This window comes from Styela clava, chromosome 14, assembly GCF_964204865.1.
Source record: "Styela clava chromosome 14, kaStyClav1.hap1.2, whole genome shotgun sequence".
NCBI classification, from domain to species: Eukaryota; Metazoa; Chordata; class Ascidiacea; order Stolidobranchia; family Styelidae; genus Styela; species Styela clava.
In genome coordinates, this window is record NC_135263.1 from 2,207,352 (window position 1) to 2,331,440 (window position 124,089).

The 124,089-nt window shown below is 37.2% G+C and overlaps 3 protein-coding genes across 6 annotated transcripts; 1 reads left to right on the plus strand and 2 right to left on the minus strand.

Moving 5' to 3' along the window:
• Window positions 1–20,860: 20,860 nt before the first annotated feature.
• Window positions 20,861–27,858, minus strand: LOC120340406 (uncharacterized). The gene is made up of 9 exons (XM_078120010.1): window positions 27,832–27,858; window positions 26,885–27,076; window positions 26,266–26,328; window positions 25,793–25,893; window positions 24,823–25,009; window positions 23,849–23,980; window positions 22,378–22,539; window positions 21,422–21,566; window positions 20,861–20,972 (listed from the first exon to the last, which is right to left on the minus strand). The coding sequence occupies exons 1-9, from the start codon at window positions 27,848–27,850 to the stop codon at window positions 20,861–20,863; spliced, it is 1,113 nt and encodes a 370-aa protein (XP_077976136.1). The 5' UTR covers window positions 27,851–27,858.
• Window positions 27,859–31,517: 3,659 nt separating this feature from the next.
• LOC120341614 (lipopolysaccharide-responsive and beige-like anchor protein) lies at window positions 31,518–113,688 on the minus strand. 4 transcript variants are annotated; one of them, XM_078120325.1, is made up of 57 exons: window positions 113,309–113,688; window positions 111,279–111,502; window positions 108,898–109,002; window positions 107,492–107,618; window positions 105,899–105,999; window positions 104,889–105,106; window positions 102,787–102,913; window positions 102,160–102,279; window positions 101,337–101,486; window positions 99,890–100,108; window positions 98,984–99,114; window positions 97,656–97,786; window positions 95,935–96,065; window positions 94,228–94,396; window positions 93,222–93,364; window positions 92,232–92,422; window positions 90,904–91,109; window positions 90,021–90,147; window positions 88,695–88,746; window positions 88,256–88,396; window positions 87,673–87,844; window positions 86,118–87,187; window positions 85,427–85,572; window positions 84,950–85,100; window positions 84,107–84,287; window positions 82,942–83,081; window positions 81,656–81,799; window positions 80,393–80,561; window positions 79,631–79,711; window positions 78,767–78,822; window positions 77,455–77,535; window positions 75,061–75,178; window positions 74,015–74,131; window positions 73,417–73,560; window positions 72,887–73,013; window positions 71,818–71,926; window positions 71,160–71,326; window positions 70,207–70,334; window positions 69,204–69,362; window positions 68,092–68,228; window positions 47,099–47,216; window positions 46,237–46,339; window positions 45,792–45,907; window positions 45,268–45,380; window positions 44,553–44,693; window positions 43,799–43,918; window positions 43,051–43,203; window positions 42,309–42,458; window positions 41,702–41,809; window positions 40,080–40,250; window positions 39,541–39,619; window positions 38,712–38,867; window positions 37,777–37,950; window positions 36,831–37,011; window positions 35,434–35,572; window positions 34,615–34,766; window positions 31,518–33,227 (listed from the first exon to the last, which is right to left on the minus strand). In XM_078120325.1, exons 1-57 carry the CDS (start codon window positions 113,610–113,612, stop codon window positions 33,137–33,139), a joined length of 8,979 nt encoding a protein of 2,992 aa, XP_077976451.1. In that variant the 5' UTR covers window positions 113,613–113,688; the 3' UTR covers window positions 31,518–33,136. The 4 variants fall into 4 exon arrangements, with proteins under 4 accessions (XP_077976451.1, XP_077976452.1, XP_077976450.1 ...); XM_078120326.1 differs by lacking the exon at window positions 88,695–88,746 and having other exon boundaries at window positions 36,831–37,008; window positions 88,256–88,448; XM_078120324.1 differs by lacking the exon at window positions 88,695–88,746 and having other exon boundaries at window positions 88,256–88,448.
• LOC120341615 (putative nucleotidyltransferase MAB21L1) lies at window positions 55,742–64,512 on the plus strand. The gene is made up of 6 exons (XM_039410157.2): window positions 55,742–55,906; window positions 57,344–57,544; window positions 57,846–57,984; window positions 59,022–59,188; window positions 60,120–60,230; window positions 63,471–64,512. Exons 1-6 carry the CDS (start codon window positions 55,746–55,748, stop codon window positions 63,769–63,771), a joined length of 1,080 nt encoding a protein of 359 aa, XP_039266091.1. The 5' UTR covers window positions 55,742–55,745; the 3' UTR covers window positions 63,772–64,512.
• Window positions 113,689–124,089: the final 10,401 nt, after the last annotated feature.

Consider the following 124,089-nt stretch of genomic DNA (forward strand, 5'->3'; position numbering starts at 1 on the left):
CAGGGGACGCAACGGTTTGCGTAGCGGACGACTTGTTCGTCTTCAACAGGCTATTTAACGCCTGTGACGTAACAGTATGATTGATTGAACTAATTTCAAACCTTTGAAAGATTTCAAATGAATCAATTTGAATACGGTGTTTGTGGGCGATAAGGTACCCCATATCGTCAGTGACGTCATATTTTGTAGTATGACGCTATCATGACATCACTTGAATATTTAGCACTCTACTAAACACCCTGACTTATGCATGATTATAACTTATAATTGGTAAACTTAATATTTCATACCGAAAATTAACGCATGGAACATGGAAATACAGTAATGCTATACACAGGGCTTAACCAATATAAGCACGGGCTTAGGGCACCACGGAAAAGGGGCACCACCGAATATTCCATAGACGTTCGTACTGAAACTCACTTATTCAATTTCAGATAACATGGAACACTGGTTTTATTAACGTAATTATTATATTCCATATATATATAGTGTACCAATGTTTCAAGTACTTAAGGCCCCTAAAAGGCATAATCCGGCCCTGGCTATACATATGTGGCTCAAGGACGATTCGGGTGGCAATTACGAATAAATGCATATCAATTTTCTGCATTTTAGTCTAGAGCAGGGGTTCCCAAACCGCGGGCCGCGGGCCAATTACGGCCCGCGTAACAATTTAATATGACCTTTATGTGATATCATAATTATGTTCAGATACCGCCAATTGTTACGTTTTTATCACAGTTTAAGCACGTGTATATTCGTCACAATTCAATTATATCGGCTCCTTGCGCGTGCTCCCCTTTCCCGGCCCGCGAATATCTTTTCGCTTCTAATTTTAGGCCCCGGTTAATCAACTTTGGAGACCACTGTTGCAGAGTTTATGCGTAACTTCAGTGATTTATGGCTCAAACAACTTTTCCCCTGGGTGCGCGTTTCACGTGGGAAAGGATACCGCCGTTTAAATGTTACGTTCCTATTGGATACTGCGTGCGTGCGACTTTACTGAATAAAGCATCTCACGGCAGCGGAATGCATCACATTGAAATTCGATATTCTGATTGAAGAAAGGACTAATTGTTGTTTTAGTTGGTTCTGTGGTTTAGTTGTTTATGTGATAGTGTTTTAATTGCGGTATGGACAGTTGTATGACCCGTGTTCGAGTCCTGATTTGTTTGATTATCGAAAAATCATTATTTTCGCGATGTTAGAATTTTGATACCGGTATATTCGTAATTTTCCTTACAGACGGTTATTCCAGAACGACTGTCCGGTTGTCAACAAAACCGACAGCAAAGCAAGAAACTACTAGTTTTGCAAAGGCCGTATTACATCTATACGGTTGTCCGGTTATCATTTAACCGTCACTCCTCCCCAAATTATCAAGAAATTGAATAATCATCTCGAAATCGAGTAAATGAGGTTTTTCAAAGTTTGGTCGATTATTTCGATTGTTCCGTTATCAAGAAACCCCTTCTTTTCAAATAATCGTTTAATGGAATTGTCAATAAGGAGGCGAAAAAAGTCTGCATCGCTGCTAGTTATTCTATACGTCCTAAACTATAGTTATGAAATGGTATATTTCTTTATTATATAACTCAGTCCGGTTATCCAGTCACCACTTCGGTTAACCAGTTGGTCAAATATCGTTTTTGTCAACTTGCATCCGGCATTGCGGTCAATAATTCCCATTCATATCCAATATATGTGAATCGTTAACAAATTTGATGCGCTCACCTGTTGGTTTGATTAGATACCGGCTGATACGATACTATATAACCACAGGGAAAAGTTGCGCAAACACGCATGGTGACATTTTGGGATACATTCATGTTAACATTGGAAAGGTTGAAATATTGCTAAATATATGTTTTATTCTTGTAAAAACAACGCCGGGTAACAAAGCGTTTATGTTTTTATAATTCGATTAAATCTCTTAGGAAAACGTCGCTCCGCTTTGATATTCTTATCGTCTTAGAATCGAGGCCGCTAACATAATTCAACAAATGACAAAATTACTTGTAACAAAAGTTTGTTTTATGATCGAAAATATTTTAAGCGCGAGGACATAGTGGGCAAATTATGGCCCGCGGGCCGGTTCCGATCGATCCATCGAAGTGTTTCATCCGACCCACTTGTATTTGCTGAAAATTACGATCATAGTTTTTATAGATATAAATTTCCGTTGAAAATATCGATGAAAATAACGTCATAATGACCCCCGATTGTTACATTGTGCTTCTTATTATTATATAAACGTTATCCTATCTGTTGGACTAGCTTTTGTAAATGAACTGTTTTTTATTCATAGTTTCTCTCACATAAAGTTTTGAGCCCGGTTGTCCAGGATTGTCAACCATTTCTTGCTCCTGCAAAATAGTCGGAAGACGATGATTGGAAATTTTGTTCAGAGCAAAAAAATGTCTTGCTCACACTACTAGCTTTATCCAAGAACATAAAACTGAAAAACTATCAATTTTCACTCAAAGTTAGTTTTTCTCGGGTAATTATTCATTCAAAATATAAAATATCTGCACATGAGATGGGATGGAATGTATAAAGCCTGTTTCCCGGAGAACGCTACACAACAACAAAAAAACAAAAATTAAAAACGCGCCATATTCATAAAACTTCAAACACTTTTCTTTTTCTGAATAGAACTTTTTATTCAAAATATAATCAACCTTTTAATGTGATATTGTACATACAAACATGCTGTTTTTAAAGCCTGTTTCACAGATAACACCACAAAAACCAAAAACGCGCGATATTCATAAAATTCAAACACGTTCTTTTTTACTAGAACTGTTCAATCAAAACAGCAAATTTTTAATGCGATAATGTACAGTCAATACAATCTAGTCTAAAGCCTGTTTCACATAGAACACTACACAACAAAAAACCAAAAGCGCCATATTCATAAAATTTCAAACGCATTTTTGAATGGAACTTTTAATTCAAAGTATAACGAAACTTTGAAGCCATTTTTTATTAATATGAAGCCTAAGAATGTAAAGAAATACTTCGTTAAATTCAAACGTAATTTAGTGTAATGTTTAATCAACTGACGCGTACGGAATCAACTGGTAGCTTTTTCAGAAAAACTTTGCGTTCAAATTAGACCCAGCCATCATTACACATGCACAATGTATATGCCCACACAAGCTGAAAAAGCAGGTACGTGAGTTCATTTCACGCTGGCCTACTGCCTGTCTCTGAGAGAGCAAAACTGAACCTAACCGAAACGCGCCATATTCATGAAACTTCAAAAACTTTTCGGTACTCCTGAAGTATGCGCACCAAGATGTCGCATAACCTGAGCCCTAACCTGGTACACAACCTGAGTTCAGGTTGTGCGCCATCTTGGTGCGCATACTTCAGGAGGTCCAACTTTTCTTTATTTCCGAAATAAAGAAATAAAAGAAATTTCAATTCAAAATACAACAAGCCTTTAACTTGAAATTGTACAGTTAATAAATACTTCTCTGGAGCCTGTTTCACATACACAACAAAAACTCAAACGCGCCATATTCATAAAACTTCAAACACTTTCTATTTATGAATAGAACTTTTCAATCAAAATATATCCAACCTTTAATAGAACATTGTTTGTTTTTCGTCACCCTAATTTAACTCCAAAATCCATCTCCCTCTGACTCATAATATTCATTGGCTTTCGAGTACAATATTCTATTAAAACACCTTTATGCCATGGTTATAGGACCCCTGGGCCGTATTTGGCGTTACGTAATATATGGGTGAGGTGCGTTAGTTTAATAAACGTCTGGAGCTCGGTTTCCTACCCTTTTGCAAAGCCGTGACAAAATGAAAAGACTTTGCTAAGAAAACAAATACGCATCGCCGTATAATTTTGTGATTTCACTCGTGTAACGAAGTTATTAGTCGGCCAGGTAAAACACGCATACAAGGTGAGCAAGGCCGAAGCGGGACAAAAAAAATTGAGTAGGGTCTAAATAAGTATAATAACTGAAAAATATAAAATTTTGTAAAACAAAATGACTTATTCTTTATAAGTAAAAAAAAAAAAACGATTGAATAAAAGTTACTTTAATTAACGAGTTCAGCATATACATAATAAACACGATTGGGGCTTATGGGAGTGCGGTCGCATGGGTTACAATGGCCCAAGACTGGCCTTTAAAGTGAGTATATTCATGTTAATATCAATGTTTTACACAAAAATATTTCAAAGTCAAGACGAAACCTAATTCTAGGAAAGTTTCAACCGAAGCGTAGCAAAACCCGCAGCGGGATTACAGAAAAGTCAGAGCGTATCTGTGACATATTTCATATTGAAGAATTTATCAAGTAAACAAATACGTATCGGCACATGATCCTATGATTTCACTGCGTTTAACGTGGTATTAGTCTGCTCAGTACAGGAGTATAGGCAAATTACAGCTCGCGTGCCGGATCCAGCCCCCTTGTGCCTGGTCGGCACAGTACAGGTATTGGCAAACTACGATCTGCGGGACGGATTCGGAACATCAAAATGTTTCGTCGGACCCACTTGTATCTGGTTCGACCCAGTAAGCAAGTCTATTATCAGTAACAGACCCACTCAGGAAATAATTTTGCACCTCAGTAGGTGGCACGTCACAAATTCCAAATTTTGAGTTGAACATATATGCCCCGCCTCACCAAGGGTGCGACTAATTGAGTATACCATGTCAAACCGATAAGATTGTGGTCTTTAAGCCAGGGGTTTTCAAACTTTTGCTGTTATGAAGTATGTGTGGAGGTTGATTATAATTTACGGAACCGCACAATGAATTTATAACAGAAAAACGCATTGTTACCTACCGATTAATATTCCTGAGTAAATCAAAATTATTTTATTTAAGGACTCAGATGTATTTGCCCCTGTCAAATTTCATTAATGCCGTTATTGCTACTTTGGGCAGTTACATATGACATTATGATAAAATTGATGTCTCGTCGAAATAGTTTTGAAAAATTCAAACCAAATTTCACTTTGAGGAAGTTCCAACACTCACAAGCGTTTAGCGAAACCCACAGCCGGATTACATAAATGTCAGAACGTGCTCTGTGATATATTTTCTCTCTGAGACTGTCTGAGCCCGTCGATCAGTCTGTTTTCGGCTTCACTGATCCGAAGCTTTCGACGCCTGATGGACTGCAATGATTGAAACATCATTATAAGAGAGATAAGACCGGTAAAATATGATTCATTCCAGTAACAACACATTTCTTGTTGAAAGATTCGAACGCTGAGGAGTGTCGAATTATGTTTGTTTTAGCTTGGGAGAAGGCCGTAAAAGTGCGCTTCGAGAGAAAAGTTATGCACGAACCACCGTCCTTGCTATGGATCAGACTTGAATTTTACTCTAATAGTTTACATATATTTTTTTTTATTTAATTTTTTGATTATTATTCATTTAAAACTTTGAAAGGCTACGCTAATCTTTCTACGGTTTTATATACTGTGCCTTATATCGGGATAAGACCCGTAAAGCATGATTCATTACAGTAAAAACACACTTTCATGTTGAAGAATATAAAGCGTTGATGGTGTCGAATTATGTTTGTTATAGCACGGACCAAGTATATAGATAGTATAGCGTAATCGGGTCCGTGTTTTTGAGAGTGTTCGTTATACGCGCGAATTTCTCTTTTCTTTTCAATTAAATAATCCAATCTAATATGCGATGGATCCGGTTTTGCTAAATAAATAAAGCTAATTTAAACTAAATTTTGCTATTCATACCTGTTATATCTATTATAACACATCTGTTTATTAAAATTTTTAATTAAAGAGTTATGTTCCGTAAAGCGTGGAACGGGCATAAAGTTGAACTTTATATAAAAGTGGAACAACAATTTTGAATGTTAGATTCCTCCGATTCCCACTCGTGTTCACGTCTCTTGGTAAAATGGATTGATTAGGCAATACCAAACTAGAAAAATACCCGGTCCTTCCAAAAAGTCAGACTTTATATCACAAAACGCAACGACTGTTCGGTAACTTAAACAACAATAAAATACGTGGGAAAGATGGGGAATCTACCTAATGTACACGCCCACCTTGAAGCAAAAATTGACTGGATGCTATTAATTTTCAATTCGAATAATACCTCGCACTCTGAGTACACTACCTATAAGGTTAAGAACATAACAATATAATCAACGAAATTGTTAATATCAGGGTTCAAAAGTGAAAGGTCATACAAACCAAACAAATTATTATTTTACCGGGTTGAAACTCGACATTTATGGATTCATTCTAAGGACGAATAGATTATGTTAGTTATTAGCTCAGGAATGATGATTCGATAATGAACTGTTTGCAAGTCTTGTGAATATGATTTGTTCTTTGAGGCGTCGCGTGAAATGTATTCATGTGAAACTTATGCAAGTCAAAGTTAGTTTTCGTTTGGAACTGTTTTTGCACGTTTTGACAAGGTTTCTAGTGGATAAAGAACCGAAGTTATTTATAAATTCCTTGTCTGTTTAAAGTAATTTTACGCAACCCGTGAAAACATTTCCCTCGACATAACTCAAATCGAACATTTATCGACGTGAACTCTCGCTCCCTCCAAAATGTTCTTAAAACTTTCGCGCTCGTGACTGCTTGTCTGGAGCCTTGTTCAGACAGAAGATAAAAACAAACATTGACCCTTCCGATTTGTTCTGTCATAATCTATGGTTTCCATAAAGCCTTAGAAGAATTCAAAATTGCAAAGGGAATTCATCGATACCATATATTGTTTTGGCACTCACAGATTATATATTATATGAAATAAAAATATACTTGAACAATTACTGATTAAAAACAACAAACCTGGTTGAGATATATTGAGAACTTATTCCATAACAAAATTGAAATTGTAAAGGAACGTTATGGACACCCCGTGTATTGTAAGTAATGATACGACATAAAAAAAACTATAATTCTAAAATTCAAAAAGAAACGAAAATATGGAAAACTATGGAACACCAAAATATATCGATAATATTGTAATGCATATAAAACAAATTACCGGTATTTAATAATTACGCCCATACACTATATTGACTGGTAACCGGGCTAAAGACCATTAATTATTCCCTTATGCAATCTTATCGACTTTCCTCTCTCCCCGGGGTGAATATCAAATTTCTGTTCTACCCTAATTTATTAATATTCTAAAGACGAGGCGCACAAACAATAACCCATAACTTGACACCAAAACACGGCATGAAACACGATGTATGACAAAAATCAAATCAAACATCTGAATCAATTATTTCAGTCAGATTAGTAATAGTAATTTAATTTATTTAACATAAAGCAGGATTTCCCTGTGTTTGACTCTCAATCTTTACTCAAATAATTTTTTTACTTAGTAGTCTTCGACCCACCGATACTCACCTTTTTTATACTTACTTGTTGCATTTTTTTTAACTTGAACTGACGCTCGTTTTAAAAGTTGCTAACATCTCATGACAGCTTTTATAAAGTAAGAGGGTGAATTCCTCGCGCAATTACTGCCGAAAATTACCGAAAAAATGTTGATCAAGTAATTTGTCTGAAGTCAACGTTTAACGCTAATTCAACAACATTACGATCCTCACTGGCTTTCACGGGACCCTAGCTTGCGTGGGGCAAAAGGACCTCATTTTCAAGCAAAGTTTCAGACGACCATTGAAACAACAAGTCATACTACACTATATTTTACTGCAACCCTCATTGAGCTTTTTCGCGACCAAACGGGGGGGTCGGGACCTCAGTTTGGAGAGCCCTGCTTTGGTCGATGCTAGTACATGTCTTTGGCTTGTGTCAAAAAACGGACACGGGGAAATGTCTTCATGCCTATTTCAAATGTCAATGTTGTTTCCTACTTTCTACTTCTGCTTGTCTTCATAGCCTTTTTCTAAGCTGTTTTAAATAAAACAAGAAAAGCGACAGCAGCTTCTTACTGTCATTTATTACGAAGAGTGAGATTTCACAGAGTATTTCGCGGCTCGCTCGAAGTTGTTTTATGCGGTTTTCTGGATTCCTGTATTATCTCACATCAAACTATATGTTGTGTCTACGAGATCTAGAGTTATTTACTGTTTCATACTTTTCTCATTAAAAGATAAATTCACGCCATTTATGGATGCTCTTAGAAATGGAGTACCGAGACAAATATTTTATATGAAGTGAAAAACCCTTCCAAATATTCCAGTGCAGTTGTTTGCAATCTTTTCTAATTTGCGCGCCGGTAAAATTTACAAAATAACGGATGTAATTACGACAAAAGTATACAATTCAAAGTTGACAATACAATTTAATGAATAACTTCCCATATCATACGTGTTAAACGCGGTTCTAAAGAAGTTTGCGCAAGGCGAAATAGAGAATTGTCTTTCACACGATTTCTCTGTTTGGTCTTGATTGGAGATAACGATGGAAAGCTTTTCTCACATATGTAAGTTGTACAAATATCGGCGCTTCCGTAGTATTCGCACCAAGATGGCGCACAACCTGCTAACCTTAACCTGGTACGCATACTATTTTCAGGTTGTGCGCCATCCTGATACGAAAACTATGGGAGCACATAAAAAAAAAGGAGTAATTTAATGGCTTTGTCACTGAGCTCAGGATATTCGTTTTCAATCGATATTCAAAACTATGGCAACTTGGTATCGCCCTCGAACTCTTCCGCTGTGATATTCACCGTTATGACGTCATGAACTTAACGAAACATTACAGCCGTCCAAGGTAGAAATGGGCGTAGCACCTTTCATCAAGTTTGGTTTACGCATCAATAGGAGTTGAAACTCACAAAATAAATGGGTTGCCCATCAATGCCTTGCAAGTTACAATTGAGGTATAATATTGGAATATATTTGGTGGACCGGCAGCAAGGTTATCGCGGACCGGCGGTTGAGAACCACTGTTGGTACACACACTTTTGGAGCACAAAAATCTCCATCATTTATTTGCTAACTATCAATCAAAATTATTCGCAAAAGTAAAAGCATTCCTGCACGCCATCCATCAGACCGCACTCTGCTTTAGTTTTCTTTTCCTTTCCCGCATTTCAATCGTCTTATTGGGGTTATGTCAACAAGTTAAGTCGATAAAGGGGGCCTGAGTATATTTAACCCATGGGGTCACTATAGCTTTGCATATATTGATGAATTAGGGTGGGTTAGAGTTATCTACTGTACTGAATTTGATAGATGGTGTAAAAGTTTGGTTATCAGCGGCGAGATGATTTTTAAAAATAGCATAATTTAGTAGTATTTTTTCACCTTACATGAAATACACCCAATGGCGCTTCAGAAGTGTGTGTACCAATATGTGGGTAACTAATTTTGTTAGCCTACCATACATCAAGTTGTGTAAAGCAGGGGTTCTCAAACATTTGGTGCCACGGAACCCCTTGGAGACGTTTGATTATTATTCACGGAGACCCGCAATAAATTTTAAAAATTAAACAAATAAAAAAACACATCGTTACCCAACGATTATTGTTTCCGAGTAAGTTAGGTGGTTTTCAAAAATAGCATATGCAATGACGACAAAAAATAGCTGTAGCGAATTGGTACTATAACGTGGTTTAGTGAGTGCAATTTTACTAAATTAGAAAAGTTTGAAGTTTTTTGTTTGCATCACGAAATGCTACGAAAGGCTACTTTGCAAATGCTTCGTATTTCTTATATTAATAATAATAAATAGAAAAAAAAAAACAGTGATCAGTAGTTTACTTTTCACCATACGTTGTTGAATACACTTAATGAGTACAGAACGTAAAAAAGCTTAACTAATATTTCGGAGTGAAAGAAGCGCGAGAAACAAATATTGGTTATTGAGCAACGACACCCGTGATTAGAATTAATCAGGGGTTTAACCAGAAAATTTAAAAAAAGATGGGAGTCTTAAATTTTTAATTTTAAAGTTAGGCCATAATAATTAGCGGGTACGATCCTCAACCCGACCCCCTGGATTAGATACACGGCCCCAATCGCCCCCCTGCGTAACGGGCTATTGGGCTGCCATGGTGACCGTACATTTGAACCCACGTACATTTGAACCCATGTGTATATCCGCGGGTTCAATCTATATGCGGGTGCTAAAACCCATGGGTTAGGGTTGGTATGGGTTCAAATATCCGTAAAACAAAAAAAAATCCATAGGTTCAATAGTATGCAGGTGCAATTGTCGTGGGTTCAAATGTACGGAATCCGGCTGTCAGATATACAGCAAGCATTCTTACGAATCGTATTTACGCTCCAACTCAAACTGTACAACCTGTCACTCATAAGAGGGGAATATTTTTGGAAAAAAAAGAAATCTTTTTTATTCGGCATGTTTGCTTTTAGGACCAAGTTACAATGTCTTGGACGATTAACCGATTAGCTCAAAAATTTTTAAGCTGCGACCATTTTTTAAAATTCGACAAATCTCGCGCCCACATCAAAGACAATCTGCTAACAAAAAGCTACAAATAACAGATAGTAAGGCGAAAGTATATTTTATTCCAAAAATACATTGAAAATATGTGGATGGAATCGCAATATCTAAACAATAAAGAAATGTAAATATTCAAAATAAGGCGGGCAAGATCAAATCTAATAAATATCCGGGGCTCCCGAAGTATGCTAACCAAGATGGCGGACATCGGAATGTAATATGTGTACTAGGTTAGGGTTAGGCCATAATTTTAGGTATGAATACTACGGGAGGCTCTTGGCTAGTCTTCGAACTGATAATAGGACTAAAATAAGGAAAATTTGAAAAAAATTATCGCCTAACCCTCACCTGTTACCCATGTTACGTTCCGGTGTCCGCCATCTTGGTTCGCATACTTCGGGAGTACCAAATATTCCTATTTTTATTTAGCTTTACGCCCCCCTTGTGAGGCGCGATTCGTCGTTTGAGAACCACTGTTTTAGGGCAACCACACAACATGTGTACTGTCAATCTAGCGCAGTGTCGCTATATTTGTCAGAAAATAAATCGTCTATAAATAAAGTTTACCTCAAGCATTCTAGACTTTGATACGCTTCGTTAACTTCAGGAAATGACGCACGCGAGCAAATTATTTTTGATTTTCCGCTTCAAAGACTTGGCAGCTGGCACGGAAAAAACATAGAACAAATCTAAAACCAAACACAAAAGTTTCCAAAAATACTCAAAAGCAACGTTTTAACGTACAACTTCTATTTGGTGTGGGGAATTGTATTACGATTATATATTTCTCAGAGTAATACAGAGTGTCCATAAAATCCCCTTTACAATTTTAATTATGTTATGAAGTCAGTTCTCAATATATCTCAACCAGATTTGTTGTTTTTTAATCAGTAATTGTTCTAAGTATTTTTACTTCATTTAATACATCTGTGAGGGCCAAACAATACATATATCGATGAATTCCCTTTGCAATTTTAAAAAAACTTAAGATTTTACGGACACCCTAAACTTTTTGCAAAATTACATAAGAGAGACAGATAATAAACATTGGTTACGGCATACTCCGCCATCCAGTTCATGTTAGGACGTTTCGAAACAAGGTTTAATATACCTGATCGATTTTTTGTTTCCATGTCGGGTTCCAAGTTTATATAATATTTAAAAAGCACGATGTAACAATGGGGTCGTTATGACGCTATTTTCATCGATATTTTCAACGGAAATTTTATATCCGTAAAAATTATAGTCGTAACTTTAGCAGGCATGAGTGGGCCGGATGAAACACTTAGATGGGCCGTAATTTGCCCACACATGTTTTAAATTGCTACGTATTGTATTTTGTGGTAATACACATATAATCGCGTTTCATATCCGGTCAAATCGACATACCGTGAAGGAAAAACGAATGAATAGCAATATAAATTATAGTAATACAATCCGCGTTTAATATTAAATACTCGCAATGTGACATTTCAACTTTTCCTGGATCTTTTGTAAAGAGTATAATAATAATACACTAATACCATTCCTAAGTGATTCAAGAGTCTTGCCGCACACTAACACAAATATATTTCTGTAACGTTTCGTCTGACCAAGGTCAGACTTCTTCAGACATACATACAGTTGAACTAGGATTGTTATCTCTACTCTTGCTACAGCATCCTTGCAATATATGCATACAGATCCACCGGCACAAAAGCATAGGAGACGGATAAGTAGTTAGTCTCGCAGAAAACCAAATAATCAGCACTAATACCATTGATACAAAAAAGAGATTTGCGAGATTCGAGAAAAACACCAACCCCTGCCACGTTTAAAATATTAAAAAAAAACAGCAATTATCCAGTTAGGGTTAGTAATTAATTTGAATTCACAGTGCAATCTGTATTCCTTACCCTAACTGATGGATAGATAATTACTATTTTTTTTTGAGCGATGGCGGGAATGTTTTTTGAGGGGGGGGGGGGGGGGGGGGGGGTAGAAAGCTTGGAATTATTTGAAACATTGAATTTACATCGCAATCTGTATTCTTTACCCTAACCCTAAGTAGATAATTACTAATTTTTTATTTTTTTTAAACTATGTTGGGAGTGTTTTTTTGACGGGCGCTTTTTTACAAAAGATCGCTTTTTCTATACATCATCGAAATACCAATTAAAATTAAATAAAAATGTTGATAATTTAATAAACCCTGTGCTGGTGTACTAAGTTTGGCTCCAGAAGTGTGTGTCGTAACTAATTTTGTTCGCCTACTCTACATCAAGTTGTGTAAAGGTACTGAAACGTATGGACAGGGCAGGGTGGTCCAAGGTTGTCCGATTCGTGGGTCACAAAATTATTTTTGCATTGTTCGCGGGCCACAATAGTGCCAAGAATAGGTAAACAGTGCAATACAAAACAAACACTTTTATTGTGCAAACACATACTCAGACATAGCCATCCCAGGCTAATAGAATCCGCATTCGATTTTTAGTTTTCTATAATGATTTAGACTGCTAAGCACATCATTCAACTTCGCTAGTTGTCAATTCAGTGACAATATTGATGTAACAATATGTCAAAAGATTTTTCTGATTAATTTTATTACGAAACAACATGGAATGCGATTTTTTGATTACTCTCCGAATGTGACGCGGGCCACAGATAAAAAAGCGGCGGGCCACATGTGGCCCGCGGGCCTGGGTTTGGACCACCCTGGGGTAAGGTGTATTCAGTTGGCTGACACAGAATGTCTCTGAACTCGTAATAGAACTAAAATAAGGAAATCTGGGTAAAATCATGAACTAACCGTAACCTAGTACACACACTACGGGAGTAAGTTTTACAAGAGTTCAGACACTTAGGAATTCAAAAATTGAAGCGAAACAACAACACTACGCAACTAACACTTGTACTACATTACAACGGCTTCCAACGCAAGTGAAACGTTTTGCATGGGGTATTTTTTGAACATATACCCTGATAACAATAAAAATGGTACTGACGTAGGGTAGTATGTGTACTAGGTTCGGGTTAGGCCATAATTTTATTCTGATTTCCCATATTTTAGTTCCATTACGAGTTAGGGGACTGTTTGTGTTAGCCAAGCGAATATACCACTGCCCATGAGTTTCAGTCCCTTTATACAACTTGATGTAAAGAAGGCGAACAAAATTAGTTACCTCCACATAGGTACACACTGGAGCGCTATAAAAAGTATTCAAAAATATTAAAAATTAAATTAATCCTTTTCCGATAGCAGTGACAGTCAAAGTACTATATAGGGTTAATCTTTCCAAATTGCTATGTATTGTTCAATTGTTCATCGTAATAATACGCATACAATCACGTTTTCAAATCCGCGAAATCATCAGACCGTGAATGTCATTGTGCGCAAATAATACTGCTTCAGATTTAAAGTGGTTTTTATTGTTTTGCAAATAATAACAGCTTTGAGAAGCGTGACATTTAGGCTTATGTAAAGTATGTGGAATGGAGAAAAGTCGCTTTAATGCACAAACTATTATTCTATATCGTTTGAGTGTTTTGGCATTCCAGTTATTGTCCGTAATTTTGCTCACAGATGACTCACATTACTATTGAATAAGTGTACGTAATACACCAACATAATTCTATATAATTTCAATAGCTAGTGACCGGACCCGCCAGATGTTACGGTCTAACTTGACGATTAGAAGTTTCAGAAATCTCCTTCGAAAATTATCGGCTACGCCTCTGTCGATGATAGCCGAGACTAGAGCGAGCCACGGGTCATCCCCGGGACGGCTATCAAATTCAGTCAATCACTGATTCGAGCTTAACTTGAAGGGGAGGGGGGGGGATGGGTCGATGGTGTTACCAAAAGTGTTGGGGGTCTAAAAAAGCGTTTTAGGCTACGAAAAATTGCTATGTATGGTACAAAAAAAAAAAAATTTTTTCACATTTAAAAAAAAATGTTTTAATTTCAGACGGCGTGAGTCGTTTCGAGTCTTTGATAAATTGTGACCCGAATATAACTCAGGTCCAGCCAATGACACGAGACACTCTAGTCAAGACTAGATCGAGTAACGGTCAAAACATAGTAACTTCGATGTGTATTTCACAATATATCACTTATTTTAACCCTGCCGATACGGTTCATTGCGTTAATGCACTTTTAAATGTCACAGGTCATTGAATAAGATCAAAGATGAAAAGACACCGAGCTCAAAATGATTAAACTCAAGTTCAAATGTAAAAACATTGAGGTTAATCTGCGTCGCAAAGAGACAGGTAAACACAATATTGTCTAATAAACACTAAACGGAACGTTTCTGCCTGCTTTCAAGGATTCTTTGGAAATTATTCGATGATATATTTGGGACCCATTCTCGAACAAATGAAAAAATAGAAGATAAACGCAGGAAAGTTGCCAGAACTCCAAACAAGGATAAAATGGATCTTTGTAAGGAGGCCCCGGCACCAATGCAAAAATGGGAGATTAAAAGAAAAACGGTTTAAAATATAAAATTTCGACACGAACCCCCTGGATACGTCCCTGCCAGTGTTTTAAATTTTTTTCGGTACTCCCGAAGTATGTGAACCAAGATGGCGGACACCGAAACGTAGTAGTGCACCAGGTTCGGGTTAGGCCATAATTTCGGGTACAAATACTACGGGAGTCACTTGGCTAGGCCCCGAACTCGTAACAGAACTAAAATAATGAAAATTTGAATAAAATTATAGCCTAACCCTAACCTGGTACACATACTACATTCCGGTGTCCGCCATCTTGGTCCACATACTTCGGGAGTACCCTTTTTTCATCTCGACCCACTGGGCACGGCCAAACGGTCATTACGATTGAAATCCTTTCAGCCACATGAAAACAATTTATGCTGGGTTAATTATACCGGACTTTTGTACACCCCCCCCCCCCAAAGATTGCCAGTAATGCAAAAATGTGATATTTGATAAAAAAAAAAACCGACGCCGCGTTTTTAAATGAGGTATGATTTGAAAATTTGAATTACCAGTGCAATCAACCGAAGACTTATCGATCGAAAGTTAGGGGATCCCCCAAAACAGAAACTGCCGTTTCGATTCATCCGCTCTTAGTCCACAGCGACACCGTGAGTCTCATCACTAATTAATCAATAACTCGCTTATTATACGACTCATCCAATTCTGGTCCGAGATATGATGAATGCACATGCAAAATTTGGAGAAGATTCAACTTCGCTTTCGTGAGATATCGCGTAACATTCGAAAGTGTCTAACAGACAAACAAACACCTATCAACATACTTACCGATTTTTAGATCGACAAGTAATTACTAATTTCCTTATTTGAAGCGGTGGCGGGAGTATATCTTTTGACGGGGATTTCTACACAAGATTCATTATTCTATTACATTTATTATTTTTACTGATATAGCGAATAACATTAAGCCACAAGTTGCCATAGGTACAACCTTACACATTCATATCAAATCGAATCGTCTTTCACTCCGAGCAAGAACAACCCAATTTATGACTTCAAGTAGACTACTTTTATTGCTTTACATAGCCAGTAACCCCCCCCCCCCCCTCCACACGCAGGAGGGCTGTAACAGTGAAAATAAATACAAATGATAATTAAGCCCACACATTTATTAATTAATAAATGAATTGAGCATGTAATGAAAGGTACACACGTCAATATAAAAGAAAATAATGCGGCTTGTCTGTCTGGCTAGGACTCTAGGCCAACCGCTAAAGAACTAGAATTGCGAAGTAAATGTCTCGTGCTCTGGCGGATATACAATTAAAATGTATATAATATGAATCAACGCTAGTCGCGGCCAATCCGCCGAGCGAAAGTAACACAGAAAAAAATTTTGCGAATGGCTGGCCAACACGGCCATGGATAAGCTGATAATTTGCATCCGATCTTTGCCACACACAAATACAGATAAAATATATAATTTTTAAGATAAAATAATTTTAGGGTCAAAAACGTTAATTCACACAAATTGATTTAACGATGACGTAAGAGTATCAAAAGCTCCTAAACACACAATTGTGACATATGATCCATTGTTGTTGTCACAAAGGAATCCAGAATTAATATAGTCATCCGCACTCGAGGGTACTTCACACTCGACGGGCCGAAGGCACAAGTGGAAATAGGCTTCATTAGACGCCGATTTCGCGCCTGTTCAAGTCTATATCAACGTATATATTAAATACTTGTGATTGAAGTAGTTCCTCATTAAAACAGGAAGAGGGTCAAGGGTCATTGGTGGATTTTTGCGATGGAATCGTACGTTGAAGCTGCTATGGTGTGATTTCTATGAGAGATTTGATAGATAGCGGACTAATCTAAAACAAATATGGATTGAAGATCTGACGAAAGGCCATGGTTCGCCACATAATTTAGTTGGTTGTTGAAATTTCCAATTGCCAAGTTAGATCATATCAGCTGGCGGGTCCGGCCAGAGGGCGGGGAACATGTGTTTTCAAGAGTGTTGGGGATCTAAAAAGCGTTACAAGCCACGGAGAATTGATATGTATGATACAGAAAAAGATTTTTGTTTCTATATTTCTAACCCTTGACTCCGCTCTGGCTACGCCTCTGACTCCACGTAATAATTAGACAAATATGAAAATCCTAATTCGAACGCTTTCCGTCGCGCAGGTCCTTTCCTTTGAATGTATTCTCATTTTGGTTATCATCCACTGTTGATTGTAACAAGTCTACTCTACTTTTATTAACCGGTAAAAGTCAACAGTACACATATTGTCGGAATAAATTAGGAGCAAAGGTCGCAATTTAGCCTACATCGGATTAATTTCATTTTGACTTGTTCGCGGTCATTCCCAACAATTACGAAATTATTTCAGTAATCGATACAGGGAGTCCTCGACTTACGACGTTGTTCCGTTCTCGAGACGCGGTGTAACCCGAATTTCAGTGTAAGTCGGAACATTCTACTGTACAGTACATAAATTACTCTATACATATCGTACTGTATTGTAAAGTAAGGTACTGTGATAAAATGTACAAATAATGCAGAAAAGTACTTCAGAAAACAATTTCATATCAAATGAATGAAAGCAAATACTGTACGGTACAGTATTATCTTTTATATTTTTATGGAGTGCGTTCGTAACCTCGAAACAGCGTAAGTCCGTCGTAACTAGGGCTGGGCATTTCGAATCGAATAGTAAATTATTCGAATCGGTTCAGAGCTAAATTTCGAATCGCCGCCATCTTGTTTTCATCTTTCCGCTAATGGTCGAGATGAATTCCCCAATTTTTTTTTCATTAGAATCATATTTATTCCACGAAATTCTAACATATGACTATTTTCTGTAGTGAGTTATTGATAAAACGTGTTTGTTATTCTGTGTGAACGCTTAGTAATCTATCTGGGTGATTTATTCTCTGTCTTCAGTAATTCATTTGTTGAGAGGATCAATTACTATAATGAAGTCGCTTAAAATTATATATTTTCAAGTATTCGAGATTCGATTCGATTCGAAAAAATTATTCGATTCGATTCTGAAATCACAAGGTATTTGAAAATGCCCAGGCCTAGTCGTAACCCGAGGACTCCCTGTAGTTTATTTTTCAACCATACGTGAAATGCACTTAATGAATACAGAATATAAAAAAAAGCAAAACTGACATTTCTGGGTGAAGGGAGGCACGAGAAACCAATACCGGTTATCGAGCAGCAACACCAGTGATCAAGCCTAACAGTAATTGATAATAGAATAAAAAAGTCGAACAATGATTATTAAAAGTATAAGTCGAAGTACGTCGAGGCGACCTGGTTTCTGAGAGTCGCCCGATACACAGAGAAACAAAAAACAAAAATCTTGGACCGCTTACAATATTTAATTTCGACTTGTTTCCTCTAAGTTCAACTGAATTTACAAACTTCGTAAAAGTTCAGAAAATGTTTTCTAATTTTAACCTTTGACCCCTGTAAGAGATGCGAACCTTAATCTGACAATACGCGCTCAATTTGCATAAATTATCTCTTACGAGTTATCGTTTTGTTAACGTAAACAACCGCGACCCCCTGTAACCCTGGTTATTCAGAAATATGTTCTCTTAATAGGCGTAGCCGAGGGGTGTGTGTTTGAGGGGCCATGCCCCCCCCCTTTCCCGCCCAAAAATAAAATTTGAATCCATTTTTATCTACTCTTGAACGATTTACTAAAAACTTTCTTGGCTTGCTATCAATAATCCTGTTACCAAATGAACAAATCGAGAATAAGTCTGTGGAGAGATTCTTCAAGATATTGTTGGACATCAATAGCTGCTTATTATCTAGCCTTGTTCGGAGCAAAATGCACGAGTAAGCGACGTATTACGTCATTATAAAAAAAAAATTGAGCTGGCTATGATCATGGATTCCTACTTGTTTCATGTGAACTCGACTCAATTTACAAATTTCATAAAATTTCAACCTTTGACCTCTGTAAGAGATGCGGACCTTTTTCCGACAACACGCGGCTCAATTTGCATAAATTATCTTTAAAGACCGATCGTACGCATCCGTGACCTCCCATTGACCTTAATTATTCAGGAATGTGTTGTCGTGTTAAAAGTTTTTGTTATCTAATACAATTTAAACGACAAAAAAACGTTGAAAAATTCAACTTGCGTTTTACAGTCAATTCAAAGGCTGAGTTATATATGATGTCGTCATTTTGCCGAAGCAATGAATTTCCAGTTGTATGACAGCCATGATTGTGTGAATCACACTTCATATGCTGTAAACTTCTGCCAAAGTATTTAATATACCCAAAAAATGGCGCCCATCGTGAAGTTTTAAAATGTGCCCCTTGATCGTTGACTGACAATTTTTAACGACAGTTGTTAAATTGAGATTAACTTTTACGTTATTATTTAAGTAAAATAAGAGCTTCAATTAATCTTAATTTAAATTATTTTATTGAGATATTCAACTTGCGTTTTTCAGTTAACTTAAAGGTAAAGTTATATTTGGTGTAGACCATTGGTGGACAATTACTTACCTGAGTGGGTCAGTTACAGATAATAGACTCGGTTACTGGGACGGGGGCTTGAATATTTTAATTCTATTCTTCTTTATTCATTATTTTATTGTCTTTGTTACCTCTAACAGATCCTAAGTGCCGTTTGTAGATTATTCCAAAAATCAGAAAAGATGATTTGAAAATACTAGAACGCCTCTTGTCATGACGTCCAAACCAGATATGGTTAAGACATTGAAGAAATGCTATATATGTTGTGCTTGTTAAAAGCATTACAAAATACTGAAATACAATTTCAATTTCTGAACAAATCAGGCCATTGAAGAAAAACAGGAATGCATAGATTAGATTATTTGATGAAAAGTTGCATAAACATAGAATCGGTTGCAAAAATAATAAATATCATATGAAACTTCTGTACTCCCGAAGTATATAAACGAAGATGGGGGCAACGGAATGCAGTATGTGTACCAGGTTAGGGTTAGGGCATAATTTCGGTTACAAATACTACGGCAGTCACATGGATAGTCCCCAAACTCGTAATGAAACTAAAATGAGGAAAATTCGAATAAAATTTCGGCCTAACCCTAACCTGGTACACATACTACGTTCCGGTGTCGGCCATTTTGGTTCACATACTTCGAGAGTACCAACCCCGGAACAGATCGGTTTGGTCAAACCTTGACTCGATTCCAAAATTTAATGATATTCAACTCATATGAAAAGTAATATTATTAAAATCATAGAAAATCGTTCATGTTTCGACGTTTTGAATAATTTAGCAGCGGTACAGCTATCGTTAGATGTAATATTGACGTATTTAACGAATATACAACGTTATATTATGTATGACATAATATGTATTTCTCTCTATCAATGAACTAGTGAAAAAAGTGACCAATTAGTGAAAAACGGGCTACCTCCACTAACAAATGAAAATAGTTTGATTGATATTAAATATTGAAAAATGTATGACCGCCATACTGTATGACTGGGACATTTAAGACCGGGCGGGAGAACTTGTAAAATCGGGACTGTCCCAGCTAAACTGGGCGTATCCTGATCATGTCGAAACTGCAGTTATTGGAAAACATACTTTTGCGACATATTTATTTCTCTCTATTACTGAAATAGTGAATTGAGTCGCCAATCAGTGATAAACGGGCTAAAAACAAATAAAATAAACAAATAAAAATAGTTAGATTGAAATAAATATGAAAATATTTATGACTGCCATACTGTATGACTGGGACATTTAAGTCTACTGGGCGTGGCAGCTTCTCAATATCGTGACTGTCCCAGCTAAACCTGGGCATATGACAATCCTGATCATGACGAAACTGTAGTTATGGGAGAACATATTTTTGCGAGGATACGTTGGACAATTTTTTTTCAACACAAGACTGTTCTGGAACAAAGATCTCTCTCAAGTTGACTGCCCCTTTATCCTCCACCGACTAGGCCTTCATAATCTCACCGCGATACAAGTCTCGTTCAACATTGTTCTATCTTTTATTGTCTCAACTTGTTCGAGCTCCGTCCGTGAATTATTCAACTTGTACATTGCGTGGGAATTCCTGAAAGAAATTCACGGTTTAAAAGATTGACTTGAGAAATGGAACATACGCTTGCTCGCCAAATTTGGCGCTCCTGGAGTATGTGCACCAAGATGACGCACAACCTGAACCCTAACCTGGAATACATACTATGTTCAGGTTGTGCGCCATCTTGGTGCACATACTTTTGGAGCTCCCCAAATTATAATAACTGCTTTACCAACATTAAATGGATGTCTAGGTAGCATGAAAGAAATCTGAAAATATTGAAACACATTGACGTGAATACCCGAAAGAAGCGCAAATTTTTTTGTAGTTTGATAAATGTTTTTTATCATCAATTCAATATTTTAATATCATATATTCATGATAAATATAAACACATTGAGCGCAAAACTATTTTAATACTTTGGGGACTTTTATCAATCTTTCTAGAAAGCGTCCTTGACTCTGACAAACATTATACGTACTCCTCTGTTTTCCCAATAGCGAATATTTCGTTGTCGATTGATAATATACTGACGGCATATCCAACAATAAATGGCCACGCCCTCTCCATGTCAATCATCTTCCATAAGTTTGCAAAAATATCAAAGCATTGTATTACTCCGTTGTCTGTACAGAGAAATAGAATTAAAACTTGTTTGAGTGATTTAACTGGTTCTTGGTTTATTCATACGTGAGGGTCTTATGACTTTTTGAAAAATTGTAGAGGATTGGCAATGTTTATGTTAATAATCGTGAACCTGCCTACATTCTAGCAAGCAGTACAGATCACGTATAACACTAATTGATCAGCGGTTATCAATTTATTAATAATAACGGTCCGTAAACCACAATGGAAAAACCAAAAAATCAGATACGAATCGGACGTTCAACCTAGCTTGGGTAAACGCTGAATGTCTTGCGACGCCATGGCATGGGTCGCAGAAACTAAAGGCGCTAAGACCGCTGCAAAATTACAATCAATTGTAATCCTTACCAGATATCATCAGGAACAAGAGAGCTATGTTCTAATATACGGACATGTTGCGTCACTTAGTGGCAAATGACCGAAAAACGAATCCCATGCAGCTCACCGGAATATTTGAATTAAATAAAAGTAATAACCTTCTAGCGAAAAATTTAATCTTCAAGCACTGAAAATTTTAAACAGATTGGTCCAGTAATCAAAGAGAAAAGCGACTTTTTGAAAACTTGTGGAAGAACAACAACAACATAATTTTGAAACCATCGTTATGCCCACTGACGTGTCCAATAAGAAAATGACTCGTCGATTATGATTATATTGCGTCATAGTATTAAGCGAGTGACTAAGAATTAACGTAAATTTGAGAATATATCAACGCCATCCTTGACTGTATAAGATGTCCCTTAATATTGCCTCGAAAGTAAATCCACATAATATACAAAAGTTATCAAATACCTGCAACATACATAGTGCCCTTCTGAACAGCTAAGCTTGCATTCGTAACTCCTCTCAGCAGTTGACTACAGATCTCCCACTTATCTAGTCTTGGATTGAATCTTTCAACAGAAAGTATATTCGTGAGTTGACTGTCACTTCCTCCGATACAATATAAATGGTCTAAATGGAATGGGTTTTGTTACTTATCGGTATGATCAGTAAGTATGTTGATAGGTATTTGTCTGGTTGTTTGTTTGTTTGTCTGTTAGATACACGCAATATCTCACGAAAGCAAGGTTGAATCTGCTCCAAATTTTGCACGTGCATTCATCATATTTCGGACCAGAAACCTATTGATTTTGGATAAAATATGTCGTATAATTAGCGACTTATTGATTAATTAGTGAGCGGACACGCGGTGTCACTATTGAGTCGAAGCGAAGGATACACGCCGCTAGATCGATAAGTCGGCGGTCTCTAATCGCTATTTCGTTTAAAAGTCAAAGCTGTCTGAATCAGTTCCGAGAAAATCATATTTGTCAACATAAATCTGAACGTATTCAAAATCCCGACCACCTGGACTGTTTTGTTACTGATTTTTGCGCGACAAACATTAGTCTTAAGGTCTCAACCATTGATCCGACACCATTAAATAAAGACCCCAAATATTCAAATTAAATGACACTGACTCAACTAAACGCAACTATTGACTCCATTCGAATGACCTGTGGCTCCGCGTGACTCGGGGTTTCAGGTGACTTCATCCCAACACTAATAGAAATGATTATCTAAATCTGCATCAAATCATGTTATAGTACAAGAGTCGGCAACCTACGGTCTGAGAGTAGTATAATCCGGCCCGCGAAGCTTCACTGAATTGTAGTAACAAAACAGCTGTTTTGACGATTATATTCTTTACGTAACAGAATTTATTGTCAGACGCGTATAGACTAAATTATATTGTAACCCAACAGGTATATAATTCACAAGTATCCGTTTAATGAGCCTATAGTTACTTATCGATCTTCAGATCGATAAGTATGTTAATAGGTATTTGTCTGTTTGTCTGTCTGTTAGATGCACGCGATATCTCACGGAGGCGGGGTTGAATCTGCTCCAAATTTTGCATGTGAATTCATCATATCTCGGACCAGAAGCCTGTTTATTTCGGATGAATTGTGTCGTATAATTAGCGAGGTAATAATTAATTAGTGATGAAACACGCGGTGTCACTATAGAGTCATGAATCGAAACCGCAGTTTCGATCGATAAGTCTTCGGTCTCCGACCGATATTCTCGTTTAATTATTAATTACAACCGAAGGACCGAGGGCCACAATCCGATCCACTGAGCCATTGAGTGTGGCCCTTTTAAACTCAGATTTTTCATATATTTACATATCTTCCAAGTATTCAAGTCTCGATTCGAAAAAAATATTCGATTCGATTTTGAAATCCTAATGTATTAAAAAGCCAGCCCAAGTCCATACCATTGACTGCAATCAATGAAGGCGATATTCTCCCAACATTGAGTTGTTTTATCTTTACCCATTGATTGACAGCTGGATCATATCGCTCTACAGTCTTCAAATCCCGCAATCCACCACAAACGTATAATAAACCTGGAAGAATGAGATGAACGTAAAAGGTTAAATTGGAGTATCTGTAGGGTATTGGACTCAAAATGGTTGCTCAACCAGTGAATATACAAACAAGCCTGAAATACTAATCGCTGTATGACGGGTATAATAAACAAGTACATACGTAATATTAAATCATTTTTTTTGATATTGCATACAAGTTGAGTTGTGCATTTTGAATCGGTTTAGACGAGAATTTCGAATTGTCGACATCTTGTTTTTTAACAGTCAAAAGTCGACGTGAATTCCTCAATTTTTAAGGTAAGCCATATTTTTTAAACGCGGTTCTGCTGACATACGATCTTTTTTTTCAAGTGGGTTATGGATGAAACATGTTTCTTATTGTGTGTGAACGCTCAACCGACTGTCTGAGTGATGGATTTTATGTTTTCAGTAATTACTCATCGATCTTTAGTATGTTGATAGGTATTTGTTTGTTTGTCTGTCTGTCTGTCTGTTAGATGCACGCGATATCTCACGAAGGCGTGGTTGAATCTGCTCCAAATTTTGCATGTGCATTCATCATATCTCGGACCAGAAGCCTTTTGGATGAATTATGTTGTATAATTAGTGAGGTATTAATTAATTAGTGATGGGACACGCGGTGTCACTATAGAGTAATCAATCAAAACCGCAGTTTCGATCGATAAGTCTTCGATCTCCGACCGATATTTTCGTTTATGTGTTTGAGAGGCTCATACAATAAAGCGTCACATACAGTCACATATCTTCCGAGTATTCGAGATTCGATTAAAAAAAATATTCGATTCGAATTTAAAATCATCAGGTATTTAAAAAAATCCAGCCCTAATCCTCTTTCCTACCATTCAACTCAGCAGCCGAAGGATTCCAATAATAATTATCGCTCAAATCTGCAACTCTCGTCCACTTCGAAGCCAAATCTGAGTATTTAAGTCGCACAACCTGTCTTGTATGGAACAAAGCGTAGATGTGATCTTTGACCAAAACTGTCGTGAATGTGTTTTCTTCTTTCATAGATTTATGCATCTCCTGAAATATTCAGGGTTGGATTTTACAGTTTAAACTATGAGTGATGCTGTTTAACTATATGACACGTATAAAAACTCCATTGCCGTTAATTTTTTTTATCTTGAAAGCTTGGCTAAAGTTCGCAAATCGCACATTTGCTTTTGTAGTAATTGAATACTTTATGAGTTCTTTATGTTTATTTGTATACTGTTAAATAACTGAAAAATATTATTGAAATAACACCAAATGCACTAATAATATTTTCCGCTCAAAAATAAACAAAACTATTTTCTGAGGAGGAATTTCTTTATGGCTCTTATGGTGTCTTGTCCGATTACCGATCATGGTTGGGTACGGTCAACCAGTAAATTTTGAGAAAAGGTGGGTGAAGCTATAAACGACCTGCAGTTGGACCAACCCCTGTGCAAAACGAAAAACCCAGCAACTCTCTTGCACTTAATTAACCCAGGGAACTTGAAACGACGGAAAGCGCGTAACTAACGCAATAAGTAATTCACCACATTCGATGGCAATTTTTTCTATTATGACGTAATACGACGTTCACTCGTGTCTGTAAAATTGCATTAATATGTTGAAATATCATCCCAAATCATCTTTCTCCACCTGGCTACGGCTCTGGAATCACCAATCGTCGATCGTTTGACAAAAATCAAAAGAGCTTTTGCTGCTAAACAGTGGTTCCCCTGAATTGGGGAATCCGAATCAAAATTAAAATTTTCATCCGAAGTCGAATTCGAAATATTTGTCAGTCAAGGTATACGAACAGGATTTCCCGCCTCTTACCTGCATCTGCATCCACTCCTTCGTCTCTGGTTTGTAAGAATAGAGAGACATCGTTGAAAAATCGAATACGATGATCGCGTTTGGCTGCGAGGATGTAATATCTTAAAAGAATGTAAAAACATTAAAAATGTCGTTTCACGCTTATAAAGTATTTTATTTACGTAGGTTCAGAATGAAGACTTGTACAAAATTTGAAATAATAATATTATACATAGAGCATAAGTTCAGCGTAAAATAATAAAAAATTGGAAAAAAAACACCAAATCGATAAAATGGATATTTTCGGAAAGCGATGCTTTTAAATTACATTTGAAATAAAATCTACTTACTTTCTCACCCTCAGACCGAATTCAAGGTAATTTTAAATGAGGGGTATCTCAAAATAATATTGAAATAATACTGTACTGTTCTAATACTACAATTTTTAACTAATGACAATATGTAATAAGTTATACAAAATCATAATAATATACTTTTGTTCTTATCTTGAAATCTTGTGACGATTGATCGAATCTTTGACACTGTAGCTTTTCTACCTGCATGAAAATAAATTCAAGAAATTTTGCAAGTTTTCGAGTAATGTCAAAACGAATCGTCGTGCTTCTGTTAACAATATTTAAAAAAAATAAATTGACGTATATGTAGCCCTCGACGTGTTAGTGGTATTCTGTCGCATCTATTTCCATGTGGTCAATTTATAGCGATTCATGGCATGGATTTGACCACAACGCTGTAGAACTTATACGACAACTATAGATAGGATAGGGTTTACGTATTTATTCCGAGGAGAGGAAAGGCAATAAGCCGTACGGCAGCATAAACTTTACTTGGTGCTCCCGAAGTATGCGAACCAAGATGGCGGACATCGGAACGTAACATGGGTAACAGGTTACGGTTAGGCGATAAATTTTTTCCAATTTTCCCTATTTTAGTCTTATTATCAGTTCGAAGACTAGCCAAAAGTCTCCCGTAGTATTTATACCTAAAATTATGGCCTAACCCTAACCTAGTGCACATATTACATTCCGATGTACGCCATCTTGGTTCGCATACCTCGGGAGCCTCCTTTACTTTGATGAAGAGCGAACCGACCTCTCTTTTCCTTCCATCTCATTAGAATGCGATGATTTCGTTCTTCAACTGAAATTGTTTGTTTTGCTATAATCCCCTCGATGTCAGATTCTTTTAACCGAAGTCCGTACTTTGAACGGGCGAATTCGATAAATTTTGATTTGTCCCGGAAAACGGAGACAATCTCGTTTTGGAAGACTTCCTCCAGTTTTTCTGAAAAGAGGGCCGTAGAAAGTTTTTTGAGGGGGCGTGAACCCTATTAAAATATAATATTTGTTGGTTTTGATCTTTCCGCTTTATTCCGGATATTTACATTTCTTATTTTGTCAGCCAAAAACAATGGAATGACAATTTATTTTGCTTATTTATTTCATTATTGACGTTTCATTCACATATTTTCAACGTGTTTTTGAATAGAACATACTTTCGCCGGAGCTCATGAAGTATGTGCACCAAGCTGTCGCACAACCTGAACATAGTATGTGTGTGTACCGGTCAGGATTCATGTTGTGCGACATCTTGTTACAATACTTCTGGAGCACCCTTCAGGTATAATTACTACGGGAGTCACTTGGTTAGTCCCCGAACTCGTAATAGAACTAAGAAGAAAAATTGGAATAAAATAACGGCCAAACCCTAACCTAGTACAAATACTACGTTCCGGTGTCCACTATCTTGGTTCACATACTTCAAGAGCGCAAATTAGAATCCCAATCGTCAGCATTCAAGTAACTGCTTGGAATTCCCTCCCACGTACCAGTTTCCCTAACAAGATTTTCCTGACGTTTTCAGGTCTGGTTTATTGTCTAACAGCAGGGTTGGGCAGATCGAATCATTAATTTAACTCATCACTTATCAAAGTGATTCATACTCAGCTAACCGTCAGTGAGACTTACACAGGAATTGACTCAATCAAAGTTGAGAGACTTCTATCTGACACTGTTTGAAACTACATTTTAATATCTTACCTTGTGAATGTTCCGCCATTCGCGATATTTTCCGTCATCACCGCTTCAACAGATTTTAACATTAAAGCCATTGCCTTACCACGAGATACACTCATTTACACTACGCCGAGCATGATACGGGGATAAATCCAGCTAATTTTCAGTGGCCAGAGTTGGTGTAGATCTTGCGTATGCGACTCGATGCATATTAACTTATGCTTGCAATAAATCAAATATGAGCTGCCTGTCGGTGTCAGTTTGCTGTTCAAACAGTTATCACAGGTAATTTATAGTGTGGCGTGTCTAAGGTGTGTCGCATTGGTCCTCTTCCGTGAAAAACAATACTATGACGGCATATTTAGTATTGTGGCGTCACATTTCTATACTACGGACACAGTCTTCTAGCATAGAATATATATATGAAGTACTAATGACGAATATGGCCATCGTATTGTGCGCAAAATTTGGGTAGAAATATTGATCTGAAAAATACAAGTCTTTTACTTTATCCATCGTATACAATGAACAGTTATAAATAGACTGGGGATATTAGTTGCGTAGAGCAGAGCAATTTTTCCCAACAAAGCGACAATAGGTTAGCAAAATTTTGTCACCAAAAACATGCGATGCGACATTCGTTAAATTCTCCATCTCCTATTTCGAGAAATTGTTTTTTTTCTTTTAAGGTACTTTCATTCGTAACCGTGTTTTCAGTGGGTTGAAACGAGAAATCGTAAAGGTCTGCATGATATATTATCAAACACGATCTGTCTTCATCCTATGTGTGTCATCTTTAAAAAGGTATTTTTTAGACAACGGAAAAATGGGTAATGTCACTGAAATGACAGTGTTATGGCTAGCTGAGGCAACTAGCGAAGTTGAATAATGTGCTAAATTGTTAACTGCTGCCTTTCCATCTTTTTTGTCGAAAAAATAGGCTAATAAAATAGGCTTCATAGGAAACTAAAAATTGAATGAGGAATTTATTAGCCTAGGTTGACTATGCCTGATAACTAAATATTATTAATCGCATGTATCTCAAATTTACTGAAATTCGGTAATCAATCAATCAGCAGTTATTTGTAAGTTATTTTGTAAACATGAGTTTGAAGAAAACTGACCAATTCAAACAGATTTTTGACTGAATATGGGAAGAAAAGTACCACAATGCTTGCTTGATATGTCTGCAAGTTGTGTCGGTGACAATCTAAACGACATTTTCTCCTTGTGACAGAGTTTGAAATCTTAAACTAAATGAAGATATAGTACGATTTGTGCAGGTATTAGTGAGTTTTTGGTGGTTTTTGCGTGTTTTAGCTTGATAAATAACAAATAATGATCAATGTGTTTGGACAATAAAGGAGTTTGTTTTGTATTGCACTGTTTATCTATTCGTGGCACTATTGTGTCCCGCGAACAATTCAAAAATAATAGTGTGGCCCGCGAGGTCGACAACCTTGGATCCACCTGATATAGGTTGAGTTGAGGTTCATTTTTACCGATATTATTTTCAATAAAGTGAAAGTCACGTTCAACTGACTTTCCGACCCAAACTTGGCACTTAATATAAAACGTTGAATAAAAAACGCAGTTGCTTGTGATGATTTCTCAGACCGCCTATAGGTTTGAATTCGTTGAAGGAGATCTGCTTTTGCTCTTGTTAATCTTCATACTTCGGAATACTAATTTGAAAAAGTGATTATGAGGGGTAATTCAATCTGGCCCGCCTGATGCTACCACAACCAACTGAAACCAAATTTAGATGTTTTAGCTAAAAAATAGCCCAAGGAATTTGTCGAGATTGCGTAAAATTGAGTTTTCGCACTTATCATTTCGAGGTTTATTGTTTTCCACTGTTGCCTTTGTAACACTGTAAAAATTGTTCATAAAATGCAACCTTTCACGTCATACTTAGATAGCCCGCAAGTCTAGGTGGGCAAATTTTTTTGGCCCCTTGTACAAAATCGCGCCCATCCCTCATGGATGCGAAACATAAAACAGAGACAGTGCGAATTAGACAACCCTTGGTTCGATTCCGAGTAACATTCACTCGGTTCCATTACATTTGAACCCACGACAATTGCACCTGCATACTATTGAACCTAGGAATTTTTTTACGGATATTTGAACCCATACTAACCCTAACCAATGGGTATAACCCGCATATAGATTGAACCCGCGGGTATACACATGGGTTCAAATGTACTGTCATTCATTCGTGGCCTTAGACACTCTCCCTGTCAAGATCTGATAATTTTTCGTTCGTACTGGCGTTCGACTCGCGTTATATGAAATCTTGCCCCACAATACCTAACAGCAACGATTACCAGACAACAATCTAGCTTAACTCGTTAACAGTGGCGCATCTAGTGTGTAGAAATAATGGCTCGTGCCATGTGCGCCGTTTGGATTAGGGCAGGCTCTATAATTGCAAGAAATTAAAATTGTAAAATTAGTTAATAAATAAATTTCAAATTGAAATTCGTGTTAAATAATAACGTGCAGGTATCTCAATTCAACAACAGTCGTTAAAAATTGCCAGCCGGAAATCAAAGGGAGAGCATTTTTAAATTTTGCCACTGCTCGTCAACTAAATGGAAGCGAGACTCAGCGTAGCGATTGTCATATTTCGGACTTGACTTGAGACTATTCAACACTGCCTAATTAGCCGATTTTCAACCAGTGGGCCATGTCTACTACTGGAACACGGAAACATTTTCAGGTGCGTCACAAAACTATTTTTAAAGTTATAAGTGAATTTCGATTGTAGCAATGAATGATGATGCTATTTTTTGAGTGGTAATTTACATCGTTAATATTAAAGTAGTTTTTTACCCTTGCATGATAAAGTTGATGGGTCAAAAAAATTTTTGTGCAGCGGAGGTGAGCCACGAAGGAAGAAAGGTGGAGAACCACAAGCCGAACAGCAGCGCTTAACTGCCAAATACAATAGAAAAATCTTTGGATTTCTTGCTTCTAATCTTTAAGACTTGAGTACCTAAACTGAAAAGACTTGCACTCGTACTCAGCTAACTAACCAAGCTTAGTGATCGATTGAAACACGGATGACCCGTACACTGCTTCACGACATCGAAAGCGATATTACGCGTGTTAACTGCAATCCGAAAGTCCCTGTATTCCTGCTCCAGAAATGTGTGTACCAATATGGAAGTCACTAATTTTGTTTGCAGATTTTACATCAAGTTGTGTAAAGGGACTGAAACCCATGGGCAGGGGGATATTCTCTTGGCTGACAATTACAGTCGACGAACTCGTATTAGAACTAAAAGAAGAAAAATCGGAATAAAATTATGGCCTAACCCTAACTTGGTACACATACTACGGGAGTACCAATTCCTTCTCCTACCCCTCAAATACCTGCCAAATGACAAACGAGAATATCGGTCAGAGACCGAAGACCACTCGATCGAAAGTTAGGGGATCCCCCAAAGCAACGCTCTTACTCCATAGTGACACCTTGTGTCCCATCACTAATTAAATAATACCTCGCTACTTATACGACATAATTCATCCAAAATCAATAGGCTTCTGGTACGACATATGATGAATGCACATGCAAAATCTGGAGCAGATTCAATCTTGCTTTCGTGAGATATCGCATGCATCTAACAGACAGACAAATACCTATCAACATACTAACCGATTAAAATCGATAAGTAACAACGAGAAATAAATTTCACTTAGAATTCCGCTCTCTCAAATAATCATTGCGTCAGCTTACATGGTTGTTAAAACACACACGATATACTCACAATTATATAGAAAGTAGCATAATTACATATTTCAATGTTCCAGCACAATTTTACTTCTAATACAGCTCTAGACAAGAGCAAAGAATTGGTTTCTATGGTATTGGGTAGACATTGATATTTTATGCCACACTTTAAACGAGATTACTACAAGCAGTAACTGACTACAGCTTTGGCGAGGAAAAGAATCATTTGGCTCTTATAAAAGCAGTAATTGATTATTTTCTATGGTATTGGGTGGACATTGAAATATTTATATATTGTTAGATGTTTTCATACCTTACGTTTGAACTAGGCTGCTAAAATCAACAACTGACAGCCACCCTGAATGAATGGTGGACCACCCCCTCGCCTGGTCACGAGTCCATGTCAAGTATGGAAACAGTCAACCAGTCATTAATATGCATGGTATACAGTTCTTTATCTATACATGATTGATGGTTTGTTTATCCCAGAGGTTCCAACCTTTTTTTTCAAGCAAATTTTGTAAAATATTGCGACCCTAGTACATACTCAAATTCTAAACAACATTTAGTACTTTTATGGCCGCAAAATTAACGACTAATATGAAACTCATAAGTACTTGCTTGTCCAAAGCCTTATTTAAAGAGATACCGGTACCCATTTACAATGAACTCCAAAAAAACCAGAAAAAACACAATAAATTTCCATAAGCACCATGATAACATAAAATTACAATACAGCATAAAAATTATCAAAAAATCATCTGTTTATATAGATAGATATATAAGACTTTTTCATATTTATCTCTGAGAAAGGAAAGCTGATAATACAGCTAAATCATATGGGCGATCAAGTCCTTTTATATAGTATCAACTAACAAGTCTAAGTATGGTATGGGAATAGATAACCAGATAATTCTGTTGTATATACTTTAGAAAACTGGTATATTTTACACTTGCACGCTATATTCAATACATCAGCATAATATCAACCATTAATACCAGTCCAGCACGGCATTTCGTACCAATCTAGCATGGTATTTCATATTCTATACCAATCTAGCATGGTTCTTTAGCATTTAATACCAATTTAGCGCGGTATTTCAGCATTTCACACCATTCTGGTATGGTATTTCAGCATTCAATACCAATTTAGCATGGTATTCAACATTTCATACCTATCTAGCATGGTGTTTCATACCTGAAGGGAATTTTTTAACAATCATTCCCAGATCCAAGAGAGTGAAAAGCCGATAAAATGGTTTAATTACAGTACAGTTACAATGATATTGTGCAATTTTTGAAAACAGAAAATGGCCCTCTCATTTAATTTTGGTCCGGTAAAACATACATAACATATATATACTTAAAATTACATGTACCTTTCTCAAAAATTATACCAAACAAAAGTTTTTACAATGAGTATGATGTAATAAAGTAAAATTAGTATGAGAACATGGTTATATTATTATATCACAATATCATAGATTGCCACAATTATGACCTAATAATGATTTTCTCAATATATTGTTAATGACATCATATTGTAGTCATTTGATTGTCTTCATCGCTATTTTCCTCAATATCTAGACATCAGTATTTGTTCTGGAACTCGTGATGCCATTTGTTGAAATCGATGCGAAATGCGACAATGCTTCCCGATGTCATACCAGTGATAACGGTCCTGAATTAGGATAATATAATCTTAATCGAATATTTAATGTTTGTTTTATGCCCATTTGGAGATCTAAGTGACAGACTTTTCAATTTTTTCAAGATAAGATAGAATTTTCATAGGATTTATAAATTCGGATGGAACACTAATAATATAAAAAAATAATTACATTGTTATAAAAATTTTCACTTTTGCATTACTTTGAGATTTGGTTTTATGTTATGCCTATATGAACTTTCCGCAAGAGGAATGCCCCTTTTTGACATTATCTCGAAACACTTTATAGGTTGAGATAAGACTTTCCATTATCATTCTGTTGGAAAGAAAAGCCATTAATTCACAAGTTGGTGATTCTAGGGCAGGGTGGTCTAAAGTTGTCCGCTTCGGGGGCCACAGAATCATTTTTGCATTGTTCGCGGGCCACAATAGTGCCAAGAATAGGTAAACAGTGCAATACAAAACAAACACTTTTATTGTGACAACCCATGGATCATTATTTGTCATTTATCAAGCTAAAACATGCAAATATCACCAAAAAACTCTCTAAAACCTGCAAAAAGTCTTTCTTTATCTACATTTAGTTTAAGATTTCAAACTCTTTATAATGAAGAAAGTGCTCCTGAAAACGTAAGTGCTTTCGAACATCGATAAGATTCTCAATCTCTCTATTTTAGAAACTGTTCATTGCTGCAAGATTAGATTATATTTTATCCTTTTGTCACTGACACAACTTGCCGACATATCAAGCAATCATTGTGGTATTTTCCTTCATATATCCATCCCGTTAATAATCTGTTTGAATTGGTCTGCCATTTTTCAAACTCATGTTTACAAATAACTAGATTTTCTGTCACATAACCATCATTTTTTGTAATACTGTTTAGGCGAGTTGAAAATGAAAACACCCGGCAAAATTTGTCGATTTCGACTGGCCAAGCACATCATTCAACTTCGCTAGTTAGGTTATTTTTATGGCTAGACAACACCGAATGCGATTTTTGATCACCCTCCAGCGAATGCGACGCGGGCCACAGATAATGAGGCTGCGGGCCGGGTTTGGACCACCCTGATCTAGGGGATTGGTTTTCAACCTTCTTAGCGGAGCGCAACCCCAATCAACATTCCGGAGGATCGATGAACTCCAGTGTAATATTTTAATTTTATTTACTTATGTTAAAAAACGTCATTTGATTAAAAAAATTACTCACACTATTCATAAATATACATATAAGCAAACCTAGTACGGGCAAACCAAAATGACGTTTAAAGTGTCGCAAGTTTAATAATAGCGGCACATCGGTACTCCGGAAGTATGTGAACCAAGATGGCGGACACCGGAACGTAGTATGTTGTGTACCAAATTAAATCTCATACAAAGCCAAATAAAATCTCTTACTTTTGATCATGAGATATGTCAATATCCCTTATCCCGGCATCACATTGTGGGTAGGTGTACAGATGCTTCAATTTCCAAGAGTCCCAGACCTGTAGAATGCCCTTGTCTCCTCCAGTGAGTAAATAGTCTCCATCAGTGCTCAGTGTGATTGCCTGAAACATAGGTAATAATATTCATTTTTGAGAGATATATTAATTTATCCAGGAGAAGAGGAAAGGCGATAAGACAGCTTAATCATATGTAAAACCACAGCCTCTTGTTCAGTTACCAGCCCATGTCTGGTATGGAATTAGTTGGCCAGTTAGGATGCAGCATTTGATGGAGGAAATCATAACCAACCATCGGTTAACCACTCCATGACATTGGCAATACTATCGCAGATTAGTGGCCGCAACCGACCAGCAATTACATGTATTCCTAATGCATAGCACGATGCGTCACACTGCCAAGCCAATCACATAGAAACTTCTCCAGAATACTCAACCATTATCCTATGTACTAAGACATGCATAATAGAGGAATCCGTAGAGCTACTGAAACTGTAAATGCTTTGGTCTGATTACTTTACCAGACATTTGTAATCATTGTGCCATTACCTGTTGTTACGTACTACTTATTATTTGCTTACATGTTTGTGTGAGGGTGCTACTTTGGTGATGGTGCATTACAGTTTATAACAGGCCTGAACGAATGATCTGTACATGTGTATCATCTTCCTTGAGGGCAAATAAACTTTACAGAAACTTTATAGGACTACATTAGTTCAAGTCGATGCTTTTAATACGTTGTCAAATTATCCAAAAGTTTATTTCCACCAACCTTGATTCCATCTTCCAGTTTTCTATGCGTCAAGCTCCTCCCATTCATTGTGAAATTACAGACAAGTCCATTCTTGTAAGCAACATACACGATGCCTTCGCTACTGAATTTCAAAAGATATGGACTAAGGCTCAATTCCCTGTGAAACAAATGAATTAGTTTATTTAGATATTTTTTTTCTTTTCTCAGAGTCTGAAGGCTCTGCCAAGAATCTACTAAAACATAATGATGGAATGAGCTCTTCTTTGACTAGTATGGCATTACCAAAATAATTTGTGAGGTCATTTTTTTATAAGGCCTTCCTCTTCATAATCGGCCACTGATATTTAACGATAGGTGAGTATCTCAACTCTGGTATTCTTCTTAAACCAGAGTCAGAGTTAAATATTTTTAACCAAGAGTCGATAGAATATTTTCCTTGACTTTACTGCCCTGCTGATAGTAACCACAATAAAAATTTGATAATAACGGTGGCGCAGCTTGTCCTAGTAAGAATTATGTGTTCAAAATTTTCATGTAATTTTGTATTAATATTGTTCTTATTGACTATGATCATGCAAGTTACTACAACAAATTGCTGCTTATTTTCTCCATTGCCTTGCTGATAGTAAGCACAATATAAATTTCATATCTACGTTGCCTCGGCTTGATAAGCGGTACTCCCGAAGTATTCGTACCAAGATGGCGCACAACCTTAACATAGTATGTGTACCGGGTTAGAGTTGTTCAGGATGTGCGTCATCTTGGTACGAATAGTGCCAGAGCGCCTGATAATCAACTCGTGCTCATAGCAGCTTCCTTTCCCCAGTATAAGTATTCAACATTTTGTATTTATATCTTTTTTTATTTTGCTGGCTTGAAAACTATACTTCACCTATCTATGCCTATGCAAGATACTACAACAAGGATCGGCAACCTACGGCCATCCGGCCCGCGACGCTTCACAGAATTATAGTAACAAAACAGCTGTTTTGACAATTACATTCTTTGCGTAATGGAATTTATTGCGAGACACGTGTAGACGAAATTATATTATAACATAACAAGTATATAATTCACAATTACTCGTTTAATAAGCCCATAATTTAATTACAATTAGACAAATAGCAAAAAAACGCAGAAGAAAAGTTGATGCTAAGTGCAAAAGGTTCAATGACGCCAAAAATATTCAAATGGAATTTTTTAAGATGCAATGCAATGAGGAAATACATCTATATTCTATGCGAGAGATGTATCACTGCTTGATTTTTATTATAAAAAGTATCATCCGTTTGGTTCACAACTTTTTTAAAATATGTGCGGCCCGCCGACTTGCAAACCTTAATTTTGCCCGCGAGCGAAGGTTGCCGACTCCTGTACTACAACACAAAACACACAAAAAAAGCTCTTTCACTTACTTTTCCCCTAAGGCCTCCTCACTCGGTTGTAGCGTCCTCAGTAAGTCTCCTGTGATTGTGTGCAGTAATACAGGTCCGTTCAATGAAGCGCTTGCTATAAGGCCTAGTTCAGCACAAACACTAGCAGCAATTAGTTCAGTATCGTGACCAGTGAGTACAGCTCGTGGAGATGGGTTCTCTGCTAAATTTCAAAAAGGAATTTTTAATATAAGACGTTTATTCCCGCATTTCGCTCTGAACAAGGCTACGTGCAAGCAGCCATTGGGTCCTATCGGTCAAGACGATGAGGTATCACGATTCCGACTGTTTGTCAAAACGGTTAGATTCAGATAATTTATTTTTATCATGCAAGGATCAGTGTAAACACAACACAAAAGTGTATTATGAAATTGAAAAAAAAAATTGAAATATACTCGTAAGAAATAACATCAGAGATTCATTGCAATCGATAAGGGGTCGCGAAGGACTGTAACAGTCTTCGAGTCAGCGACACCTGTTGGCTGATTAATTCAGAAGGAAAAGACTAAAATATACTAATTATTAAAATTGATTCGATTATTCACTCAAATCTAATAACCAAAATTTTTAGACAACTCTCCTCTCGTCCGGGACATGTTTCCACTGAAGTCTGAGTCATAATTAATTAACATTCTGAATTACACCTTAATTTTGATTTCCACATAGTAGGGGAGTATAAAGTCAGACTTCAAGGGTGATAAAGGACGTCAATATTATCACTCAATTAGTTAGTCAAAAAAAGTTTATGGCTAACAGACAATGAAGAAAGACCAGTTGTTGTTATCAAAATTTGATCTTCACAGAGTTGAAGTTGAAATTTTGTTTTAACTCGAAATAAAACTCAAAATTTTTTTGACCAGGATTTGAAATGGAATGTTAAATTTTTCCCCATAAGAAACAGCAAAACCCTATTTTAGCACTTTATTACCTGGACTAGATGAATCTCCAATTATTCTATTTCTTCTGCCATTCCAGTACCAGAGAAGTAGAGTGGCATCTCGTGAGCCCGAGACAATGTAGCAGTCACCGCCAATGTAAGTATCGGAGCGTACAAGACATGTTACTACATCCCAGTGTCCGAATATTACTTGGTTCAGCTTGCCTAAAAAAGGAGATGTAACTTTATGTCAGAAACGAAAAGGCGCCAAATAAAAGTATAGGAGCGCATTAGACATATTACAACGCCCCAATGTCTGAAGATTACTTGATATGTATGACTTTAAAACTATGTCAGAAAGAATAAGCGTCATGACCTATTAGCGCCAACAAAAGTATCTGAGTGTGCAAGGCAACAACTCAATGTTCGAATAATCGTTGTTGCAGCCAAAAAGGTGAAAAAGACTTTGAATTGGAACATGCTTAAAGTGTTATCCCAATGTACTTGTGAAGCAGAGGGTTACATTGAAATTCTTTTACTATCCCATAAAAAAAAATTAAAATTTCCTGCACATTTCAAGTCGAGTCTCTCAAGCGATTAGTCAAGTACGAGTTTTCGAAAAACCCTGACTCAAGTCCTAATTTGGTCTTTGAAAAATGGCACCCGAGTCACTTCAGGACACCATGGGAACCACGACGACATCTTGAGACGTGGAGAAAAACATGACTCAAGTCTTTGGACTTAAAATGGCCAGAGTCGAGTCAGTAAGAGTGATCAGAAAATGTGGTTTTAGTCAACTCAATGGCTCAAGTCTCTCTGGCACCATTGTATAAAGTGAACAAGTAATCACCTTGTACTTATTAAACATTTGTGTCTCAGTGGAGTCATGATCTTCAGAAAATGTGAGAAGAATTGTCATGAGTTAGTTCAAAATCCTTAAAAAAAACGATAATTGGTGCATAAATACAAAGAATAAGAAAACCCACCAGTATCCGTTGCAATGATTCGTATACTTCGATCCCAGTATCCACACGAGACAAGGTATCGGTTGTCAGCGGTAACCACGAAACAAGAACTCAGAACGCTCACACTTTGGTCGAGCATGTCACTGATCTGACGACGACATAGAGCTCCTTGCGTGTCTAGGATTTAATAAAAAAATTAACAATAATGGCTGACACAGAAATCGAAGTTTCAAAAACGTTGTCTCGAAGGAAGTTTCATCACATTATCAAAGACAACTGACATCATCACTGACCTCAGCCATTGTAAGAACCTATGCAATCCGGTTGAGCAGAACCCACCAGTCTGTGTACAGATGGGGAGGTACTCCCGTAGTATGTGTACCTGGTTGGGGTTAGGCCGTAATTTTATTCCGATTTCCCTTATTTTAGTTCTATTACGAGTTTGAGGACTGTCTATGTTAGCCAAGTGAATATACCCCCTGCCCATAGGTTTCAGTCCCTTCACACAACTTCATGTAAAGTAAGCGAACAACATTAGTTACCTCCCTATTGGTACTGGTACAACATACTTCTGGAGCGCCGATAGGGAGGGATGATGCCAAAAATTGCCATTTTGTAATAGAAAATGATTTAGCATTCCATTGCCTTTCAGGTAAAAAAAAAAATGCCGATTAAAGTAGCCTTACTTTATGAGCCTTGCAAGTACTGTATAGAGAACTATCAGAACTATACATGATTATAATTCAATTTCGTTGAACTTAATGATTTACATCCACTGTGGATTTGTGGTCGTATAGGTTGTAATGGCCTATGGCTAGCCCTGACTAAAACAATAGGAAAAAGCACTTACTCATGAGCTGGTCTGGCTCGATTGGTAGGATTTGTTTCGACTGATCATTTGGGTTTTGCTTTGCTTGAGATCCTTGGACCTGAGAAAAGATTTGATATAGATAAATACTAGAGGTACATGACAAATTGGGGAATATTATGGCTTCCTCCACCATCAAGTCCACGCGGAGTCAAGTGCTTCTAGAGTATGTGTACCAAGATGGTGGACACTGGAACGTAGTATGTGTACCAGGTTAGGATTAATTTTATTTCAATTTTTCTTATTTTAGTTCCATTACGAGTTTGGGGACTAGCCAAGTGACTCCCGTAGTATTTGTACCTGAACACATGGCCTAACCCATACCTGGTACACATACTACGTTACGGTGTTCGGTATTTTGGTACGTATACTTCAGGAGTACCCAAATAACTTGCTAACTAATCTCATACCCGACATGGACTGGTAACCGGACGAGAGACGGCGGTTCGTCATATTATCGCCTTTCCTCTCTCCCGGAATGAATATGAAATCCTATCCTAAATAATGAGAAATCTGAGTACCTGGTTCCATTTGTTGATACAGAATTGCAGGTTCTGCGTGCAAGTTACAACAGCTGGGTTATGCAGGCTGGGATGAGTGTTGGCTGCTACGTGAGTCACTGGAGAATTGGAAAGGAATTTAAGAACCATAACGACATCTTGAGACGTGGAATCTTTGAACATCATGGGTGTCTGTATAAAGTGTAAGGTTTTATATTTATTGTAGAATGGGGTGCTTAAACTGGAGGCCAAAAAGCCGTTATTTTGATGAATTCTTGTTGGACTTGTTGAGATTTTTAAGTTTCAAAATTACAGTAACTTAAAGATTGAGAATAGAAAGCGAATACTAGGGTGGTTCTCACATAACCGCTGGTCGTTTACGGCTTCCTCCACTATCAAGTCCATGCTTCCGAAAACAAATAACTGGCTAACTAATCCCATACCCGACCTGGACTGGTAACCGGACGAGAGGCCGTGGTTCGCCATATGGTTAAGCCGCCTTATCGTCTTTCCTCTTCTCGGGATAAATATGTAAATCCTATCCTATCCTACTATAATGGATGGTTGTGTTCTTGAAATGCTCAGGATTATTGTTGTCAAATACAGACATATCAATTTTAAATTCTCAGTACTCAAACATGGAAAAATTTGCTGAAGACCAATACTCTACCTTAGGGGTCGGCAACCTTTTGTCGTTAGCGGGCCAAAATGAAAGGTTGCAAGTCATTGGCGGGTCGCACATATTTTTAGAAAGTTGAAAACTGAACGGATGATACTTTTCATAACAAAAATCAAGCAGTGATACATCTCTTGAATAGAATATAGATTTATTTCCCTCATTGAATTTCATATAATTCCATTTGAATATTTTCAGCGCCATTGAATTCTTAGCATCAACTTTTCTCTGTTTTGTTGCCATTTGTCTAATTATAATCTAATTATAGACTCATTAAACGAGTAATTGTGAACTATATAATTATTAGGTTATAATACAATTTAGTCTAAAGAATATAATCGACAAAACGGCTGTTTTGTTACTATAATTCAGTGAAGCGTCGCGGGCTGGATTATATTACTCCGCGGGCCATAGGTTGCTGACCCCTGCTCTACCTTATTTCAAGTTTTCTTTAAATCATATAACGCTCAATTTTCCAATTCAAATTTCTCCTTTTTTTGTAATTCAGGGCACACTTTCATATGACATTCGGTATAATTCTTTAAACTTGTTTATTAATTGCAAGTGTAATGAACATTGGGAACACTTGGAAACTGACTCGGATGACCACACAGTCGGTTATTTTGTTTATTACTTATTGATCTTAAGATCGGTAAGTATGGTGATAGGTATTTGTCTGTTTGTTTGTCTGTTAGATGTATGCGATATCTCACGAAAGCGAGGTTGAATCTGCTCCAAATTTTGCATGTGCATTCACCATAGCTCGGACCAGAAGCCTGTTGATTTTGGATGAATTACGTCGTATAATTAGCGAGTTATTAATTAATTAGTGATGGGACACACGATGTCACTATGGAGTAAGAGCGCTGTTTTGGGAGATCCCCTAACTTCGATCAATAAGTCTTCCGTCTCCGACCGATATTCTCGTTTTTCAGTTAACACAAAATCAACGCCCTTTCCTACTTACCATATGCATTCTTGAACTTCTTGGAGGATGCGTCTCAGCTAATAGTTGACATGGGGTTTGCCCAAAGTTACGGATCTGATCCTTAAGTCCCATTTTCTCTATTGGATCCTGAAAATAAATGTATTTATACGTTAATTCATGTCCTGTTCGAGGAATTTATGTCAGTTTCAGTGTTTAGGCTCAAGTAGAATCCCTAAGTCCCAAGTTTCAGTTCGAGTTAATCATTGCATTATGTTAATATAGGATTTTTATCTTTTGATACCAGGATAGTTAAGTTAGGCACTTCAATTTTGATGAAATAGGGCATTTTCAGTAACAGATTACACATAATGCAAAATTTTGTTTCCAATAAACACTAGGCCAGTGGTTATCAAACGGTGGGGCATACAGCACAAGGTGGGGGGGGGGGGGCATTTTTGAGGGGGCGTGAAGCTGATTGTAAATAAAAGTACTTGTAATATTTGATCATGCCTACCTTAAGTTGGATATTTACGCTCCTTTATTATGTACATCTATTCTCAGCCAATTCTTTAAAAAAACATCCTTTCATCCTATTAATTATTATTAATAGATTATTGTTAGCTATTGTATTTTAGTAAACACTTACAGTAATTTCATTCAAGTTGATGGCATTTTCATAAGTCAGATAATAGAAGACATTTGTTGCTCTGACTGCCTCAGTTCCACGTTGTTTGTAGCCGAATATGAGATCTATCCATTGATGAAGTTGACATGATACTATCTCAGACTCCAATGCCTATAATAAGAATTGAATTTATATACCGTATATCCTCTCATTTAGAGTTTTAAACAGTGTTTGAAACGCTAAAAAATATTGCCAAAGGGGTCAGCTTATATGCCATAATAGCCTGGGAAAGTGAATCAATGTAACTATTTGTTTATCCAGTTGCAGTCCATCGATAATTGTTATAAAACGTTTAAAATCAGACGACAATAATTGCTGTGCTGTAGTGTGCGTATGCTAACGCACATGACTCTGATCTTGGTTTGCTATGTTTGCAAGCATTTTTCAAAAGGAATTTTCATTTAAATAAATAATAACCCAAATGATGTTTTTGCACAGAAATATCCCCATTTGAAACAGTAATTTCTTAACTTTTCAGAACTGATTTTTCAAAATTGCATGAAATTATGTTGTTATCATACCTAGATAGCAAAATTTATGCACCCTTTCAAATTTTTTTTCTCCTTCTGCGTAATTTGATCAGAAAGAAATCTATCGTACCTCTGAGTGAGTGTACGCAACTTTGCTCATAGATTAACATGGTTTAGCTTAGATGTGACTGCTTGCTCTCCCTCCCTCTCAAAAAAAGAAATCCAATCCTCACCATTCGATGCTTCTTTACAAAATCATCAGCAGAATCAGCCCAAGGTGGAAGCTTGATATTGTCGATTTCTACTTTTTCACTGTTCACCCCGAGAGAATAATTATTGCTGTTCAAAAATATTTCAGGGAGATAGAAAAATTCTGGAATCAGTTCCTAGAATTAAAAAAGAATAAATGAGTATTACTAACCAAGTAACCCTATGTTTGTAAGGGGTTACTGTTTTTCTAGAAAGACACAAAATACAAAACATAAAACATAGTGTTTTTGAAGCCATTACTGTAAATATGGGAAGCAGGCTCAAAACTTTTACTCGCAATCCTGAGATAATGCACGGTATCTGTCCAGATAGTTTTTGCAAGTTAGTGCCAGATTCATTCATGGATCGTTTTTTAACCTTCGTACCCAATGCCCATATATTTGAGCTTCCTCTCCTGTTACCTTGTATTTAGTTTTTGATGTGGATGAAATTAACTAGGATTCATTATCATTCATATGTAAATGTGTGACATTTATTATAACAGCGTCTAGTGTGGAACTAACGAGGGTCGTGGAAGGTTAATGAGTAATCGTCCCAGGGCTGTGGGACATCGGCACCTCGAACTGGGTATGTGGTGTGATTAAGCTTCTTTCCTGATATACTCACAACGTTATGTATGACAGTTTTTTTTCATTGTCTGTCCTGTGGGGGCTTGTCTCTCCCTAAGGAAAAAATTAAATCTTATCCTAAATAAATAAAAAGTCAAACTACCTTAACATCGTGCGAGTCTCTCTGACAGTTCTTCCATGATTGAAGAACAGATAAAAACGTACGGTCAGCGTGATCGAATTTTCCTCCTTGAAGGTTGAGAAACAGAGAAGTGAAAGGTTCCTGGAATGAATAATGAGAATCATTTTGGGGCTGAATGCGCAGCTCGGCATGTTTTCACTGAAGTCAGTGTCGTATTTTAAAACTTACTGAGCTCGGGAGTTATAGATGAAATTACTAATTTAACGGAGCCCAGGAACACAAATCTATGCAAATACAAAAAATCAATAACCCAAAAAACTCACAAATTCACTCTCTCACACATAGACATATAGGGTGTCCGATTTTATAAAATTGCAAAGTGAATTTATCGATACCATATATTGTTTCGGACCTCACAGATGTAATAAATGAAGTGAAATTACTGGTTTAAAACAACAAAGCTGATTAAGATATATCGAGAACTGACTTCATAACGAAATTGAAATTGTAAAGGGAACTTCATGGACACCCTGTACATTACATAAATACATCTACATCTTTGTATTCTGTCTATACAATTATTTTATTTCACTCAGATACTAAATGGCGGCCAGTCAGTATTTTGAAAACTCAGAAGGTACTTCGAGCCTTTCACAAGTGGAGACTCAAGCTTTCCTTAACACTGCTGTCAGATCGTGAATTAGGCAGCAGGTAATTAGAAAATAGCAAACCAGCAAAAAAATGAATCATCTATTGTAAAACCCTGGACACTCACCATTCTCATTAGCCATCCTAAAGTGAAAGCAGCATTTGAATAATGAGTTCCGTAATGAAACTTTGGAATATTCGCATCCTCCCATGCCTCGTATCTTGATTCAAAATAAGTCTTGCGTTTTGGATTCAATGCTCCAATTGGCTGAAAGTACAAGTTACTATTAGTTCCAGTATTTTTTGGGATTGGGTATTCTAGAATTAACTGAACATTTTTTTTTGGAGTCCAGATCTGGAGCCAAATATTTTTCCAGTCTTTCTTTAAGTTGAGATCCAGAGCCAAATTTTTTGTCAAACCGCAGCCGGAAATGAAGCTAAATTTGTTTTTTAAATACTTGGGAGTCGGAGGTAATACTTTTATGACTCACAACCTTGGTCTGAGAACAAATATTTCACAGTCGATTTTCAGAGTCTAAATCTGAAATAGTGAACCTACGCCCATGGGCCAATACAGCCCATTAGGTAATTCAATCTGGTCTGCCTGATACTGCCACAACCAAACTAAAACCAAATTTTGATGTTTTAGATAAAATAGCTCAAGGTATTTATTTAGATTACTATTAAATTTAGTTTTCGCACAAGGCATATCGTTTTCCATTTTTGTTTTTGTAATACTGTAAATATTGTATATAAAAATATAATTTCTATGACACACTTATCAGTCTTATCAGTCCCATCAGTCTAGATAGGCAAAAACAGACTAAACTGAGTTCACATACCTTTGTCATGTCCCTGAAATTACTTGGAAGGGAAAGATCCAACTCAGCAGATTCATAGTTAGTAAGAACCCATGGGAACACTGGATACTGGTTCAAGTCATTGTAAGTTCGACCTGAAAAACAAAGTATATTAAGTGAATTGTTGTTGAAGGGTTATGGGTATCCTTTGAACCCAACACTAGGAACTTATGAAAACAAGGAAGTCATGTTCATTCAAGTTCTTTTATATTTATTCCGGAGACAGGAAAGCCAATAAGACAGCCTAATCATATGATAAACTATTCAAACTCACTCAGGGTAATAAGAGGTGTGGTGTTGAGCGTATTCCTAATGCTTAGCGCGATGTGCCACACTGCCGAGAGTGAACAACTAAACAAGCGATGAGCACAACCATTATTTTTTAGTATTTCAGTGGTCGCATGTGGCTCAATTGAATAAAGTTTCTTTTACTTCTGAGTGAGTGTCTGTGACCTCGCTTTACACAAATTCCCACAAACAATAAAAAACTAAATATATGTTTTTACCTGATATTGTGTTGAGGAACATTAAATACTCAAAATTGGAAATTTCTCTCTGCTGCCATCTCTGGGTCATGTTCGATTGCTTGAAAAGTTGACGTGGACTGGCAAGCGATATCCGACTGCAAGAAAAACAAATTTTAGAAATGAAATAGGTACTTTAAAATCAATATATTCATATTAGTAAATAAGAACATAAATTCTTTTCTGTGAAATATAGCAAGTATATTTGCTTTTCTTCAGATCACTAAACATTATATGACTTAATCAAACTATGAATAATGTAATACAACGTCCGAGCATCCTTGTGGTAACCATGGTAACCATAGGTGTAGCCAGGAGAGGCCTGAGGGACCATGCCAATTGTTTTCTATCAGTGGCTGCTTGTTTATTAAAGCCTTGTTCGATATTGAAATCATAATAAACATGACATGAAAATACCAGTACTCACGTTGTTTGTGGTAATCCATATCCAGTACCAATTCCAACTTTTGGAAGGAAATTCACAACTTTCTTCATGGTGGCTTGTTCAGGAAAGTTAAACATTACAGATGCTGTCAAAACAAACCAGATCTTATTTGCAAAGCAAAGGTAAAAATCAATGAGGCGTAACTTGACAGAATATCCTTATCATAACAAAACAATGTATATGTGTCTGGAATATTGGTAAATAAAGTGAATAGACAAGAAAGAATCAACCAATCATAAAGCATTAGAGATTCTGAATCAACGAAACACAACTTGCCAGAAAAATCTAATGTTCTAATCCTAATCAAAAGTGCATAAAATTTACTAATTCAGAATATACCCGGTTTTGATGAAAAAATTTGAATTTATTTCAAATCCAAAAATGCAAGATAGGGCCTCAGAATATCAACTTCTCGCGTTCAAAATAAAGTGTGAGAATATCTCATGAAATGTTAAACTTACGGGTCTAGTGTAATTTAATACCACAAGTACTTCCAGTGGGCTTAGTGTAAACATTTTTGCACCCCCACCTGACTACGTCATCCAAAAATTATGTCACAATCACGTCATATAGCTTGCCAACGTATAGCTACGATCGTTCGAAATATCTCTCTCATACCGGGATTGTCACAAGAAAACGAGAGAAATAGCTTGGTCGACTTCGGTTAATCGTCTGCGCGTTTTGGACGACACGTGTATATTTTATTACGTCACTGTGACGTCATAGTGGCGTGTTTTTTAGATGACCTAGTCAGGTGGTGGTTAGGAATGGCATATGAAAAAATTGTTGGACCAGGTCTGATAGAAGTTATTGTGGTACGAAACTACACTACACCCAGACTTACTTCTGTTAGCCAGGAAAACTTCGACGGCGGTCGTCTGCAACAGATATCTTCGGGCAAACACTGCCCGTATCTCATGGAAGGACCATTTACCGTGTATTGCTTCAGTGTATTGAAGAACCTGTAGAAAAGATTGCAAGACGTTCAGTAAAAATTGGAGAATGGAGTGCTACGTTTTTATATTGGCATGTTTACGAAATTGTTCAATTTAATTCAATTTTGTTTATATCTATTTCCATTAATAATGGTATTGCCCTTCCTTACGAGGGAGGCCAGGGTGACTGGCAAATGTGCCACTTTTCTCAAAAATAAATTTTCCTAAAGTCAAAGTCAGAGAACTCCAAATTACGTTTCAATAGGGGTGCATATACAGTAAATATATATGATCCAAGTCAAGTCCATGCTTCCGAAAACAAATACCTGGCTAACTAATCCCATACCCGACCTGGACTGGTAACCGGACGAGAGGCCGTGGTTCGCCATATGGATAAGCCGTCTTATCGGTTTTCCTCTCCCCCGGGATAAATATGTAAATCCTATCCTATCCTGATCCCAATTGCTATTCATGACCAATAGCCCTAACAAGAACTGACGTATAGGTTGCAAGACTTTAATCAAAGTTGGAATGACATGAACATGACATTTTTAAGCTTCCAATTGATATAATTGTTGCTTCAATAGGTTTCCCAGGAAATAGGAAAGAAAGGAGGATTCAAAAAAAAAAAATTTGAGGAGTTAAACTTTATAACAACCCGTAGTCGAATCCTCGGGCTCCAGCCCCACAGTCCACGCTCCTAAACTTATGGAATCGCGTCCCAATGGTTACGGTGCTTGGCAGTGCTAGGAGTTTGTTATTTTTGTATATATTTGGTTTTGTTTTTTGTTCTGCTGTAAACTCTTTTTTCATGATGCAATGTTTGACTTTTTTCTCCTTTATATATTAATTACTGTTAGACTTAATCATAGGAGTCGCTGCTCGTTGGCCAGTTTGGGTTTCTCACACCGCATTTCACTCTGAAATGACATATTTTAGTCTCTTTTTTTTAATGTTCGCATAAAGTGTATTTTCTATATGGTGATAAAATAAATACTGATTATCGTCAGGCACATAAAAGATTGAGAAAAAAATAGAATGCGAGAAGTCTCTTATCACTCAGACTACGTCAAGGGAGATGTCATTCGCGAAATAAAACGTTTGAAATGTCACAAATAAAATGAAATTGTTTTGATTTCCAGACAGTTCAATTTCTAATGGCTTCTTAATTGAATTAAACATTTTAAATTGTTTTAACTAATTAAAATTTTTCCGATATCGGATTTTAAGAATTATTTTATCTTTTGACATTTTGATTAGGAAATCCGAAATTTATTTTTATACGTTTGCTCCGTTAAAAGCTTTAGACAAGCAGAAGGGCGTACAACATTGATGAAGTCCAGATTTATACTTTATTTTAGATTCTGCTTTTTATGAAGCGTTTTCCTACATATTCACTCCGAAGTACACGCGGCCACTGATACGCAAAGACTTTCAAAATAGGTAAAGAGAGGTACTGCCACTAATCACAAAATATTACCAAGCTCAACTCGTTGAATGAAAAATCACCATTATTTTGTTAAATTTACAATTCACTTTCGAAAAATGGGAATCGTTAGGTTGACCTTAATATGAATTCGGAGTTTCGGAAATAACTTTCGGAATTACTAAAATCATTCAAGTGATCAGTTTTATATAATCATAACATGGATTGTGCGATGCGAGCACTCTTTATGTACGGCTGATATCGGAGCGCTATTTTGCTGTCGCGACATTTAAAAAGAAAATGTGGGCTATCAAATTAAATAAAATGCCTTCAGCTCATTCAACTATCTTTGTTTAAATCAGGTCTATTTGGAAGTTAAAGAACATCTCGCTAAATTACCGGTAGACGGATCACCAGTTAAAAAAAGATCACCAGTGAAAAAAAACAAGAAATTCTAAGGATTCAGGTGATAAATAAGAGAAGCATAATCGTTAACAATATTGATATTTAACGCAATTTCGTTTGCATTTCCTGTTGTCCGTATTTCAGTCATAGCATGTTTTCACTTTCTTGTGCATGAATTGTTTTATCATAACAGAATTTGGGATCAACCAATCAAAATAATGATATACGTACTTTTGTACTTTTTGAATTGTAACCTTTGTAGTTGGTTGTACATTAATTATCGTCTTAAATTAAAATTAAACCTGTCCTTTGGCTTGTTTCTGCGATAAAAGTGGGATATCACAAAAATTGTAATGTGGTTTTTTGAGATGGTGAACAGGGGGCACAGGACTGCTTAAAGCCTCAGGAAAGGGCCCACGCCCACGAGCCATGAAAGGTTGGGAAACACTGGCGTAATAGATGAGTTAAGCGAAACGAACCAAAAATATTCCAGATTGGTATAAACCTAAATCCTTACATAACGTACAGGGTCTCGTTAGCCGCGTAAGACGTACCGTAAATGAGTATTCTATATCTTATTCTCATTATTCTTCACTCTGACATGCTTGAACCATATTACTAACTACCCGATCGAAGACCGAATCGTTTGAAAGTCATTTTTCGCGAAATTATGACAACTATCAGATCCTTACTCAAAAATGATAATTTCACAATTAAAATTGGTACTCCCGTAGTATGTGCAACAAGAATGCGAACACCGGAACGTAGTATGTGTACCAAGTTAGGGTTAGGCCATAATCTCAGGTACAAATACTACGGTAGTCACTTAGCTAGTCCCCGAATCCGTAATAGAACTAAAAAAAGGAAAATTGGAATAAAATTATGACCTAACCCTAACCTGGTACACATACTATGTTCAGGTAGGTGTCCGCCATCTTGTTGAACATACTACGGGAGCGCCTTAAATTTTAAATTTTTTGTTGCGGGGACGAGGCTTTGTTTAAAACATAAATCGAAAATATATTTAATAGAATTAATTGATATAAATTTCGCGAGATGAACCAGCTCATTTGTTTTAATCCCCGCACAGATTACGCTGCAAATCCAGAATTTCAAAAAACAAACAACGAAACCACATTGAATATTCAGGCCTATGTATAATTTAACAGCAAACTCTCTCGGGACAAGGGATCGGTTTTTAAAATTTACCATGCATGGCCCACGGGTGTTTTAAATTTTAGAGTTTTGTGTATGATTGGGCCATGTTTAATCAGTTGGTGATTAAAAACTTTTCTTTGTAGCATAAATAGCCATTTTGATCGCGATATTTCTGAGATTTGGCGGCGCATTGTGCAATTAACGGTATATCTTGACATTTGTGATGATAAGAAGACGAAGAGACAAGACGAACCTGGTATTTTTCTGCTGAGTTTGTCGTGAATTGGGGTGAATTAGGGCTTAGCATTTTGTGTCTTTGGCTCCGAATAAAGCGCTACACAAGAAGCTAATGCTGTGTAAAGCATTATTTCATTTTAGATCTTTCCGTTCGCCGTGAGTTTTCCGTGAGTGGTGGCATTTTTTAATGCGACGATTTTGTTAGTATATTCACGGTACAGCGGCGTAACCAGATATCCTATTGCCAAGTTAGAACGTATAAGCTAGCGGATTCATGAGACGCTCTTTAGAAGCTTTTCGCTATGAACAGGGATCTGCACAACGGCCACTGTCATCTACTTTTCTTTGACGGGGATGGAACCTGGTATTATTGCGATGATAGTTCATCGTACATGGTGGTATTTTTAAGCGGTGCTTTCCATACGCATTTCGTTCCAAACAAGGCTTTGTGATTGTGGCCACTGTCATGCAAGTCATAAGTTTATATATTGGGTCCAAGCCTCTCGACCCGCCCCTCCTTCGTGAATGCAACCACTGATAATATATTTATGTATCAGTAGATGTATATAAGGCCTCCAAAAATCCTAGAGTATCATCGGTAGTAGGTACAATGCCTTGCACGAAGAGACACTAATTATGAAACCGCCCGTTTGGTTATTTTGAATTTCAATATCCTTCATTTTATTGTAAATACACTACTAAGAATATGGGGCACAAGGTACATGGGAGGTTTGGTTATTCAGAAAGCTGTCAGACAGTTAGTTAAGGTAATGAATTTGTTTTCAAATGTTTAAATTCGCATTCAAATTAATATTTGTTCCGAGTAATACTTGCTGCTGATAAATTCAGCAAAACGGCAATTTCTTACTTAAATTGGTACTCCCGTAGTAAATGTACCAGGTTAGGGTTAGGCCATAATTTTATTCCGATTTTCCTTATTTTAGTTCTATTACGAGTTCGAGGACTGTTTGTGTTAGCCAAGTGAATATACCCCCTGCCCATAGGTTTCAGTCCCTTTACACAACTTGATGTAAAGTAGGCGAACAAGATTAGTTACCTCCATATTGGTACACACATTTCTACAGCGGTCTTAAATTTTAGTTATATTTGTTTTACCTAATACCAAAGTTGCAAGTATAGTAACATTTTGTAAATAATTCCTCAAAGTTGTAAAATTCTGAAATCAAAAACTATCTTAAAAACAATTCTCCAATTTCGCAAACGCAAGATTTTTCAATTAAAATTTGAATATTATTTATTCGTTAACAGCTAAACTTTAAAGTCTAATAAAACATTCTGGACATTTATAAAAGACTCTAATTTATTTTTATATAAATTTCAATAATATTTGGTTTAATTTCAATTAAATTTTCAAATTAATACCATTTTTTTTCATAAATGTAATTTCATAAATAATTCCTAAAAAATGTACATAATACTCAGAATTAAAAGCTATCTTAAAAACAATCTCCCGATCTCTTCAGACACGTAAAATACTTCGTTGAATATTTAATTCGGGTAGCAGATGACAGCGATTGACAGGGAATGCGGATACATTGTTACGACACAATACCAAAACAAGAAAAATGGTAAGGGTCGTCAGCGAACGTTGCAAAAATCCCGAGAGATTTTTGTCTCGAAAGATCAAAAATTCAGGACAAAAAAGTCGATAAAAGTTACTTAAACAAGCGTGTACAGTAGAAAATAAAGTATTTTTATGCTAGAATAACACACGGTCCTCTTCTTTACCGTATAATCCAAAATATGGTCTAATTAGAACCACTGTTGTCGTAAAAGACATGAGTCTCATGCTACATTAGCTTAAAACCCACTCGACAAAATTGAGTTGTCATTTTGTATCATTCTGTAGTCTGATGACACGAAAACAAGGAGATAATTCGACGACTAATTATCGGAAAGACAGCAAATTACAATCCCCATTAGAATAGAGAATCGCTTTTTCGCTGACAATTTAGAGAAAGATTGTTTTGGAATATAAAGAGAGTTTACGATCCGAGACTGCGTTTGCATACTTTGTCGTCAAGGTTGTAACATTAAAACTTGTAATTTTCTGTATTTTGCGAAGGCACGACGGTTATTTTAGGGTTCTCACATTCTCGCTGACCATTTTCGAGATGGAAAAATACTGTAGAATATAAAGAGAAGTTGTGGAACGGGGGGTAGTTTTACGTTAGCAGATTGGAATTACATATGCAAATTCCGCTGATGCTTCATGCCCATTAGAATAGAGAATAACTCTTTCGCTGACAATTTTTGAGAACAAAAATGCTTTGGAATATAGAGCGAACTTTTGAGATAGACAGTTAACGTTAGCCGATTGAAATTGAAATTGCATTTCGAGTTGACGTCTCTCAAGAAGGTTTTAACGTCCGAGAGTTGCGACGTCTCAACATTTAAAGTTGCAATTCAAAGTCTTTAGCGAGTGCTTAAACGTTGCTTGAAAACTCTCTTTTTGCTGACAATTTTCAATAAAAACGTTTTGGTAACGAAGTTTTGAAACGGTGAGGTCAGTTGTCGGGAACAGATTGTGATTACGTTTCTATAGCGAGTCGGTGCTCTTTATTAGATTGCAGATTGCAGTCTTTCGCGTAGGCTTGAAAATTGGAGCGTCACGAGGAGAATACTTCGGGGTATACGGGGAAGTATTGAAAGGGAGGTCAGTTTAGGTTATGGTCAACAGATTGAAATTACATTTGTATGTCTTGCCAATGCTTCAATGTTTACGCAACAAATTGATAGACTTGAACATTGGATCACTTTTTCGTTGATAATTTTACGATGATTAGAATATAAAAGGAAGAGAGATATTCAAGTTAACAGACTGTGAATTTCAGCGTAAAAGTTTTTCTCTAATACTGGAAGAGTTAGCAGTATTAAAGATCTCGGCAGAAAGGCACGAATTGAAATACAAAAAAAAACATGGCATCATTATGTAAAAGTTACGTCATGTTAATGATGACGCCATTTGATTTATTCGCGGTGTGAAGGAGGACTTGGTCCCACTTGGTTTATAACACGTAGCCTGTAGGTTTAAGTATAAGACATTATAGTACAAAACCGACGTCATACAAAACATGACGTCATATAAACGAGACATCATATAAAACGTGTTGTCATAAACACTATTTTGCGCTCAAAGTCTTCGCGGATAAATTCTCATCGACGCTTAACATGAAAGGCGATCATGTTATTCAGACAGACGACTTGAAAACGGAGCAGAAAATCAATAACCGCAAATATCTGTACTAGCCTTATTATATCGCCGTTATTGGGCTAGTTTTGAGTAGTGGTTTTCAAAGTTTCATTATCTGTGTCCCCTTTCAAAAGGCTTTCTACACTCTTTGGGCCCCAACAGTTCTATAAAGATCACTAGTTTTGCATTCAATGCGTTTTCATGGAATATTTTTTATGCCACGTTTCATCATTCAAGTCAACAAACGAAAGCAAAAAATGGTCATTTGCAATTCTTCGTTTATCAGTAATTTTTTTAGTTCTATCGGTGGTCTCGCTTTAAGCAATTTTCCATAAAATATTACATATGCACAAATCGCATATGCACATTGCTTGTCTGGGAGCTTGTTGCAACGGCTACAAAAATACAACCAATTTTAAACAAACGCTCTGATTCAGTTATGATTGTTCGGAGCGATAAAAATACGGTCAATCTGAGGCAAACGCTGAAATACCTCGGTTAAATTTACCCGACGCATTGAACATGACGACTTAACTTGTAAGCAAGACGAACGAGTCAAAAGTGCGGCGAAAAAAAAATCGATACTTGCGGACACAAAGACGTTTTAATTGCGGGGATATACTTATCGATTACCGAGATCATGGCGACGGCTTGACACTTGAAAATATCAGCGAAAAAGCAGATTTCGTTTTTGCTAAGCTGGCAATTTCTTATCAATTTAGATTTTAGATGGATTGGATTGATTTTTGTTAATCGAATATTGGCGTACAAATCGAAAGTGGTGCCGGACTATTTGGCCGGAGTCGGAGATTTTTCGAAATCGGAGAATTTTCGTATCCGGAGCAGAGTTAGAAGTATTTATTTCCGCAAACAAAATCGCCAAATCGGAAATCGGAGTCAATTTTTTATTCGGATAGTATCCCAGATATTTATCTCTCTATTTCACAGCTAATTCACAACAGGCAAAATATACCTATTGATTGCCGAGATCATGACGACAGCTTGACACTTGAAAAAATATCGGCGAAAAAGCAAATTTCTTTTGATCGCTGGCAAATTTCTTTTTAATTTAGATAGTTTGGGTTGCATTTAGAATCGAATAATTCCGAACATATTGAACCTAAATCGACCTAACTATATTGACCCCGGAAGTTTAATATCCATTACCTCAGACAAAGCGTATGATATTGGTTAGTCGGCCCGAGGGTACTCCAGAAGTATGAGCACCAAGATGGCGGACACCGAAACGTATGTGTACCAGATTTTGGTTAGACCATAATTTTAGGTACAAATACCACGGGAGTCACTTGGCTAGTCACCGAACTCTTAATAGAACTAAAATAAGGCGTTTTTGAGATAAAATTATGGCCTAACTTGAACCTGGTACACATACTATGTTCCGGTGCCCGCCATCTTAGTGCACATACTACGGGAGTGCCGACGAAGTATAAATTTTCTGCATAATTTCGAAAAACATTGAAACATATATAAGTCGAAGATTAGGTTATCAAAATTTGTTTTTCTATGAGGTCGGAGCTGAAGTTGAAGTCATAACTTTGCTTTAACCCGGAGCCGTGGGTCGAAGTTGAATGTGAGGGGATACACAATTTCCCCCGCTCACAACAGTTGTAAACTTCAAATAGTGTCAGTTGAAAAATAAATTGGGTCAAAAGTTTAGAATCTAGATAGTATTCAGGAATTATATACTACTATATACTTGCAACGGTTAGAAAGATGTAAGCCAAGTATATCCCTCACACAATGTTACAAGTGAATTTTTTATGAGCGCGCAAGATATTCCCCATACGAACTATGCATTATCTTATCTGCCTTGTCAATTTATCGCTTTCAAATCAAAAAAGCGTCAAAATCTGAATATAACATTAACTGTTACAAATATACAGGCGCCCAAACTGAGATGACATAACCATTGGCGGTATCCAGAAAGCAAAAATGTAGAAAAGGTGTTAACTATTTCACTCAAGTTCGGCGGGCCATATTATATCCTTACGCGGACCGTAACTGGCCGGCGGACCGTTTTTTAAGTTGCACAGGTCTAAAGCCTGAGCTAATCAATTTCACAATTTTTTTTAGATTAAATTACTCATTACTCAAAATGTTGGCAACACAGTCTAAGCTAGCTTATCATTTAAACAAGTATTACACGGAACGTACAATGTCAAGGAAGTCTATGTTGGCGAGTCGAGTGTTTGAAGTCGGCAAAACAATCACGGATATATTGAAAGAAGTGGAAACGCAAGAACCGCGGTTTATAAGGTATGCAAATGAATAGTTGGTACCGAGCCCTTGATTGACACAGGTACCGAATATTCATTCACTGCTATTAGAGTTGCATGTTTTGATATTTGAACCAATGTTAACATGCTGAGATATTACTTAGCTAATTAGAAGGTTGCAATATACAGATGTTAAAAATATTATTGTTATCTTATAAGTTACAGATATATCTAACACACCGCGACATTGAACGGCATGTGGCTAGCGCATCTTTGTCTGCGGGACGCTCTTTTTCTGATTGGCAAGTCGTACAGTTATGCCACGCTAAACGTGTGCAAGATGGATCACTGCAACAGAAAATCTTTAGACAAATGAATGTCCCAAGTCGGAGTGGAAGATTTAAATTCTTCGGTGTATCGGGTCGGACTGTAAATGGTGGTAATCAAACGCTCAAGTTGACGAATAATGAAAATAATGCTTGCAAAGTGAAAGTTTTGGGCCACACTTATCTCACAGAGTTCGGAGCGGAGGTCAAAATTATTGCCAACCGGGAGCAATCAATAGGGTGTTGTTATTGATAAGATAATCAGGAAAATCACAAAGAAGTTGATAAGACAAAAATCGAAATTGTAAATAGCTACAAGAGGTTTTAACGTTGATTATTGTTTTGCGCAATCCATTTGACACTTATGCGAGAGGGAATTATTGACAGCGCATCGAGTTTTATTACCTCACACAACAAACTCCACAGCCTCGGATTTGCGTTGAATGGTATAATCCGTATAATTATTAACAAGTTAATTAAGACAAAAATCGAATTTGTTATTAGTTATTAGAGATTTTGTCAATGATTGTTATTGCGTAATCAATTTGACAACAACATAACAGTCATAGGTGGAACGATCGAAGAAATTTATTCACTGTTCATCGAGTTCACAATAGACTCAGATCTCGCGAGAAAATCACATTTTGAAACGAAAACTTTGACGAGCGTAATTTTTATTATGATATTAAAAACCGTTCAATGGATTTCTTGAGCTTCAGAAGAAAATTTGACAATTAATAAATGATTTAAATTCCGACATCAGGGAATTCAAAATTTCCACTTGGGCAGCGAAGAGATCAACTCTAGTCCCGACTCCAGTGAATACACGCCAAACTGTAAAACTGGATAATCTGACTAATTACAAATGAGTTACAATTAATTACAAAATAATGGATATGTGCCGGGTGCTTTTGGAAAGCTTAATACAAAGCATTGGATTTCCATTATCGCCAGTGAAAGATTTAAAATAATTCTCACTCCGGCTCGGAAAAGATCAACTCTATCGTTTCGAGTTTTCGTTTAAAATAACAATTCGCCATAATTGAAATAGAATTGGCATGATTAGTAATATGTGGGCAAGAATTCCATTGGCCTTTCAGAGAAAATTAAGCAGATTTGAATATGATTGCATTTTTTTTTTATCAATCCAGCACACTGAACGAAGTTGATGGTCGTCTCGATGGTCTGGACGTGATATCACCAACAGAATTTCAAGTTGCGTTTTACCTTAATCAAATGGGTGTGTTCAATTTTGTGGACGATGGTTCTATTCCAGGGTGTGCCGTGCTGAAACTCAGCGATGGGAGAAAACGTAGCATGTCTCTATGGGTGGAATTTATTACCGCGTCAGGGTGAGTCTTGCAGAGTATGTCGAAAGATATCTGTCTGCATTGTAATAAATTTAATTTTTGATCGATTTCCATGCTGGCCTTTTGATCTCGTCCGAAACTATTACTTTCATCCCAATGTAGACAGACAGATACTGATCTTCTCAAAAAGTCCGAAACCAATACCTACAATTTGCTGTTTATTTTTAATGAGGGGAAACACATATTCCCGCTGCCTTAATCTTTTCCCTCTGTACTCTAAAGGCTCAATGCACCGGTAACTAAAATTCGTCCGAAACTATTACTTTCATTAATTTCAATACAGGTACCTTTCGGCTCGTAAAGTTCGGGCTCGTTTCCATACTCTGGTCGGACAAGCGATAGACAGGTGCAATTACAGATCTTGCGTCAAACTTATGACTGATAGTACTGACGTCATACTACTCATACGTGACGTATATACGGTAAGCATAATTTTGCTTTCAACGCGTTTTCGCAAACGCAACGCGTTCGATGATACAAAACCAACAAACGAATGATAAAAAATAAATAAAGTATTACAGTTAGGGCTGGGAATGGTTAACCGGTTAATCGGTTAACCAATTTTAGATGGTTAACGGTTACGATTTATTTTAACCGTTAACTGACATCTCAGGTACAAAGCATCTTTATAATGTACAATTCCTTCAAAAATGATTACGTCATCGCAAATTTATCTCCTGTGGCGTTTAATTCAAAAGAATATCACTAACTGCATTAGCAAGGACCCAATAAATGTGGAAAATCATCTATTCAATGCGCGCAGTTGATGTTTTTTTTTACGATATCTCAAAGTCGAATTTGCACATCGAACACTGAAAATTTGTCCCATAAATGACATTTAAAAACGGAATCGGGTTTTACTGAATTATTCCATATGTCCGAAGCACGCTGCATATCTCTTGTAGCAGAGCGATAGCGGAACTATCTCGATTAGTGAATACTTAGTTGAGATCACACGAAATGGCTTTGCAACCAATGTGACGTAATTGGCTAAAATCATAAATTATTACGTCAAACGTCACGCTGCGGTTAACCGGTTAAGTTTACCCGGTTAACAGTTGAAGTGTTTCCCCTGAAATTCCCAGCCCTAATTACAGTCAAATAATTATACAACTCGCAGTCATTTTATAGAGAATGAAGGTATCAAGTTAAATCACATTTTCCAATAATTCTAACTCCTAATTAAATTGTTAGACTAAGTTAAATTCTGAGCATCAGACCGGACGAGAAAAAAGGGGATAGGACGACGTCATACTTAATGAGTCGCGGATCCACGTCCCAACACACAACCACCCTACTGGGTACGCTCGTACCTATGACTAACCAATTCTCCCTTGTTCTATCGTTCCCGTCAAAACGGGTTAGTACATACTACCCGTATAATCGCTAACTTACACGATTTAGAACAGGGTTGGGCAAAGTGTCTGCGTAAATATTATCTACATCAAATTTTTTACAGGTTCGAGTCATCCCCGCTTTCAAGTGTACCGGGATCTGGCCTCGTAGCGCATCACATTGGCCTGATCCTAAGGTACAATGGCCTATGGTGAATAAAGTAGCCGAAGTTAAGTCGAACGGCTTCAACCTTCTATCAATGCAAATTCCGATGTCCGTGGAACGGCACAGGTAAGTTTTGATTAATTTTTTTTATTTTTGACAGTACCAGGAGTGAAATGAAATGTTGTATTTTGCTTAACCATAGATTCTAAAGCCTATAATAATCAATTTATTGCCATTTAAATGGACTCCCCTATAGCAAGGGATTCACAAACCTTTGGTGTTAAGGAGCCCGTGAATAGGTTGACTATTATTTACGGAGCCCGCAATAAATTTATAAAAGTAAATTATCTATTGGAACTTTTAAAAAATGTCATATTCGAATTACTACCTTGTTGCCACATTTCGACGCTATCGTTGTCAAACTTTACCAATGTTATTATTATCCTGCTAATGCTCAGTTTTTCACGGAGTTGGAGCGCCGCAATTGCGAGTCGATGTTGAGCGGGTTTTCGTTGAATTGGTGTCGAAATTTAACTCAAAGTGGTCGTTGGCGTTTAGTCTCATTGCGCTGGTAGAAAATGAAAAGCTTGAAGTTAGTTAGCGTTGTTTCGTGAGGCCGGTTTTTTGTTAGATTATGTCAATGTCGATGTTTGGCGTCATCGCTCTGTCGAATTCGAGTTGGAATTACGCTTTTTTGTAGGATTGAAGGAGTGGGCGTTAATTATTTTTTCGCCAGGCAGAAGCGGTATTCGGATTTTTTGTTGCTGTAGAGACGGTAGACGGCAGATTACGGTCAATCCAAAATGAAGTAAACTTATATATAGTAATGGCTGCTTTTGAAAAGCCCTGCTCGGAGTGAAATACTATATAAAAAGTATCATATGGTGGATTGTAAAGGAGGGAATTTGACAAACCAAATATACGCGAAAAAGAATTTTTTGTCGACTTAGCATATTGCCTCGTATAAAAGATTGAAGCGGGAAGCCATATGTCGAACCAAAAAAACACACGTAAAACATAGTCTATGGAATTCCAATCTAAATCTCTTCTTTTTCAGTAATGCTGAAAGCGATGCTTGGGTGATGTCGTTCACACATTCAGAAGAAGTTTTGATATCTGGTGGCTGCCGAAGGAGATGTCTATCTATACTGAAGACATTGAGAGACAGGTAATCCTTTCATATTTGTGTCTAGAAAAAGACATCTCCACTATCCACACACTTGTATGAATTCCACTTTAAATGCTTACTTAACTACTTGCCCCCACGATATATGTCTAGCCAACGCAGAACAGGGAAACAGGTGCGAAATAAGTTGCACAAGTGTGCTGAAAAGGGTACAGAGCGCAGTGCCTTTTAAAGCCGGCCTATGATTATGTACTTTTCAACCAACCGGCGGAAACTTCAGACTTTGCAAAGTAAACATTTGCTGAGAATTATATTGTTGCTATTTAGATGCAGATCGGTGCTAACAGAAAAGGTCTAAGCTGCTTTTTATTGGCTTGCTAAGAGCAGAAAAAAACACCCGTAAAGATATAAGCTCGCCCCAATTACTAACAAAATGGCGCCGCATTAATGTATTTCAAATATCTATAAATACAACATACTGACGCTGTGATATAGATAGGATATAGAGAGACTATCATAAAGCAAGTATCCAATCTGATTGTTTATACTTGCAAAGGTGTGCAACCTTCAATACATGAGTTTAACTGGGTAAAATCGCGGGCTGTAACTTTATTTAATATACGCTTTATGTACGCTTACTTTGCTGGTTATTAATCTTATGATATGTGTTGTTCGCTTCGCACAAGCTAGCTGTTAGGGCATTGTAACGTCATAGGCATGGATGATACATTGGACTCAGGTATATGGTTTACAACGCAAAGGGAATGCGGTTACTCGCACGGACCAGATTAAACTAAGTTGAAAGCTCGTTTCGCGCGCCGGACACGATTCAAAATTAGCATTTATCCGCCAGGCCCGACAATTTTTCCTTGTGTGCCGCATGTTGCACACCCTTGGTTATAGTATTGTTCAGAATGGAAAAATGAAACACACACGTTAGCAAATAAAAATATAAACTCTAACAAAATGGCGTTGCTTAAAACGATATCAAACATCAACAAAAACAAAACATCGAGCTGACGCTGTCGCGACAGAAAGATATTTGTTGATAGCTTCGTTCCGAGCGAAAAAAAGAGACGCCGAGTAGAAAATTAAAAAAAAAATGTAAAACTAACAAAAGTACTTTCATTTCGACTAAACAAATTAAATGCTTCTTAACAAGTCTAATACGCGGTTAAATTTAAAATTTTCCAACGAAATTGTTGGATCTGGAAATCTTTTCCAGTTTACTATTTGGTCACTTAAAAAAACTTTGGCGATTACTGCCATACCCCAGTGGTTCTCAAAATATGGGGCGCCCAATGAGAGGGGCATGAAGCTAATTAGAAGTTTGTTAGAATTGATCTTGCCCGCCTTATTTCGAATATTCACATTTCAAAACTTTTCATTTGTTTCATTATTTACGTTCCATCCACGTATTGTCAAGGTGTTTTTTCAATAAAACATACTATCGCCGTACTATCTGTTATTTGTAGCTTATTACTTATCGATCTTTAGATCGGTGAGTATGTTGATAGGTATTTGTCTGTCTGCTAGATGAACGCGATATCTCTTGAAGGCGAGGTTGATTCTGCTCCAAATTTGCATTTGCATGTGCATTCATCATATCTCGGACCAGAAGCCTATTGATTTTGGGCGAATTATGTCGTATAATTAGCGAGTTATTAATTAATTAGTGATGGGACACGCGGTGTCACTATAGAGTCATGAATCGAAACCGCAGTTTCGATCGATAAGTCTTCGGTCTCCGACCGATATTTCTCGTTGTTACGGTTAGTTATTTTTGAGGTGGGGCGCGAGACTTGATAAATTCTAAAAAAGGGTCGAGGATTAAAAAGCTTGAAAACAACTTGGATAGTTTTCTGTGAGAGCCGTATCTGAATAGCGATAATATAATTCAGCAAATGTTCACTTGCCAAGTTTAAAAAAAAGTTCGCCGGATAGTTGTTCAGCGACTCCCATTAAACACATAATAATAGAACAGTTTAAATTAAAACAAAAACTAACACTAATAAAATGGCGTTGCTTGAAATTATATTAAACATCAACAAAAATAAAACATCGAGCTGACGCTGTCGCATTACGGATCAACTGGTAGAAAATTTGTTGAGTATCTGGCAACCCTCGTGACAGAAAATCGATAAAATGATCTCAAACGAGTTGTTTTCGTTTTAAATAAAACAAAACAGATCTAGAATTCTAGATAATGATACCGAGGTCATACTCCTTCAGACAAACATATTCCAAGTTTTCAACCATACTTGAAATACGCTGGAAAAGTAGAAAATTTGAAGGTCAAATTGGACAAATTTTCAAATAAACAAGGGTGACTTGGATATAGAAATTCCGATAAGACGGCTATGTATTCAGTTATGTATTTATAGCTATTGATATGAAGTTCTCATTGCCAGGATAAAATAAATTGATTACTAACAACAGGATGCCGCGAAATCGTATGAGTGCTTACTCTATGCGCATCATTATTTTCACCACATTTTTGAATGATATTTATTCTGAAGTCAGCACGGAATGCTATTTTGCAACGTGAAGTAACTAGTTTCAGACAGAACGAAACCTATAAAGTATATTTATTGAAAAGCATAAAATTCCGCTGATAATTGGATAGCACAATTCCCACGAAAAGCTATTCAATTTTCCAAAAGGGGCATTTTCTCATCGTTTCACTCAGAACATAGCTCTGCACGGGAATCCACTGTTATGTAAGTGACTACTATTCATAGGCAGAGGAGAAATATTTCCGGTTGGGCACCACATTGAGACTATGGAGAATCTACGGAGGCAAGAAGTCTAGCAACTTCTCGCACATAATTATGCCGTACTAATTTCGAAACTGCGAAGTTGCGAACCCGTTGATCAGGCTGGATGACAAGTGTACTCCTCACGACTATCGGCATATTGCACAGCCAAGTTTTACAGTATTCCAGGTCACGAACAGCGGTCAAAATTCGTAAAATAACCACGGTCCACTATAATCGGTTGAGAAATCTACGGTTATTACCGTTTCTGAGAAACTAGTTTTCTATGCTTTTTATAAGACATTTTTCTCACCGTTACACCCAGAACGTGTCTCTGCACGATAATACACTTATTTAAGACGTAAGTAGCTATTATTTATGGAAAGACGAGGAATCTTTTCGGTTCAGCATTGCCTGATTAATTTAGAACAACATGGTGAGTTGGTGAGCCCAGGATCTCTCTACCCTGTGACGCCGACCTAGTCAAGTCCAGATTTACGATTAATTTATTTTTATCTCTCAACAGGCACCTGGACTTCGCGGGGAAAAGTCTGAACAACTACCATATGAAAACTCTTGTACTATATGAATGCGAAAAACACCCTCGAGAGGAAGAATGGATAGAAGTCTGCATTGGAGATAGACTTTTGGGAATATTAATACAATTTATATCTTGCCTACAATGTCGACGATTTCCGCATTACTTCCTACCCGGAGTTGACCTTTTAGCGGGGTCAAATCCCGCGATATTAGAGACTGCGGCACGAACAGTATGGCGTTTGGCGCGAGAAGTTATCACGAATGGAACGAATTTGGACAGTTTGTGACGTAATAGGTTGATGGCGTATTGATGATGTTGTAACTATGATGTGAGATTGCAAAATATTCCGTCATTTGATCCGCGGCGCAATTTTGACAGTGTGTGACGCCATGGCGCTTCATATAACAATCATACTGTGAAATAGGAAACTATCCCGCAATGTGAGGATGGGATTTTGAACAATGTGTATGACGTCATAACCGGATGACGTAATGATGCTTTATATATCTACAATACTGTGAGAATGCAAAATATTCCGCCATATGAGGAGAGTCGCGATTTTAAACAATGTGTGACGTCATTAGTACATTACGTACTAGTGATTCATATGACGTTTTGCATGGTTATAAATCACTAATGGAACAAATTTGTACAGTCTGTGATGTCATAAGATATGACGTTACTTATCTAAATCTCTGTAATGCAGATTTCTAAAATAGCGTATATTGCTAATATTGTTCATCTTTCAAAATCACTACTAATATTCTGTATAATGAGTAGCGTTTGAAAATGTTTCATTCAGTATTTTTAGTAAATATGGTCGAACAACTTGTACCAGTGTCCTTTTTTTATTTTATTTTTTTAACTATTTATCTATATTTTGAAATCTTCGAAAGTTCAAGTATGTTCTCCTATAGTTACCACGTGAAATAATTACATTACTAGTAGCATATAGATACAGTTTAAATTGACATAACAAATAGACTATTAAAAAGGCAATAAAGTTACATAGGCCAATATTTGGCAGAAAACCATTGTATTCTTATATTACCATTGGAGTAGGAAAAAGGAAGAATCTCATGAGTAGATGAGATATTGCAAGCATATATGGAAAGCTTTTCTATGATATAAGGGTCTTCGACGTCTCGTCCCCGATGTTCGAGTAAATGTGCTTTTGTTTACTGAAAAACTTCACGAGGAAAATATCGAACATCGTTTTTATTAAAATACATAACTACGTACCGCTTACAGATACTGATAGCTAATTTTAGCCTACGCTATCGCAGCTGTTCCGGGACTAATTTTTGATTATTGCAACTGAACCAAATTTAAACCAAAATACTACTCGTTACAATTGATTTTTGGAATACAACTAAAAACTTACAAATAACACATAAACCGGGAAAACGAGGCAATGTTTACAACCATGCTTGAATATGTCTGAGCGAACGAAGTGTCTGAGCGACTGCAAATATTCTAATTGTTACGTCATCTTCGACTTTTTACTGATTGTTACGGTAATAAACAAGGGAATCGATGCCCGGGGAAACATCCATTTAATAAGCCTTGACCGCCGATCTTCCCCCCAAACTCGATATATCTGACCTTACCGTGCCGCGGTACCGATACCCAAATTTCGTGTCCATATATCCGAGATTACTTTAGTAGTGAATTTAGTACTAATAAAAATGTTAACAGACTGAATCAGCGGCTCCCAAAAGGTGCGCCGAGGCGCAACGAGTTGCTTGGTGCGCCGCGAAAACTAACAAAATTGTGATAAACATAACTGAAATAAGGTTGAATATTCTACAAATTGTATTTATTTTAAACGCTTAATGGTTTCTTCTTCCAAATGCCGTGTATATGAATCAATGAATTCATTTCATCTTTCTATTTGTGACTTATTGTCTGCCTCTATTCATTGCTACGTAACAATATATGCATTTGCTGGAATTGGTTCCATTACATTTGAACCCACGTACATTTGAACCCATGACAATTGCACCTGTATGCTATTGCACCTATGGAATTTTTTTTGTTTCACGGATAGTTAAACCCATACTAACCCTAACCCATGGGTTTTAGCACCCGCATATAGATTGAACCCGTGGATATACGCATGGGTTCAAATGTACATGGGTTCAAATGTACGGTCACCGATGGAATTTCGTGATCTGCAGTTCATTTATCTGCTGAATCGAGTTTGACAAACATGCGTGATTTTTTTAGCACTTCAAATGATATTGTTTACGAACTTTAAAAGGCATAAGGTAGACATTAACAATCACAGAATTGAGTTTTGTTTGAAAGCATTTTTTTTTTCGAGTAAGTGCGCTTTTTCCCTGGTAAAATGACGCCGCGCGAACAAAAGGTTTAATAAAATAATTTCGCCTCACGCAGGCGAAAACAATCCACGAATATAACACAACTAACTCTGTAAAAATTCCTTGCATTATTTTCGACTTTTTCGGTCTTCAAAGAATTTCGGAATTTGGGGGTTTCGACAACGAATTAATTTAAGAATATACATGGAACATTAAACTATTTAAATAATCAATTAATCAGCGATTCTAACACAATTACCCAAGCAACTTTCTAAATAAATACTAACATCACGCTGGCGAAAACAATTAGCGATTCTAACACAGTAAAAATCTCATGCGTTATTAGATACTTTTTTAGTCTTCCAAGAAATTTCGAAATTGATTGTTCGACACCAAATTTACTTGAATACGCATAGAATATTAAATTATTTAAATAGATAATAACATCCCGCTGGAGAAAACAATCAGCACTTCTAATACATGGTAGAAAAATCCTATGTTAGCGACTTTTCGACCAAGAAATTTTGAAATTGGGGGATTTTGACATTAATTTGAAGGAATATTAAATTATTTTGTTTCGACCATTTAGAATTGCGGTTAACCATATGTTTTATGTTTTTCCTTCCCCTTGGGAGAAAATAAAAACCATGTCCAATCTAAAAACAACCATTAATGGTCATTTCGCGATTAATCTTATATATACATATTGATTTTTGAGCTTTTATAATGTCAAAAAAATATTATTTTATTCAAACTTTTCTGATAGCATTTTTACTTTGATTTTATGCCAAACACTAAGTATTTTCCTAAGCGCTGAAATATCTATTATTCTGCCAGAATATATCGTCATGAAAAAGCCAATGAAGCGTTAACTGTCAGAATATCTCATTTTGTCATAAGTAGGAGTTTTCTTTTCCTAACGACTGAAATACTTGTTATTCTACCAGAATATATCGTCTTTAAAAAGCCAATGAAGCGTTAACTGTCTGAATATTAAGTATAAATTTTTTTCCCAAAGGGCGGAAATATCTATTATTTTTCCAGAATATATCAACAATAAAAAAGCAATGAAGCGTTAAGTGCCAGAATAATCTCATTTCTTTTCCTGAGGGCTGAAATATTTATCATTCTGCCAGAATATTTTGCCATTAAAAAAAAACCAATGAAGCGTTAACTGCCAGAATATCTCATTAAGTCATGAGTAGAAGCTTTTTTTTTCTAAGGGCTGAAATATTTATTATTCCGACAGAATATATCAACAATAAAAAAGCAATGAAGCGTGACCTTTCATGATAAATCCACGCTAAAAATCAATAGAGCGTTAACTGTCCGAATTATCTCCATTTGTCACAAATAGAAGTTTTCACATTTATAAAAAATTACCGATGCCTGTCTAGCGTGTCGCTGCTCTGATTTCATGTATTCTCTCAAAGTCGTGAGATTTATGTTTTGCACTAGTTTTAATAACTGTGTTTCGAACAAAAAGTCTAAAAAGTTCAATAGATATAGTATGTGTGAAATAGGTGTACACTATGCGACCCCTAAACCCCATTGCGTGCCCCTCTGTGGGGTCGCAACTCCCGTTTGGGAAGCCTGAATGAAAGAACTCAGACTATTCCTGAGCTAGACCAGGGGTGGGCAAGGATTTCGACCCACCTGGACTGGCGGCCCATGTAAGTGTGACATAAAAGTTACATTTTATGAACAATATTTACAGTGTTACAAAAGCAGAAGTGGAAAACAATAAACCTTGTGACAAAACTAAATATAATCGCAACCTCAACAAATTCCATAAACAATTTTTTAGCTAAAATATCAAAATTTGGTTTTAGTTTGTGTGGCAGCAGTTGCCGTGCCAGATTGAATTACCTAACGGGCTTGATTTGGCCCGCAGGACGTAGTTTGCCCACCTCTGAGTTAGACTAATCTTCCTGATAAACTCGACTCAGGTGCACCATGACCAAAGTTGGTAATTACGCACTCCCAGCTCTCACCATACAGTTAAATAAAAAAACTACATACCATATGGGTAAATACTGATTCCCCCCACCCCAAACAAAAAACTACATACCATAGGCCGAGGGGTAGTTACCCACTACCCCCCAATACATAAGAACATAAAACACATACCATAGGGGTAATTACCAACTACCCCCCAATACATAGGAACATAAAACACATACCATAGGGGTAATTACCCACTACCCCCCAATACATAAGAACATAAAACACATACCATAGGGGTAATTACCCACTATCCTACCCCAAACAACAACACGTACCTTAGGATCAGCTTTCTTGAAAGAATCACTTGTCTCGGTGACTTCAAAGAAGATATCTTCCGTTGTGATAGAGAACGTTCCCTGCACGGCCAAACCTGGAGCCAGTAAGTCACAATCTGTTGTAAAGGTTGCAGGACCTAAAACAAAAAATAGTTGTTGAAAGCATAATTGGACACACAGGGCTTTTTTCGGGCCACTAGGGAGCTTGCGGCGCCTAATTGGGAGACTCAAGCAAAGGTTTTCAAGATATAATTCCCAATTATTACATTAATCTGAAGTAAATTGACTGCGATTTGTTTAATTCAAAATTTAGAATGCTATATAGCTATATTAACGTATTCCAATCGGGGAGGAATTCTATGGACCTTTCCCTGACCTTTGACCTCGGAAAAATTCTTCCTATACGTTGCCACCGCAAAATTTTCGGGGCTATTTAAGAGCGGTTTCGCGAGTTGGCGCCTGTACAACGGGGTATTTGTTTCAAACCATCATTATGATTCATCGCATACAACAATCTGTTTTTTAAAACTACCGGTAAATAATTTTATCCTAGTCTATCACAGCTACTTCTACACTAATTTTTTATTACTATTACTGTAATAAAATTAAAACTCCTAGGAAGACAGAGTGATCATTGAATTATCTGATTCATATTTAAGTTTCCGAAACACAACTGAAAACTAACGAATAGAGTTAAAAAATGAGAAAGCGAGGCAATGTTTATGACCACACTTGAAAATCTGTCTGGGTGAGAAAACTGTCTGAGCGGATGCGAAAAGGGAGCATTGTTACGTCACTTTTGCATCTTGCTGATTGACCAATGTCACGTAGTAAACAAGGAAGTCGATGCTCGGGGAAAGGTACATTGTTTTCAGGGAGGATATTTTCCCCCTTTTTCATGTAGTACTGATAGTATTATTGACAATTTAGTAGTATTTAACACTTATTTGTGCATTATATTTCACTCATTATAAACTGAGAAAACTGTAAAAAAGCCACAGTGCAAATTGTGGCAACTACAAGGGTGAGAAGGGTGGATTGGGGTGAAAAATTTCAAAATATACAAAGGGACCGGGAGGAATGTGTTCGAAAAAATGATAAATGCTACTTACCATTCAAATCCTCAAATTCTTTTTCTTGGATCGAGCCCAGGGAAGACTCATCATCGTCATCACTAGAGGTGCCAGAGGGTTGAGTTTCATCTGATGTACTTATCTTGACTGCCTTCGGTGTACTTGGGAATTTTCCACTAACGGCTGCATCCGATACAACTAGAAACAAGAGAGAGATATTAGAGGACACTTGCTTGTCGGGAACCATGGTTAAGTAAGATTCACCATCTTTTAATTGTTTCCCCGATCGAATAAGATGGGAATTCTTTGAAGAAAATTTTCATGGATGGAATATCGGATGGAATGAACTGCCAGTTTCGGCAACCTGGTCACGCTGAAGTAACGGATCCGCAAGTTTCTAAGGACGGCAACTGATTGCTTGAGTGTGGGCCTCAACTATCAGCGGAGATTCTGGGCACCTACTGACTTGTTATGTATTTAATTACAATTAAAATTTAGAGACATATCAATTTCCCTTCAGAAAATTATCTTTACTTCTTTACAGTTACTAGGGTTGGGCATTTCAAATCGAATATTGGAATCGAATAGTAAATTATTCGAATTGGTTCCAGAGCAATATTTTGAATCGCCGCCATCTTGTTTTTTTCCTTACCGTCAATGGTCGACGTGCATTCCTTAATTTTTTTTATATCGGAGCCATATTTTTTCAATGCAATTATGACATATGACTATTTTCTGTAGTGAGTTATTGATAAAACCTTTTTTCCTTTTTGTATGTCGCTCAGATCGCTCAGCAATCTGAGTGATGTATTTTACGTTTTCAGTAATTCATACGTTGAAAGGACCAATTACAATAAAAAAAATTGCATACAATTATATATCTTCCAAGTATTCAAGATTCGATTCAAAAAAAATATTCGATTCGACTCTGAAATCATCAGGTATTTAAAAAAGCCCAGCCCTAACAGTTACCCAAACTTTACTCAGCGGCCAGCGAAATCCATTACACATTGGGCCTCGCAATAGTTGAGGCTGTACATACCAACTGGTGTAGGCTGTTTATGTAGTGTAGCCTCAGCATGTGTGCTTCCGTATGGGTTCCTGACAAAACGTCTCCTTCGTCGAGTGTCATCCTCCCAGGAGTCCAACTTCCAGAATTCACGCGAACGACTGAAAATGAGAGAAAGCATAAATGTGGGATAGGAAGAGAAGGGAGATGATAAAGCGATTGGGACGGTGACCACAGAGAATCAGCAATCAGACCCCATTGATGTCATTGTGGTTATACCACTGTAGTAAAACGGTGTGGGCGACGTGCATCGAAGATCAACGTTGAGTTATCAAGTATAATCCCTTATGCCCGTCCCAACTAAATATTGTATCTCTTTATATATCAGCGGCAGTCTGTCTAGACCAGTGATCGGCCACCTTTTTTCAGTGACATACCGGTAAAATCTGACTAAAATTTTGGCGGACCACCTTTATACAAAAAATTACAGACGAACTGATATAAAGTAATAAATTATATGCGGTAGAAAAATCATATTGACGAAACTTTCAAAAACAAAAGTATAACGTGTTTCTTACGTTCGTCCTACTTCAATGTTTCGTTTTTGTAGTTGTCAATTTTGAAAACCTGACCTCACATACTGGTAACAATGCTATAAGGGCATTGTACGTTTTTTGTGTCACCTTTCTGCGGACCGGTAGTAATCTTTCCGCGGACCGGCCCGGGGGTTGCAGACCACTGGTCACAAACTTGCTAAAACACAAACTAAAAAATTGCCACATTTATTGATAAATTTAGTTAAATTGATGGTGATAGCAATGAATGGTGATGCTCTCATTTGCTACAGTGTGGCCTTCTAATTATTCATTCTGCCTATTTTTGCGGAAAGAATTTTTCACTTTTCTTGATAGTTTTTTCCCTTGCATGAAAAAGTTAATGGGCCGCATAAATTTTGTGCCACGAAAATTGTCCAAAGTTACCCATACCTCAAAAACACTGCACCCCAAGCTCCGTGTTTATTGGTCATAATGTTTGTTATCCTGTTATGGAGACTCTGGGCCGATGAATAGTCGCGATGCTTTGCTGCTGAGATCAATAAATCGCATTGTCGCTCTTCTGTTCTTTGCTGTGTCATCAGAACAGCACACCAAGACTGGAAAAGTAATTGTTTAAATTTGTTTTGTGCTACATTGAAAAAGAGTTAGCATAATTCTCAATTTCAGTCATTCTCAAACTGTGAGATGCACCCCACAAGGGGGGCGTAGGCAATTTTTTGAGGGGGTATGAAGCTAATTAAAAAAAAAAAAAATTTTTTTTGTTAGATTTGATTTTGCGCCTTATTTTGGATATTTACATTTCTTCATTGTTTAAAGATTGCAATCCCATCCACGTATTTTCATCATGTTTTTTGAATAAAACATACTTTACTATCTGTTAATTGTATCTTATTGTTATCTAGTTAATTTCAAGGTGGGGCGTGACACTTGACCAATTATAAAAAGGGAAGTGGCTTAAAAAGTTTGAGAAGCACTGTTCTATTTCAGTTTCTTTGTTAGCGTTGGCTTAACTTATCTATCAGTAATCAATACACTTGTAAGTTGAAGGTCCCAGACATTGTAAACTTTCATAACAATTTCAACTTACCCCAAACTCAGCATGTTTCTTCACATCCTCTGCTCTTTGTTTGTTTAATATAAATTCTGCTTCGTTCGCTACTCGGACGACATGTTCTTTCATTGCATGGCAGAGAAGTCTGAAGTTCGAAAAGTTCATGATTAGTTACCCCAATAGGAAAAAAAAGAGTAACTAGAAAGATTAATGTGAGAATAGAAATTGGTAATGAAGCCTGCGCATAAAATTAAACTATTAGAATAAAATACTTCACTAGTACCTAAAAATTAGGGCCAGGGTCTGCAAAACAAAAACAGAAGTGGCCTCACCAATGCGACACATACTGCACTAAACTCTTGCAAGGACAATTTAAAGAACTCTAAATAAAATATGAAATTTCGGGCTTGCTTCGGACTCAGGCCTGCAAATCTAGTTAATTAGTCGGGCTCGGGTCAGATCAGGTTTAATACCCACAGGCCTGGGTTGGGCCGAGCTGGAATTTTTGGGCCTGATCTTACCTCTAGATACTAACGATTTTTTGAAACAGCAAATATTTAGAAACAAACTTTTGGTATCTTTTTTGAGTTATTGGTGCAGCAAGTTAGTGAATTTGTGGAAAAAACGTCATTTGAAATTTATTTGCTGTTTCAAAAAATCGTTAGTATCTTAGAGCCTCAAGTAGAGGTAAGATCGGGCCCGAAATTCCAGCTCGGCCCGACCCAGGCCCGTGGGTATTAAACCCGACCCGAGCCCGACTAATTAACTAGATTTGCAGGCCTGAGCCCGAAGCAAACCCGAAATTTCATATTTTATTTAGAGTTCTTTGAATTGTCATTGCAAGAGTTTAGTACAGTATGTGTCGTGTTGATGTGGCAACTTCTGTTTTTGTTTGCAGACCACGGTCTCTCGTGGCCAAAACACGCCGAAACGCCTCATTTAAAAAAAAGTCAGCCAGCGATAAAAAAGCCCGACCCAAACGTGATGATTGACATTTCAGACCCGACCTGGCCCAGAATTTCGGGTAAGGCTCGGATCTTAGCTTTAGCCCCAAGTCTAGTCTCCCAATGCAGTTGACAAAATGACACACAAGCGATTCACTAACCTTCCATCATTGATCAGTTCAATAAATGCGAGTCCAGCATGTTTCTGTATCGAGTTCTGCCATTCTTGTGAGCAGAGTAGCATGACCAGCTCAACCACCGATGAATAAGACTTCATACAGACAAGGCCTGGAATAGAAAATAAGGAAAAAAGTGAAACTTTAGTGCATATCTAACATAATGATTGATACTCCAGTAGTGTGCGTACCAGGATAAAGTTAGGCCATAATTTTATTCCGATTTTCCTTTTTTAAGTTCCATTACGAGTTCGTCAAGTGAATATACCCCCTGCCCATAGGTTTCAGTCCCTTTACACAACTTGATAGGCGAACAAAATTAGTTACCTTCATATTGGCACACACACTTTTGGAACGCCAAATATTTGGCTTTCACAATCTCTGTTGTTCACACAGTCAAAGTTAAAAAAAAATAAATTCCAAAGAAATGGCCTCTTAGAAATCCGTGGCTTACTTAGAGCCTTGTTCAGAGTGAAGAATTCAACCATGAAAATTTGTCCAAAAATAGAACCCACCTTCTGTTAGTAGTTCCTGTCCATGGCTCCCAACCAGTACTTTAGATAAATAAGATGAGAAATCCAGGAAAATGTCTCGCAGAAGAGGTGCAAGTTGGTCCAATGAACGCTCTAGTTTCTTTGAAACGTCAAGGGAATCATCAGCTGAATTAGAAAAAAAAAGAGCATGAAATCGAAACTATCTTCACTAGAACTAAACCAGTGGTTCTCAACCTTTTTATTGTCAGAGTCGCATCTCAAACTTGAAAGTTGTAAGGAGCGGCATAAATAACAACGTAAATTAAAATAGCAAAAAAACTCAAGTATGTATTTTAATAAAACATAATAAAAAAAAAACTCAGGGTAAAAACCAAGTTAATGTTAAACTTAACACTGACTTTGACTTTTAATTCTCATTTCTTTAAAAGTCAGACGAAATCGTGAAGGGTGCAGGAAGGGTTGTGTTTCTTTCCAATCGCATTCAAACGTAAGTCGTAACCAAACAGCGTGTATCGCTATGTGCTGGTGATGAGGAGTCCAGCAAGGAGCCCTATCCTATGGAAGCGAGGGTGCGATGACAAGCACGGCCCATACTTAATAAGCCAACTCTGAAACTTACCATCAGGAACTGGATGATTGACATCCTCCAAAGTATTAATCTGCGGCAAATCTTCATGGTCAGCTTCCTTATCATCAGTTTTAACTTCCGCTTCATCTGTGGGTGCCGATTCACTGACTGTAGAAAATGTAAAATGGATGCTTAGATGGAGAGGTAAGCTCATAAGAGGACATGGACTCTGCTAGATAAGTCAAGAAGTGCTGTGCACAACTCCCGCTGGTCGGCTATGTGAACCACTTTTCAATCACCGCCCTACAAGGCACCCACAGCAAGATCACAAGTTCTATCGACTATCTGGTCGACTATGCTAATCACCCTACAATAACCTCTCCACAGGATTTGTATCTGCGAACTCGCACAGTTGGTTGGAGTTGTGATGCGCCAACAAACTATGATCTTAAATAGATTAGATAAATAGATTTTTAACATATATGTATATTGCACCCTGGATGACTTAACTGGGGTTGGGCAGCTGGTCCGAAATTTCAGTGGCTTCGACTCCAGAGCCACAGTCTATTCAAACTTTGGCTCTCGGCTCCGGAGCTTCTTTTCCGGCTTCATACCCATTAAGATTTTTAAATGTGACCACTATCATGAAATATCCACCCAAAGGCAGTTTTGAGGAAGTAGGGACTTAAAACTATGACATGGGGTTTCAAATTTCAAGTTTTAAATATATAAATTTAACTTCATTGCAATTTATAAAATTTAGGAGCTGAAAAGAATAGATTTGTATGACATTAGAAATGTTTTTTTCTAGTGCCAGCTCAAGCTCCTCCAAAATGTAACAGCTCTGTGGCTCCAGGCTCCAACGTCATCTCCCCAGCCCTGGACCTAACAGTGTTCACATCGCAGGACACACATCTCAGGTTCGCATCCCATGCCCACCGACTTATCCAGACAGATAAGCAATGCCGCCCAAGAAGATGGCTTTTCCAAAAATAGTAACTCTCTACATATTGTCAAATATAACAGAAATCTTGTACAGGGCCTTGTTCAGAGTGAAATTTGTGAATGAACGTCGCAAGATGAATTCTTATACATACCTGTTTGTGGTACAGTCTGCTCTTTGGGAGTTTCCTCAGCATTAGCAGTAGCTGGAGTGGAGGCCACTGTCACACTTCTATCAAATGACTGGAACTTAGATTGCTCCACACCTTTGGCCTGGGTTTATGAAAAACTGATGTTAGAATGACTTTTGAAGGAGTATCTGAATTGTTTGATATTTTAAGAAGCACTCTTGGATTTCTGATTTCAAATATTTATTAGTATAAGTTTATTTTGACTCCATAGTCAGCATAATAGACGATGAAAAAATTGATAAAAACAGAATGAATAAAACTGATTATAGAATCGGAAGAGCACACAAAACCTTAAGGTTTTTAATGGATTCAACTTCAAAATTTTAATCAAATTTCATTTATAAAAAAAAATCTGATAGACTTGAGGTCAGTACAAAGTGCATAGTTTTAATTCCCAGCCAGTGTAAAAGGTGATGCAATATGACTGTATGATCCAAATATTTCCAAATAATTAATTTCAATTTCTAATATGCAAATTAAATGTCTGCCTAAATTTATAAGAAACTTAGGCCGCTAGAGGGATATATGGCCCGCAAGTGACACAGACAGTCCCCAAACTCGTAGTAGAACTAAAATGAGGAAAATTGGGGCAAAATTATAGCCTAACCCTAAACTGGTACACATACTGCGGGAGTACCCTTTTTTCTGACGCAAAATCAGCTTCTCACTATTAATTATTACCCATTACCAATATTCAATCTCATTAAAAAATAATAAAATAATTTGAAAAAAAAAAAAAACGATTTGAAAAATATAACATGACGTAATTAAAACATGCATCTATGCGAAATTATAACACTACATACTGCTGCTACCATGCTGATGAGCATACAAACTAAAATAAAACGGATTCTAAACATTTGTTAAATCTCCAAAAAAAATTTGCTAAATCGAATGTATGCTGCTGAAAAAATATTTATTGGCAGTTGATAGTAGAAGAACAAGGGTGGCCCGTGGCCTTTGTCAACACTCAAGAAGATTTTGCCCATCGAGCATAAAATCCTATCCGACAGTTTGTTTGAACTGGCGCTCAACATGAGTAAAAAATACGTTTTTGCTTTTTGTCGCTGCTTGGTGCCTTTATTACTGTAAGGCTGAGCCAGTGATTCTCAAACTTTTTTTGCTTGCGGCACACTCGGCAAAAGGAAAACACGCGGCACACTTGTAAAAATAAAAATTGTTTAAACAGATTCATTCTGCAAATGTTAATGCAATGCGTGTGCCCGTTTTGAGGTAAATTAAGATTTAAAACAAAGTTTCGTAGCTGCCAACCGCAACCACATTCTGTTGTCAATTACAAGAAGTCGCTACTTTTTTTGCTTTAAATTTCACTCTTAGCAGAAAATCCGTGTTCACAAAGCCATCAAGATTCAAATAGCTGGATTATTTTGATGGCCTTTACACTGATAAATGAATAGGATTTGTAAGCAAATAGCCAAAACCAGCATAACTAAGCGCGCAAGTCAACATTGTGGAAGTCCACAAATACATTATAGCATAACAATCCAATACCATTTTAACATGACGATCCCTCTCATTACATCAACAAGGCAAATGAAATACAAATTATCTAAATGAATAGTGCGGGCCCAACAAGTCTCACAAGCTTGCCCGTTGTCTGCATGTGTAATACAAATGGCTCGATATCTAAAATTCCAAAAAGTTCAGCGGCACACCTGAGAATCTCTCACGGGCACACTAGTGTGCCGCGGCACACAGTTTGAGAAACACTGGGCTAAGCGATAGCCGGATTTCATTTTTTGTGTGGTCTGAAGTTGGTTATATGGCCCACAGACAAAAAATGTTGCACATTCATGTAGTAGAAGTGTTAGACCTAATTGTGTCCACATCAACGGTTACTACACATGACTGGTTCAAGTCTCGTATATGCAACCACACCCAGAGTGTAATCAGTTAGTTTAGCAATGACAAACTTCTAGAAAATAGCAGCTGTTTCGAATCAATGGATGCGTATACAGAGCTTTTTTCAGAGTTGGAACTATATAAAAATTAAATAAAAAATTGTGAAGGCAATCTCAATTCTTAATATTGATAGTGGCTCCTCACATATCAGCGGCTACTCATACAAAGCCCTGTTCAGAATTAAAATTCTGGTACTCATGTAGTATGTGAACCAAGATGGCGGACACCGGAACGTAGTACGTGTACCAGGTTAAGGTTAGGCCGTAATTTCAGGAACAAATACTACGGTAGTCACTTAGCTAGTCCCCGAACTCGTAATAGAACTAAAATAAGGAAATTGGAATAAAAAATACACATACTATGTACAGGTGTCCGCCATCTTGGTTCACATACTACGGGAGCGCCAGAATTTTATATTAAAATTGATATACATACCTTATCCAAGATGCGTCCTGCCACAATTCCACTATCTGTGGCATTATTGTCTTCAGACTTTGCCAAGTTTTTAAGAATTTCCTTAGGAATGCATGCAAGAAACACCAAAAATAAAACTAAGCAACTAAACACAAAACTAAATTATTCAAAACAAGAGGACAATGAAGGTAGAATGTCATAGCAAGGTGTTCCCAATGTCATATGACTATTTCCCAGATGTCATATAATTGTGTTCCCAAAATTAAAACTAAGCAACTAAACACAAAACTAAATTATTTAAAACATAAAAACAATGTTCAAATATTTGGACACAAAGGTAAGATGTCATAAAGTGTTCCTAGTTGTCATATTACTGTGTTTCCAGATGTCATATTATTGTGTTTCCGTGACAGATACGTGTGTCCCCATGTCATATAATTATGTTCATGTGGATGTGTTCCGGATGTCATATAACTGTGTTCCCATGGCAGATATGTGTGTCCCCATGCCCTATAATTATGTTCCTGTGGATGCTTCCAGATGTCATATAACTGTGTTCCCATGGCATATACCGGAGTCCGCATGCCATATAATTATGTTCCTGTGGATGTGTTCCGGATGTCATATAACTGTGTTCCCGTGACAGATACGTGTGTCCCCATGTCATATAATTATGTTCATGTGGATGTGTTCCGGATGTCATATAACTGTGTTCCCATGGCAGATATGTGTGTCCCCATGCCATATAATTATGTTCCTGTGGATGTGTTCCAGATGTCATATAACTGTGTTACCATGGCATATACCTGAGTCCGCATGTCATATAATCATGTTTCTGTGGAATATATGCGTGTCCCCATGCCATATAATTATGTTAATGTGGATGTGTTCCCAGATGTCATATAACTGTGTTCCCGTGGAATATAATTATGTTCTTGTGAATGTGTTTCAGATGTTACATAAAACTACCTGTGTTTGTAGATGTTTTATAACTGTGTTCGCACATTTCATATAAGGTTGTTGTTACCATATGTCATATCAAGTATGTACTGTAACCCCAGATGTCATAAAATTGTGTTTCCAGATGTCAAATAATTGTGCTCCCATGAATGTGTTTCATCATATAATCCGCGATCCCATAACCCCCTCCCTCTGCCTGGGTATGCCCCTACCAACGACTCGCACAAATTAAAAGAGACTTTTCATAGAAATTATAAATTGCCACTGAAATTCTATTTTCTATGAAAAATTAACCATGACCAGCTACGTGCACAAATTAGGATGCTAATGCTACAAAAATAAGTGAAATTAACTTGAATTTGCATGAAAATACCTGGACAGTTGATTGCTTGCTTTCTTCTGGTTCTGTTGAGCTGGATTCACTACGATCTGAAATGATGGGATTTACATTTTTATCTTGAGGAAGAGTAAAGCTGATACTGCAGCTTAATCATATGGCAAAATGCAGCCTGTCGCCCATTTTGTTATCGGAAGCATGAACTGGCCGTAACCGACCAGAGGTTACGTGAACTCCCTTATGGTGGCTAGGAATCCAGCAATACTCTCACACATGATTTACCCCGCATTGAATTTGAACTTGCGAACCTAGCAAGCTAATCAAAAGTGCTGTGGCGAGCGTCATCTTAACGCTTGGCACAGTGTACCACACCCCAGTGAATTTGCAATCTTACTAGTAATACAGTTGAAAAGAAACGATTGTAGCAGAGGTGGGTAAGGTTTTTAGACCAGGGGCCAAAAATTTTGCCCACCTTGATTGCGGGCCATGTATGTGTGACGTGGAAAGTTAGATTTTATATCTTCAAACCCTGAACTTGCTTTAAAAAAGCAACACTCATGGATGCGAACATCTATACCAGTGGTTCTCAAACTTTTTAAGCCATGCACCATTTTCAGAATTTGCACTTGAACCTGTGATGTGTGGTTATTGGCGGTTTTCCACTGTTTTAGCGAAGTGTTCGGTGGTTTTTCACTGTTTTTGCGAAGTTTTTGATGGGTTTTGCATGATTTTGTTGGTTTTTGACAGTTTTCTACCATTTTTGCAGGGTTTTTGACAATTTTTCAAGGTTTTGCACATTGGTGTTTTCGGTGATATTTCATAGTTCAAGCATGCACACGGCCTTGTTCAGTGTAAAAACGTGAACAAACAGTGTATAAAATATATTTGCAGCAACTTTACCTCTTTCCCCTTCTTTGTGAACATTCAAGGCTTCTGCAATGTCTTTCTCAGTTATTCCTATGTCAGCATGACCTTCCTCCCCTGTAACAGAATAGGATTTACATATTTATCCAGAGCCAGAGAAAGTCGCTTAAAACTGCCTCTCATCCGGTTACCAGTCCATGATGTGTATGGGATTAGGTATTTGTTTTCAGACAGATTAACTTGATGATGGTGGAGGAAGCGTAACCTGCCAGTGGTTACGTGAACCACCTTACAGCGACAAGAAGTCCAGCAATTTTCTTGCACATAATCATCTCCCATGGAATTCAAACCAGCAAATCCAGAGGTAATCAAGAGTATTTTTGTTAGTTGTAAATTTTCTTTATCGTGTATATCCTCGATATACAAACCATACAAATCGTTTGCTCTCGTAGAACTTTGAATGGTAAAACTTTGTAGCTGTTGGAATTAAGATACCCCAATGTCCTTTCGATTGAGTGCAATCAGAGTTATGCGTGTATAAGCCGAATTTTTAGTACATTCAGAGTTTTGAGTGTATAAGCTGACCCCTAGTTTGGCAAATTTTCACAGAATTGTGTTAATAAAATTGTGATAATTGTGTTCCCATGGCAGATACGAGTGTCACAATTGTTTTATTAACACAATTTTCACAAAGAGTTTCAAACTTGGCGAGGATATATGGATTATTTATCATACAGAGTGTACACAAACAAATTAATCAAATCTTAATTTTTTTTCAAATTGTATTATTTCTCACACCTGAAACCTTATCTGCCCCTCCAGTTGGTAAATTCTTCTTTGCTACTATAGATTGAAGCAATTTCATTTGGCTTTCTGGATCAAGAATGTCCCGATATTTCGAAACCATCAAGACAGAGACGAAATAAACAACCGCGAGTGATAGGACTTGTGCCTGCTTGCTTTCCTCCTATAAAATGACAAAAATCGAGGCTTTTTAAAAAATAATGACAAAAATATGGTTTAAAATAGGATTATTTATGTTTTTCTTAGAGTGGGAAATAAAAGTCGACTCAATAGTACGATAAAACCTGCTGAAATGTTAAGTTGACAGTATTTAATGGCACCTAATACCCCCTTACAAGAAAAACCCCCTCCTAAAATTGAGAACTATAGAAAAATTCTCATCTGTGTTTACCAGCCACTAAATAATATCTTACGAGAAAGCGTCCTCACCTAAAAAAATCCTCTTTCAGCACATGATTGAGGATTTCCATAAAAACATTCTATTTCAGTGCTAACCAATCAATGAATATCCTTTGATAGGAAGCCTTATAATATCTTTTTCAGCATATACCAGCCAACAAACAAAACGAGAATATCGGTTGGAAACCGAAGACTTATCGATCGATAGTTAGGGGATCCCCCAAAACAGAAACTGCAGTTTCGATTCATCCGCTCTTGTAACTTGCGCACTGCGCATCGCACACACACACTCGGCGGGTCTCAAAATTCTCTCGCTTTACAAACATCTAGATCACTATATCAATAATTGATTGATAACTCGCTAATTATACGACATAATTCGCCCAAAATCAATAGGTTTCTGGTCCGAGATAAGATGAATGCACATGCAAAATTTGGAGCAGATTCAACCTCGCATTCGCGAGATATCGCGTTCATCTAACATACACACAGACAGACATACATACATACAGACAAATACCTATCAGTATACTTACCGATCTTAAGATCGATAAGTAACAAGTTAGGGAAAAGTCCCCTCCCAAATTTCAGGACATATCTAAAAATGAAGTGACTGAGTGCCACTAAACTTATTGGCGACTCACGATTCAGGGCCTTCTACACAACATACACTCCATTGTAGGGAAATTCCCCTCCCCAATTTTAAGACATCAATAAAAATGAAGTAACTTGAGTAATAAAAATAGAATGACTCGTGTTTATCATTTAATCAACAATTAACGGCCACTTAACTTGACGAGCGACTCAGGGGAAGTCCCCTCCTCAATTCTGAACATATGAAGAAACCTCACTACTTACCAGATCTCTATATATCACAGATCTCAATCTTGTTACGTCAGCATCTTGTAGAAGACGATTAGCATCAGCGATTTTCGTTGCGGAATTAGACATTTGAGATAAAAGTATCTCTGCTGCCTCTACTGCTGAAAGGTGGTCGGCGTCCTGAATAAAATGAGAGCGCTGCTCAAATACATGGACACAAAGGCCAAAATGGAGCAGTAGTCTGCCATACCTTACCTAGTCTAGGGTATGATCAAATAAATTCCGATTTTCACGAAGCACGAGAGAGGTCGTAAACTTCACAACCGGGGATGACCAGAGGGGCATAAAGCAGTATTTTGAAGGCTAAAGCAAAGTCTACGCCAGTGTTTCTGAAAGTCAACTTGGCAAATCCGGCCCGCTAGGTAATTCAATCTGGCCAGCCTGATGCTGCCACAATCAAACTGAAACCCAATTTTGATGTTTTGTTGATGGCACGACTCTTTACTTCATACTTACATGGCCCGCCAGTTTAGGTGGGCAAAATGTTTGGCCCCTGATCCAAAAACCGTGCCCACCCATGACCTAGACCAGGGGTTCTCAACCTGGGGTTCGCGAACCCCCAGGGGTTCACGAGAAGATTTCCAGGGGTACTTGGAAGGCAGTCGAGTTTTTGTGTGTTGCTGTTTTTAATATCCTATATTACTACCAGAGGAAAATACGTGCCATTTGAAACGTATCTCTAAGACAGCGTTCTTCGAGCACTGGAGAAAGCGATTATGCTTATTGAAACTTGGAGAAGATTTTAAGAATTCATTAGTTAGGCAGACAACAAAGGCAATAATATCAACGCGACGATTTAATTTAGTTACATATGGTCAATAAATTGTTGTTGCAACAAATTGTTAGTCAATATATCAGTATATAACAACTTTGTTCGGTGTCTGATTACGGGGATTCGCGTTGATTGTTTCGTCACTTTGAGGGTACGTGACAGAAAAAAGGTTGAGAACCCCTGACCTAGACTCTCTTAGGGGCCACAGGGCAATTATCTGGTGGAAACGGAGCGATTCTCTAGGGGCCATTAGGTGATTCTCTGGGAACCACAAAAAGTGCCTTCACTGAGTAACATTGAAATAACTTACTTTAATTCTACTTCTACTTAGTCTTTGTTGACATTTTTCAGTATATAAAGTGGCAAACTGATTGATATATGCCTACAAATCTCATGGACCCCAAAAAATACTTTTTGCACCCTCTTGAGGGTCCATGGATCTCCTTGTCGAGAACTACTGCCCCCTGTAACTACATCAACGATATAATACCTCATTAGATTCGTCATTTTGAGACACCGGGTGGAGCTCTACAGAGTCCGTAGTTACATCAGGAGTCGGTGGTGCTGATTTTGGAATCTTGTGATGAAGGTAGCGATTTTCAAGACAGTTTCGAACTGCGCACATACAAGCTGCAGAGACATAAAAAAAAGTTGGATAAGTTACAAAACATCTCTATTGAACGCTAAACCAGAGATTCTCAAACTTTTGGTGTTATGAAGCTCGTGAATAAGTTGACTATTATTTACAAAGCCTCACAATAAAATTATAAAAATGAAAACGAGAATATCAGTCAGAGACCGAAGATTTATCGATCGAAAGTTAGGGGATCCCCTAAAACAGTGCTCTTACTCCATAGTGACACCTTGTGTCCCATCACTAATTAATTAATAACTCGCTAATTATACGACATAATTCATCCAAAGTCAATAGGCTTCTGGTCCGACATTTGATGATTGCACATGCAAAATCTGGAGCAGATTCAATCTCGCTTTGGTGAGATATCGCGTGCAACAGACAAACAGACAAATACCTATCAACATACTTACCGATTAAAATCGATAAGTAATGATGTATTAGAACTTAGAGATAATGTCATATCTGAATTACTGCCCTGCTGGCACATTTCGACAGTCCCATTGCCACATTTGTTCAAATATAATGAAATTTGGAGTCTACCAATCAAAAAGCTATAAATACCACTGGAATGATAAACAGGGGGGTAGGGGGTGCAAAAAGTTTCCGAAAGGGGTCACAAGCCATGAAAAGCTGAGAAACACTGCTATAGAGTACTGTAAAGCAGGGCTACTCAACTGGCGGACCGCGGTCCGCATCTGGACCTTTTGAGTATTGAATTCGGACCGGAACTAATTTGAATCACTAGCCCCACTTTTTAAATTTCCTTTTATAAAATGACTCCTATAGTTCTGAATATATATGAAAAGAAATATAACACCATAATGAACAAACTTGATTAGCTAATAATCATTAGTCGGACTTGGAAGTGCGTGTTTGAGGATGCCGAAATATCATTTCTGGAAAGACCGGACCCAAATAATTTAAAGTTTCGTATGCGGAACTTCGGTAAAAAGAGTTGAGTAGCTCTGCTGTAAAGGGCCAATCTACATAGAAGTGGTGACAACTGATCTAGACTTACCGGTTCGCAAGCATTGTCGTAAGATTCCTCCAGGTTGCATGTTCTTTTCTTGTTCAATCTCCGAGAAATTTAGAGTTGTAGAGAACGCGAGGACGTCCATCGCAGCTGCGAGACGATTCAACATTGACCAGGCTAGTGACATCGTAAGTCCTTGGGAGGAGTCGATCGTGTCGAGTTCGTACTAGAATAAGAAAAGATTATTCATTGAAATACAGACCGTCCACAAAATTTCGCCAGACATTATAGTAATTTTTTTGTCTTTGTTTATTTATATTCCTTATTGTATTTTTTCTTTGCTCTTAAAGCAGTGTTTCCCAGACTTTTTTTTACCCCGGAACACCTATACTCTTTATTTCGTCCCGCAAAATACCAATAAATTAGGAAGTGAAATTTGCAATAAAAAAATTGACTGATGGATCAATTTCCACAACCAGATTACCGCGTTTTCTGTAAACTTGACAATTAAATATTAGGAAGAGGGTTAACGATATTAGCGGTTTACGAAAACTCCATCATTTTTAGACTGGCCTGAGGCCTGTCTGCCTGTTTATATAGCAAGGTTTGTCCGTCTGTTTGTCGGGAGACAAAATAACGACTCAGAGGCGACAAAGTACAGCTGAGATCACCATGACAACCAAATTAGTCGCAATTTTTTAAACCTGTCCAGTGGAAAACTCCGAAGAAGCTCGCAGAATAGCAGTGTTTCGTGAAACACAGTTTGAGAACTGCTTGTCTAAATCTTGTTCAGAGAAAATTCACAGAAGGACATACCTTGTTTAGAGACTTTTTCAGAGAAACAATAGCAATTCCAATTTTATTTAGTTTTAACTTTATGAAACTTACATTAGGTGAAGTGGCTGAGGACAGTATAGGTAGGATTCCTCCGCATGCCAGAATAACATTATCAATGGTTTGTGAGACGAGATGGATCGTGTTGTGAACGAATATCACGTTTTCACTGTTGTTAACAACTTCCACTAGAGGCAGCATTGACCTGAAAAAGTGAAAATTGATATGATGCATTGAATCAGAATAGGGCTCATCAAACTGCGGTTACTTCACAAGGTGTTTTCAATTTGTCACATAAATTGTTTGAACCTTATTTGAAAAGCGACCACAAGCCATAATAGGTTGGTAACGACTGCCAGGCATATGGAACTACTCTAAGATCCATATAGATTTAATAGCAGAGGAAGGATGGGGTGTTAAACGTATTTCAATTTTTACTTTGTTGCCCCCAATGAGCCAATCCGTGGTCTTGACTTGAGGAAGCAGATGGCTCAGTTTGGAAAACCCTCTCTTATACATTGCAATACTTACTCTTTCCATGTTTGTATTTCTCTTTCAACTGTTGCGAATAGATCGTTATATAAACGTAGATGAAATGAAGACCATTTGAATTCGGGGATGCGAAACACACTGGTACGAGGCCCTGGACTGAACTGCTGCTGTGTGACTGGCTTTCCCTGCGAAAACAAAAAAATGAATTGCAACGGAAGACGGTTTACTCAAAGCAAATGTCCTGACACCTCAACTGAAAGTCACTGATGCTTTAGAGCAGTAGTGAGTTGTCCTGAGTGAAGATATGAAAGTGTAAAGTGTCTAATGAAATGGGATATTTATCCTGGGGGAGATGAATGACAAAAAGATGACCTAATCATATGGTGAACCACGGCCTCCAATCCAGTTTCATAAACAACCCTACAACGGCAAGGAATCCAGCAATATTGCCACACACAGTCATCGGGATTTGATCCTACAGGATATTCTGTGTTTCTGTAGCATATGCACCAGGTTAGGGTTAGGCCATAATTTCATTCAATTTTTCTTATTTTAATTCTGTTACTACAAGTTCGGGTACTGTCTGTGTTAGCCAAGTCAATATACCCCCTACCCATAGGTTTAAGTCCCTTTACACAACTTGATGTAAAGTAGGCGAACAAAATTAGTTACCTCCATGTTGGTACACATACTTTTTGAGCGCCGGATAATCCTAGTAATATATACAAACCTGCTGTTCGGTTTCTTGTGTTGAAGTACTTGGTCCTGCACTCTCTGTAACTGTGCTCGTGGCTTGGTCAATTGCAGATTCTTCATTTGATTTGTCCTGCTTGGTCGTTTTTTTGGGTGATTCCTCTGCAGGCTTCTGTTCACTAGATGAAGCTGTTGCATCAACCGCAGCTTCCCTGGCCAGGTCTGACGTCTTATCTTTTTCAATTTTTACCTCATTTTTATTTTCTATTGACGAGCCTTCCTCAGGTTTGGTGGCATCTTGTCCAGTTTCTGTGGCAGCATCTTCTGATTTAGTGGCATCTTGTGGAGATTCTTCAAGCTTTTCTGATTTTGTAGCACCCTCAGATTGATTATTGTCATTTTGTTTCCTGGCATCAGTTTCAGATTCAGTGGCATCTTCTGTTTTTGTGACATCGCTGTCAATTTTTGGGGCATCTTCACCATCTTTTTCTGATTCAATATCATCATCAAGTTTCTGTTCAGCTGCAACATCTATTTCTACTTCCATGGCATCGGCCTCTGATTCTGTGGCTTCTGCCTCTTGTTCGTGGTCACTGCCACCAAGATCATCTTCATTTTCTACTTTGCCATCTTCTGAAATTTGATCTTGCTCTTTTTGCTGTTCACTATCCCCAGTGGCAGCATCTTCATTTGTGTCATGTTTTTCAGATGCCATGCCATCCTTTTCGTCAGGAGTGCCATCTTTTTCTGTATCAGTGCCATAATTTTCAGAATCAGTGCCATTCTTTTTGTCATCAATGCCACCTTTTTCTGATACCATGTCATTCTTTTCATCAGTGATGTCACCATTTTCTGATGCCATGTCTTCTTTTTCATCATTGTTGCCATCATTTTCTGGTACCTTGCCACTGTCAGCATCTTCAATGCCAGGCTCAGTAGATTCAGATTGATCTGCCTCTTCCATTTGTTGAGCATTATTTTGATCTTCTGACTTGCTTTCCTTATCAGCTTGCCCTTTCTCTTCACTCTCTGGACTGTCTTCCGTAGGGGCATCTGTTTGGGCAGTCTCGAGGCTTGGTTGTTCTGGAATTTTGATGTCTTCTGTAACTGGAATAATAAAAACAAAAGTGCTCAAATATGTGCACACAGGTCAAAGGTCATAGAAAAGTGTTCTCATAAATAAAAGAAAACAGGAAAAAGCTGAATCAAATATCTAGTCACATTGGACTCAAACAAGTTGTTTGTATTTTTTCTCTAAAAGGGATATAAAGATTATGTTACTGTGTTTATATATTTTATCCTATCAGAACAAGGCTCTGCAAAGCAGCCACTATAATTTGACATTTCAAGATTGCGCTATCGTTGTATGTCTTTCACCCCCTATTGTATCTCTTCCTGCCCTTAGGGTGGCAAACATTTTGAGAATCATTCTCGCCAAAGAGCTAGAGAGTAGAGGAATTTTTGAGGACACTTTTGACTGTCCAAGATTGCGCAATCAGCCCCTCCTGAGTTTTCCGCCCTCGAGGGGGATATATTGCCCTTTAAGGTGGCGACCACTTGGAGAATCACTGGTCTAGCTATATTCCACATACCTTCAGTAATAACTGCTGCTCCGTTTCCAGACTCAGGTCTAGTTCTATCTGCAGATTGTCCAATAGATCCAGTGATTGCCGATACTGTGCCAAGCTTTTTGCTCATTTCTTCAGCGTTCTTGTATTCATTGTACATGTTTTCTAAGTAAGCTTTGTGGGCATCGAATGTCACCTGTGAAGATAATGGGAAAAAGTTCAGAATAGAGCTTCTAAGGTGAGGGTAGGAGATATAAATACTTATTAATGCAGCGTCTCTCGAATTGGGACCTTAACGGACACCACAGAGTGATTCCCTGGGCGCCATTAGCCATGTTACTAGGCAACATTCTTTCACACTACATTGAGTTGAAGTAATCTATCCCAAGTTTGTCTAATTCTTTGACTGTAATATTCAATTTTTTTACTTTTACCTCTGTTTGTATGCTTTTTATTATTAAATGCAGCACATAAAATAACTGAAAGAACCCATTGAGAACAAAACAAAATTTTTAAAAAGAGTCTTTGAAGACACTCAACTATACCACATATACTGAAGATAATGTATAATTTAGCCGCAGGTCCATAGCAGCACTCACAACCTTACCTTTGAGTGTACGATAGCAACAGTGTCAACCCAGACCCTCCAACCACCCCATTCCAACTTTATTGCATGGAAAAGCAAGATCTGGAAGAGACTGAAAACGAGTTGTTGACAAATCCTTTCATTCTGTGTTTGTGGATGAAGATAACTAGATGAAAGCATCCAATCTTGCCATACTGATTGCTGGAGGAGAGTTCTAAAGTAATAATGGGAACCGTTTTATTGCATGTGATGTGTCACATAAGAATTTACACGTACACATTTCCCATATATGTGTATTAACACATGCACACTTTTTGGGTATATTTGTGTGTGTGCGTTCAGTCATACACATGCTTTCATGTGCCCATAGGTATATACATGTATTTTGCACATTCTTCACACATAGCACATATATGGTTCACATACACATATATGGGTACAAACAGATAAATCCCCCTAAATAACTGGATGAAAGCATCCAATCTTGCCATACTGATTGTTGAAGAAGTGTTCTGAAGTGAAACGAGAGTTGTTTTATTACATGTGTCACATTAGAATTTACACATACACATTTCGCATATATGTGTATTAATACATGCACACTTTTCGGGTATATGTGTGTGTGTGTGTGCTCAGTCATACACATGCTTTCATGTGCCTATACGTAAATACATGTATTTGCACATTCTTCACACATAGCCTATGTGTGTGCACTCACATATATTTTCATTCTATATTTGTGATAAAATCTCATCAAAAACTGAACAACATTCTCTCAAGTCAACATTCTCTCTTCTCAGTCAAACACAGCCACACTCACATATTTACTGAGTTCTACTCTTAAATGTGAACTAAGACACACATAGATATACAATCTCTCACACTCACATAACATACTCTTATGAAAACACATAAAACACAAACACAGATATTTATTAACCTTCCAATATGACCTTCCTCGGTCATGAATGGTTTATTAAATATTTAGAGTAACCCTAATCCACACAGTCTACCACATACACACGCAGTCACACACACACACAGAAGAAATCACATATTTGCTAACCTCCCAATATCTCTGAGATACCCCCACAGTTCTATACACTTTCAGGTACTCCTTGTAGTATGTGCAACAAGATAGCGGACAACGGAAGGTAGTACGTGTACCAGGTTAGGCCATAATTTTAGGTACAAATACTACGAGTACGGGTGTCACTTGGCTAATCCGAAACGTAACTAAAATAACGAAAATTGGAATAAAATTATGGCTTAACCCTAACCAGATACTGTGGTACACATACTACGCTCAGATGTCCGTCATCTTGTTGCACCTACTACGGGAGACTACTTTCACACACACACAAAAACTTATTTAAGCACACACACCCAGTAACCTCCAATTTTCTCTTATCATGTGCACACACATGTACAGTCATATACACTTTCACACACAAAGAGACAGACATAAGCACACACAATCACTAATCCCCAATTATCTCTTATCATGCACATTGTACACACACATTGGTTCACTCCATAAATATATTCAGAACGCACACACATCCACTAACCTTCTATTATCCCTTATCATGCACACACAAACACACATGTTCATCCCATAAATATATTCAGAACACACATACCCCCAGTTATCCCTTATGCACACATGTGTTCATCCCATAAATATATTCAGAACACACATACCCCCAGTTATCCCTTATGAACACATGTGTTCACCCCATAAATATGTTCAAAACACATATATAAAACACACACATCCACTTACCTTCTGTTATCTCTATTATTCTTGAAAAGCCTCATCAAATCATTGAGGAACAGAATTCGCACAGTCATTGTTTCTTCGTTTTCTCGAGGAAATTGTCGAAGCAGATTCGCAATCACTTTCATCATGACTAGACAAAAATATTCATATTAACACGGCTAATATGACTTGATTTGCCTTCTAGCAATCAAGGCAATGCCGCACAATACATATATAAGGCTATATTGATAAGGTCATAGGTCATGATAGTGCTTCATACAGAGTCCCAGGGCTACGCGAGCTATTCGTTTACTTATTAAAATTCTAAATATTTTTTAAATCCAAAGCAGCAAATACTTCCGAGTCATTAAGTATGTGCTTTTGATTTACTCAGGAACATTGACGATGTTTTTTTTTTCAAAAATTCATTTTGCGGCTCTGTGAATACAGGTCAATCTCCTCCTGGACTCCATAACACCAAAAGTTTTAGAACCCTTGCTTTTGGTTGCCATAATATGACGCAAGAGCAGTATTGAGGAAACTCTAGTCATTGGCTCGATCTGGACAAAAGTCAAACAGCCAGTGAGAATTGACTCTACTTCGAACTCAGGCTCGGACGGCCTGTAACTCAACTTGTAACCCACAAGGCTTGGGGACTCACTCCTACACAGTCAAAACGGCGAAAGATTTAATGCAGGTACACCTGCAATGAACATTATTTATTCCCACCTACATGAGCATTTTTTTTAACATAAACTGTCAGATTACGACTAATGTTTAATGGAGAAAGATCTGAGTGTTAACAAGGGCCCTACTAAATGGCTTGGCAGGCCGAGTTGTGGCCCGTGAGCCGCCTGCTGCACACCCCTTGGTTAGGGACTTGTTTGAGACACTAATAAACACTCACCTGGATTCCTAATCAGTGTATTAGCTGTTGGCTCTCCGTGCGGTTTTCGTAAAACTTGAGTGCAAGGTTCTTGTACCAGCAGTTCATATAAAGCATTATATGTTGAAATACTAATCGGGTGTTCTGTGTTAGAATCGGAATGAAGCAGCAAGCGTTCTCCGATCAAAACGAATAGACTATGAGTGTTGACTAGCTCTTGCTTGCGTCTAGAATATAGAAAAATGATGTCTGTGATGTGTTTAACAAAAAATATTTTTTGCATGGAAATTGCTCATGAGCATAAACGAAATAAAGGAGACTGATGTCTGAGTAAACTCACAGGCAGAGACATGTCTAGATTGGGGCATAGCATGTTATAAGGGTGAGTTTGTAGCTTAGTTTGAAGATTTAAATCAGGGTGGTCCAAACTCAGGCCCATGGGCCACATGTGACCCGCCGCCGCATTATCTGTGGCCCGCGTCGGAATAGGAGGGTGACCAAAAAAATCGCATTTGGTGTTGTGTCGTCATAAACTTAACCAGGAAAATCTATTAACATATTGTTACATCACTAATGTCACTGAATTGACTAGTGTCATAAACCTTTTTGCGGTACACCTTTAGTATGCGTACGGAGATAGCGGACAACAGAACGTGGTATGTGTACCAGGTTAAGGTTAGGCCATAATTTTATAACAATTTTTCTTAATTCAGTTATATTACTAGTTCTGGGATTAGCTATTTGTATGTGAAATTATGGCCTGACCCCAACCTGTTACACATACTATGTTCCGGTGTCCGCCATCTTGATTCACATACAACTGGCAAACCTTTTCTGCCAAAATCTTACACTAAATGTAGATATAAAAAGACGTTTGCAGATTTTTTGGTGGTTTTTGCATGTTTTAGCTTTACAAAGGACAAATACTGACCGATGTGTTTGCACAATTAAAGTGTTTATATTGTATTGCACTGTTTACCTATTCTTGGCACTATTTGTGGCCGCGAACAATGCTAAAATAATTTTGTGGCCACCGGAGTTGACAACCCTGGACCACCCTGATTTGAAAAATAATGATATTACATATATTTCACCTACATTTGACCTATAATTTAATTATTATCATGTATAACAACATCTATAATTTGTTTTTCACACAAATTATTTTTGGAAGTTCTCTGGATATCTGTGTTAATCTTGAAGTCACTTAACTTCATTTTTCGATAAATGATCACTTAGGTCCAAATCCAGATGAGTCAAATGAGTCCACCCAACACTGCTTATGCCTTAAGCCTTTTTGGAGCAAACATACAAAAATGGTGATGAAGATACCAAAAATAACTACTCACTTGTCACTAGAATTTTGAAGAAAATATGCCAACAATTTAATGGAATGAATTCGAATCAATTCTGAGCTTGATCCAAGAAGTTTGAACACGACAGCGATGCCATCATGATTGTCGAACACGGGACAGACTGTGCTGGAATGCTCGGACATCAACGCGACAAGGAGTTGGAGAACGTCGAGATTGTTTTCATCCTGTGATTTTGTAACTATTATTTAAAAAATGGTTTTTGAAAGCCAATGAGCCAGGCTGTCAGCCCTTGCTGTATTATTCACTCATTAGATTTTGTTAGTGCTGAGGATTGTAAGTCACACATTAGAGTCGCTGCGAGTAATGGGTTATCAGAGTCGCTACTGTTTTGAGCAGGGCTGTTTCCCACCAGTTAATTTCTGTTATGATCCGTTGGGAAAATTTACAATAAGCTTTGGATTCCTGGCTTCTTGGCTTTGACCCCCAACTCTTGGTTGAAAAACATTTAGGCTCTGAAAATTTTTGAACATGAGAGCGATTTCAGCGACACAGGACTAACTGTGTTGGAATACTAGACATCAACACAACGAGAAGTTGTAGAACTTCAAGATTGTTTTCATCCTTTGATTTGAAATGTGAGATTCATGACAAAATTAAATTTGAAACAAAAATTTATCAAGTCAAGACGATTCGCTACTGCTTTGGGTCAAAGGTGGGGTCACAGGTTAACTATTATTTACTCGTTATATTTTGTTACTGCTTAAGAGTCACAGCGTAATTCCGGTCGCTGCGAGTATTGGGTTATCAGAGTCGCTACTGTTTCAAGCCACAATTTAATTCCCAGGTTAACTATTCTAGTCGAACATAATATGCTCCGGATTGATGTTTAACTACGAATTCGTGCAAGTACCAAAACTTTCTTCCCATAAGAAACAATGGTATTTATTGTGTGTAGTATCAAAAAAGGTTTGAAACCACTGGCTAAACACTACTTGTTCAAAGAAATAACAAATCGGTCCATACCTCATTCATAGTAATAAGGTAACTCATGATTGCTTGCAGTTCATCGTCAAGTAGTCCACTAGAGCGTGTGACGAGTTGCTTCAAGAAAAGAAGAATGAACGCACGAAGAGAGAGGATTTCGTCTTTAGATGGCCGAGGGCCGTCTGAAATTGATTAAGAAAAGTTTTTATATTTTTGTCTTAGCTCGACAGAGAGAACACTGAGCAATATAATTGGCGAGCTAACCTACTGGTGGATAAAGTATTAACATTAAACATATTAGTATCGGAGGTTAAAGGTCTCCGGTTTAAATCACATGCACTCATCAACTGGTAGTTAAGGAACTGCTATTCCTGGGAATTCTTTGCAACAGTACCAAATTGTTTCTGGTTCTGCCTCCCCAGTTTATTACCCCAACATATTTAGACCACTGACGTCACAAATCCTCACGATTCAGAGCCTTGCTAAAAGCAGAGATCTAATACGATCATAACATGGGATGACATTTTTTTCAAATGCTTATCAACATTTAATTCCAATTTCAAAAATTGGTAAAAACTTCATTATGATGGATGAAATTAGGCTAAATCTATTAAAATCGACCAAAAGCTATTTTTCGTGCAGTATACCTGATCAAGAAAGCCACCATGAATTGGAAGGATATTTTTCACGAATACATGTTTGAAAAGTACCTCGTCTTCTGGTTGAGGAAAGCACGGCTGGATAGCAGCTAAACCTGGGGTCCCAAGCCAAGTTAAGCATTGCTTCATCAATACTATAAATTGAACAGCTTAAAAATCTTACCCTTTGGTGTAACCCCTGATCTGTCCTGGGGGTAGGACCATCCAGAAGTAATGTTTCAGTGAATGCTTGAAATTTTCAAGACAGCTTGGAGACTGGGAAGGGGGGGGGGGGGGGGGGATTACCCCTCAGCAAAAGTATTTCATGAAATTTCACCCTGGCTCTTTGGCAGAACCTCTGGGGAGGGGTATTTACCCCTCAGCAACTATATTTTATAAAATCTTACCCAGGCCTTTCGGCGTGACCCCTGATCTGTCCTGTGGATTGGTCACCCAGTAGTAATGTTTCAATGAATGCATTAGGATCAAGACAGTACTGACTCTACGAACTGTCGTCTGCATTGTACTTGAAGCAATAAACTCAGTGGAAAGATAGGTGTAAAGTGAGAGTTGTACCTGTCAATGCAAAAGTTGAGATGTTAGTGCAGCGCCCCACAAGAGGGCCGTTTTCGAAACGAGAGTTTTTGGGGGGCATGAAGCTAATAAAAAATTAAATTATTTGTTAGATTTGATTTTGCCGGCTATATTTTGGATATTCCCATTTCGGTGCTCCCGAAGTATGCGAACCAAGATGGCGGACATTGGAACGTAACATGGGTAACAGGTTAGGGTTGGGCGATAATTTTTTTCCAATTTTCCTTATTTTAATCCTATTATCAGTTCGAAGACTAGCCAAAAGCCTCCCGTAGTATTTATACCTAAAATTATGGCCTAACCCTAACCTAGTACACATATTACATTCCGATGTCCGCCATCTTGGTTCGCATACTTCGGGAGCCCCCCCATTTCTTTATTTTGGAAATTTACGTTCCATACCCATACTTTCAACATGTTTTTTTAATAAAAAATACTTTAACTTAACCATTTATTATTATTCATAGCTTATTGATGGCTAGTTATTTATGAGGTTTGGTGCAAGACTTGACAAATTGTGTTAGTGTTCTCACAATTTTGCTCATGAGAACCACTGGTCGATCAGGCACTTGGCACCGTGGTATAGTGGTTAAAAGTGTCAGACTTAGCTATGATTGGAAGGGCCGATTAAAATATCATGCACACCACCTCAGCCAGAGTGTAATGGGTGAACAGTAGAACCGGGCATTTTCGAATACCTGATGATTTCAGAATCGAATCGAATATTTTTTTTGAATCGAATCTCTAATACTTGAGGGGAGTCAATGGGAGATATGTAATTGTATGTACCTTTTTTATTGTAATTGGTCCTGTTAACACATGGATTACTGAAAACATAAAATACATCACTCAGACAGATCGCTGAGCGTTCACACACAATAAAAAAAAGTTTTCATCAATAAATCACTACAGAAAATAGTTATATGTCATAATTCTATTAAAAAAATATGACTTCAATAAGAAAAAAATGGGAATTCACTTTGACTATTGGCGAGAAGAAAGAACAAGATGGCGGCGATTCAAATAATTAACTATTCGATTCGAAGTGCCGAGTCAGGACCAATCCCAAATTAGATTAGCCTTTATTAACCATAGTAGGCTCTTATCTAAAAAATGGCTGCTAGAGTAGAGCCTTGTTCCAAGCAAAATAACAGTGTTGTGATTGTAAAGATGGTCCTAACCAATGGTCGCTCTAATTTTTTGTAGTGTGTGTGCGCAGAAATTTTGGTGTGGAAATGACTGATAATTGTGCAAAAACCAATGAAGAAATTTTGGCGTTCTAACCGGGTAATGGGTGGGCCAACAACAAACTTTCTCAACCTGCTAACCGAGAATATTGTTACATTACATCGAAATACGTCTATGCGCAATAAATCTATGCGTGTGCGCAGCCTCTGAAAGCTGTGTGCGCGAGCACACGCGCACACTTTAAAGGGAACACTGGTCCTAACCCTTACCATGTGCCCATGTGCCAATCAAAAACCCTAATTCTAAAATTTTCTTAAAAATACAATACTCACCTTAGGATCAGTATGGATCCACAGCGCTGGATTGAAAAAAATATGATCACAAAATTGTCTCAATAATGGCACGTTGTTCTGTAATGTATCCAAGTATTTTGAGATTGCCAAGAGGATCTCTAACACGTCCACTGAAAGAAAAATAATGAGTATAATATTAAAATTTTTGTTTTCGACACTCAATCACTTTTTGCGCTATGAACAAGATACTGTACACAGGCAGCCACTGATATCTAACGATAGGTGGGGTGGGGGGGGGGGGGCTTTCAAGCATTTAAAGAGGTGCAGCGTTTATTCACGACATTCGCCCTGAACAAGGGAGCAAACAAGAGGCCACCAATAAAATTAGTATTATGTAGAAAGAGGATTCAATACTTTCAAAAAAGTTTCAATTATGTGTTTTCAAATTTTTACTCATGGAATTTGAACCTGACAGTTTAACATGCCAACATAGTCAGCGATTAGGCCAGCATTCCCTTATATATTGTTTAAAAATGTTGTAAGAATGTGGAAAAGCAACAATGCGTTTGAATGTAAAATTAGAACAAATTAGGATGCCATTCCCGGTGACCGTACATTTGAACCCACGTACATTTGAACCCATGTGTATATCCAGGGGTTCAATCTATATGCGGGTGCTAAAACCCATGGGTTAGGGTTAGTATGGGTTCAAATATCCGTAGAACAAAAAAAAATTTCTATATGTGCAATAGTATGCAGGTGCACTTGTCGTTGGTTCAAATGTACGTGGGTTCAAATGTAAAGAAACTGCCATCCCTTGGTGCATAGGTTTTCAAAGTGCTCCATACTGAGCTTCAGGGCTTAGTGAGAAACTTAGGGGCTCCGCGAGGTATTCGTTCGCTTATTAAAATACGGACTTGGCTAATTTTGTAACTGTCCAAAGAAGCAATAACGGCATTAATAAAAATTAACAACGGTAGCGTCGAAAGGTTACCGCCTTGTTTTAATTAAAGTGTTCTTTTTGTTTCTTTTTTTTATAAATTTATGGTGGAATCTGTAAATAATAGTCATCCTCTTCACAGGCTCCATAACACTAAAAGTTTGAGAAACCCTGTTGTTCTCATTTTTACATGCTGTCCAGGTTATTGTCATCATGGGATAACTGCGCTCTAATCCTATTTCCCACTCTTCAACTCAAGGTGGGCAAATTACAGCCCACGGGCCGGGTTCGGCCCACTGAAGCGTTCCATCCGGCCCACTTGTTACTGCGGAAATTATGACTATAGTTTTCACGGATATAAATTTGGATAAAATAACAAAACCGCTAAAGTTAAAGCTGAGAATATCGGTCAGAGACCGAGGACTTATCGATCAAAAGTTAGGGGATCCCATTAAACAGCGCTCTTACTCCATAGTGACACCTTGTGTCCCATCACTAATTTTTTAATAACTCGCTAATTATACGACCTAATTCGCCCAAAATCAATAGACTTCTGTTCCGAGATATGATGAATGCACATGCAAAATTTGGAGCAGATTCAACCTCGTTTTCGTGAGATATCGCGTGCATCTAACAGACAGACAGACGGACAAATACCTATCAACATACTTACCGATTAAAATCGATAAGTAACAAGTTGAATATTTCAAGTTTAAATCCGATGTCTATTACCACACCCAGAGTATAATAAATTGAGTAGACATTGAGGAAACAGAAAGATTCTGGTCGAAAACGTTGAAAAACATGAGCATGGACATACTTGTAATATGTTGTTTACTGGCTTTTTCAAGAAAATATCCGATGACCAAGAATCCTTTTCCTTGCAGGATCTGTTGCTGAGTTTTGAAAGATCCTTTCATGAGTTGGAGAATGAATTTCAATATTGTAAGGCTGAAAAATAAAAAACGATTATGGGGAGTAGCCAGAAATTTTCAAAGGGGGGGGTTCTGAAAATTTTTTTTTGCGCCAAGTTAGATCGAAACTGCTAGCGGGTCCAATCGCATTTTAAGCATTCTATGATACAGACAAATGATTTTATTTTTCTTACATTTCGAGGGGGGGGGGGTGTTTCGAACCGCAAAACCACCCCCTGGCTACGCCACTGAATTCAGGGCATGGTGTGATGGTGGAAGGATTGTTCCGTGATTAATTCTATAAATCCCAAGTCGTTAGCCATGTAAGTCAGTTCAAGCTGACTCGACTGGGTCATTTAGGTGATTGGAGCCATATCAAGTTTTTGATAAATGGTGAATTGATTCTAACTCAAGTCCAGTTAATGACAAAGACGATATGGAACTCCCTTATGATGAATTTGAGTATTGTCAGACCGGGATATTGAAGAGAATAAAAAACAAAGAGATCAATGCTCAAAAATATGGACACAAAAGTAAAATGAATAACAGCAAAATTTCAGCCCTGGTAAATGATCTGTGTGAGATGTCAAACAACAGCTTGTGCCAGATGTCATATATATACATATATATCCTTACTTCTAAGGTTTGTCCTTACTTTTGGCTTATTTTTAGCTTGCGTCCTTATTTTTGGCTTGCGTGTTCTTATTTTGTCTTATTTGGACTTCATAATAGAAGCCTTGTGTCGTTTGTCTTATCGCTAAAGCTTAATTGTGGCATCATAAAAGAAACACAATCTTATTTGAAACACAAAAAAGCAAGGCATAATTAGGCATGAAGCATTGTTAGTGTGTCAATCCTTAGGTTTTGTCGTGGTGGTGATTATTTTAGCCTAAATTTAAAAATGAGCAAACGTAAGAACGTTTTCCGAACGAGTACGGGATAGAATTCAAAGTTAAACAAAACTTGAAGGTAAGTGCTTCACACACTCTGACGTCTGTAATTGTGACTTTAACCTGGAGCCCATAGGAAAGCCAGCTATTTCTGCTCACAATGCAGAAATTTTTCCAGTCGTCCTTATTTTTGGTTCCAGATCGATGGAACCCCTGTATATATAAGTACCCATGAATAATAAATAAACAGCAAAATCTGGCATGCTATATCAGGCCTAACATGCTTATGCCGTCTTACAAGCCTTCCTCTCTCCCCTAATATCTCACACACAAAAAAAACTCACCAAACAGTGTCATCAATATCACCGTCAGGTTGTTTATAGTTGAGTTGTGAGAGCAACGGGTAAAGAACATCGATTCCACCCACAGAATGAAGAGCGCAGTGAATTGAGTGAGTGACCACAGCTTTTACTCCCTGGAATTTGAATATCAGAGATTAGTGCATGAAGTTAAAGAATATTCAAAATTAACACCAACCCCCATCGAAAAATATTTTGTTGCTGGAACGTGTGATGTTTCTTGTATAGTAACAATACGGTTACCAAATAATAATGTCATCAAACTAACTCAAATTTTGCAACCTCCCAAAATGCAATTTTGAATTTCTTGGACATAGGTGAACAATTTATATTAATGATTTTATCATTTAAGTAAAAATTACACAAAATATTGAAGGCTATTGAGAACAGGCTTTTTGTGTCATATTATAATGGAATCCATCAGGATTGGGTATCTGTGCAATCTTCAACTCGGTCTCAACACTGAGATTTTTCGAAACCCTGATTTCTGAGACCTCTAGATTTTGTGACCAGTATATTAGGGAAGGCATGTGATTTCCTGTTATACCATGCACATATGTTACCACAAGATCGAAGCAACAGTTTTCATTGTACAATGGAGACAGATTCGAGGTTTGACTTCAATTTCACCATTGAAAGTATGAAATTATGATTCCTGGCAATTCAGAATTTTGGTTTTGAAATATGACTCAGGTTCCATTTCCCATGAAAAATATCAAACTCAGATACAGCCACAGTGATAACCCCACTTCTCTTTGGTTACAGCCAGTTTTGGTTTTTTGGTTTTGGTCTACACCCATCAAATCACAGTATACCTATATTTCTCCAGTATAAACATAAAATCCTCTCCTATGCATTTCAAGTACAGTATAACAGAAACCAATAACTTACATGCAGCATCAAAGCATGAGGACTATGGACAAACCATCTATGAGCAACACCATCTTTATTCGGAGGTCTCGGAGACGATTCGAGACAAAGTTGTCCGTCAGTTGCTTTCGGGTTATAAGCCATCATTAAATGTTCGCTTAGTTTACTGTCTTCGTAAAGTACTTTTCTATGGTGGTTCGCAAGCAGGCGATCGCTTTCAGCAGGGAACTTGAATTGATTCTGTAAGAAGAAAAAAATATATAATCAGGGATGGCCAATACCTGATAGTTCACTATTTCGAATACATTCGAAATTATCATTTTCGAAAATGAAATTTCGAATACATTCGAAAATAAAATTAAATAAAAGAAGCTTATCTATATTGTATGGAGGAATTTGCATGACAATAAGTTTCGACGCACGCTGGCAGAGAATATAAACAATCAAACTGCCGATTCCATTTTATCGTCATTCAGATACATGACAAAGCACAATAATTCATTTGAAGATTCCCGCGAAAACGAAGCATCGTGTATACGCCGAAAAGTGGCTATCATTTAAAATTATTCGAAAATCAGCCGAAGAGGTATTCGAATACTTTGATCCATTTTGGACAACCCTGCATATAATATGCTGGACTTCACAGGTTCAAAACCTATGAGAGACAACTATATACAAAAGGATTGCTGGACTTCTAGTCGCCGTAGCGCGGTACTTTCAATGGTTTGCAAGTAGGCGATCGCTTTCTGTCGGGAATTTAAATTGATTATGTGTAAGTAACAAAAAATAAATCTATTATAAAATGCTGAAACAAATAACTGGCTAACTAGTCCCATGTCCTCCATTGGTTGGTAACCGGACGAAAGGCCATGGTTTGTCATATCATTAATTTATCATAAAAAATGTCCGTATAAACTAGGTATTGCTGATATGTGTGTGTGTGTCCAAGTCTACTTATCAGTGCTTGAACCAGGCACCAGGGTGTAACAAATTGGATAGACAAAGCTAAAGCGGAATCCGGGCTTTTCAAAACATAGCAGCTTCTTATATGCAGTTGCTACTTATATAGATCATTGTTAGAAGCAGAAAACTTATTGTAAAAAAACTATTTTTTCAAGACTTTCAAGAAACGTACAGTATGTTGCTGGAACATTCTAGTTTGAACTTTCCAAATATATTTATCAGAGACTGAAAAGTGAAAGTATAGGTGAAGGATAATTTTTATGTTTAATGAATCAGAAATTACATGCATGGGTGGAGATAATTGAGAAAAGCTGAATGGTGTTTCAGCAGGCGAAAACTATCAAGCCACTGAGCAGACAAGCGGTTCAAGAGTCCAACAATCCTCTCGCACATAATTAACCCAGCATGAGATTCAAACCTGCGAAACCACATAGGGTAACCAGAGGTGCTGTGGCGAGCCTATACACTTTATAATTCTAACCTTTATACACTTTATAGTCCTAACCTTATAATCGGGGCCGAGTTGATAAATGGCGTAGACTTGTGATGGATTGAGAGCTTCACTGAAGACATACACAGCAGCCATTTTCCCACTAAATACTCGGAGATCGTCGCCAGTTGTTTCCGCCGATCCGAGAAAACATTTGTCGAATTGCTGCAAAAAGAATAACGAGTTGTTAATATGATTAATTATGTTTACATAAGAATGCTTGAATAAAGGTTTTGGGACCACGACAGTAGTTAAGGGATTAGGATTTTCACATTTATCTTGAGGAAGAGGAGAGGTGATAATGTGGATCAATCCTATGACGAACCAATGCCGTTTACGATTGAGCCCAAGATTGTGTTGTCCACCAAATGTCGAAGTACTTGACAGCAGATGAAAATGTGTTTCGATTAGGATTTAAATTAGAATCTGAATTGAAAATATAAAATACCAATAAAACATCAATAGGCATATTTACAAACCTTGACACACCAGTTTAGCGATTGACACCAAACAGCAGTTAATAAAAAAAAACAAATATTTGTTCCTATTTTCTTAAAAAAAAACTTTTAAGTTTCACATTTTTGTGGTAAGTGCATCTTCAAGTACATCAACAAAATTTTTTCTCCCAAAATATGTGTACCAAGATGGTGGACACTGGAATGTAGTATGTGTAAAACGTACTATTATAAGTTCGGGGACTAGCCAAGTGACTCCCGTAGAATTTGCACCTGTGATTATGGCCTGACCCTGACCTGGTACACATACTATGTTCAGGTGTCCGCCATCTTGGTTCACATTTTTGGGAGTACCAAAATTTTATTATTTAGCGTATACTAACCTCATTTGCCCCGACACACCAGTTCATCTCAGCCGTTGACACCAATTGCCCGTTTGCATAACATTTCACTTCGCTAGTTCTCCACCGATTGTAAATGTGAACAATGGTCACCATATGCCACTGGAATGGATGTAGAGATTTGAAAATCGATCTTTGCTCGTGTGACTTATATTTGACAATTCTATATCTGATATGCATTGGTATGCCTGACATGGGCAAACTATAGCTCGTTGGGGAATTCAATCTGGGCCGCCTGATGCTGCTACAACCAAACTAAAACCAAATTTTGATGTCTCAGCTAAAAAATGGCCCAAAAAAGTTGTCGAGATTGCGATTGAATTTAATTTTCGCACAGGGCTTTGTTTTCTACTCTTGCTTTTGTAACACTGTAAATAAAATTCTGTTCATAAACGTAACTTTTAATGTCACACCTACATGGCCCGCCAGTCTAGGTGGGCAGAATTTTTAGCCCCAAAAAATCCTGCCCATCCATGGTATATGCTATTTATAATAACCTTGTTATGCTCTATTGGATGTCGGATTTACAAGAAGATACTCAAGTTAGTAACCTTTAAAATACCACTATATCAGACTTCACAACATATAAATGGGCAACCAGATACTGACCTTGTTAGGCTTGAACTCATACTTCACGCAATGTTGGAATCCTTTATCTTTTGCCTTGAGGAAAGTCACAATCAAACAGTTCCCAACAAAATGTCCAGAATAACCAAGGCCTTTGGAATTTCGAAAGCTAAAAAGTGAGTGAATAAAAGTGTTAAAAAAATGTTGAGAACAGGTGATTTTTCATAGCAGTTTTTTTATCACAATCCTAGGGTATCAGGGCGGGGGGCAGGGGGTGGTGTCAGAATTTGACATGCTTAATTGGAGTCATATTCGTTGTCGAACTCTGGTGAGAGTCGAAATCGATCGCAGTGATCGGCAACCTGCGGCTTTATGTTCTCGGAGCTCAGACTTCAGCGATTATTGTTAAAAGCAGTGGGGATTCAATGAAAGTCGATTACTACTCAATAATTACACATCACAGCAGGTATAAGTTAAGAGCGGTAACTTTTTCTTTTCATTATCCAAGTTCTTTTTATTTCGCCGTAAACTGAATAATTGCATCATTCGTAATGTATTTGGATTTTTTTTAGTAAGAACTAGAATATTGCATTGTAATTGGTGTTTCAAGAGTTTTTATTGTCACTGAGTAGATGTGGTGGCTCCGAGCAGGTTTGGGTTTGACAGAAATGATGCCAAATGGCTCTTTCAATGCTAAAGGTTGTCGACTCGTGCCCTACAGCCTATAGTTGGAATTCAGATTGTCAATGGTGCATATTAAAGTTTTTATATTAACATTTTTGAAGAAACCTAAACAAAATTGAAATTTAATAAGAATTTCTAACATTCTATCAAAGAAGAAGACATGCATATGACAAAGCATTGGTTATTAGAATTCGATTTTCTCCGAAGTTTGGCGCTGTTATTTTTTTCCAACTCCATGTCAGAATTGAATTTTTTTAAATCAAGAGTTGGAAGTTAAAACTTTTTCAACCTGAAGTCAAAAGTCCATAGTAAATTTTTCCCAGAGGCTACAACCCTGCTTGTAGCAACACAACAATCTAGTTAGGCTTGACAGAAAATCCCTCTGAGCCATTAAAATCTTGAAATGTAGTAAAAATCAATCAAAATAAGCAATAAACCCAATTCACAGGGGAGAATCAATATCAATTCGATTAAGTATTTTATGTCTTGGCTTCGAAGGCAATGTTTACGACAACAGAATATAGAACTGTGACTGTGAGTTTATAAAACACAATATTATCAACTTCATATCGGTATATGCTGAAGCTGAGCTCCAGCTTAGGCTCTATAGCAGGGGTGACGTAAAAAGTTACATTTTATTAATGATATTTAAAAGCAAAAGCGGAAAACAATAAGCCTCGTGCCAAAACTAAATTTAATCGCGATCTCAACAAATTCCTCGAACACTTTTTTAGCTAAAACATCAAAATTTAGCTTTAGTTTGATTGGGGCATCAGGTGGGCCAGATTGAATTATACAACAGGCCAGATTTGGCCCATGGGACGCAGTTTGCCCATGTCAGCTAAATAACTATTATGGATTTTGGTGTGAACACTACCATGAAACATAGCCTAAAAGCAGTTTCACGGAAGCGGGACTATGATACCAGGGTTTCCAAATTGCACTTCAAAATATGCAAATTTAACTCGGACTTTCATATTAATGACGAGAGCATCGACGTTTTCAATATGGAAAAGGAATTCCTTCCCAGGAAAAAGATACAGTCTCAGTCACTCTAGTCCAAGGGTGGGCAGTTTTTTTTTACCAGGGGCCAATCAGACTCGCGATGGGACCATATGTAAGTGTGATGTGAAGTTACATTTTATAAACAATATATTTAGTGTTAAAAAACCAAAAGTAGAAAACAATAAGTTTCATGATAAAACTAAACTTAATCGAGATCTTGACAAATTTTTTGAGCTAATTTTTAGCTAAAGCATCAAAATTTGTTCTAATATGGAGTGACAGCATCAGATGGGCCAGATTGAATTACCCAACGGGCCGGATTCGGCCCACGGGCCATAATTTACCTATGTCAGCTCTAGTCACTTTGAGAATTCAATTACATTTGAGTCAATAACTCAACAACTCAACACACAAAAATTAGAAATCGAAAATTTTGAAACAATTCAAGCACTTACCAATATAAATATGGTTTATTGATGTCCACACGACCGGTTGTAGCCGGTTCAATCTGGAACCAGGTGCTGAAAGTGAATCCGGTTGAATGTGGCCAAGCTTTCAATGGTGGCAAAGCAATAGCGGCATCTTTGATACCAGGAAACATGAAAAAACAGTCAGGACCATGCCGTTCTGGAGTTTGTTGTAATATTCTTAGAAGTTGAACTGCTCTTGCGGGCTAGGGAATGAAAATGAAACATTGTTAGATTGATGTTATATTTTTATTCTGCATTCTGGTACACTGGCCTCAGAGTAGCGTTTCCCAAACTGTTCTGGCGGAACACTGCTGTTCTGCAGAACAGGAAACGAAATTGGGAAAAAATCGGTCGCCATAGCAATTTCGGACGTACTTCGGTGACTCTGTGTCCTAAATTTTAGGCGGTCAGGCCTCGTGCCAGTCTTGAAAGTATGGCGTCTTCGTTAACCGTTCATTTTTAGGCGACATAAAAAAGTGTAAATGTACCAGGGCAAAAAAAAGGTTTGAAAAACGCTTGGTTAGAGGCTAGAGCAATGGTTTATAACTAGGGTTCTGATAATTAATATTTCAAGTAATTTGAACATTTTCTTCAAACCTTAACCTCAAAAAATTCATCCTATATTTTACTACTAAACAATTTTTGATGCTCATTTTGAGTGTTTTCCCATGTTTTCCATCTACAAAATTGAATACATCTTAATAATCATTTTATTCAACCACCTGCCAATTAAAAATTCTAATACCTAATTTTATTCTTTCTATCACACACTAGAGGTCTCAGGGTCATAGCCAGGGTTTTTAACAAAACGCTATCGCATACGTTATTAGCGACTTTTTTACTGTTCCAAATATTTCGAAAGGAGGGAATAGGTTCCGACCCCCAACCCTTCTGCCTACGACTCTGAGAGGTCTACATTTTCCTGTCATACCAATTTAATATTAAGTTAACACTTAGTGGGCGCTCGAAGCAGAAAACCATGAAAAAATACTCACCCAAGTATTATTTTCTCCTCTCAACATACTCAACAGTAATTTGAGCTCTTTCACTGTGATTGAGTAGCTTGTCATTAGACTCAGCATGTCGATGAGGAGTTCTGTGAGAAGAAGGAAAAATTGAAAATGAGTGACTGTAGTGTTTGAGATAGAGAAGATTTCAAAATAGGTGTGATGGACAACATTAAAATCAGTTGCTCTCAAACGATAGGGCGCAACCCACAAGGGGGTGTAAAATATTTTTCAAAACAAGGTCACATGCGATATCAGAAATAAAGGTAATTGAGCTCTGGGATAAATTAAGGGGAGCCACTGAAGTATTATTATGGAAAAATGTAAAGCAAATTTGGCTGTGTTTAACAGAGGAGTTCAGGAATTCAAAATATACGAAATTATAAAATGGACTGTCAACATGGTGAATGTAAGTGTATTTTGGGTGCTCCAGAAGTGTGTGTACCAATATGGAGGTAACTAATCTTGTTCGCATTCTTTACATCAAATTGTGTAAAGGGACAGAAACCTATAGGCAGGGGGTATATTCACATGACTAACACAGACAGTTCCCAACTCGTAATAAAACTAAAATAAGGAAAATTGGAATAAAATTATGGCCTAATCCTAACCTGGTACACATACTACTGAGTACCAAATACAGAATATATTTGTTTTTCATTTTAAAAAAATGATTTTGAGACGTTAATAAATCAGTGAGCTATTTATACACGAACAGCCAACGTTATTAAAAACACCCGGAACACAGGTGAACTCTATTTACATAAGGAAATACCCAAATAGATTGGTAATATTATACACGTGGCATACATACTAGTGACTCCGATAATATTAATCAAACAAGTACAGTGCTTGAAATTAAATATTTACAGTGGTTATTCATTAGTAGTCATATTTGCGGTCATGAATCATACTGCAGAGCTTGAAATTAAATCATTAAATATTGTGATATTCTCAGTAGAATAGCATTTTTCAAGATATTACAGGTCATATGAATATATATCAAATATACAGACCCAAAACAAAAACATACATAACCCAGATTATTTGTAACATACTCTTGGGAGAAAATAACTTTTGTGCAACGCCTCGTAGACTACTGAAACTTTTGGGTAAAATCATAAGAAATTTATGAGTTCTGTTTTTCGGGATCATCTTGTACAAGTACTGTATATATGTAATTGCATTTATTTTTTATTTTCATTTTTCAAAGAAATTTTCTCAAAGATAGGTCATGTGCACTCACACAGAAATGAAGCAGGTCAATCTCTGAGCAAAGTTATTGGCGGCTTATAAAGTGCCAAGAGCAAAGTAGACTATAATCAATTATAAGGTTGTCCACAAATATGATTTACAATACTATAAAATAAACAGTAATATTGGTTAAACTATCCCAAAAACAATTTCACAAGAGAGCACAATTCCTCCCAGAAAAAAAATTTTTCCCAGTGGTTAACTAAACAATATTGGAAAACTATGCCGGATACAGGGTACATTTTCCTCTCCAAAAACAACAAAATTTTTCTCTGGAGACAAAACCTCCCAATTGAAAAATGCTGTCATAGACAAAATATTCTTCACCTGATATCATATCATCTGCATCTTTTAGTATAATAAGAAGGCTTTGTAATAATCCTGCTTCCTTGCATGCATGTAGATTTCGAGTACTTTTGCGGCAGATTCCTTTGAATTTACTCCAAATTTCAGCCTAGAAAAGACAATATGTGTGTTTGAATCTAATTTTCGTTTTATATGATGGTATGTGAGGAGTCACTTACAAAACAGTTAGAAATAGGGATGCATAATATGGTCCCAATCAGAGGTGAGATCGGGACCAAAAATTCCAGCCTGACCCGCCCTGAGCCCGTGGGTATTAAACCCGACCCGAGCCCGACTAATTAACTGAATTTGCAGGCCCGAGCCCGAAGCAAACACTAAGTTTCATATTTTATTTAGGAGTTCATTGAATTATCATTGCAAGAGTTTAGTACAGTACTTGTCATGTTGATGAGGCTGTTTTTTTTGCAGACCACGGTCTCGCGTTGCCAAAACGCCTCATTGAAAAGAAAAAGTCAGCGATGGAGAAGCCTGACCCGACCCAATTGTAATAATTGACATTTCAGGCCCAACCCGGCCCGTGTTCGGGTCTGTCGAGCTCGGCCTTCAGATCTTAGCTCTAGTCCCAATCGTCACACAAATGGCCTCCTCCTTCGAGGATTATTGGTGAGGAATAGGGATGTATATGTGGTCCCAATTGTCATTTGAACGTCTGCCCTGTGGACAGCCCTATAAATAACAGGTTAGGAATAGAGATGGATATATAAATGTGATTTCAATCATCATTTGAACGACTGCCCTGTCACAGACATTTGGGCTGCCATAACAGACAACACACTAGGAATAGGGAAGAATATTAGGGTCCTAATGGCATCCTATGTGGAAGGTTATTGGGCTGCATATAGATAGCAGGGGGAATAGGGATGGATTGTTGGGATGGATGGATATGATCACAAACATCAATAGAATGGCCTCTTATGTAATAGGATTATTGCGCTGTGATATAGACAGCATGTTAGGAATAGGGATGGGTATATGGTGCCAACAACTTTTGAATGGCCTCCCACATAAACCAACAGAAGTTGGGGTTAAACAATATACAGCATAATAGGAAATTGACATTTTTAAGAAGACAAATTAGAATGTACTTCAGAAAGGTGCATAGGGATCTAGAAGCCGAGATACATTTGAAAATACAATACTCCCTATCATAAAGACTTTTTGAATAATCTCCATTTAAAATCCTTTGGGCAGGCCTACCCATTTATAAATCCAATATTCTGATTCTTGGTTAAAACTTTAATTATAGAATATCACTGGCATAGAGTACAAGCCATCAACAAATTTGTCCAGTAGGCTATTAAGTCTTAATTAATAGAGACCCCCTTCAAGTGAAAAACGAGAACAGCATAAAATTTACATCATGTTACCTGACATTGTAAAGTGCATGATTCCAGTAAATCCACCATGTACATCACACATTCAGAATCTTTAATAATGAAGTTCGTTTCAAGGTCAAACTCTCCTCCAACAAGCTGAAAAAAAAAATGGATTAATATTATTTTGAGCCGTCGATTGGGTTCTGTGGAACTAACTACTTATGTTCATTTATCTGCTCCGCGGTATAGCGCATTGTGTTAAGCGTTATAAATACGGTCCGTGGGTTATTTAGGTGCGAGAGGATTGCTAGACTCCTCGCAGTCGCAGGGTGGTTAACATAACCGCTTCCTCCACCATCAAGTCCATGCATCTGAAACAAATAACTGGCTAACTAATCTCATTCCCGACAAGGACTGGTAACCAGACGAGAGGCAGTGGTTCACCATATGATTAAGCCGTCTTATCGGCCTTCTTCTCCCCGGAATAAATATATAAATCCTATCCTATCCTAAAGAAAAGAGTGAAAGCACTCTAAATGATTAGAGTCTTGACACTCACTGGCAAAAATATATTTCTGCAACGTTTCTCTGACTTGACAGCAGAAATATTTTATGCTATTGAGTGGGTTTCTGTGGGAATAACATCTTGCCATATAAATTTTGATATGAGCTGAGTTTAAAACTCAAATAAAAAAAAAGTTGCCCACCTAGGATGTCGGGGCTCATACGCGCATAACTCTGATCTATCATTTGATGTGATAGGTGCATATGGCTTATAATCAAATTTTCATGAATTCACAGTTTATGGCTGTTTTTAGGGAATCAATATTATGCAAGATTGGCTCATATGCAAAGAGATTTTTATATGCTATTGCGTATGCATATATTATATTAGAACAAGCAAAAAATACGAACCTTCCATAAAATGGAAAACTTTCAACTGAATTATTGGTATTACTAAAATAAAATAAAAAATTTTGGAATTTGGAATTTTTCAAACAGTTAAAATAAATTTAGAATGAAATTTTCAAAAATTAAGAATTTACTTTTTCGAATATTCAATTTGTTTTGAGCATCTTTGGCCATCCCTTGGCTACACATATTCCACACAAAACCGCTCAACAATTTCTCTCCAAACATATAGAATAGTTAATACACACATTAAGTTTGGGACACACATAATCTGAGTAAAATGCCAAGTAATTGAACAATTTGCTCAAGCAATTTAGACAGGAAATGAAGCGTGTGAATTATTTATGCAACTTCCAAGCAGTCGCCTTTGTTTAACACTTGAACCAATTCAACTTCAAGGCTTAAGAATTGATCATTGGACTGCAGTGTAAAGCCTTAATTATTAAGTAAAAATCAAAGAAGGGCAAATAAAACTAATTTAAAAGATACTTATAGACTGAATACTTCTCTTATTAAAATACATTTAAGAATATCCAGAATATAATATTTGTGATTTTGTCTTGACCATCACGTCTTATTAAATTTGACGGATTGAAATTTGATAATTAATAGGATGCTGCATATTACCTTAATCATCAAATCAAAAATAAATTACTGTAGCTTATATCCTCTCATTAGCCAAGTTTACAACTCAAAAAAAATTTGCCAAACTATGGGATTGGCTTATAGTAGCATAACTCTGATCGCACTCAACTGAAATGGCATCATGCTAACTCAATTCCAACAGCTACAACCCGTTTTAGAGTCGTTTTTAGGCGGTCAGCTTATATGTGAGAATATACAGCAATTATTCAAAGAGAAATTATTAGTCTCATAGAATACCAACATATTCACACATGTATCCCTATCATTGAAGTATTTCTTGTATTTGTCTATATGAGACTTTACATATTAGAAAAATTATTGTGTCATCCAAATGAAGAACAAATGTTGATACAAAATTTTTTATAGTTATATCTTTTATTATGTTCTACTGGCTAACTAATCCCATACACGACATGGACTGGTAACCGGACGACGAGCCATGGTTCACCATATAATTAAGTCATCCCTCGGGATGAATATGTAATCCTATCCTATATTAAAGTCTGAGTCTGAGTTTAAAGCGCTCCTCCTGCAGTCAGAAGCATATTTTCAAACATCAATGTCGAAATTCTGAATTCTTTGGGATTTGAAGTCAGAATTTTATAAACTTTCAATGACAATGAGTCAAAACTTTCTACAGAAATTCAGATAGCATTAAATTTAAGCGTTTTCGACAGTACATTAAAGAAAGCTTGAAATGAGAAAGTTTTTGTAATTAAAATTTGATCTGCTCATAGTTCGAAACTGGAGTCATAGTCAAACTTTTTATCAATTACAAGCTGGGAATCCAAAGCCCTGTTTTACATGCTGTATAATTGAGAAATATCAAACTTTGTTTTACAAATAAATTGATTAAAATAAAAAAGCTAACTCACTAAATTGAAGACTGTGTCGACTAAATCCCTGTCTGATATTTCAACAGCCTCTGACAATTTCTTCAAGACTGCAAATTTCGTTTCTGAAGTGTGAGCTTTCGTAACAGCCTCTGTTAATTCTGTCGGCACGACAGGCAACGCCACGGTAGAGAAATCCTCTCTCATGTCCAAAGTAGCTGGAGTGTCATCGGGAGTTTCAGCTTCGCCGTTTTCTGAGGCTGGGTCTAAAAATGACCAAAACAGTATGTTAAAAAATTATTTAAAATTGAGAAACCCATTAATGGCTTGAGTGGTTAATAAGCGAAGATGCACAATTGCCAACATCTCAAGGAGCTCTGTATGCACAAAATGAAAGTGAAATAATAGAAAAAGCTAACTCTGCCAATATGGAAGCACACAGGTTTTTGCTGTTTTTTTCAACGTTTTTACAAGATTTCTGGTGGTTGTTACGATTTTTCAAGGTTTTGGAAATTTGTGCATGCATGCTCCGATACTAGACAAAGATTCAACGACTAACTTGAGAGGAAATAGCATCGTCGCTTGTATATTATATTAAATATTGTAACGAGTCACTAGAATAATGTTTCCATATTTACCCCGGGAAGAGAAAAGCTATAAGCAGGCATGATTATATGTCGAATCACAGTCTCTCATAGGGTATCAATCCATATCAGGTACAGGAATATTACCGTATATCCTCGTAGATAGGTCGCAATTTTTTCCTTTAATTTCTATATAGGTGCGACCAATCCGCTCAACATAAGTGCAAATCGCCACCAAGTTAAAACAAAATTGAAAGTTTTCGGCTATTGCAAGTACTGTATCGCTCACAGGTGTCGATAAACATATTTTGATTATATTAAGCCATACAATAAACAAAATAGAAAGAAATCTATGCAAAAAAGCTTTTTTAACACAAAACTAATAGTGCGACCTATACGGTGGCGCGACCTATCGGCGAGTATATTCAAGAAAAAACGATTTTTATGAAATAATTTTAACATACGACAACACTCAGCCAAGCCAATGAGTATAACTGGTCGTTACAATTCCTGACTAGCAGTGAAATGCTGAAGCCACCCTGGTACATTTCCCTGCTTACTGTGTGAGGTTCAGGGGTCAAGGGGGGTTTTGGTGGTCGAAACCAGGGGAGTAGCCAAAAATTTTCAAGGGGGGGGGGTCCTGAAATTTTTTTTTTTGCCAAGTTAGATCGAAACAGCTAGCGGGTCCGATCGAACGCTGGAATACGTGTGTTTTTATTAGTCTTGGGGGTTTAAAAAGCATTTCAAGCTACGGAAAATGGCTATCTATGATACAGAAAAATGGGTTTATTTTTTTACATTTCAAAAGGAGGGGTCGAAAGAAACCCTCTTTTTGAAATGTAAAAAAAAGATTTTCTGTATCATACATACAGGGATGGCCATTTCCGAATACTAAACTGTCCCGAATACATTCGAAAACAATATTTTCGAATCTGGAATTCCGAATATATTCTAAAATCAGACATAACCCATTTATGTTTAGTTTATTAAAACCCAGTAAAATAGGAACTGAGCTTCAATAGAAACATCAGAATAAAGCCACAAACCAGGCGATTTACCTCCAATGAATTCAAGCATTTAGCAAGATCAGGGCGGGGATTATCTCTTGATGAGCATGAAGTTGATATTATAAGAGAAAATAACAAATTCTCAGTTGGAGAAATCAACCTAAACTTACTGTGGAAATGGAGATATTCGAAACAACCGGACGCTAATAATGCAGCTGTGATTGAAAGAATACGACAATTAGTTGATGAATATATTCATGAAGAGAATCAGGCAGAGTCGAAAATTGCCATCCCTGTACATATCATTTTTTCAAAGCTTAAAACGCTTTTTAGACCATTACGACTCCTAAAACCCCATGAACCTGATAGCTGTTATCTCCTAACTTGACAATTAGAAATTTCAGAAGCCCCCTTCGAAAATTACTGGCTACGCCCCTAGTCAGGTTATCACAAGTTAAACAAAATTTTCAAACATACTTACCAGAATCTAACGGCACTTCTTGATTTACTTCTTCCTCTGCAGCTTGTTCTGCATCGTCATCGTTTTTGGACTCATCACTTTCTATGGTTTCATCCTTTTGTTTAATGTCACCGTTTTCGGATTTTACTCCATTTTCAATTTTTTCTGAATCCTCGTTATTTCCATCCCCATTTTGGGGTTCTGGTTCCTCAATAGCATCCGTTTTTTGGGGCTCAGGTTCCTCCCCAATCTTTTTATTCTGGGGTACCCCCTCTCCAGTACCCTCTTCCATATTGGTTGGAGTATCGGTACTTTGTTCAGACATGACTGTCTGTATGAGAATTTGTGACTTTTACCAAAGTCACTTATCTTAAATGAATTACCATAGTTATAATTTAATTAAACCTACAACATGAGAAAATATGATTTTAACATCAATGATTAGTTTTTCTTTTTTGGGTGATTCAAGAAATGCTCAAAGCTAAGTCACAAAAACTCATTCTAAAATAAACACCTGATCTCTGAGCAAAGTTACGTGCAGACACTAAAGTACTAAGAGTTACTGAGGCTATGAAGAATAGGATAGGATTTACATATTTATCCCGGGGGAGAGGAAAGCCAATAAGACGGCTTATCCATATGGCGAACCACGGCCTCTCGTCCGGTTACCATTCCAAGTCGGGTATGGGATTAGTTATATTGTTTGTTTTGGAAGCATGGACTTGGTGGTGGAGGAAGCCGTAACCGACTAGCGGTTACGTGAACCACCCAACGACGGCGAGGAGTCCAGCAATCCTCTCGCACATAACCATCCCTGCATGGGATTCGAACCTGCGAACCCACGCAGAGTAATTGGAGGTGCGGTGGCGCGAGCGTATTCCTAACGCTTAGCGCGCCGCGCCGGTGATCACCGCGCGAAAGAAGTAGTTCATGTCTATATAATGGGAAAAACATTAAATTACCTAGCAAGAATAATTTTAGGACAATTAGATATACTAATAGGACATATACTATCATAGGCGTATTAACCAACAAACACCAGAATGTGAAACTGCTGAATTGCAACAAGGGAACGATCAACTGGACAAATTTATATTTTATTTTAGAGAAAAGTGCGCTTGAAATTGCAAATATTTTTTTGGGCAAACTCGGAAACACCAAAACTAATGTGGTGTAACCTTCTGACCTTAGACTTGCTGTACCAAAATAACCATTGTTGTGCAATGGCATCAGCGGCAGGAGATAACTGGATAAGTTGTCAGAAAGATATTTTTCTGTTGTATAGATTGTTTGGGTCAAAAGGGCAAAAACTGACACAGCAAACATATCGTAGCAAATCTGAAAATGAACAAGCTGAAGAGATGTTTTCGAAAAGATGATGACTCAAGTAATTTAGTAGTTTTCAAGTTGTAGTTAGATGCGTTAGTGCGTAAAGCTCGCCGTTTTATAGAATACCGTATTTTTGATGAAGCTCTGTCATGAAAAATTCTTTGCTACAAATTCTACTATTTTTATTAATTTACCCTGGTTTCATATTCATGTAGCCCACACTTACTGTACTTCAGATTTGGGACTTGTTACTAAAAGTGAGCCATTACCCAACGGCTTAACCAACCATTACTGCATTAAGTCCATGTATCTAAAAACAAATAAATTGCTGATTAATCCCATAACTGACATCTGGACATGAAATAGTAACCGGACGAGAGGCTGTGGTCCGACATATTATTAAACCATCTCAACATTTTTCTCTCGGATAAATATGTAAATCGTGTCCTATCCTTGATGCCACACTTACGTGACCAAGGAGTTGAAAAATTCCATACTCACCTAATATCGGTATCGGTAGACTACCGGTACCAAAATTATCAAATAAGTCCAAATACAGAAATACCAGCCTACCAAATTAACACAGATTTTCAATTGCAATTAAGCAATGACAGAATGATGGAGACCATTTTCTTGTTCTGTTGTCGTTGCAACGATTCACTATTACCGCCATTCGTCAACGCACGTATATTTTAAAGATTTTACAATAGGATTTTACATATATTTATCCCGGGGGAGAGGAAAGCCGATAAGACGGCTTATCCATATGGCGAACCACGGCCTCTCGTCCGGTTACCATTCCAAGTCGGGTATGGGATTAGTTTTACTGTATTGTTTGTTTTCGGAAGCATGGACTTGGTGGTGGAGGAAGCCGTAACCGACCAGCGGTTACGTGAACCACCCAACGACGGCGAGGAGTCCAGCAATCCTCTCGCACATAACCATCCCTGCATGGGATTCGAACCTGCGAACCCACGCAGAGTAATTAGAGGTGCGGTGGCGAGCGTATTCCTAACGCTTAGCCCGTTGAGCCACACCGCCGCGCAATCTCCGGTTTGAACAATCTCCGGTTTACTCCTATTTTTCTCAAGTTCTGCTCTAACACGACATTGGTGCCATGTACCGTATTCAAAACTCCTCAAAAATGCAAAAACAGCGAAATCTAGACGTTTCAACGTAAATCTCTAAATTCGGCAAAACACGAAATCAAACGAACCGTACGTCGTCATTGAATGTTTGTTGGTCGGATATTGGAGTCCAGATTATGAAATTTTAAAAATCGATACTGTGCTTTGGTGATTTGGAATGAAAAAAAGAGAAGGATAAGGGAGAGAGATTTATTTCCACAAACAATGAAAAAAACAATATTAAATAATATCGATACTTTTTATAGAGTTAGACTATCATAAAAACAATGAAAAACAGTATAAAAAAATTTCGATAATTTTCATAGAATTAATCAAATTTACACATTGTGTTGTGTTGGCCAGTATGCAGGACCGTTGAAGGTTATCGAGGCTCCTGACCAATTCAGCACTGTTACCAAAAAGTCGGAATTGTTGGCTACAATATATAAATATATATATATATATATATATATATATAAAAGACTGAAAATGAGTCAGCAGATATTTTAGTTCCATAATTCAACACTAAAAGCACATTGCGATAGAGTTTAGAGGACATGTGTAAAATATATATATTACCAATGCTACATTGTGATTTAGTAACATTTATTTTGTTCGCCAGGAAAGATAGTCACACACAAAAATATGGTTGAAAGACAAAGGTTCTCGATACAGACTGTGTAATAACGATATGACCATCGGTCATTGAAGTCAGTTACTACCCAATCGATCATATTTTATTTATTTCAATTTTGATTGTCCATCCGAAATGTAATTAGAAATTAGGAAGAAAAAATTCACTAATCAGCTGAGAATTTTGGGAATTCAAACATACCAGAGTCCGGTAAACAAAAAAACTATATACATATTATTTAAATATATATTTATTTGTTTTTATCAATCAATTTATTTTTATGCTAATCATGGAGTCAAAATAAACTTATGCTTATTATCAAAGAACTGTAATGTCCGTTTGAAAATCCGTCAGTGGGCGACGTGGAGATAGCATGACTTTGCAAAATAGTCAAACCGGAGTGTATTTTTAAAGTGCCCAGTGTCGGAGCTCAAATTATGAATTCTCCATTTCGGAATTCAGAATTTTAATTTTTCAGCGGTTATAGTTGATGTCAAAATTGTTTATAGAAACTCAAAAAGCATTAAGTATATTACCTGTCATAATATGAAAATTATCTATTCAGGATTGTTAGGAAATATATCTCAGGTATCATTGGACATAATTTTAGTCGCCATCCGTTGTCACTAAAGGAGGAATACCTCCGCGGTTGGAAAACGTTGACCCATACAACCACTGATATTTACGGTAGGGGACATAACGATCGTTTCGATATTATGTTGTCCTAGTGAAAAACTACCGAATCGAACGTTCTGCAGACGCATATGCTGGCACTCCTCTTCATGTCTTTTAATCACGTGCCATCGAACGTCGGTGGTTCGTAATGGAATCCTTGCTTTGCTAAGATTTGAGGAATGGTGAATGATGAATAAGGCCGTACGTGGTGTTATATTATAGTAGTGACTCGGATCGGTGGGTTACTACAGTTGTGAGTCGGACCATCTTGCAATTTCAATTCACGCTGTCACAAGATATGAACTTCTAAAGACAGGGCAGTTCCGGTACCGTAACACAGCGCGGTGACACTGAACTAACTCGTAGCTGTCTGGTAAAAGCGGAGCTTGTTTTTTAAATTTTGTTCCAATAATGGAGAAGGGATTGAAGCGGATTACTTAGTATTTCAATTCGTGTTGCAATGGAATGGAGAAGAGTAGGTCCTTGTCACGGGACATGTGAAATGGGAGACAGACAACTCGACTACACACGGACAACTCACCAGAGACAACTCGACTACAGATAGACCTGGCTAGGACAGTCACTGTACCAAAATTTGTAACCCGATTCAGGTGGTATGAAGTTGACGCACATTATTTAGTAACGTTTTTATGTGAAATGTTTGACTGTGGTTCGGTACCTGATCTGGTAATACAGTACATAGTTGACTCATATCGCGAGATATTTCAATTGATGTTTTAATATAATCAAGAAGAATGGATAATCGTCACATGACCTGAAATATCTATCACAGTCTCTGTACCGTCACGGTGCCCCGATACAGGTACTGATAAGTCACCGCATATGGTATTTGGGGAATTGTTCTGCGTGTCCATATATTTGAGCATTGCTCGCTTGTTGTATTAGATCCTTCAGACACATAAATTACCGAAAACATCGAATACATCACTCAGGCAGATTGGTGAGCGTTCACACACAATAAAAAACACGTTTTCATCAATAACTCACTACAGGAAAGAGTCATATGTAAGAATCGCGTTTAAAAAATATGGCTTCACAAAAAAAATTGAGAAATTTACCTCGACCATTGGAGGAAAGAAAAAAAAAACAATGGCGGCGATTTGAAATTTTGTTAATCAGACAACATTTTTTACAGTAAAGTCCGGGAAACTTGAAATTAGTCCAAAACATCTTCTAATTTGAAAAAGTATTTCGGTATAATATATTAATTACCCTGATCGTAACAAGCGTTTCAGCGCTAAACAACAACTTAGATTGCCCTTAAGCAATATTAGTTTGAAATTCTAGTTTTCAATTGTTCCCGGACAACGATTTTAAAATATGATTCGGTCTATGACGACCATATAAATTTCTTAACAAGAATTAATATTAAGAATTCTTTATAAACGTATCTATGTCAAATTACTCCTTAGTCCTTATTATCAGTCATTCTGTCTGTCTGTCTGGAAATACATGCCAGCGTTGCCGGCAACAGGACAGTCGAGGAAAAATAATCATAGAGTGAGTGGAAATAGCCAGCAGCAAGTTAAAAAGATCAGAAGACCAGCGAGTGAAAGTACTTGAGAAAACAAAATAGAAAATCATGGAGCAGAAATCGTAAAAATTAGTGGAAATAGAAATCAGCGACAAGCCGGCAAAAAGAATCGAATATTTAAAAGCCCAAGAAAAAGGTGAAGTGAAAAATAAGATAATCAAACAGCAAAAAAAAAAATTAGGATGAATGTTGGAAGATTAGAAATAGAGAATATTGAAAAGGCCCAAAAATAAAGAAAAAAAAATAGGGCAAAGAAGGAAAATAGACAGGAATGAATATAAAAATGGAAAAATTAATGTGGAATAAATGTGGAAAAAAACACGGTCGGTCGACGAAACAAGGTATAATAAAACGTTGTACCTCACGACATAGGACGACGTATCGATAGGTAGGCTACTTCTGGCATAGGAGAATTTGCGGAGCCGATAAAAATCACTCCGTGCTGACGAAAACAAGCATCGACATCCATGGCATCGCGATGATTGGCACTTTGTATTTATGGATGGCTTTAAAGAGAGCTGTGAGAATATAAGTACTATCAAACTATAATCCTTACAAACTTAAGGATTTGTCTCTGCTTTCAAGCTAGTCTTCTCCATTATAAGATTAATATCTTGAACAGTGAAAAAACTGAACAAAGCAATTATACAGTGCGTGGCTTATCCCCTAGGACTCCGTCATGTGTCCAGACTAGGCTTCCTCATAAGTCCGAAGTGAAGTCTCTGATGAATAGTCGGCCACTGAGAGGACTGCTTCCGATTTTAAGCCTGAAATTTGAGAAACGGCATGTAACCCGTCATGTGATTCAAAATTATTCGTTTGTATGGTATCGAACTCACTTACAAGAGAGAGAGAGAGAGAGAGAGAGAGGGAGGGAGAGAGAGAGAGAAAGAGAGAGATTTATTTCCACAAGCAATTAAAAAACAATATTAAATATTATCGATATTTTTTTATAGAGTTAGACTATAATGAAAACAATGAAAAACAGTATAGAACAATATCGATAATTTTCATGGAAGTAATCCAATTTACACATTGTAAGCACGGCACGCTATTCATAAATCTAACACATAACTCTGGAAACACCAAATATAACGGTAGTCGTAATCTGGGGTGCAAATTACTCATTTACAGCTGTGGTCTAATCTCTAAAACAAAACAAAAACGGGTCCGTTGGTTAACAAGACGTTTCAAGATGAGTTCGCGTAAATTCCTGGAATCGCACCACTACATGTAACACTTTCATAGTGTCTTGAAACTTTAGAAGATTCCGTATGTTGCAAAGCCACACAATAGGTCGGATACTCTGATGTCATCAGTAAAGAACCTCATTTTCTAACAGTAGGGTGACCATACGTCCTCCTTTTGGAGGATTTGTCCTCCTTTTTTGTTAAAAAGTTTATGTCCTCCAAGGACGCTTTAAAAGCTCAAAATGTCCTCATTTTTTCGAGGGATTAAATATTTAAAATCTTTTATGACATATTCAACATTGTTTGATGGGTTGAGAAAATTTTAATGTAAGTAATGCATTGAGATATCATATATATATATGTCGATAAATACCTTAATAAACCAAAAAGACCAACCCGTGGGGTTTTAAGTTATTGCGTGCGCAACACTTCATTTCTAATCTACCAAAAAAATTCAGAAATTGTAGCTCATTTTTACGAACTGGTTGAATGTAGGAAATAAGTGTATATAAATTGATATAGGATCAAGACGTTTCTAGTTTCAATAAGTAATACATTTGCGGAAACAAACATTTCATTAGAGCTTTGCTAAATTATCATCCGTTCTGGACGGCCTCAAAATAACGCTAAGTCATAAGGTAGACTATGTTAATTCCGGCAAAAATCTATGAAAAAACGCTTTAATCTGCATTCGAATGCAGTTTGAATTTTGAGAAATGACTGAGCTACCAACATTTTTGAGGTATCATATCATCTTCCCGATCTCAAAACTGCAATTTTTATACAACAAAAGATTATTGCTGTCAGCATCATTGTGACACAACAATGACTATTTCCACACTGCATATCGATATCTAAGGTTACACCACAATGATCATTTTCTTTAACCATTCACAAAATTAGGTTCTCTATTGTGTACTCTCTATTGTGTATTAAGTACTAATTGCGCTACTAATTCAGTATTTAAACCGTTGAATGGGGTTTTACTGGAGCTATAGCTCAATAGCGTTTGGGGTTTGGCAGAAACGCAGAAGTTTAGAACCACTGCTCTAGGTTAAATGCATACTTGTTTAAAAATCGTGTTGTTCTGCGATTATATTCACGTCATTTTATCTTGTTTTTAGCAATTTCCAAATTTCGAGCTTAGCACTAAATTATGTCAGTAGACCCAGTAAATTATGCCGGAAAAAAAAACCTTTTTTACTCAGGAACTAAAGCAAAAGTATCCATGCTTTAGATTTAGAACAGATATAATTGATAGTGAAGCGCAGTGCATTATACTTGTGAATACAGTTGCTCGTTGACAAGACAAGAATGCATTATTGCATTGTCGCCACTTCGTCTATTGTTACTTCTATTTTTAATCCTAAAGAATCTAGTAGATATATAATGTATATGTCGGGCACATGTGAAATATTGTTCTGCCAAACGATGTGTCCTTCTTTTCGGGTTTGAACTTATGGCCACCCTACCTAACAGAGGTGCGCGGTTGCGAACAGATACAATATAAAGCAACGAAAACGCGTTTGATCTAAATCTCAGTCGGACATTGGAGAATGAAACGGGGTCACGTGAACAGAGGCGCACCGAGTTAGACAAAAATAGTCAAACTTCAGTGTACTATGTATTTATTCCAGCGTTTCCCAACCTTTTTTTGGTCGCGGACTATTTTCTCACCGGCGAAAATCTTTGCGGACTCAAGATGCATTCATTGCAACCGTGCTCTGTGTAAAGAAGCAATAAAACCAAACACAACAGAAATTTAACGAATTTCAAAATCGGAAATTGGCCGCAATTACGCGTTCGTTAAAAGAGCCGACTTTTTTGGTGTATAATGTAATTTTCTGTCGCACAGTATTCAATCCATGACAACGACGAGAATTTAAAATGTCATTCTATTTTAATTTAATTGTGTTCATCATGGTAACTCGCGGTTGCGTCGACTTACGACAAGATGAAAGCATTACTCTTTTAAAATTCTACTGCCATCTGCGAACATAATAATGAGAGAATATATTGCCTGATTTTATTCAGCTCTGATACATATTTTTTGCGTTTTTGTGAATTTGTTATCGCTGTAAGAAAAAATTTATACTATCTGCTATAAATTTCCAGAATGTACAACTTAATTTAGTACTTATTAAAAATATATTTAAAGTATATAGATTAGTAAATCGAAAATACATATTCATCGCCTTGAAATTCTCGCGAACAACTTCTGAAGTAATCGTCGCCTATACGTCACTCGTTAAAAGAGCCGACTTTTCAATGATTTTTTCTGTTGCATAAAATATTTAATCTATCCACATGTGTGATTCTTTCAATCTGCGGTTGTGTTGACGAACTAATAGCAATACTACTCAGAAAATACCATGACAAACCCTGGACACGAAAATGCGTGGTAAAGCGCCCGATTATATCTTGTTTTGATTCGTATTTTTGTGACTTCGACATTACTACTGTGCGACAAAACTAATGTGGAGGCAGTAACGCAGAGAATCTTAAAGAAAAATGCTCTGGTACGTATACTACGGTAGCACTGAAATTTTGCGATTTGCAATGTCTAAAAAAGCGTTTTTAATCGGTCGCGGACCGCTTGTCAATTTAGAAAATTTGGGTTGCCACCATTTACACCTACCAGAAAAATAATTTATTCCTCGTTGTTCGAACTCGCGAGAAACACCTATTACGAATCTATCGAAGCGTGTACAGACTCTTGTTTTCGTCGGAAATCCACAAGTGAGTTGTGAAATCCAATCGTTTGATTAAGCGACTCGCAAGTGACCTGTCGCGTCACGTGTTACCAAATTTTCGATTAGTAAATGTGCTATTCTAATAGTTGAATATATGCCCAGCCCTACTCAGTAACCAGTAGGCTAATTATTGACGCGATTAATGTCATGTGAATAAATAGACTTTTTATGTTTTTTTGTAAATTCTAACGCAAATCTTAACTTGGCTGATAGTTAATTGAGTTTCGCAAAAACGTTTGCGGCCCGCAGTGAGTTTCTGACTCGTTGCGGACTCATTTAACCGCTTGAACCCGGCAAGTCGGTTTACCGGCTTGTTTGAGTACGCTCTGTGCCCCGGCTAGCCGGTTTACCGGCTTGTTTTTCGTGTCGGAGGGAATCAACTTTATGATCTCGTATCTCAAGAACCACAATGAGTATTTAAATAAATTTTATATTGCATGAAAGCTTGTTATTGGGACTCATTATATTGTAAATATCGGTGCTCTAATATACGATGTTTCAGTAAAATTGGCAATTTGAAAGTGCGTATGAAATTATTGTATGATAACAAATAATTAATAGAAAGAATTTCGACTTCTTGCCTAAATAGCCACCTATTCAATTGGCAATATATGTGGAGAATTTGAATAGCTTTTTATATACGTATCTAAAACGATTTTACGATGAGCCATTCAAATTTTATGGCCAAATATATTAGATTATCTGTAGATTTAACACCGACGCTGCGTCAAATTGATGTTCTCATTGAAGAGAGGCAACGTCTCGTCACGCACAACTTTACGTATATTACGCAAATGCAACTAAACGTGACGATATCCGCAATAACGTTACGTCGAGATGTTATTATTTAATGTCCGCAGGAAGTAATTAATTAACCAGATGCTACGCATTCAAAATTCGCACTACGCTTTGACTTTGACTGCCCGCTCAAGCCCCATTAAGTTGTGGTTACGTATACGCAATATGAACAAGATTGTGATTTTATTAGCGGATAACGGAACAATAAAGACCATGAAAAATGTATGTACATAAAAGACTGCTTGCTAAAATTTTCAAATTGAATATTGCACTTTGTTGTGCCCGGAACAATGAAGAACATGAAAATATTATGCAGATAAAAGACACATTCTAAATCCAATATTGCACTTTGTTGTGCCAGTTATACCAATGGTTGTTGGTTTCGTTACTTATACATAGGTACTCATTACAGTATTTGTACTTATATACTGTCTCGCATCGTTTCAGCAACGCTTTGTCTTTAGCAGCTGGATTGATTTTTTGGCAACAATGTAAATTTTGCTGCATACGACGCAAATATTATTTGAACTGGCGTTTTGCGGTAGGGTATCTAGTTCTGGCGACGCATATGATCTTGTTGGAATAAGAGTTGCTCTTTCTGCATTATTAGTGCTCTCAGATATTGATTCATCCACTTGCTTCGCCTAACATTCGTACAATCAGATATTTTGATCTGCAGAGCAGGCAGGTACTTATTTTGGTTGATATTTGAACAAATACGAATAAAACATTTTCCACGTG

What these genes read in the sequence shown, in the direction of transcription:
- LOC120340406 (XM_078120010.1), bottom strand. An exon ending in GAGATGGAAGGAAAAGAGAG is followed by an intron (nt 26,329 to 26,884) that starts GTCGGTTCGCTC and finishes ATTTTCATGCAG; the next exon opens with GTAGAAAAGCTACAGTGTCA. An exon ending in GGGCACTATGTATGTTGCAG is followed by an intron (nt 21,567 to 22,377) that starts GTATTTGATAAC and finishes TTCTCTGTACAG; the next exon opens with ACAACGGAGTAATACAATGC.
- LOC120341615 (XM_039410157.2), top strand. Translation starts at nt 55,746, where the DNA reads ATGTTGGCAACACAGTCTAAGCTAGCTTATCATTTAAACAAGTATTAC. An exon ending in GAATTTATTACCGCGTCAGG is followed by an intron (nt 57,545 to 57,845) that starts GTGAGTCTTGCA and finishes ATTTCAATACAG; the next exon opens with GTACCTTTCGGCTCGTAAAG. An exon ending in ATGTCCGTGGAACGGCACAG is followed by an intron (nt 59,189 to 60,119) that starts GTAAGTTTTGAT and finishes CTTCTTTTTCAG; the next exon opens with TAATGCTGAAAGCGATGCTT.
- LOC120341614 (XM_078120324.1), bottom strand. Translation starts at nt 113,612, where the DNA reads ATGTCTGAACAAAGTACCGATACTCCAACCAATATGGAAGAGGGTACT. An exon ending in AATAAACCATATTTATATTG is followed by an intron (nt 102,914 to 104,888) that starts GTAAGTGCTTGA and finishes CTCACTTTTTAG; the next exon opens with CTTTCGAAATTCCAAAGGCC. An exon ending in GAGACTCGCACGATGTTAAG is followed by an intron (nt 43,204 to 43,798) that starts GTAGTTTGACTT and finishes TTTTAATTCTAG; the next exon opens with GAACTGATTCCAGAATTTTT.